The sequence below is a fragment of the Ammospiza nelsoni genome, chromosome 1 (assembly GCF_027579445.1).
Source record: "Ammospiza nelsoni isolate bAmmNel1 chromosome 1, bAmmNel1.pri, whole genome shotgun sequence".
Classification (NCBI taxonomy): Eukaryota; Metazoa; Chordata; class Aves; order Passeriformes; family Passerellidae; genus Ammospiza; species Ammospiza nelsoni.
This window is the reverse complement of record NC_080633.1, coordinates 106,308,954-106,441,252: the sequence shown is the minus strand read 5'-3', so window position 1 is coordinate 106,441,252 and position 132,299 is coordinate 106,308,954. Positions and strand designations below refer to the sequence as shown.

At 39.9% G+C, this 132,299-nt stretch overlaps 3 protein-coding genes across 3 annotated transcripts; 2 read left to right on the top strand and 1 right to left on the bottom strand.

The window, feature by feature from the left end:
• The first annotated feature begins 2,632 nt into the window (after positions 1 to 2,632).
• On the top strand, positions 2,633 to 26,730 carry ABHD3 (abhydrolase domain containing 3, phospholipase). The gene is made up of 9 exons (XM_059466752.1): positions 2,633 to 2,854; positions 4,394 to 4,557; positions 7,180 to 7,362; positions 9,048 to 9,093; positions 11,898 to 12,010; positions 15,440 to 15,613; positions 16,254 to 16,302; positions 16,387 to 16,552; positions 24,651 to 26,730. Exons 1-9 carry the CDS (start codon positions 2,708 to 2,710, stop codon positions 24,827 to 24,829), a joined length of 1,221 nt encoding a protein of 406 aa, XP_059322735.1. The 5' UTR covers positions 2,633 to 2,707; the 3' UTR covers positions 24,830 to 26,730.
• A 6,645-nt stretch (positions 26,731 to 33,375) lies between these two features.
• ESCO1 (establishment of sister chromatid cohesion N-acetyltransferase 1) lies at positions 33,376 to 66,208 on the top strand. Its single transcript, XM_059487034.1, has 12 exons — positions 33,376 to 33,449; positions 36,099 to 36,202; positions 36,361 to 36,559; positions 37,136 to 38,504; positions 39,130 to 39,241; positions 40,397 to 40,460; positions 42,516 to 42,630; positions 51,936 to 52,067; positions 59,152 to 59,241; positions 61,727 to 61,870; positions 62,710 to 62,897; positions 65,259 to 66,208. Exons 3-12 carry the CDS (start codon positions 36,363 to 36,365, stop codon positions 65,404 to 65,406), a joined length of 2,559 nt encoding a protein of 852 aa, XP_059343017.1. The 5' UTR covers positions 33,376 to 33,449; positions 36,099 to 36,202; positions 36,361 to 36,362; the 3' UTR covers positions 65,407 to 66,208.
• A 551-nt stretch (positions 66,209 to 66,759) lies between these two features.
• GREB1L (GREB1 like retinoic acid receptor coactivator) lies at positions 66,760 to 132,010 on the bottom strand. Its single transcript, XM_059486513.1, has 33 exons — positions 131,799 to 132,010; positions 127,499 to 127,670; positions 127,026 to 127,223; positions 119,853 to 120,029; positions 116,963 to 117,139; positions 114,928 to 115,050; positions 111,599 to 111,736; positions 109,650 to 109,787; positions 109,195 to 109,314; positions 107,329 to 107,466; positions 105,372 to 105,557; positions 98,825 to 99,151; positions 97,833 to 97,961; positions 97,110 to 97,244; positions 95,031 to 95,228; positions 94,014 to 94,194; positions 92,608 to 92,800; positions 91,075 to 91,208; positions 88,697 to 89,036; positions 85,806 to 85,921; positions 85,174 to 85,418; positions 83,600 to 84,162; positions 83,050 to 83,152; positions 80,024 to 80,179; positions 79,675 to 79,814; positions 77,777 to 77,938; positions 77,262 to 77,466; positions 76,415 to 76,580; positions 75,497 to 75,724; positions 73,994 to 74,135; positions 72,700 to 72,900; positions 70,840 to 70,978; positions 66,760 to 69,504 (listed from the first exon to the last, which is right to left on the bottom strand). Exons 1-33 carry the CDS (start codon positions 131,814 to 131,816, stop codon positions 69,341 to 69,343), a joined length of 5,952 nt encoding a protein of 1,983 aa, XP_059342496.1. The 5' UTR covers positions 131,817 to 132,010; the 3' UTR covers positions 66,760 to 69,340.
• Positions 132,011 to 132,299: the final 289 nt, after the last annotated feature.

The window sequence follows — 132,299 nt, the reverse complement described above, 5'->3', positions numbered from 1 at the left end:
CTGCACTGAAATCCATTCCAGAGAACTGCAGTGGGGTCAACTTGCAACTGTCCATTGGAATGTCAGTAAGAACATAATGATTCTGCCCCAAACCCCAGATGATCATAGAACCATCTCCCTAAACAAAAGACAACATAAACATAGTGCAGACTTGTAGTGATAAAAGCAAATCAGACTGTGACTCTTCAATTGCTTCTGTCAATTATTATCTATTGCTTAAGCAAGATAAATTGGGAGACAACATGAAAGAACAGTCCTGTGCCCTTTCATTTCTGCTTAATCTATAATCCATTAGTACTGGGTTGAGGCAATCATTTTATGAAGCACTTGGAAAGAAGAGAGCATATTTCAAACAGGAACTCTCTCTGGGAATGCGGGCTCTCCTCTGAAAAAGAAAAATGCAGTAAGTGTTCAAAACGCTGTAGGGACCACCTCGTTTTTGCACACATGCACAATTTGCAATAACTCAATCACTTGGAAATAGTTGTAGTATGAGCATAATACAGCCTTTTCTTTATCAGCTCTGCAAAATGTATTGTAGGCCAAAGTACAACCTTTTAAAGACTTAGAAAGCCCAACACCAGAACTGGAGGATCTGAATGGAATTGCTTGAAGCAGAAGGAAGTTATTAACATTTCTGCTGTTGTCAATGCAGCAACAAGTTTACACAGTAAAAAACCCAAACCCCTTAGCCCTTCTCAGTACACGTCATTTGTTTCAGTTTGCCAGCAGCATGTCACATGTGCCTGATCTTGTTGATATTCCCATGAGTAACCAACACAGGGTAGGTGGAAGTCCAAGAACAGATAAACGTCATCAACCTTTGTGTCCGGATGTTTTTTCAGACATTCAATCTCTCTTGATTGTTGATCAAATCATTAAACTACTGGATTTGTATGACTCAAAGGCTTTCTCTAACCATCAACAGCCACACCTTACACTTTTCTGTCAAATGAGTGGATATGCATTTAGAAGCCTTCTAGACCCAAGGACACAGGCTGTGTCCTCTTCTTTCTCAGACATCTGGGATTTTTCTTTTCTCTAGATTTTGGGTGACTCAAGGATTCTTCAGCATAATGAGGATAGGGCTCAGTATAGAACAGTCTGCTGCAAGCAAAATTAGTTCCCCCTTCAGATGTAGCAGGTTCCTCTGCAACCTAAAATCTAGTTGTCAGTTCAACCACATTATTGTCTCTGAAGATTCCTAAGTTCACACTGCAGATGAGGCCTACATGTTCTCAAACTGAGCTATCTACACCAGCTCTCCCAGTAGAGTGTCCCTTCATGATAAATCCTTTTATCTGGGGTGTACAGCATACACTCCCAGCAAGTCAGGACCAAAACCTGGGTATGGTTATTCTCCATCAGCAGAGGAAGGGCAGCATTGATGACAGTAGTTTTCCACCCATTCGATTTCCTGTTTCTGTAACAGCTCTGGGGGAAAAAAACCAAACCCCAGACCATCCCTGCCTCTGCTTATCAACTCACATACTCTTTTCAACTTTGGACAGCTGACTGTATAGGAAAAACAGGTATTTTAAAATTTCTTCAGATCTCTGCAATAGACTCTTATTAATCTTTCCATGGTGAACAAAAACATTTTGGACCGAGATGCTTTACATCAGTGCAGAATCTCTCTGGTAAACTGTCTTAATTAGGAGGAATAAGTGAAAAACGCCACATCTCCTTTTCTGTGGTTACATTTTTTTCTTCTTTTTTTTATTTTGTAAATTTTGAGATTTGGATAGAGTAGGAAAACACAGATAAGGCAAGAAGTGAAGAGTCTCACTGAGCAATGTCTGTCTTCTCTCAGCAGTTCATGGAGCTGGGCCATAAAATAAGGAGAGGGAAAGTACTTCTGTGTACTGTGGTGCATGGATGCTTCTCAAATAGCAGATGCTCAGCTCCAGGATCTTCGTGTTATCAGCTGTGCTCCTAGGATTTTGCCAAGGAAAAGACGCAGATACTGAGAGTCTTTTTATGAAGCTGAAGGGGGGAGCATCTGAGTTAGCAAACACGAGGGCCTCCAAGCAACAATCCATACAGCTGAAAAGGGAGCTAGCCGAAATTCTCTGGGGAATTGGAGATACCTCTACTCCCCTCTGATCTTCATTAATGCCTTGTAGCAGCAGTGATAAGTGGAAGAGCAGTAGCACACTTCTGTCTCACGTAAAATATTTAGAGAGAAATTGCTGATTAACCACTGCTGCATTTGGAAGTCCATGTCCCTTCTTCCCTGCCCGGCAGTGACTGAGTTTCCACAGGCCTGCATCACTTGCTCCTTACGGTTTGGGACGGGTTCCTTTCTTATCTCACCCCCACACTCCTTCTCCACCCTCCCGGCAAAGCGACGGGGCAAGGTGACGCCGAAGGAGCCCTGAGATGTCACCTGCCGCGGGGCGGCCGATGGCGGCAGCACCGCCGCGGAGGAGCCGGGCTCAGGACTGCGTCCCCGGCGGGGCAAGCTGCGAGCCAGCCCGGCCCTAGCCCCGGCCTCGGCCCCTGAGAAGCAGCCCCAGGCCCCGGTGGCCGCGGCGGGGGCGGTCCCGGGGCGGCGCTGCAGCGCGGAGCGGGCCGCGGTCAGCGGCGGAGGGAGGCGGGCGCCGGCTCCTCCTCCTCCCGCTCCTCCTCCTCCTCCCTCGGCGCCGGGGTGGGCTCGCCCGCGGCAGCCGGGGTGTGGTGTCCTGCCGTGCCGTCCCCGTGTGCGATGGACTGGCAGGTGCTGACCAGGGAGCTCTCCCTCTACCTGGAGAGCCAGGTCCGCGTGGGCTTCTTCGGCTCCGGCGTGGGCTTGTCCCTGGTACTGGGTTTCGGTGTCGCCTACGCCTGCTACTACCTCAACAGCATCGCCAAGGTGAGCGGGAGGGCAGCGGGGCGGGCGGGCTCCGCAGGTGTCCCGCCGATGGGGACAGCCCCGAAGGTCACCGCGACCCACCGCCCGCAGGCGAGGGGATCGCACCTGAAACGGCTGGGGGGGAGGGCAGGGCTCTGCGGCCGCACTGTCCTCCTCAAATCCTCGTCCGTCCCCTGGAGATGCCGGCCCGGGGTCCCGACTGGCCGAAACCCTTCTCGAAGCCCACACGGGCCCGGCAGCGCAGCCTCCCCGGCCGCCGGGGCTGCGTCTTCCGCAGGGGCCGCCGGTGACCCCCGGAGGCCGCCGGCCTGCGGTGAGGGAGGGCTCCCCTGGTCCTGCTCCGTCTGGCAGGGGAAGGGGCTCTGGTCTCGGCAGTCCCCAAAATGCATTTGTACCAATTGGAGAGCTTGGCCGGGTGCCATGCTTTGGAAAGGGAGGTTAGGAGACTGCCCTGCACAACACAAACCCGACCTACTTGGTTCACTAACAGGGCAAGCGATCAAGTAGTTTTGCTGCCCTTGTGTCCCCGTCGGTACCATCCTAAGTACCTCTGGGGGCACCATGGCAGCGTTCTGGAGGCTGGAGCACTCTTGGGCATCTCCTCATCAGCAGTAGTTTTACAGATGAATTAGGCAATCGCAAATTACTTGGATACAGTGAGCCTGACGAGATCTGAAGTGGCCCCCTGGTGAGAGCGCCTCGTTGAATGCGAAATCAATTGAAAATACGCATATCAAAAGGGTTTTGACCGTCGAGGCCCTGAGTGTTGCCACAGTCCTTCAGAGAACCGCTGGGAACATAGCCTTCCTTTTCATAGAGAAGAGAGTACTTGATTTTGGTGAGAGGAGAAAAACGAAGGGAGGATGTGCCATTACAGCTGTTTATGTGGAATGGTTTTTCTCAAAGCAAGTGTTATTGTCCTATTAATGCTTGTATGTTGAGGAGTCATTGTGACAGAGAGGTATAAGAAATATAGTTGGTAAAACCTGAGCTGTTTGGAATACAGGGACTTTTCCTTGTTAATTGGTAAACAAATGGAAACTGTAAGCAAATTGTCTACATGCAGAGCATTATTAGAGAGGAGGAACCGATGCACTTGTGTACTGTAGAATGAGATGGGAGGAGAAGCATCCTACCAGGTTAAAAAAGGTACTGCGGTCAAAGTGCGTGCATTAATTAAATGTCATTTTTGTGTGGTCCAAGAAAACAGACTTGGTAAAACCTTTCTTGTTTACTAAGAAACAGCACGATTTTAATATGTCAGTAAAGATATAATGCTGGTAAAATTAGAGATAGATATGTTATTAGAAATGGGTAAGGAATCCATTATGCTTAATGGGTTTCACTTTTTGCTTGGGCATTTTGGCATTTTGTTTGGTTTTCATTTACTTCTCTCTGTACCATTAAAGGTAAGAGCATTGCAAATGATTATATGAAATAAATTAGTTCACTGAGAGAGGATTTAAATAAGCTTTATTTCTTTGTTTTTTAATTTATTTTAGAAGAATGTCCATGTCTGACTGTAGTCTCTTTTCCTAGAAACCCCAGCTGGTGGCAAGCAATGACCGTTTCTGCCGCTTTCTCGAGGAATATTGCCCTGTTGTGACAGAAACTTACTATCCCACGATTTGGTGCTGGGAAGGTCGGGTGCAGACACTCCTGCGCCCCTTTATCACATCTAGACCCCAAGTACAGTACAGGAAGTAAGTGCCTTCATTCTGGAAAGTGATTGATTTGATATCCAGCTGTTCTCTTACTCTGTGTCACACCCACTGTCTTTGCTCAAGTTCGTGCCTGGTTTTTCTTTGCTTTATGCCCACCTTTACAACTTTGTCATAGACTTGGAACTACCTTTATCGTGGATTCAATATGAAGTAGGTTTGAAAGGTCAGTGTTCCCAAATGGCCCTATTTTAGTTCAGAGTTTTGTAGCACTGAAATATGGGTGACAGTATAGGAACTGATGTGGTTATATGTGCACAGGTTTACACAGTGGATGAGGTGTTAAAAGACCTCTGGAGGTCAGCTATTCCAGCTGCCCTGCCTTAGCAGGGTCACCCAGAGCCAGTTGCCCCAAATCATGTCAAAATAGCTTTTGGATTTCCAGAAGGATGGTGACTGCATGATACCCCTGGGCAAATTGTGCCAGTGCTCGGTGGCACACTCTTTATTTCCTGATATTCAGAGGCCACCTCCCATGCTTCAGGTTGGGCCCATTGCCTCTTGTTCTGTCAATGGGCAACACTGAAAGGAGCCTGGCTCCACCCTCTTTGCACCCTCCCTTCAGATACGTAAACGCATTTCTAAGTTCCCCTTGAGCCTTTTCTTCACGCTGAGCAGTCCCAGTTGTCCCAGCCTTTCCTTGTAGGAGATAGGCTCCAGTTTGTTCATCATCTTTGTGGTCCTTTGCTGGATTATCTCCAGTATGTTCATGTCTGCCTTGGACAGAGCTGGACTCAGTATTCCAGTGCTCCACAGTGGGGCAGGATCATATCCCTCAATCTGCTGGCTATAGTTCCTCCTAAGCCTCCACAGCCTCCAGACATTTGGCCATCTTTACTGCAAAGGCACATTACTGGCTCGTGTTCAACATGGCGTCCACCAGGAGCACCCTCAGGTCCTTTTCTGCCAAGCTGTTTTCCAGATGGGCAGCCTCTCCTGGTACATGGGGTTCTTCCTTCCCAGGCCCAGGACTTTGCACTTCCCCTCATTGAACCTTGTGAAATTCCTGTCAACTCATTTCTGCAGCCTGTAGAGGCCCTCTGAATGGCAGCACAGTTACTTGGCTTATCAAACATTCTGGTGTTCGAATGCCATAATTCTTCAAAGGTCATGCTGTCACTGTATCTGTCCATAAAACCAATACATTTTACCTTAACCATAGCACGGCCACATTCAGCCTTGTTTTGAATATACAGAACTTCTGGGATTTCCAGAGTAACTTTTACCTGTGGAGTTTTTGTGTTATGTTCTTTCATGCCTAAGAGGCATGCCTAAAGAGGCAACATTTCCCTCAATCTAAGAGGGGAAAAATCCCTTATATTTATTTTTTGTCCTCAGCTGATCTCTTTCACACAGAAATGAGACTTAGTCTGGCAAATGAGGCATTTGGCACAAGACCTAAGGAGAGGGACTTTTATGTGCCGGAACCTGGATGCAACACAAGTTGTTTCAGCTCTGCTTGCACGGTAGAATAGATTTAGCATTTAGCAGCTTCCCTTAGTTTTAGTAACTAGGAAACATTTCAGTGGTATGGCCATGTCTACTTCTTCTAGTCCTTCTTGTACACTTTTATTTCAAGGGTTTTGAGAAAAGAAACATAGTTGCATGGAGCAGTGCTTATTTTGCACCATTTTAGATTGTGTTGGCAGTACTAGCAGTGCATCTACTTCCCATTACTGAAAAAGGGCAAAGCTGAGCTAATGAGTCCAACAAGGCTGGTCACCTTTGAAATCTGCAGTAGTCACTACCAAGAATTTCAAAAGAAAAATCAAATGCCAGGTAGGCTTATATTTCAGCACTTTCCACACCAACTCCCTCGAACCGTTAAAATATGAATATATTATATTTTATCTACATGTTTGGCTATCTCTTCTCTATTTGGATAACTGCTTTTATAAATTATGAAAGTAAAGTAGCACTTTATCTGTTCAAATTTCCAGGAAGTGGGAAGATTTGTATGTTTCAAAAAAAAAAAAAACACGAAACTTTTTTGTCATTGTTTAATGCATGCATGTGTTCCAGAGATATTACAGTATTTGTTGCATTGTTAAGATATATGCTATAAGAGTGCATTCTAGCACAGTTTGTAGTGATACGGGGTGAAAGATGCCGTAGTGTGTGTCTGTGTTCTGCATGTTTAAAACATAACCATCCATTATATGTTCTACTTCTTTGGATGAAGAGGGAAAAAAATTGTGGTAAATGCTTACAACATTACCCAGTGTGCTATCAAAAGATTCTTAGATGATTCAAAGGAAATCTGCAGTACACAAAATTGTCTGTATAAAACTCAAGGCAGTGCCAAAAATCCATTAGTTACAAGCTTCCAGTACATCAGCAGCAATTTATGAAAGGCCATGTCTTCATTTACTGACTTAATTTACTGAACAGGAATTACCCTGCAAATTGACTGTTCTAACTCTTGTCAGCTGTAGGTGTAACTCTTTCTGACTCCAGACATGCCTAATCAGGTGGCACTTTGAGTATTACAACATAATGAAAAATGCAGAATTCATACCTCTTAATCTGTAAACTGCAAGTACTCTTAATAGCATGTATGTATTTTTCAATCTGATCAGTGTTGTCTTAAAATGTACCTTTCAGTGAGCTCATTAAAACAGCAGATGGAGGACAGATTTCGTTGGATTGGTTTGATAATAATGACAGCTCATACTATCCTGATGCCAGCACAAGACCCACTGTCCTGTTATTGCCTGGCCTGACAGGAACAAGCAAGGAATCCTACATTCTTCATATGATCCATCAAAGCGAAACACTGGGATATAGGTACTGTTGTTTTTCATTGCTGCTCATTTTGCTGCCTCTGGTAGGATCCAGTATCAGTATGTATATGTATCAGATGCTATCCTAAGGCAAATGAGATCTGAATACAGTAGTTTATGTAAGAAAGTGTTATTAGTAATAATAATCATAGTGGAATTATATAACAGGCAGTACATTAGTATCTACAGATGTGCCCCAGAGATTGCAGTGAATGCCAGCTAAGTCTGCACAGGGCTTTGCTGCTGCTTCTATAGTTATTATATCATATTAGATGGTAACCTTTACACTTTCTAGAGAAAGGGTTTGTATTCAGCTCCAAGAAGACTTGTGTGGATGGGTTGCTGGCAGTAGGCCTTGGAGGAGGTCAGCTTCTGAATGCCAAAATTGCTTGATTCAGCAGCCTCAAATTCCTGGGTGCAGAAAGGAGAGCTAGCCTACTGTTACTGATGGCTTTTGAGGGGGTCTGTCACCTCTTCATTGTCACTGTGTAATTTAGTTTCATTCTTAAGGCTTCTGGTCAGATTTGGGTAAAATAAGTGGATTAGTCGACAAGTAGACTCCTTTATGTAACCATAATGCTGCTGCTGCACATTAAAATAAGTCATTGTTCCAGGATCTGTATTTGGAATATTAGATTTTGTCTTTGCAGATTGGCTTCTGGTGCTGACTCCAGTAAGTTCTTCGAATATGTATATATTAGCTTTTATCTACGTGTTTGGCTATCTCTTCTCTATTTAGATAACTACTTTACTAAATTATGAAAGTATTTAATAGTTCAAAGTACTTTTTAAATCACCTTAAAACTTAGCAGTAAAAAATATCAGAGGAAAACCCTGAAATCAGCAACTTGTTACTATTAATTTTTAAACTGGAAGTTTTATATGCATGTCATCCCCTAAGGGAAGAAGGTAGAATATTATAAAGTGGAGCTTTATGTCAGATTTCAAGAGAATGCTCTAATTTTGTTTTTAAATAGCAACATTTGATAAAAACATAAAAATAAATATTCTTTCATGCCTTTAACCTATCTAAGTATTTATATTATTTAATAAAATTATTTCAGTGAGATGGTAGAAGAGCAATAGAAAAGTAATATTTATTGAGAAAGTATGGATTCTTAAATCATGGTAATACTGCTAGAAGATTCAGAGACTCCCACCAAGAGAGAGAGACCAGAAACTTCTGTTGTACCAGATTAAAAAACAAAAACATTCCCAAGAACCTGCAACAGATCCAGCTGTCATTATTATTTTGACTTGGCTCATTTCTTCCAATTTAGTAGAATTATGTAGCCTTGGGGGATGTCTACACACGGATCTCGGACATTCTTTTTTCAGAGCACAGCTTTAGGCTGGGCCCTGCACTGTCAGAGCTCATTGCAGAGTGCAGGCAGGACATGTCTGTACCACCTTCAGCTAAGCCTTGGGGTTCTCACCCTGCAATCTGACCTGGACAAATCACAGAGCTCTGGTAGTCCCACTGACCTCAGTGAACTCCATTTTGGTATAAAGCTTGTTCCACACAGGTCAGCCTCTAGGATCTGTAGGTCTGTAAATATTTATGTGCTGAACTTATTCATAGATGTGGCTCATTTTCCTTTATGCGCTTTCATTTTTTTGTGTGCTTAAGTTATCTCTTCTGGTGAAATTAACAATGTGAACAATTGAATTTACTGTCTCAATTTTTAGATGCGTGGTTTTTAACAATCGGGGAATTGCTGGCGAGGAGCTTTTGGTAAGGATGCCTTCTAAGATAAACATCTCTCACTTATAAGTGGTAATTATGAAATCATTTGTGCCTATTTGTACAGTTGGATTTAAATGAGAGAAACTCAGAGCATGGGTTGAAAATGCAGAGAAGATAATTCAGCCATCTGGTAGATCAATCATGTGCCAATATTAATTTTTTGTTTTGAAACCCTAGAGGGTCAACTGGTCAACACACAATTTTTTTTGAACATTTAATTTTAGGAAATTATTCAATTAATAATATCTGTAACACTAAAATGAACATTCCTTACATTTCCTTTCCAAAAACATTGCAGTATCTAAAATGTGCACAACTCTGCTCAATCATTGCAATTTTCTCCCCTTGATTTAACATACATATCCAGATATAATACACTGTAATTTCTTTCCCAGTTTAAACTATATTTTTGATGTGGTTAAAAAGATGTGCCATTAAAATTGATCCATACTACATGTTAGTAAATTAATGAACCAGCTTTACATGGATAGAAGTAGCCTGAAAGTTAAATGCGTTCTTGTATTTTTCTCAGCAATCATGACACAAACTCAGCTACAGAGGACATTTTTTTTGGGGACAGAAACATCATGTTGGCTTAGAAATAACTGGCCATTCCTCAGATGAAAAAAATCTTGAAGCTAAACGTTTTTTGCAGCTAGGGACAAGGCATGATGAAATATTGCTGAATAAGCTTTGTTTTTTCATATGCGTTCTGTTGACAATTCTGCAGCTGGAATGAATGTGCATAATACTCAGTATTGTTTAGCATTTTTTTAATACCCTGGTTTCAAACTTTAAAAAGCTCAGAATGTTTTTCCATAATCAGATAAAGCATTTCAATGCAAATATTGCCATGTTAAGAGTAGTTTTCTGCATACTTTTGGAGATGGATCTACAAAGCAGTTTTGTGACACACAAAGTCCTTATTGATGAATTTCTGAAACATTTAGAGAAAAGATCCCTTGTTTGGATACATTGTGTGTATTTTACTGTAATCGGATTTACATCTTTAAGCTTTATAAGTTCTTGTGGTGCAGCAAACCAGCTAAAATTGTCACATTTTCTGCAAAGAGGTTTCAACACTTTAGTATAAAATCGCTACTTAATGAGTCTGAAGCATAGTTAAGCACCACAGTAGAAGTTAGTTATGTAAGCAGTTCTTTTTCTAGTCACTTTAAAGATAGATTCAAATTTGCAACAAATAATAGTTACTTAAAGAATACTGTACTCATTGATTCTTGAAAGCTATTGTGAATTATTGCTCTGGAATAATCAAATATCATATTGACCACAGCCACTGTGAGCTAAGATGGTATTTTAAAATATCTTCATACAAAGTGTAAATAGCTAAACATTAAACTGTCTGGAATTACTTAAATTTAAAACGGATGCTATATCTTTAGTGTTATAAATTTTAATCAAATACACTTTCACTTAAAATATATTAGATGCTACTTACCAAAAATAATTTATTTTTCCTTGTAAGGTTGACAATTTAATTAAAATAAAACACATTCACACTGTTTATAATGAATAGGATGTTAAACAGTGAAGAGTGATTAATGTGGATGAGAAATGGAAATGCAACATAAATGGAAATTAAAAACGTGTTTAGTTTTAATTATCTAGATTTAGCTTTTCTTTCCATTTCCTCATCTGTGACGTCAACATTTCAATATTCTTGTTAAAGGTGTTCTAAGTAATTAGTTTAGTGTTGTTAAAATCACCCACAAATAGCTAGGCAGTTTAACTGAAAGCAATTAAAAAAACACCCTTGAAATCCATTGTTCCTTCAGGCAACAGAAAAGTTCCATTCACTCATAGTTATGTATTTTTATATTTAGTGTTAATGTGTCACTGAATTTTGGCAGTTCAGCCAGTACCTATAGTTAAGTCCAGGTCACTAACATGTTCTGAGCAGCTCTAAAGTTAAAAACTTTATTTCTCTGTAGATGAGGTCTGGATAACACCATTAGAAAAAAAAAAACTCATGTCACTGATTCTTATGGTGCCTAAATGGACTTGTCTCCCTCAAACTGCTCCAGATAGTCCCTCAGGCTGGGCTGTTCCTGGTATCTGTGCAGGAGAGGCTCAAAAGTTGTGCTTCTCCTTCAATAGCAGGGAAGTGGTTAACCAAATCTTACCCAAAGGGTTACCAGACCTGGTGCCAGCAGAAGTCATTCCAAGTCTCAGTTCAGGATTTAAAGAGACACTAATGATGGATAAAGAACAGATAATATATGTTTCATTGCTTTAGTTAATTGAATAATTTGCTAAATTAAGTAAACCACACTGGAGAATTTATTGACCTGTTTATTTGGTTGTGTTGTACATAAAATCTAAATATGAGTTAGTTTTCAAATGCTGGCCGGCAGAACTTGAAATCTAATGCTCTTTTTTGCATTTGAATGTGGGTGAATTTAATTTCCTTTTCTATATACTACAGCCTTTATAATGTTTCTATTTCCTTGGGGTATTTTAAAAATATCAGTGTCTATCTAGTTCTGTCTAGTTTAGCACATTGTTCTCTCTTCAGATTTTGTCTAATGACCTGGAGGTTGCAGATGCTGAAGATACCTGTCACTGCTTTTACTTTGTAATGATAACAAGTATAACTCCTTCCTTCACCTCCTTGTGAAACGTTCTGGATTTCTATTTGCTATATAGTGAAGCTTCACAATAAATGCTAAATTTATCTTCTTATATAATGATCCACTGTTCAGTTTGCTTTGTCCTTAAAGGATAATACAAAAGCTTATGATGGCATTTTTTTCCCTCTTGACTCCTTACAGACACCAAGGACTTACTGTGCAGCTAACACAGAGGACTTAGAGACTGTTATTCATCATGTGCACAGCTTGCACCCCTCAGCTCCACTTATGGCAGCAGGTGTTTCTATGGGAGGGTAAGGTTGTGTAACACAAGCCTCAGCTTAACTGTGATCATAAGACTGGTGTAGCCTGATTGTAAATTATTACTCTGGAATACTTGGATTGCTTACTGACCTGCAAGCAAGTCGGGTTTCTCTCCAACAGTTAGTATGCGGAAAACTTTTAGAAACTTCGTATCATTGAGGCTTTGCCTCTGTGTTAGGGAAGGCTGAAATTGGCAAACATTTAAAAACTGGGGGGAGAGGGGTGGAGAAAGACAGGAAACAATGACAGGCAGATTGACAGCCAAACAGGCAATACAGTCTTCGGAAACTAGGGAGGCTGTCTTCAGAACAGAGGGATATAAAATAGGATCTTGAGCTAATACACCATGTTTCATAGCAACCTCTGGCAATAAGATTTTTCTTCACTCTGTATTCTGCAGTGTGTGGGTAGGTTAGGCTGGAAGAGGTGTGGATATCTGCTCTGTCTGGCTCAGAAGCAAGAAGCGGTATTGTTCAAACTGAAATGGATTGGTAGAGCATGTGGTGTTAAGACTTGCTGTGTCCTGGCTTCTCTCCAGAAAACACAGTGAGAACAATGATAGCACAGTTTCTTAGGAAAAAAAAAACAGTGCTAGAATCTAGCAGAAATATTCCAGCAGCTTCTTTAACAAAAATCGTAGCAGAGGAGACTTTTCCGTAGGAATACTGCAGACACAGTGGTAACTTCCTGAGACTTCCCTTTTCTCTGATAAATTTTGTGGGGGATGGGCAGATACAGCCCACATACATTGATATTAATATAGATTACTATATATTGACATTAATCTATCAATGACTTGTAGGAGCTTTGAGATAAATACATATTTGTTCAAGACTGGTATTTTTTGCTTTTTTGTAAATCTTTAGTCACTAGGTTCCCTGTTCTGTTGAACAGTAGTTCCAGGAGGGAAAAAGGCTAGTCAGCTTAACTTCAATTCTTTAGGAGGATCCTCTGGGAGCCATTTCCAGGCATATGGGGAATAATGGTGACTGTTTTCATCAAGGACAAAACATGGCCAGGTGATCTGATTGCATTCTATGAGGAGATGACTGGCTTCACAGATGAGGGGAAAGAAGACAATGTTGTTTGTTCTGGAGATATTGTTTGTTCTGAGTCATCTTTTGCACCAAAAGACTTACAGAAGCTGTTCTTGCTGCAGAAACCTTTCCCTTGTCTTCCACATCCCTTGCTTGTTCCAGCTCCAGCTGAACTTCATTTTTCCTAACTGCATCCCTGCATGCTTCGGCAGTGACTGCTTTCCCAGGTAGATGACCTGTCTTCCACCTTAAGGATACTTCCTCCCTGAAATTGGTCAGAAGGGTTTTTTTCCTCCATGTGGTCTTCTGCTACTCTTGCTCAACTTCCTGCATATCAGAATGTATCACACTTCTGCTTTATGTTTGGTTATCCTTAAAGTTCCCTTTGCTCATCAGGGCCATCTGATGCATTTTTAAGATGAGAAGTAAGTGGGTAAATGAAAGCCAACTCTCTCCAGTATTATAATTCTGCTGCTTACTTTACCCACTTACTTCTCATCTTAAAAATCCACTATCAAATAATCTCAGTGGCCAAGACTGTTCTCTACCTGACCAGTTCTTCCTTTCATATGAACAGCCGATCCAAAGAATATTTTTCCTATTTAGATCCTTGATTATATATAAAAATATTGTCCTCAACACTCTCCAGAAATCTGGTCTGCTTGTGCCTTGCTGTGGCAGTTGATGCTGGGATAGCAACAATTCCCTGTGCCTGGCAATTATGAAGGGCTGAAAGTGTGGTAGAAGCTGGCAGTTCTGAGACTGGTACAAAAGGCCACATCAGCCCTTAGTGTCATTTGTCCTTGGCTTATCCAAAATACTGGCAAAGTCTGTTACAATGGCACAGGGAATCTGTGTTGTGTACCTGGTTTATATGTAACCAGCATCACTGGGCAATTTTAGGCAAGGTGTTCCATCTCCCCCCTCCAATATGTTTTTAAAATCCTGAACCAAAACCAGAAAGCGTATGCTTAATTGTACAGAACACTGGAATAGTCTATAATCATCTACATGAGAACTGTTTCCTTGCTTCAAAATTAATTGGAGCATTGCATATTTAAAATTAAGCAGGAGCAAGGATCTCAACAGGGACATACTGCAAAAATCATCCACTTGTCTTAAGCTTACAGGAATTTTTTATCATCTATTGCTTTTCAGAATTTTCTGAATAGTCAGATAATCTATATTAGACAGATTTGCCCCAGTTAAGAATTAAAATAGATGCTCACTTCACAGACATATATAAATGTAAATGAAAGACCACCTGTTCTACTATCTTCTGTAGGTATTATTGTGGAAAAGGAGTTCATTTTGTAACATAAAGATTCCTATGCCTTCTCTCTACCACATATTCTCTGTGAATTCTGTTAGGGAAGTGCTGCTTCTGCTACTGCAACTTTTTTGGTTGGTTTACTGGACTGCCATCCTATGACATGGGAGGTAGTGCAGAGGGATAAAGTCTCTGTGATGGAAGACTGGTTCATAATGTCTTTGCTAAAGGTTGCTGTCTCCGGAAGTACAGTAGAGCCAAGGTAAAGAGTGTGGCAATCCAGGGAGATAACTTAATGTTACTAATCAACTGCAGTTGTTTGTGTTGAAGATCTGGAATTAAAATGCTTGTTGGAAACTTTATGGTCTCAGGCAATAAAGTAAGACTTAGAGCTTTTCCTCCAGTAGTTTTGTTTTACTCTCTTCGTGCTGTTTTATTTTTTCTACATTTGAAGGGTAGATACTTGTCAACTCCCCCCTTTTCAACTCAAGTGAACATTAGTAGTAGAGACTGTAAGTTGCAACTGGTCAGAAAGACAAGACCTGAGCCATTTATTTGGGTCATAATTTTGTTTATCTAGTTTTTTTCATTATCCAAGACTTGATATATTTTGTGTTAAAGAAGAGCTATGTTCTTTCTTATGTGTGAGGTGGGGGAATGGCACTACCTTAATCTCAGAAGACCTCTTCATAGTGAGGCAGGTGTGCCAGGGCCAGCTTGCGTTTGTCAGGCACACAGATCAGGTTTATCACATCAAGGAGACCAAGAGCTTGTAAGATGATAAAACTTACTAACACTTGGGAATACTTGTTCCATGAGTAAGAATCATTTGACTTTTCCCTCCCTTTAGTGATTTAAGTAAGACTAGTAACTACATTTCTATTTCTAAATGCACTCCTACTCACACCCTACCCTGTTCCTCTCTGATAGTGGAGAAAGTAAACTTCATGAGTCATATGTTGATTAGGTGACTGCCTTCTGGGTGTACTAGGCACAACTGTAGGACTCGTACAAGAAACTATAGAAAAACAGACAAAAACATGGCTGTTACATTTACTCTAAATTGAAGCAAATAGTTTGATAGTATGTATGTTTCTGTTTTTCATTTGTAGCATGCTTCTTTTAAATTACCTGGGAAAAACTGGCAGAGACACTCCTTTAATGGCAGCTGCAATTTTCTCTGCGGGTTGGAATGTTTTTGAATCTATAGAATCTCTGGAGAAGCCATTAAACTGGCTTCTTTTCAACTATTACTTGACCACTTGTCTACAATCCTCTATCAGCAGGTGAGTTGCCTTCTGAACTATTTAGCAAGGTGGAAGGATTTTAAGATGAGATGGAAAAGAGGTATAAAAAAATTGGCAAAATTAATGCTGTAAGACCTCTAGTTGTTCTTTGTGCATTATTTGGTAAGTTTTGAAATTGGAAGATCTTTCCAAGAAAGTTTGTCATCAATGTGACTAAATTTATATGCTTCTCAAGGGACTCACAACAAGCCCAATTTACTTCTGTGTCTATAGATTAAGTAAATGGATTTTTAAAATTTTTAGACTTGTACATATTCACTTTGAGTAGATTTGCATATATAATAATTTTTTAAGTTGGTATTGGCTGCAAAAGCACAGAAAGACCTAGTTCATCATTGGCTTTATAAAACCAGGGTGTATTTTGTATTCTCAAATATTAAGTTCTCTTATCTTTGGCATCTTTCTCATGGCTTATGCAGATTTTTACTATGTTGCTGGATGTACCTGCATATGGATGAACAATTATTCTGGTCTTGGATTCCACATTATTCATATGATAGAAAATTAAAAACAAGCAAGTTACACAGTTACTTCTATAAACGTATCTGTAAAGCAGAGAACTTCTACATTTGTTTATATAACAAACATACAAGCCCTCAAATTTTTACATTCTTTTTAGGCATCGACAAATGTTGGAGAAATTATTTGATATGGATCTTGTGATGAAGGTATGTGAAATTGTTACTTCTGCTTGAGCTGGATGCTGTTTTCCAAATGCTGACATAGTTCCCTATTTGAATTCTGTACTTCAGGCTAGAACTATTAGAGAATTTGATAAGCAGTTCACTTCAGTCATGTTTGGCTACCGTTCAATTGATGATTACTATGAAGATGCTAGCCCATGTCGCAAGCTGAAGTCAGTAGGAATTCCAGTGTTATGTCTAAACTCTGTGGATGATGTTTTCTCACCAGGTCATGGTAAGTTTAGGCTTTTTAAAATATATTTATCTGTATATGCAGTCATTAAGACAAAGCACATAGGTTTGAGAATAAACTCAGACCTATGTGTAGAAGTGTATTTAAATGTTACTTGCATGTAGGATCAAAACTTCCATGGAGGGCTCAGTCTTGCACATATAAAACAGATGATGATGGAGAGACTTGATTAGTGCAGAAGTATATGGGATGGCCTCATTAGTCATTAGTGGAGTTTTTACAGTCAAAAGAAAGAAAGAGGCACATTTAGGATGTGAGTTTTCTCACTGTAAGAAAGATACCAGATGTAGTGCCCTCTCAGAAGCGCCTGTTTCTGTTACCAAGTAGGAGGAGAACCCATAAAAAAGGAACTTGGATTCTGATGTCATTCTGTCTGGATGTAGACATTCAGAATTCAAACTGTAAACAAGTGGGTTTTTTTAATTGCCATTCTTTGAGTTCCCTACAAAGAATGTGTGGGAGTTTCTTATGTTTGAGATGATATGAAATCCTCATCTGTTGATCTCAGAGTTGCCTCCTGTCCCTGTAAATTAAAAGTAAAAAAAAAAACAACTAAATTATATTAGTTACATCTAATCTTGTAGGCCAAAATCTAGGGTAAGGAAAAAGATGCACACAAGGTGAGCTCCTAGATGGAGGCAGGTTGAAATGAATAAGAACCATCAACATCAGCTAAGCAACAGGCTGAAAACTCCATTTTCTATTTTCTTTCTGTTTCATGCCAAACATGTGGTCATTATGAACATTTTTCTTTTCCTCTGAAAATCAAAACCCCGTTGCTAACTATTCTGAAAATATATGCTTGTTCCTGTGGTCTGTTTATTGGTTATAGCTTCTGAGAAGAGAAGGAGAACAAAAGCTAATGTAGGAGAAAACCACTAAAATGAACAGCTGTTTGAGGCAACAGTCTTCAGCAATGAGCACCTGACACCTTTAAAATGTAGTTTATACAGCTGATTTATTTCAGGGAAGTTTTCTTCTGCCACCACAAGTGGAGTGAGATTGTTGCAGAATGAGTCATGAAACCAAAGTGAGCAGGCAAACAGATCAGAACAACAAGCAGAAATTAAAGAACTGGAAGGGACTCTTTGTGTGTACTGTTTATCTGTGTGCAGATGTACAATACGTGCAAAAACATGCACACATGTTACTATTTATAGTTTGAAGACCAGTTGGAGACAAATGTTAGAGACATAAAAAGGGCTGCTCCAGTAGATTGCACTAGAAAAAGTCTGATTTTTTCTTCTCTAGAACAAAAAGCATCCATGCTTTGCATGAACAGTGTAAAGAGGTGACAGACACCTAGTATGAGGGGAAAAAATGGTGACTCTAGATTAGCCAAACTACCTATCCTTTACATTGGCCAAAACAGAGGCTTAAAAAAAATAAGGTCTGGGTAAACGTAGCAGTATTAAAGTGGAATACTGTATGTAACTTTAAAAAATTGCAGTTCAAAGGCTTTCTGAAACAGAGTTAGTCCCTTCGTATTTATTTGCTCTGTGGGATTTTTTTTCCTTGAAATCAGACAGTTGCTTGTTCTCTCATAAGCTTATAATGGCCTGAAAATGAGAATGGATGGGCTGTGACCCTAAAATCTATGTCCAAATATAAAATCTGGCTAGTGATTCTGAAGATAATTTTAATAGGTCTTAGGACTCTGGACATGACTTTCCCCATAGCACTGCAGGGAGTTCATCTGCTGTGCCTTGCTTCTTTCACAGAGTATCTGAGAGAGGGAACAATGGCTTCACCACTTTGTTTAGCATTAGGTGAGTTTGTGGTTTCTGCCTAAAGTTAAGTAATAACTGTGGCAGGGTTTACCTAGTTGGCATAGTGACAGCAGCAGTAAACCAGTCAGTGTGCCTCAATTCCTGAAATAATTTGTTAACCTTTCCCAGCCCATTATGACTGGGACTGGGACATTTGTTGCCTAGATAAAAAATAGTGCAGATACTCCAGCCCCCTTCTATCTCCAGCTCTCAAGAGCCAGCTATTGATCTGGCCCTATGACATTCAATCTGAACACCAGAAAACACTATTTTACTGTAAGAGTGGTCAAATGCTGGCATAGTTGGTGTGGTCTCCATCTATTGAGATACTCACAACCTTATGGGACACAGCCCTAGAAAAGCTGCTGTTGGTAACCCCCTGCTTGAGCAGGAGGTTAGACTAGATGATCTCAAGAGGTCTCTGTGATGTGTAGTTTGAGTTCTCAAAGATTGAGTCCCCTTAGAGTACAGCTGTAGTAAATCAATCCTTGAAGCTCTTTTGTTAAACTAACAAGTCGTGGTGAACAGTGGTATGGCTGTTTGTGTAAAATTAGGTATCTAAACTATTGTGAGGATGCCTTAGAAGTCTTGACATGTAGAGGGGGGTGAGGTAGAACACCAGTACTTCTGAAACAAGAAGTGATAAGAGTCTATTGTAATGACTGTCCATCTTCTCTTAAAACTCTGACAGTAACCAGTCTTTCTCCATGAAGATATTTGGGTGGTTAGGCATTCATTTATTCCTTGTCCAGACAGTTAATGCTGTTAGCTGTAAACCCTTGTACTTGTGGAGACAAGTTTACCTCAGAAAGGGCCACCAGGACGATGCTGATTTCCTGCTAATAGCATGACTCTCTTATTTCTGTCTATCCTTGGCTCCCTTTTCGTTTGTGCTGTGTACCCTCAGTAGGAATCGTTGTGCTGGCAGGAGACACAGAGCACCCCAATTAGCAGCCTGGGATTTATGTCTGCTACCATTAGTTAATGGAGTTTGTCGATCTTGACATCTTCTGTGAGGTGTTTTAAGTTAGCAAACATTAAGGGCTGGTGTTACTCTCGGAGGTGACTTTATTCTGGCAAATGGCATTTTTTTCTAACTTAAAAACTTCTATGTGTGGACACACAGAAGCCTGTGGCAACCAAAGGCAGTTTCCACTCACAACTGTATCATGGATTCAAAGCCACAAAATTCATACTCATCCAAACCCCAGCCTTTTGTTAACTTTGGGGACTGGTTATTTCACGCCTCATTTCTCCCAGTAATACTTACCAGCTTTTAAGCTACCTTCCAGTTCTCTTGTAGATAGCTGTAATTTCCAAGAGCTGGGAAACTGGCCTAGAAAACTCACCAGGGAGAAAGCTGTGCCAGAATTCTTTTGTATTTAAATAGTTTCCATAAAGCCAGGCACATCTATCTTACAGTAACAGAGCTTGAGGGATACTAACCGAAGTCTGCTTTGTCACTACATATTGTGGACCTAAAGAGACACTTCCCTTAAAAAGTGCAGATGCTGCCTCAGTTGCTTGTTACTACCTGATCATTTCTTCTCATGTGCTTTTTGGTAAACTTTGTACTTCCCAGCAGTTATTTTTAAATATATTGTGAAAATGTGCCATTTGACCTCAATCCAGTATTATGAAGAAGCAATCAATTTGCAGTCCTTCCTTAATGTTGCTGTTTAAAGTTCACAGAGCTTGGCAGCTGATGTATCTGTAGTTTAATTCTGGAATGCAATTCTCATATTGCATAATACTGACTAATGAAAACAAATGCTTTCTTCATTGCATGGCACTTCTCTCACCATAACATTTAAACAAACCACTGCTTCAGGAAATATGTAATAAAGCCAAGTCAAGCCCTTGTATTTTGTAAATGTGAAAAATAAATCAGGAAGATGGTGTGATAGCATTCATTATCACTGTCACATTTAACTTTTCATCTGAAGTGGCATTTTTCTCTGAAGAGACTTTTTAAGCAGTGTATTAGGCATCTGACTTGAATTTCACCGTACTAAGGCTTAGCTAATTGCTGCCGATGAGCATTGTGCCCGAGCTGGAAGCCTGCCCTTGGAGCTAGGTACCATGCCAGCTCCCTCCTGATCCACTGTGACAAATAAGTGCATGTCTGAGCTCAGTTATATATATTTTATTGAACTCTCTGAAGCTTTTGTGTCCCCCTGAATTCACACTTGAATTGTTTTAGGTGTTAGTGTACATCTGTTATGTAAAAGAGCACAGTTGAATGCAGTTGTCAGAAGAGACCAAATGACCAAGACAGATAATAATTCAGTTAAAAGTTTAAGGAACAGAGAGAAATCAAACAAAAAATGGAATGTCTGACAGCAGTGACTTATATGTTTTTTCTTTTGTTCTTTAAGAAAATAGTAACTTCTGTTTGGCAAAGAATGTACAACAAATTGGTTTTGAATGAAGTAATTCTGCATATAACTATTCACATTGTTGTTCTGTGATCACAAATCAGGTCTGTGCTTGCTGGATCAAACAGCAGTACAGATTTTGGCCAAAAGAAACTCAAGTACAAGGTTATGTGTGGAGAAAAATGAACAGTGGTATCTTTTGGCATGCAATCCTATCTCCTAGAACGCATACATCCAGTGCTCCATTCATCTCCCTTTTACATTGCAAAATTTACTCTGTTGCATTGTGGTTTTATTTACTGGATGGCTACCAGTCCCTAGGAACAGCCTTGAGAAAAGTACCACGGCACTGCCAAGCATCATTTGCATTTTGGCACTGAGGAGCAACTCAATTCTCTTCTGAGAACCTCCAGAGCAAGAAACTCTGTTGGGGAGGAGTAACATAGATAAATAGAAGGAATCTCAGGATGGGGAAGATGACATTTCTAAAGACCTGCATGTGGCTTGCACCTTTCCAGGCATGGAAAATAACCAGCATCCTAGTGCAGGACTGGCAGGCTTCCAGGAAAGAGCCACTGTAGCTGTGTGGAGGCAGGCAGCACGTGGCACCCACTACAGTATTGCCAACCAGTTTGGGAATGAATGACCACCAGCAAACTGATTTGGGAGCTATGATTACACTGGCAACCTCTGAATGACAGACATGCAGAGGTCATGGGGAGATTGGTGGCCTGTAAGGCTTCCCCAGCTGGGCTGGCACAGTAGAGGAGACATTTATTATGATCTCCTTTTTATCCCCCAGCAAAGCAGTTTCTTATCAGGAAGGGACATTCTCCCTACATATTGCGACTAGTCTGCCAAACTGAATGACGCTCATGTTTTTGCCTGTTTAGTGAGTGAAGAGGTATGTTCATGCCAGTTAGCAGCTGATCCTGAATCTCTTACTACTGATGTGGTTCTCATGCCTATCTCTGATACTTGGAGGTCAATCTGTCTCTCCTCACATATTCCTTCTCATGCCCTTGCACAGAAGCCTGTTTATTAGTCCCCTCAGTGACCAGGCAGACAGCTGCAGAACAGGTGTGGGAAGTGTGATTCATTGCCTGAAGCAGGCATGGGGTTTGTGTCTGATCCCCAATTCTCTCTTGGGATTCTGTTTAACATGGACCACAGACTACTGGAGTGAAGAAGAGCAGATGGCTTGGTACAGATAAGTGGGGAAATTTCTATGCAGTCAGCAGAAAGTGATGTGAATTGCAGCCACTCTCTTTGTACATGGCAATGTGTTCCTCCACAGAATCCAAAAGAGGCAGATCAGAGATTGCTGAGCAGATTAACTCAGGCAAAACTCCAGACAAGCACGTGCTGAGTCTGAAAATGATGCATGTGTTGGATTGCAAGAAATAACACATTGTTTTCTGCATCCCATGTTCTCAGCATGTGCTATTCCCCAGTCTAGGCTTTTACATCACTGACTTTTTAGTCTGGCCGCAGTATTGCTTTAAAAGGGCCAGATCCTGCATACAGTATTTTCAGTTTTCCAACTGAACAAAAGAAAAGCCAAGGATTTCTTGTAGAAACAGTAAGAAGCACAGTTTCTTTCTCCTAGTAAGGAATCAAAATCACTTAGTAAATGCTGGAATCTACAAACTACTTAGATGCCTGCAATTTTTAAAGGAGGGAAAGAGTGGAAGAAATGGATAGCACTGAGTAGCAAAGAACCTCACATACATGGCAAGAGAGCTCCCATTGCTCTCTGCAGCTCAGTTTGTGCTCCCCCAGGGTATGGTCAGGTACCTTATGTTATAGGCAAGGAGTTTGTAACACACCTTGACAACAGACACTAACCCAGCTGTGCAGGCAGTTGGTTTTGCATCCGTGCTGAGGCCCTGAAGTGGAACAGAGCGTGTCGTTCCAGGCACTGCTGGTAGGGATCTCTGAGGCACAGGCTGCTCCCCTGGCTCCACAGGTCCAGTGCTTCTGCCCTGATCTATTTTAAGTTGCACAGCTGTTCGCCACAGTCATTGCACTCCAGTTCTCCTGTGATTTACTCTGGCTGGGGGTCCTTTTTTGGCTAAGCAAAGGGTTACTCTGCTCCTACTCCAGTTGCTGAAAATGAAGGCAAACTGGCATCTCAAGGACACAGCTTGAGTTTGCCAGCACCCAAATGAAAGTAAGGAGCACACCTATGCAGAGATAGAGACTATTGAAGGATAATGACCTTTGAGACAGCAAATATATAAAGGGGTAAAGGAACAGACTCCTAGAAACAGGAATGAGTGGAAGGTGTCTCTGAAGGAAGTGCAGTCAGAAAGGGATGTGAACAACTGAACATGGCCAAAATTGAATCTGATTCAAAAATACTTTAAAGTAAATGAAGAAGTAATATAAATCTTGTGAACAACTTGCTGCTTAGTGTTGTAGTGACAAGGCATTTTTAGTTGAGCAGTATATGACTTAAAAACAGAATTATTTTCTTGTCATAACCTTTTTTTAGACAACACAGTGAAACTGCTACTATTCCCTTCTTTGGACACAGCTTTTTTGTTTTGCTATTGCTTTTTCTGTCAATCTTGAATAACCAAAAATCTGTACGATTTTTATTTTTTTCTGTTTCATAAAGTTTTTACTTGAAAACTGGAAATTTGAAATGCATTCTTTACTGAAATGTGCTGAGATTTCTGCTCCTTCAGATGTCTACTTAGCATACCTAAAACTCCAGAGGAATTTGCTTAAATAACTTAATTTTTATAGATCAGTGGTGTTTGCAGTCTTCATGTAAAGCTGCGCTGCTGTGTTAGCCAGTTCAAATGATACCAGGGTGATCCCATCACACCAAGTATCCTTTGTAAAGTCATATGCTTCCTCTGGTGTCAGTCTGTGCTAAGTGACCTCTATTTTCCTTCAGAAAGGGAACTGCCCAGGTGGTGAAATTGATTAAGCCACACATCTATGCAGAGTCAAAATAGGAGGTACTGAAGCCTCCCTCCTACACATTTCCAGATCAGTGCATATCTCAGATGTCATTCACTGATGACTTTAGGCTAATTGTAGGCCATTGCCACCTCACAGAAGGCTGACTGTGGCTGCCTCTATTCAGATGTTGGCATTAATATGGGGAGCTAGATTAGGGTGCTAATCAGATCAGGAAAACTAACCCAGCAAAAGAAAAATCCTTCTACTATCCAGTCTAATAATCTATATTCTAAAATAATTTCTAGCAGTCACTATTCAGTAGAGAGCCACTAATCTCCTGGGTGGCATGGATCAGCTTTCTGTGTCCTTATACCCTTGTTTGCCCCTTCTTCTTTCTCTGTTTACCTTGTGTCTTAGATTATGGGCTCCTCAGGGCAAGAACCATCCCCCAGTGTGTTTGCATGGTGTGCTCTAAACATGCAGGTGTAAACATATGGCAGATCAGATATAATGTAATCTTTTATATTAGCTGATAGGATATCCTACAGACTAAATCTTACCCTGACATTAAAGGTTCTGTGGAGTCTCACACAATTGCAATTGAGGTCCCAGTTCATCAGCTTTTCTAAAGTTGAATATTGCAATAACAGTTAAAAATTAAGAGGTCTGATCGTCCTTTTACTTAAACTATTTATAGCAAATCCTAAATATGCATTAACATGGGTGCTGTTCCATCAGTGTGAGTGAAAGACAGATGAAGCTGGAATTTTTACAGCAGCCAGGGGAAAAAAAATCACACAGTTAAGGTGAGTTAATGATGAAGAGAAAAATGGTTTTTAATACAGCTATGGTTCTAAACCCTGATATTTAAGTGAATATTAAGTAATACATTTAAGTGTACATTAATGTTGTACCTATTTATTCGTACATAATATGAGAAATGTTTAAGAGAAGTTTTTCAATGGCTGGCATTTCATAAAAGGTAAAGGACTTAAAATGTTTTTTCCTCCCTTTTAGCTATACCAGTAGAAACTGCCAAACAAAACGCAAACGTAGCTTTGGTTCTGACTTCATGTGGAGGCCATATCGGTTTTCTGGAAGGAATATGGCCAAGGAAGTGCACTTACATGGACAGAGTCTTCAAGCAGTTTGTGCAAGCTGTGTTTGAGCATGGAAATAAAATCTTTAGCATGTAGCTTTGGACCACTGTAATAGCACAGTGGCACATTCTGACAAGGGCAGTTAAGCTTAGTGCACAAATTTTAACTCCTGTAAGCCAGCAAATGGATAAAGTCTATTACTACATGCAAAAATATTTTTGCCTAAGATTTTGTAGCAAGAAATTAAATATTATGTTGTCACTTTTATATTTATTTTTAATATGCCTTACTAAGAATGACTTTAAATGAAACAGTGTTCTGCATACATCAAATTGCACTTAACCAAAACTATCAAGTAGAGAGATTATAATTCCTCAGGATTTTAATTTAAATCAGTATGTATTTAGGAGACTTTATTTAGATGGCTTTTATTATTAGAATGGCAATACTCAAAAGAGCTTATATTATCCTGTCACATATAGTACCACTTGGCCCATTCCTTAGAGCACTAAAGGTGAAAATATTAAAATACTACAACAAAAGGAGGGATCAAATAAAAGTACTGATTCTTCAAATAAGTTGAAATTTCAGCATGTTATTCCACAGCATTAGACTGATATCTGCTTTTGCTGTTCTGCCCTGAGAATATTCAGATTTAGGACTGTTTATTGTTTTTTAAACTATGTCAATGCCATACTTGTCTTACATGGTTATTTTTTAAAGAGCTAATTTATAGTGTTTACATATAACCAAAAGATTCCTTTAAAACAGTACTGTAATAACTTATGTAATTAAAAGACATTTTTTGCATTTCAGAGTTTATGTAAAGCTGGGTGTTGTCACATAAGTAAGTAACACATACTTCATATAACTGGTAAACTTGGTGATTGAACCTGCTATGTTTATATTACCTTGCAAGAACATTTCCGTTTTAAAGAATAAATATTAGAGCATCAAGAAATTATTATATAATCTGCTTTAGATTAAAAAAGAAAAATTCAAAGCTTTTGTCTAATATCATTTCTGAAAAGAATGGAACAAACTGTTTAAAGAAAGTTGGGATGGAGGGTCATAGTCGTGCCTCTGGTTTGTTTATTTGGTCATTTGTCACCATGTTGGCAGTAGGTTGCCAAATCACTGGAGCCACTGCAAACCAACTTCTGCCCTAGCAGCTGACAAGTTGTGAGGGTGGCCAAGGCATCGCGGTTCTCCTGAGCCCTGACAGAGTGACAGCCGGTGTGCAGAAAGGACAGTTGGACAGAATGGATTTTGAAACTACTGGGAAGCCCTAATTTAGGGCATACTGAAATTTAGAACAGGCCCTTAAGCAGCATCTCTGGAGCTGCCATCTTTTGCTGATCACTGATTTGGCCTAGCCACGTACAAGAAGTCAGGAAAGATGCCTCTGCATTTTTATTTTTATCTTTTGAGCGGGGTCAGTACAAATAGAAAATACAGCTAAAAAAAGCAAGTCAGGTCTTTTGTCTCAAGCAGTACGTGAACACTCCTCTTGCAAAGCATGTTTCCTAGTAACAGCAAAGGAAGAACAAAAATACTTTTTGTCTTTAGAAAAAGAAATTAGGACATGCTATACAAGAGCTGTTTTGTAAGGTAGACTGTTGAATTAAGAAAATTAAAAAGTGTTTCAAGTTTTGACTTTTCAAACAGGCACTTCCCCAAATAATGAACTCTTATTTTTTCTCTAGTAAGAAAAATGAGGAAAGTGACTTGCAAAAGCAAAATGAAATTTTTTGCATGCTACTACAATACAGAAAAATAGCATATTAGTAGGGTGCCTTATTTATTCTTGTATTCATTTCCAGGTTTTATGTTCATGAAAAAAAAGAGCAATAAACAGTGTATTTAGTGTTATATTTGTAAAATTGTTTAGGTACAGTACTGTTCAAATTTCAGCATACAGTATTAATAAAAATAAAACCACTTACATTAAATCACACCTTACCATTTAAATAAAAGTATTATGATTAATGCCAGAATTTCTGTCTCTCTGCACTGTCTTAATTTAGGCCTGATCCCTATACAGATCTCCATGAGACAGTTATCTTTAAAGCTGCATCAAGCAAAAATCTGTAAAGCTGGTGTTCCCCCCAACCCCCCGATGTACAGTGCCCTTGTATCTCATTAGGGAAAAAGCACAGTGTGCAAGGTGGTAACAATCAAATTTTAATATGAGTATCTTCAAGCTTTCCCAGCCAGATTTTCTGAAACAAAAAATGCAGACACCTCAGATCTTACAGGGTACACACAAGCTAGAAGCAAGTGCCATAAACATTTTTGCTGTGTAGTAACTTTGTACCTCACACACAGTTTTTATAAAGTGAGCCAAAGTCCACAGCGTGCCCTCTATTCAAAACAGTGTGAATTCACAGGGTCTTTATTTGGCTTTTCATGTGATCTGAGTATCCAGGCATCAACAGAGATAGGTAATGCTGAAGGTGGGAGAAAGTTGTTAGTTCTCAATGTACTTTTTACTGAAAAGATGGAGTAGAACAAAAATGAAATTCCTGGCCATGAAGGCTGCAGACACCTACCTCTTAAAAAATCTTTTTTCCTAGTTCAGAATTCCAAAGTAGCTGGAGTTGAAGATGGTGGGGTCCTCTAGAGATTATCTGGTTCCACCCTCCTAAGACAGGACATATCACATACGTGCTCCAGAACATCCACCTCTTAACATTTATCCCTTGGAGTCAATGTATAGTACAGTTCTTTTTCTCTGTGAGGCTTTCAGTCACCCAAGAGCCATTTGGGGCCTCAGCTGTCTTAGCACCAGATCATAAAAGACCAAGACTTAAAGGTGTAATTTATTATGTGCACTCTTGGCAAACAAAACAAAACAAAACAAAACAAAAAACCAAAACAAAAACAAACAAACAAAAAAAAACCAAACCCCAAAACTTTAAAAACTGAAAATTTCCAATAGGCAAATATGGTTCTTTGAATACAGAGAAACAAATCCATGGTACACATTTCACACCGAACAGAAGAATTAATGCCCTTTTCAGAAATCAAGACACTTAACAGCACCATTGAAAATACCTAGCAGAAAGGGCTGTGGATGACAGTCTACAACTCCACAAGAGCTGGCTTCAAAATAATGCCAATAAAGCAGCAGTGACTCCAGGCATGTCAACATGGTCCTGTCAATGTGGCACTGAGCGTCACACTTCAGGTACCAACATGCTGACTGTTGCAGAGTGCAGTCACTCCGAGGCCTAGACTCATCATTACAGAGATTGGAAAAGGGCTCCACATTCAAGAATTGCTCCCCAGATGTGGTTCAGGAAGCTTCTCCTTATCTTCTCCATGCTGCAAGTTGCAATTTCCAGCTGAGATCTAATAGTCAAGTGTTAGCGCCCTTCAAATCAACAGAATGGAGCAGCTTACTTTATCTCAGCAGTTCCCAAATGTTTCATACAACAGCCTCCTCCCCTTTTTCTGCAATGGTCTAGACCCGTGTGTACCACTTACACATATATTGACTCTCTGTCCCAGACCCAAATCTCTGTAAGCCAACTATACCAGCTTTCCCTCCAGATGTACTATCTGCAGTTTTTAAAATTCCTGTTACCCTCTTCTGCTGAAAAAAAAACCCAACCCAACCCAAGAAAACCCAAATTCACATTTGGCATGCAAGCAAAGTGGACAAGTCCCAGCCCAATATTTTTTCCCACTTCCCTGCACAAAGAAAACACCAAAAGAAAACCAACTATTGAAATTCTACCTCTCGCCATTTCAAACATGGCCCCCCATTTTTTCAACGAACTGCCCTGTAAAGCTCTTTAACTCCAGGCAGCCAGGGCATTCAGCATTCCTTGCTGTCCCACGTGCCATCTACACAGGAATTTCAGAGAGGAACTGCCTTTCACCTACAGCTCCTGTAGCTACCTGGTTCCTGCCAATGACTCACACCTGCCAGGAAGGAGACTTTTAGCCCTGCAGTCTGCTTCTCCCCGGGTCTCTTCAGCTAAATGCATCATCACCCCGAGAGAAAAAAAGGAAACATTTGTTCCCTGAGTCATCGAGTTGCTGTAACACACAGGCACACTTCAACCTGGGCCACTTACTGGGGTTCTCATCCCAGCATGCCAGCTTGTAAAAAAGAGCCTCGGAGTGCTCATGGCAATGAATAAGAAAGGCAGAAAGAAGCCCAAGAGTCTCACCCTGGGGACTTGTTACTGACCTCCAGCATACATGCTGGGTCCCCCCAGGTAACTGCTGCAGCCAATCTGCTGTGGAGTATCTCAGGCACTTTTGGGGCTTGGGTTGTTGTTGTTGTTTAATTTTCATTCCAACAGAAGAAAAGGAAAAATTTGCTAAGCAGATAGTGGTTCTTCATTAGCAAGCATCTCTTCCTCTTAAGGATCCAATTTTCCTGTCTCATTCCTTCTACTGGAGATGCAAAAATCAGCTTCTCCCTTCTTCCCAGGATAGTGAGACTTTTTGAATCTGCTGAAAGGAGGAAAATCGGAGCCCTGAGCTGTCTCAGCCGCTCCTCCAGTTCCTTAAATATTCTGTATATGTAGTGATTAGAAAGCCACTGGTTTAAATGAGCTTCCCGTGTGGCCTGTCTGAGGCATTCTGCGGCTCGAGCGGTGCCTGCAAGGTTAATTACCGGTGAAAGGTTAAGCAGCTCCTGCCTTTTGGTTGTCTGTCACCACTTCCTTGCCCAGATGAGATGTCTGATAACAAGGAGGGCAGAGTGGGAAGCGTGTTTGCATGTCAAAGGGGCCTGTAAAACCCGCGTGCTGGTAGGACCGCTGGGATGGAGTTTGGGATCAGGAGCCCAATCGTGTAACTGTGCAGCCCGCCCTAAAGCTGCGGTTTCACAAGCAGCTGTCAATGGTAACAGCTCCCTCATGCCAAAAGGGGAAGGCTTGCGCTTCTTCCTCCCCGTCTTTCCTTATCCTGATTCCAGTCACACGGTCCTCAGCCTTTCTTACTCTGGCAGAATATGACAGTTTTTCCACTGGCTTTGTTTGTTTGGGGTTTTTTTGCTAGCTCAGGAGCAAATTTGCATGTCTAAGGGGGCTCCCTCAGGTGCTAGATGGAGGCTGACATGGTTAAGGAGCTGGAGAACGCTGCTGGGAGTGGGCAAAGGAAGTGGAGAAAATAATAGGAGAAGCTTCCACTCTCTGGTGACATTCATCTCCCAAAGCTGCAGCCCAACAGGATATTCTCTGCAATTAGTGGAGTGATCCATTATCAGCTGAGTTATTCCGTGAAAAAAGGCATAACCTAGAAACAAGTAATTTTTCACATAGCTTCAGACAAGAGTCACTCCAGCAGTATTACTGCAGTGGTAAATAAACACGGCTAAATTAACAAAGGGGTTAAATCTTCTGGAGTTAAATCTGTCCTAACTCATATACTCCCCTTATGTGACTGTAGTTTCTCCTCCCTCCCCAGGTTCCCCAGTTCAACAACAATTCATGCCCAAGCACTCCTGTTTATATTCACCACAACCTCCAAGGAGAGTAATTTTCTGTAAAGTTTGTGTTCTTTCAACAACGGCATTTGCTAGCAAGTTAACACTGACATCAGTGCTTCAGAATGCTGCCACCTTCTGTGGAAAACTGGAAAATTACTGATATTCTTCTATCCCGTGAAATAAGTTTCTCCAAATTTTGCAATTTATTGCTTTATAAGAATGTCTGCTACTTTACTATTTCCCTGCTGTACAGCAATTTATTTCATGGAAGGATGGAAGAAAATCTAAGTTTAGTTGCTTCATGTTCCTAAGAAAGAGACATGGGAAAACATAAGTTTAAATTCATAAAGACAATGGTAACATTAAAAAAAGCTTTTATCATCCTTCAGGAAATTTACATGCAGGCTAGTGATTAAAATATCCTTCATATGGAAAATATTCTGTCGTTTACTGAAGGAGAGTAGGAGACCACATGTGGCTGCGTTCATTGTAAAGTCACAGCAGATTATCATGCATTAAAGAGGAGCTGCTACAGGGAGTTATAAATAACATCTCCTCCTATCAGCTTTTAAAAAAAATTACAGCTGCTGAAAATTCCCATTTATCCAGTACAAACTGTGCTTCAGCGAAGTGTGTCCAGAAAGAGGACTTATCAAGGAAAGCAGTTCTGTGTTCCAGCTGACAAAGAGACAGAAAACTTTACAAGCAAAACAGAGTGTCTCCAGGTAAATTTGATATTTAAATAAACAAATTTATGCTAGTTGGAAACTTGACAGCAATTTCCAACAATCCCATAAATGTGATAACAATAGAAATCACTAAAATGTTTTGAAGATTATAAAACAGACCTAGAATGCTTATTATAAAAACAAAAATAGCCCTTTTTAAAATATTTCAAGCATTAACAAATGAATATTTACAGAACCAAATAATAAAATACTTCCGTGGTCTCCTTTAGATCAGTGAACTGTAACCAGAAAATGTGAAGGAAATCAGAAATCTCTCTGAGAAACCCTGTCACACACTACCTTTTCCTCTAAAACTTTTCATGGCTTTTGGCTGCGGTTCATCACACTGTTCTCCAGTGGTGTATACACATCACCACTAGGTGAATTCACAGTCAAATAAACTGAGGCTGTGTCTGTACTGGCAAGTACAGACTGATAGGAGTGGGCATGCAGAGCAAAGATACCAAATGTTGAGATCTTGACACACTTATGTGCATTTCAGGTAGGACCTGCTCCAGGTTACCCCTAGGAAGGTAATATGGATGGAGCACACTAGGTATGCATGAGGTACCTCTGCATCACTATTCTAGATAGGATCAGCAGCTCACTTCTGAAGGGAATCCTCTGATGGCTCCCACTTACCATCCAGGGTCTTGGAGTGTACATAATGGATTCCTTTTGAAGGAAACAAAACCCACAGTTACACCTCCAGAACACACTCAATATATTCAAACTCCAGTTGTCACTGCATCCATAGCGACAAAAGCTGGACTGCCACATCAGAGGTGTGGATGTCAGATCTTCAGCTTTTTCTTCAGAACTTCTCATACTTGCCAGTGCAGACAACAAGCTCAGACACATAAATATCCTGAGGCAAAGAAGCCATGACATAAGGTTTGGTGAGGTGTTTACACCTGTCACAAGTGTAGCAAGGACTGAAATATCCTAGACCATGGCAAAAATCACAAATAGGTGGTTATGCTATAGAGTGAGTTGTGAAACATGGTGCAGAATACACAGAATTGAGCTAGCTGGCACTTTCAGAGTTACTGCCGGACTTAGGAAAGCAAAGCCAGTTGGACAAATGGAGTCAAAAGGGCAGCTCACTGAGTGAATTCAGTGCTCTGGAGAGAGGAGTGGACACGGTGCAGGACCAAGTCACACCCAAGAGCCCTCTTTAATATTCCAGACACAGACAAGCATCCATCCTGCTTTACACCTAAGTGACATACACTGACACAGTGACACACCTGTACCAAAGGGGCTGGCAGCTGTCTGGACAACTGCACAGCTGAGCAGCAGCTGAGTAACCTATTTCAAAGGTGTCTGCAAACATAATCGTGAGAAGGGGCCCACAAACACTAAGGAAACGCTGCTGGAAGCACATCTGCTGTAATACCACCAGGAACTTGGTGAGACTAGAATCACAGAAATACGGAATCGGTCAGGTTGGAAAAGACCACAGAGGGTCATGTGGTCCAACCTTCCTGCCCAAGCAGGGTTATCCTAGAGCACATGGCACAGAATTGTGCCCAGACGGTTCCTGAATATCTCCAGTGAGGGGGACTCCACAAGCTCTCTGGGCAATCTATCCCAGTCCACAGTCATCCACACAGTAAAGCTCTTCCTCAGCTCATGTGGAGCTTCCTGTGCATCAGTTTCTGCCCCTTGCCTCATGTCCTACTGCTTAGAACCACCGAGGAGAGCCTGCTCCATCCTCTTGACACCCTTTGGATATTTATACACATTGATGAAGCCCCTTCCCAGATGACTATTTAGCTACGGCTGCCAGCTGTGAGGTGTCAGCCCCTGACACAGCACAGGCCGCCACCGCAATCACTTTGTCCCCACTGGCCCCACAACACATGGGCGCTGCTTTTCCCCTTTGTTTTTAGCGCAAGGACGAGGCTCGGGTGCCCAACACTGTGAGCAGGCTGAGCCACTGGGACATTGCTGCCAGAAAGGGAGCTTAAACATCACCTGGTTGCAACCCCCTTGCCGTGGGCATGGACACCTCCTAATAGACCAGGAGGTGCTGGTCTATTAGGTTGCTCAGAGCTCCATCCAGCCCGGCCCTGAACACTTCCAGGGATGGGGCATCCACAGCTTCTCTGGGCAAGCTGTTCCAGTGCCTCGCATTAAAGAATTTCTTCCCAATACCTAACCTAAACCTACTCTCTCTCAGTTTGAAGCTATTCCCCCTAGTCCTGTTAATAGGCGCTCTTGTAAAGCCCCTCCAGTCCTTAGATGCGTGTTTTAATTAGTCCCGTCTCTGCATTCCTTACTGGTCCCACACGGCAGCCCGCTCACAGGCGGCTGCGCATGCGCGAACCCCGCCGCTTCCCGCCCTGCCCGTTCCGACTCCCGCCGGAAGATGCTCCATCCCCGCTGGGGGAGGCTGGGCCGGCGGCGGGCGGGGCGCGGCGCGCCGGGGCGGGCGGGACGGGGCGGTGCCGCGGCGGTGCCCGGCTGTGGGCGGGTTCGAGGCTCGGGCTCGCCGCCTCCGCCAGCGCCGGCACGTCGCTGACACCCTCGCGAGGTAAGCGGCCGCTGGCAGACCGTGGGGTGGGAGAGGGGGCGCTGAGGAAGTTGCTCTCCTCCACACGCCCCCCACCTTCACCCCACCCGTGTCCCGCCGGGTCCCGTCACCCCCGGCTGCCCCGTGCCCGCTGCCCCCCGCGCCCCCGTCCGGGGCCGAGAGCCCGGCGGCGGCTCCTCCTCGGGCCTGCCCGCCGCTGTCGCGGGGGAGCGGGCTTGCCGTGCCCGCTCGGGAGCGGGGAGCCGTGGCGGGCGCCCGGCCTTATCCCAGCACCCCCGCCCTGCCCCCGGCGGCCCTGGCCGGGCCGCGGGAGCTCCCGGCCGGGAGTGGGGTCCCGCCGCCAGGCCCTGCCCCGGGAGGGCTGTCACCGCGGGGCGGCTGACACCGGGCCACGCTTGGAGGCCTTCCCTTCCCTTCCCTTCCCTTCCCTTCCCTTCCCTTCCCTTCCCTTCCCTTCCCTTCCCTTCCCTTCCCTTCCCTTCCCTTCGTCCTGAGTTGTGCCGAAGGGGCTGCCAGGCGCTGCCTTGGCCCTCAGCCGGGACCGCTCAGGTTCGAGAGCCCCGCGCCCTGTCCAGCTGGTGGGCAACCTGCCTCAGCCCCTGCTCTAAAGACTGCAAGCTGTGCGGCTCGCCTTTCTCTGATTTGTTCGTTTGTTGGTTTGGATTTTTTGGGTTTGTTTTCGGGTTCCCCCCCCCCCCCCCCCCCCGTACTTCTTGCACCAGTCCTTTCTTTGCTCGCGTTCTAGTTTGTTCCTGCACTTCTGTGTCTTCCCTGGTTTCCATAATCCGGCTTTTACTCGAGGGTGACTTCTCCAGGGCAGAGACTGCCAGTTCTGGAATGTCTGGAAAAGACTTTGCTCTGTTGTACAAAGTATTAGCAGGAAAGAAATTAACGTTCAAGAGCTCCGTGGGAGGAGAGTGTATTTTTTAGTCGCCTGAGAAGGAGTACCAGCGAGGGAAGTTCTGTACTTTCTGTTTTGTACTTCTGAGTCTTCTGCGAGTGTGCCATGTCATGTCTGGAAAAATGCAAAGACTGTCCAGGTGTATGCAGTGTCATGATATTCTCAGATTCTGAGGGTCGGTGTTGTTCTCTAAGAGACCAAGGACCTGTTCAACCGCTGGGGCTGCTGTTTTCAGGACGAGTGACCATTCTGCATCTCTGATGGGTTTCCTTTGACTGGTGGAAACCCATAGACTTGGGAGATGTCATGAGCTATTAGAATGTAGGCATGCAATTCTACCACCTACTCCTTAGGGAGAGAAATGAAAGTAGCACTACAGAAAGTGCTGTTAGAGATTGCTTTCTTGGGTAGAACTAAAAAAATTATACCTCAAAGATGGGTTGTTTATCATGTGTCTTCTTTAAAGGAAAAAGAAGACAGCACTGGTATCTGGAATCTGAGTTTTTCACCAGCTTTTTGACAAAATTAGCAGTTTTTCATGGTTAGAAATGCTTTCATAAGTGAATAAATGAAAATGAGGTTAAGGACAATATAAAGTCTAAAGAAAAGAAAAAAATGCAGTTGTTTGCTTTTTCCTTTTGGATAATGATGAGTTATTAAAAGGAGCTTAACATAAATATCTTTAAAGTTGTTGGGGAAAGACATACATTTGTCAATACTGAAGTTGTACTCTGGTTATAATGAACTGGAAGTGTCTGGTCTGTGTTACAAAACTGGTGAATTGTTCATGTTTGACCTTAAAAATGTGTCATATTTAGCATCAGTTAAGATTTGAAAAGCAATGTAGTTTTATAGAAATCTGTATATAATCCTTAAGTCTGTCAGTGACAAAAATTAATAGGTAATTTGTGATTGAAAAAGGTGATGTGGAAGTTCTGACCCCTGAATCTTCCAGTAAACTTTATTTTATGAAGTTTTTAGTGAAACTTTATTGAACAATTATTACTTATATAATAATACAATAACGGTGTCTTTAAATAAGGGAACTGAAGAGTTTCACAAGTCAGAAATGTATATGAAAGAGATGATCAGCCAAATCTGTGAAGATATTTTTGTCAAGAATCTCTGTTAGCTCTCAGACTCTTGTGCAGAGTAACTTCTGCATCGTTAACATCATTTCAGTTCTCATGAAAACATTGTCTTTAACTGCCCAAGGCAAATGTCTCTAACAATGCTATTTTCTAGCCTTTCCATCTCTGATTTGTAGCTTAAGTCATATTAGAAGGAACAGTTGTAGGTGGTTGCTGATGTCTGTGAAGTTCTGTTGTAGCAGCCACAGAACTTGGTAACTGAGTCTAATGGATTTATTCCCTGTTGCTGTGAAGCACGGGATTGACAGCAGTCCCACGTTTTTTGCCAGCTCTGAAAGAGAGCAGCACACTATTTTCTGGAGAAGGGTGAAAGACTGAGAAACTTCCTTTTGAATTGTACTGTTACTTGCCACGTTTCAAAAGGTAAAAGGACAGCACTTAAGAGAGCAAAGTGCCAAAAATTGTTGGCTATGGTAATAAAAAATAAAATTTGTCTGTTGTTTTTTGTTGGTTCTTGGTTTGGGGTTTTTTTTTAGCTCCTTATCAATGAAACTCTAAAGCTAAGCATTGTTTGAGGGGATGGAAGAGGGTGGAAATGCAGTCTTGAATAGGAAGTTATGAAGTATTTAGTGCATGAACATTTTCTGTTCTTCATAGGTGGCATGAAACATCCTGTTTGCAAGCATATGCATAAGGAATGCTCTTGTCACACCTTGATAAGTTACTTTGGCCTAAACATCGATTGCCTCTTGTAAAAACCTGTAAGTAAAATGAGTGTCATTTGATTTGAGATTGCTTTAATGATTTACTTTCTGATCACAGCATGATGTGGCTGTAAAAGGAAAGTGAATATATAAAAAATGAAAATATATGATATTTGGGAAAGAGTCTCAATGCTGAGTTGCTTGTTTTTTTGCAGAAATGGCAGCTCAGAAAAGGAAGTCTACGTTAGTAGAACCTTCTGCTAAACGTCCAAAGCTGGACAAGAACAGCAAACCCTCTTTGTCAAAGAAGGAAAAAGAAGTGTCGGATACAAAACATGGCTCAAATAAATCAAAGCCCAGTCAATGTGCAGCGCAGGAGAAAGCTGTGCTCAAAACCTCTGTCAAACCAAACAGGTCAGTGACAAAAAATTACATAATTCTGCATTATCTTGATAGACTACATTAGTGCAGAAACAATCTAAGCAGAGGGAATCTGAGTTAAAGATTCAGTAAATAGTTAAATAGTGCTAGAAGGGAGATCAGATTTAAATCAGTATGTATGCTGACTGCTACACGATTTTTCCCTGGAACCATCTAAGTGCCTTGAAATCCAGAAAGACCTCTTTCAAAAAAGTTTTTGAAGCAAAAATAAATCTAATATTATCTATCTATATATGTAACTAATTCTTCATTTGCAAGTCACAAGTGTCAGTGATTAAAAACTGGTAGAAATGTTAAAAAGCATTTAGCTGGGGTTCATAGTTCAGTTTTGCCATGCATAAAAAACATTAAATACAACACTTAAGCGTAACTAGATGGAAGTGAATGCCTTTTTGGGATAATTCTTGAGCAAATTATTCCAAAAATACTGAAAGTATAAGATCTAGTGTTTTTAAAAAGAAAAGAAAGAGGCAGAGGAGGAATGAAAACAATCTTACAACAGATTGTACTTTCTGGATGCTGAAAAAAAATATTAATTGACTCTTTCAGTAATAACACCAATGAACCTGAAGTAGGAACATGCATGACTACAAGATCATCAGCACTCAACTCAAATAATAAAACAATACCTAGCAAAACAGTGCAACAGCAGCAACCTAAATCTGCAAAAAATAAGGAGGTATGCCAGAAGAAATCTGTGCAAGAAATTCCTAAGTCAAAATGCTTAATTGCACCAAACGAGCCAGTAATGAGGAGATCACAGAGATTGCAGCAGTTAACACATGTGCATGTTCCAGTAAGATCCCTGCGCAGCAGAGAAGTTAAAGAAGAAAAAGTTCCAGTAGTTAAGCACAGTAGCCAGGCAAAAAAACACACTCACAGCGTTGCAGCAAAACCACTGAAATCTGCTGGAGGGAAAACGGAACAGAAAAACACAAAGATAAAGCCAAACAATACAAACAAGGATAAAGAGATACGTGTAGGAGTGACCAGCTCTCTGAAAGAGAAAAAATGTAAAGCAGACAATAAAAAGGATAATTCCAGTAGCTTTCAACAAAATGTTCAAGGATCCTCGTCATGTCCTGCTGAGAGTCTTGAGGAAGTCAAGAAAGACCAAACGGGCTCTGTGTCTCCCAATTCTAGCAACACAAAGAAAGTGGAAACTGATTCTCTTAAGCCAAATTCTACAGCATCTAAGGAAAAGCAACAGACACATCAGAACATAAAACCCAGTACAAAACCAAAAAATACTTCACAGCCATCTGTAAGTGACACAAATGTGGCTGATCAACCAGAGAATGATGCAAAATCCAAAAGGGTGAGCATCCTTGAACTTTGTGAAGAAATTGCAGGTGAGATTGAGTCAGATACAGTAGAAGTGAGAAAAGACTCCCCTAATGCAGAGGATAGCAAAGCAGAAGAAAAGCACGATGACACACAGTTACAGCAAAGTGAAATGCTTACTCAGAAAGAACCCAGTCAAAGTACTCAGTGCAAACGGTTTTTCCCTAGCAAAAAAGCCATGCCTGTCAAATGCACTCTGAATGGCAGAAATAACTCCTCAAACAAAAACTCTAAATGGACCAAAATTAAATTGCTGAAAGCTAGTAATGTGAAGCAAAGTAATTCAAATTTTCCAAATGTCCCCAGGCTTCCTTTTTTAAAAGATTTCCCTGAGGTTTCAGAGGCAAGTCAAATGGCTGCAGAAGCAGAGCTTTCAAAGGCACAAGGCAAGCTGTCAACAGGACTCTTTGAGAATGAAAGTACAACTTGTGCACAGGAGAAATCACATCCTTCATCTGAAAGAGCTGAAGCTAAAGAAGTAACATTAGAAACAAAGCAGTCCACAAGGAAAGGTGCAGAAAATGGTCTGTTGCCTAACTTGACAAAACATTTATGTGAGCCAAGACCAGATGAGGTAAGTTATTTTACTTATGGTGTATAGTGGGAGGGTGTTCTAAATCTATTCTGTTTTCTGAGAATCCCATGCTCAGAATTGTTTGAACAATGGCTTTCTTTTACAGTAACTTAAAATTTTCTAATGTATTAGAGATTTACTGCTGTGTTGTTATAGACGGGTGATAGTAAGCTGAAAAATTAATTGATTCCACCCTCCTAGATTCTGTTGTTAACTAAATGATGATCAATAAAATTTTGTGCTGGAGCCAAAGGTTGTATGGATTCATATGGACGCTTCAGCTTCTCTAGCAGTTGTGTTTTGCAAAGCTGTATTACACCTTTGGAGTAAATGAACTTGTTTTCCTCTCATTTCCTTATCGGAATGTGTTTCTACTAAAATTTAGGATTTTAAGGATAACTGTTCTATAGAAAATATTTTACAAGCTTATATATAAAATGAAAAAGATTTTTTTCTAAATTAATATCACAAACTTCAGTATAGACTAGCTAATAAGTTGCATTTTGTCTGCTTAAATTAACATAAAACTGATGCTTTATAATACTTAGTTCAATTAGAAGTTTTATGGTTAAAGGCATTGGATAATTTGGACATTTTTTAATTTAATGTTTTCTCTTTTGCTTAGAACTTTCGATTACATTTGGAATCGAGTCCGGAAAGTTCTCCTGTAAAGTGTGTTACAGCTCCTAGACCACCAAAACAATTGAAAAAAGAACCCAGAGAAAGTGAACCTCAAGGTAACTGTCTACTGCAGATCTCTCCACTTGGTTTGATCAGTTCTGTAGGAAGGATAAGTCTCCCATTAAGAGGAATGGTTCGCAGAGTAAGGCTTAGCTGGTGCAGAACTAAACTTCAGGAGCTGCAACTTTTGACCACGGGGTTTTGTGTTCCTTTGTGTCACACCCAGGGCCACTTGAGCAGCACTGAAATGCACTTTCTTCTCTGGGCTGTGGAGTAGGAAAGAGGAGAAACCCAACCAAATTCTTTCCTTTTCCATGTAATAAAGCAGTAAAACTTGTGTGTTTCTGTTGGCTTCTTCTCTTGGCTTGGTTTTTGTTAATTCTCTGCTCTGTTTCCTTTAAATAAGTATCTACATTTGTTTCTTCTAAATTTTTCTACTTGATCTTAACCAGATTATTGATTGGGTAATCACTCTCCTGTTTTTATTATTTCTTCATTTATCAGCATGTGAATGCAGTTTGTAAAAGTTTATGATGAGTGTGATGTCAATATTTTGACTGAAGTACATTTGACTAAGAAATATTGTCAGTAAATCACTAAGTTGTCTCTTAATTTTTTTTTTTCTATTCTTAGTGGTGAGGGGTTTGTTCTGGGATTTTCATGTATTTTTTAAATCTGACCCTGCACTGTGCACTGTTTTATTATTTAGCTTTACCAAATAGTTGGAGTTTTTTGCCTGTCATTGTAGGACACTTTTGAAGAGTGACTATTCTTAATTTCTGTTACAGAATTTAAAAAAAAAAATTATTTCTTTTGCTGTTTTTGATTGTTTCTTTTCCTTAAGTGTGCTAGAATATGCCTCAGATGGGGGGATACTGTACATTTATGATTCTAATAAAATACAGACAGCTATTTATATGTGTGTCAGCGTAAACATATTTAAACTCCTGTGTAGTTTACTGCTGGCTTTGTTTAGCTTCTGGCAAACTGTCCTGCAGAACTGCTGTCAAAATGTTGGAGAAAAATGCCTTTTTTCTAAATATACTTGGAGAAACATACGAATACTGCCTCAAACTTGAATATTTTTTATTGGCCATGAACAGATTGCAAAATTGTTTTGAATATGTTTTTTGAAAATCGCTGTTTGTGTAACTCAAATTTCTTTTGCAACTAAAAACTTCATTATAAAGTTATAATCTGATTAATTGCAGATTTGGCTCCCACACAGTTGATGCAAACTTCAGCAACAGGTCAAACTTCTGAATCTGAGAACAGGTATGGTATTTAATACATTATGAAATTACAGTAACCTTGTATGGATAGACTTAGGAGAGAATTCATTATAAAGCAGTTTTCTCTTAGCCTCAGTTTTCAGTTTCAAATAAGTGACTTGTCCTTTGTAAAAACAGACTTTCATTTTATCCCATTGTTTAGGCATGTTTTTAGTTTGCTAAGAAAATAATCAAGATATTTGTAGCTGCACATTTATTTCAAAAAGTATTATTTAACAGAGTTGGAAAAACGTTTATAGTGGTCTCTTCCTCAAATCAGATGAGAACCAGGGACTCGGGGAAGGATTTGCCATGTGATTTTCATGTACTGAATTATTTCACTTACATCTGGAGGAGTTTTTCTTTTCCTTGTACTATGGAAGTGTTGTACGTGTGAATTTTTTTAGGTGAGGAGGCGGGGGTTTAATTCCGAATTTTGTGATTGCTATGAAAGGAAGGTGTCAGCAGCCATTTTAAAAAGAAAAAGTTCTTAGTGCTGAATTTGTCTTACAATTCAAGTTTGTATTTTAGCCTTAATCACATTGACTGCTACCATTTTTGAGCAGTTCTGACATAGGCTCTGGTTTTAGCCAATTACAAGCTTAAGACAAAAATTTCTTTGTACTTGATACCTTGAGCAGCAGAAGTGGCCAGTGTGTTATTACTGTTTTCTATATTCATAATGGGGACAAGAAGAAATGTTTCAGGTAATTTTCAGTACACCTCTCTGAGGCCAGATTAACAATTCTGACTAACCAGCTTTTGTACATGTTCCTGCTTCTGTGGAACTTGACAGAAGATGGTTGACAAGGTAGATGCAAACTAGTTAAATGAGTGGTTTAAAATGTATTGATAAGCACTGCAATAACTTTGATTTTTTTTTTACTTTTATTCTCAACTGCCAAACAGGTTTATGGTATATACTTACATTTATTACCATTATGACCTGAACGAGCTCGTATTGCTTTACTGTTATCTGGATATATATTTTAATTCTGAGACCTTTCTTGCCCTGCTTCCTGTATGATATCCAACACTTAAGCCATCATTCTTCCTGTGGTAATCCCACCATAAAATAGAGTAATCTGTTACCTGTGTGCATATCTACCTTGTAGCTCTCTTTAGGGCTTTGTAGGAAAAGGCAAACTTTGACGTAGCTACATAAGGCAAATTTTAGGGCACAGGAGTGGAATAAAAAAATTACCCCTGTGTAATGATTTCGCACAAAATGTTGTTTTAAAAATGTCTGGCAAGAGTTAATTTTTTTAAAAGCTCACTGGATTAACCTGCTGCCTGTGCTACAGGAGGTGCCACAATTAAATTTGTTCAGAAGCAGAAAAATATGTCAATACCTAGTTGAAGTTTGTGTATTTTTGTGTGTGCTTTGCTTTGGCAATCTCTACGAATTTTATCCAAACCTGGAACAAATGTCACTTTTTTCCCCCTGAATATAGGAGCAAGTTCATAGAATGGTTTTGGTGATAGTTTATTCTATTTTCCAGTGTTTCTTTCAGCTGTGACAAGGAGAGGTTTAAACTGAGTAAGATTGCAGTGCTACCGATGCATTTATTCCTTGGGTCTTCCTCCCTTCACTGCCACCTGTTAGAAGAGGATAAGTTTGAATTGTAGGGATTTGACATCTGACTTAGATTTGTGAGAATATATTTACATGGTCTCCTTTAGCAGCCTGATGTATGATACTTAAATCTTACTTTGGAAATACATAGCATTAGGCACCATCAGTCATGCTCTGATAGTGCCTCTTTTAAATGCTGGTGTTAATGTTGAGGCCAGCCTACGCACCTGATAATAAATTTTTTTTTCAGAAACAAAAAAACCCTTGTAATTAGGCTAGTTGCAAACTGTGTTTTTGATTAATCCTTTTTTTTCCTTGTTTTTCCATTTGATTTGCACATTAAAATATACCAGGACTGTATTTTATTTAATTAATTTGGATTTGCATCTTGGTAGAGTTTGTGCTAATCACAACGTTTTGAGTATCTAGCATGACGTGTATAAGCAGTTCCATTTTTAACATGAAATATATTTGTATTTCAAGGGCTCCATTGTCGAATCCTTCATTAGCATCAAAATGCACTAACTTGCCATCATCGGAGGAACCTATTCAGAAGCTAAAAGAAGCAGGAAAAGATGGTGATAAGCAGCTGATCACAGTAAGTAATACCCTTTTAGAAAGGCTTAGAGCTTCTTGAAGAAATTACCTCTGAATTTGCCGTGCTGTGGTTTAATGAACTTGTCTAAAAATCATTACTTATACATACTACTTACAACTTGTCTAAAAATCATTACTTATACATACTACTTATCACTGTTGTAAATGACTTGTAAAAGTAGAACCTGTACTAGATTGCCATTCAGTGTTGATGGGAAAATGGTGTCAGCAAGCCTTAATGTTTTAGATTTCTTGTTAAAATAAATTTCTGCAATTTTTAAATAGAGTGGTTTTTCATTGAAAATAGGGAAGGGAGAATGAATATGCCTTTACTTATGTGTAAATTCTCAGTTTCTTAAAATTTCAGAATTATAGGGGGAGGTGCATCTGGCAGATTGTGTGCAGAATTAGCATCAATAGATTTGTTCCTGTGTCATTTAAGTGTCAGTTCTTCTGAGACCAACCTGAAGATTTCCCAGTGCATGCACTTTTTTTACCATACAATTTAACCAGTAGTACCAGTTGGGTTATTTATTCTTACCCTTTTGGCTATTGGCTACAAAATACAGGTAACAAGAAGACATGAAATGAGAAGGGAGTGACACAGTTGTTTTGTCATCGTGTAGGATCACACAACTTCATTGTGAGACAGTTGGGAGTTTTTGATTTTGTTTTGGTTTGTGTTTTCAATTATGCCCATAATCCTTGAGAAATGAAGAGTTAGAGAGGGAGAGGAATCCAGGCCATTAGGAAGGAAGGAGTTTTCTTATGAAATTATACCTCTAACATATATTATTGGAGGTGTTACTAAGTTGTTCTTTTTTCATGTATTACATGGATTATATACATGAAAATATTAACTGAAATAGAACCAAATTAATTCTGAACAGTCTGTTATTTCCATAGTGAGGTATTTTAAAATCAGAGCTTCTAAGATCTAAAGTGATAAATATATCCTCCAGTTATCTGATGTTATACAAATCTAGGCATGTGAATGCCCAGCCACAGGATAACTGAACTGTATCTAACATTTAAGAAGTGTTTAAATTACTGCCTTTTTGAAATCTATTTTACCAACAGAATTAAAATGAATTATTAAATATCTTAACTGCATTAAAAGAATTTTCAGAATATCCGTTTTCATTTCTGTGAAACTAACTTAATTTTTACTCATACAGTGATAGAACTTGGCTGAGAAGTTGCTAGGATCTTTGACATGAAGAAATACAGAACTTCCTGCTTGGCTACTGAAGAGGGCTTGTGTAGCTCTTTGCAGTGTTTATTATACAAAGAGATTTTTTTGCAAGTTACTGATTATGCTGGTAGTATCCTTATCTTCAGCTAGAATTAGGAGCGTAATTTTTTCTTCAGGTATACAACAATAAAAGCTATTTACGAAGCAAAATTTTAAAGAAAGGTTCATTGATGTAGAACAATGGAGAAAATGAGGAAGAATGGGAGAGACTTGGTTTGTGGTTTTCTTTGGGTATTTCTGGAAAATGCAAGTGGGTATTTAATTTCTAAATGTGTAAGTAACAGCTTCACAATATTCATTACGTATTTCAGCACTTCATACAAATCCAATTCACTTTGATTTCATTGAGTTCAGAGTAAGCTTTTTATTGTGTGGAAAGGGAATTCTAATAATGCCTATATTTCAGTTTGCCAACACAACATTAGCTAGAGTATTGGGCTGTTACTCTTTTACCTTGGGAAAAACTGCTTTTTTGTCAAAACATGTAGAAGAACCCAAATATTAGTTAAGCCTCTTTGTTAAATACTGTCCTTGACCTTGGTTGCAGTGGGGATGAGATATAGTTATGTTTAGAATAGTTTGTGCCAGCTTCTAGAGGTGAAAAGTGGCTAAATTAACTTCTAAATTACCAGCTCTCCTCCCACAAATACTCAAAAGATGTGCGATTAAGTGCGTATAATAAAATGTGGTACTTTTTGTAATTAATAGTTTTGCTTGCAAAACCATGGTGAGTTTTTAAAGGGCGGATTCTGAATGGCTGGGCTTATTTTTCTATTATTAGTAGTAATTATTTTTAAAGTTGTTTATGTAGTTCCACAATGCTCCTGTGAGAACAGAGAAATTAGTAATTTGGTTTAAAAACTGCTGAGGTTGAAATTTCTCCTATGTGGAGACCAGTCTCACTATGCAAGGTCAAATCACTTAAATTAGCATTTATAGTGTCTAAAAAAATTATAGTTAATAGCTAGAAATAATTTTTATTTCAAGTTTCTGGCACAGTGTATTAAGAGAAGGAGTTTCATTGTTCTTTACCTTGAGCAAAGTTGGGAAGTCATGCTTTTATTCTTAGCAAGAGACATTTAATTAGAGCTTTGTTACACTTTTAAAAAAAACTAAATACCTGAAAGATGCAATTTAGTACCCTCCAGTATGAGATCTGATTCTTTCAGAGATGTGTCAAGCCAGTCCATCTTAATGTATGTACAGAATCCTTTTTTCATTTTTTAACCAAAGCTGAAAAACTAATTTTTTATTTGTCTAGTCACATAATGCAAAATTTTTGTTTTGCTGCTGAATTTTCCTTGTCTTTTATATAAAAGTTTGACCCTTGTCCTTTTCAGTTTTTTGTGGTATCTGAGGCTCAGAGTCTGGAATGCTACAGTATTGTCTGTGTATTCTAATCTTTTTGGTCCCTGAGCTATATTTAGAGATGTGTTACGGTAAAACTGGGCTTTGTTTTTCACAATATGCTTTGGGCTTTTTATATTTAATCCTTAAAGATGTATCTTAGCTTCCTTCTTCTCCCATATGGTTACTAGAATGAATAGATTAATTGTCTTTTTTTCTTAAGTGATATAATCTTTAACAAGCTTTAAGGCTATTTGAGTAACAGAAGTAAAATAACACAAATTCTGTTTGTAGAAGAAATACTTAGTAGCTGCACTTGCACCGTTCTCTTTCCTAGTACACATCATCTAGTTATCTGGGCAGCTTTCAAACATAAAGTTATCTCATTTTGTAGAGGAACATCTAAGTCAAATGATGGGTTTTTTCTGTTCAGATTTGCTTGCTGTCACACATCTTAAAAAGCAAGTATCTTCAGAGCATGGTACTTAGCTGAGAACAGAAAAGCATCTAGTGCTCCAAGACACTTCATAAAGCAAGCAGTGCCAGAAAACAGTGGTGTTTGAAGTGATTTGCAAAGACTTAGGTTCAGACTAAAGAGAGTCTGAAATGGTCTCTTTTAGGAGAAAGAAATCCTTCTCTTTCTTTCCCCACTCTTAGGGGAAAAAAATTAAGATTGAGGCTAAAAATTCATTGTGTTCCAAATCTGTGACTTGGTGTTTGGTGGAATAGTCTGTTCTGAATATTTGTGAACTTCACCCTCTTACACTCCATTTAAATGTTCAGTTGGTAGGTTGTCAGGTTGCATGAAGCACCATAGGAAGCTTTGTAGAGTAATGCACTAAAATTGTTCTTGACTTTGCAATTACTTGAATGTGATTTACAAATATGAGAGCTTGAATATGAAATCATCTGTTCCTTTAAATTCTGAAATGGAAAAAAATACAAATGCACAAAGCACGTGTTCTCAGTTTTCATCAAATGAGAGGTGCTGCACAAGCAAGACAAGGAAAGTCAGTTGTTTTTGTTCTGTAAAAATTCTGCTTGCCTCTCAGACCTAGGACAAAACTTTGACCATAAAAATAAGAATTGATAAAAGCATTAATGCTACAAAGAAATCTCCTAAATGATTACCTATGAAGCACCAGGGATACTTGTTCCATTTTGAGGTTTGTTCCTTTGCATTTGACTAGTTTGAAAGTAAGTTACCAGTTTTAGGAAAGCACATCTGAAATGGATGAACAGTGAAAACAAATCACTGAAGTGATAGAAGGATAGTTTTGAGTTACAGGGACTTTTTTGCCTTTCTAGAACTCTTGAGTTAATGCCTGGATGCCAGCAAATGTGATTGAATGTAGTTGATCCTTATAAGTATCAGCAAGTGCATGGATCAGGATTGCTTGATGGGAGGGTGTTTTTGATTCTGAGGTTTGATTTGGTGCTACATGTGGATGTGATATACATGCTAATCCAGTTCACACATTTGGATATCATGTTTGAATTTTTCCTTACAAATATTTTGATTGAATTTGGGCATAGTTTCCTGCTTGACTGAAATAGGTTATATATCGAAAAAATCTTTTTCTTTAAGATGAATAAGTGTAAGAGTAATTTCTTATGAGAATAATTCATGAAGAAAGTTACATAGCAATCATTTAAACTTACTATTTTCTTCCCTAAACTGGCATAGTCTGGTTAGGCAATTTCTCTGAAGATTCAGAGAATGGCTTTTAGGCAATCTTTAATTGTTCTCATTAGTTAAGTACTGCCTCTCTCCTGTCCTCTAAGCCCAGAGAAGACAAGACAGTGTCTACTTCGTAAGCCAAAGGGAGAGATTTTGGTAGTTGTGAGCAGGTTTTTTTCTTTTCACACAAATGGTGCTCTCTTCTTACAGGGATGGTATCTTCTCTTATTATCACTTCTTCCCATTTCTTCTCCTCTGTAGCAGCCCAGCTTTGTCTTGCAAATTCAGGTGGGTTGTGCTTGGTGTCCTTGGTTCTGAAGGGAGGTGAGAATGCTTTGTAACTGAGCTGCTACAGGAATTCGGGCAGCAAGGCTGCTAACGCTGAGCTGTGGGTTAACCCTGGCAGGCAGCTGAGCACCGTGCAGCTGTTCCCTCATCGGCCCCAAGTAGGATGGGGGAGAACAGATTCACAGGTAAAGCAAAAGCTGTGCGTGCAAGCAAAGCAAAGCAAGGAATTAATTCACTGCTGTTTGTCAGCTTGCAGATGTTCAGCCTTCTCTTCATCATGTGTAACTATTGGGAAGACAAATGCCATTAATTCCAAACATCCTCCCCTTCCTCCCTCTTTCCCCAGCTCTTACTGCTCGGCAGGATGCCATATGGCACGGGATACCCCTCTGCTCAGGTGGGATCAGCTGGTCCTGGCTCTGTCACCTCCCAACTTCTTGGCACCCCCTCCTCCTCAGTGGCACAGCAGTGTGAGAAACAGAAAAGGCCTTGGATGCTGTGTAAGCACTGTGCAGCAGTAGCTAAAACATCCCTGTGTTATCAGCCCTGTTTTGGTCACAGATCTAATACACAGCGCCAGTGCAGTTGCTGTGAAGGAAATTAACCTTATCCAAGCCAAATCCTGTGCTCATCAGGACACTTTCTGTAATAGTCCTGCTCAGTACTTTTATATGAGTTCAGAATGGATTACCTGTCCATCGTAAATACTGCGCAGATTTATTTTCTTACTTTGTATTGCTTTTCATATTGCTTTAGCCAACGACCAGTGAAGATATAATTTCATGATGGATAATGACCCTCCATTTTCATTTTTCAAATATGTTAAGGAAAATTAGATGTATCACAGCTTTGAAAGCTTCAAGTTGATTTATATCCTTTTGTTAAAATAGCTTTGTAAGGAAGATGGGCACTGGTAATTGATTGGGATTTTTTTTTTCTTGGTTGGTTGGGGTTTTTTGTTCAAAATGAAGACTGGATTTTATTCTGAGCTGGGACATGTCTTCTGATCCTCCTGGTCAGCAAGGGGGTCTATCCATCAGTTTCAGCCTTGAATGCGTCTCTCACTGAAATAGCATTCTTTGACCTTGTAATTTTCTGCAGAGAGCCCCAAAATCTTTGTGTTGTTTCTTCCTGCATTTCTTGTATTTCCTTTCCAGCCTGCCTGTTTCTCTGGCTAGGCTTTATTCTTTGTTCTGTGAAAATGCTAGAGGAAAAGAGGAAAAAACAGTTTTCCTCTAACTAATACTAGGTAATCAAGAAGGAGGTGACCCAGTCTGTGACTGAAGAGACAGAAAAGGAAGGAAGAAAAGAAAGGCCCCTTTTCATCTCCTACAGAGGCACCAAATGCCTTTTTTGCTTGCAGGGTTCCTTATTGCACATATGGAGGATCAGCAGACATGCATCTTCTCAAAGAAGATATTGGTAAGATTTTTCTTTGTGTCTATCACAGAATTAAGAAACCTTCTGGAGTTAAGGCAGTATTGTCTCAATGTTCAATTACAGTTAGCCTTAAAACAGTGCATATCCTGTACTTTAGGATTGCCTGAGATACTGGAATTCTTAATTGCCATGTATGTGTACAGAATTTGCTTAAGAAGTAAAAGTATTTTTTCTCTTTATTGTTGTTTGGAAAACTGAGTAGTAAATGGAATAACAATATTTTTTCTGCCTGAAAACCCACATTTTCCTGAATATTGTTGCTCTGAAAAACATTAAGTTCTGAGAGTCAAACCTCTTCCAAATTTTTTTAGTTGTGACAAGTCAGCACTTTATTTTTCAGTATCTGATGCTTGCTGAGAAGATTCCACCCCTCCACTTTCAAATCCCTGTTATATTTACTCTCATACATAGTACAGAAGGTGCTCCTAGGTTGTAGGCGTTTGGTTTTTCTTTTTTTTTTTTTTTTGTTTCTGGTTTTGTTTGGGGTTTTTTGTTTGGTTTGGTTTTTTGTTCTTTTTTGGAGTTGTTTAATTTTGTTTTTTAGGTGGTTGTTGTTGTTGAACTCTTCCCCTTAGAAAAGTCTGGCAAGCTTTTATGCACTGTTATGATTTGGGAGCATTTTTTTGCTCTGGATGTGCATGCCCTTTCCACTTTTGCTTATGCAATGACATCACTTTAAAAATAGTCATCCTGTAGATGTTTTGTTGAAGTACAAACATGCATTCATCATAATTCTTGACTTTATTTTGCATGTCTTTTTTTGTTGCTTGCTGCAGTCTGTATTGGATTTCAAACCTCCTGCGTTTAATTTTTGCCTGAAACATTATGTCCTGTGCTGTGGCTTTGAAATAGTACTTCAGTTTTACAAAAATCTTCTTCCTTGTCTTCAGGAGACTGTAGAATATTCCCTAAAGGCTATAGTCCACATTTATTAGGGGTACAGAGTTCAAAAGATTGCTTTATATACTACAATGTGTATTTTCTAATAATTGATGAAACAGGGTTTTTATATTAACTGAACATGTGTAGAATAGTAAAATCAGTGAAATCCTTAAAATAAATCCAAACGAAAAAATCTCCCCCTGCAAAACTCAAAGCCACTGATACCAGCAACATCTGAGAAAGTCTGATTGTAAACCAGGGAACTAATCTGTTCCTGGAAACTGGCAAAACTGTTTGTATTGACTAGGCAAAATGGGGTGAGCTAGGGAGCTGGACAGATTTGAGGATATCCATGCCTTGAGTTTTCTGATTACTTCCTGCATAATTGGGGTTTCTTTGGCTTGAGATTTTTTTGATAGTAAATATACAGGTTAGTTTAATCCCTTCAGCTTCTTGATGGTTTGAGCAGAAATTGTGTCATGAGTCTTAATGCATACCAATACTTAAGACTTGCTTTATGTCGCCAGTTTTCTAATTTAAGTGATGGAGATGTTTTTTTTGACAAATATTCCAAGCATCAAAATACACTTCCTTTTCACTTATCCTACTCTAGGTGTAGGGGATATGTTCTCCATCTTCAAGGTAGGATTCTTAAATCTGGTTCAGTGGGTTCATCTTCAGATAGTCAGCTGCACTGCCTTTTTCAACTTTTTTGTATTAACCCTTGAAATGCAGTGTCTTCTGGTGTCTACTTTGTTTTTGGTGGGTACTTTTTTTGCTGCTTTAAAGGAAATCTGCAAGTGAAATAAAATGTGTTTGGTTCAAGTTTTGGACTTCTAGAAAGCTCATCTTATTCTGACTAGACAAATCTAACTTGAGGGTTCATCTTTCCCTTTTCATTCAGAAACATCGTGTACTCCTGTTTCTCCTTCTGTATATGATAGGGGTCTGTACATTGATATATGGTTAAAGCAATGACTTCCCAGATTCAGCTTCTTTCTTTTGGCTGAGTTAAGATGTTCAGCTCTGAGTTTGTCTGGCCTGTTGTGCCTTTAGTCTCTTCTTGGAAAAATACTGGTACCTACAGTTTACATGGCACTCATGTCTCTTTGAAATAAGCTGCTGTTGTGTAGAGAGTTGAACTGTTCTTTAGCTGCTAGATGTGTCTTTGAAGATGGAAGGAATAGGAAATGTTTTGTAAACACTTCTGTGTTGCAAAATGCTTTCTTCTGTGAAGTAGGGTTTTTTTTTTACTCTGAATCTTTTCAGCTCTTAGAGAACAATACTACATTCATGTGATCTGTTTCCTTGCAAATTGTGCACACAGATCAATTTAATGTTAAAAAAACATCCTCAAATCTCTTTTTGCTTGTGTGGTATACTGGTTTAGAGTATACAGCAAATTCCTGTTTCTCTATTGCTTGTGATGTATGTTAAAATAAATTAAAAGTGACATTTATTGCTTCTTATATAAGCTCAATTTCCAGATGTAGTTAAAGAAGAAGAAAAGGAGTTGAGCATTAAGCTGTAACTAAAACATGCTTTTTTTGGCTAGAGATTTTATTCTAACTGGTAGTCTCTTGTTCTTTGCAAAAGGCAACCCCAGCGCCTGATACTTCACTTACTCTTCATTAGGCACTAACTCCAAAATCTCAGCATGTTCCCAGATTAATTCACTTTTAATGCATAAAACATAAAGCAGTAGGTATTGAGTAGCGTCACGAGTTTGGTATTGGTTGCATATAGAGTAGCAGGAGAACATAAGTGGTATGATTTTCCTTTTGCAGTGTAGCTGCTATGCGGTATCTCAAAAATTACTTTGAAACATTTGATTGTTATTAAAAACCAAAGGAGGTAGTGATCAGCTGTTGCAGACATATTGCTGATCTTAATAATTGTTTCCAAAACTTTTGTTTTTTATGATAAGCTTCCAGACTTTGAGGAAAATGGCTCACCTGTGGCCTACCTCAAAGCAGCTCACAACCAAAGGCAGTAGCAGAAGTGTAGGAAAAACTAAGTCGTGTGGGGCTGGATATGAGAATTTTCTTTGTGGAAGATGTTTGTATTTCGGCAGATGGTGAAATGAAGGAAGAAATTTCTGTTCTTTATGTGTCACAGAATAAAAGTTATTTGTTCAAAAGTAATGGGGGTGGAGCTACTATTTTAAGGTAGAGTTTGCCTTGTGATTGCTGCCTGTGCCTTTTAAGGGTATATGGGTTGTTGAAATTCTGAACTCTGTGCTTGTTTCTCCTGTTTCACCCCATTTTAGTCTTTGTGTTGAGTTTCCAGGAGATATGCTATTAGGAGGGATACTTGATTCAATGAAAGGTCTGTTTGACTGTATTTACTGTGCAAGGAATTGATAAGTTGCTGCTTTGTGGGTTATTGGTTTGGTTTTTTTTTTTTTTAATAGGATGGAGGACAGAAGAGATTTGGTGCTATTTCCTGTAATATTTGTGGAATGCTTTACACTGTGTCAAATCCGGAGGATGAAACCCAACATCTGTTATTCCACAACCAGTTCATAAGTGCTGTTAAATATGTGGTAAGAAAACCTTCTCTTTTGAAAGACATAAACAGCATCTTTTGTTTGCTCTGTACTAGTTACAAGTCATATTACATTAAGTTGTGTTTAATTAAATTATTATCACGGTAGGGCATAAATCATCCACTTAGGGAAATAAATGTTTTTAAGAGCCATGGTAGACAGGTTATATATTATGTATAAAAATAGTTAGTACAATAATGGTGTTTCATTGCCATATTATTACTTCTGCTACAATTACCTGATCTTGGGGAGGTGTGAGGGTAGTGATAGGAAAACAAAGGAATGTCACTGTTCTGAAAGTATTAAATACAGGTTTCTCTACAACCGGTGTTCGTAGCAGCAGTTGACTTAATAGTCAGATGAAGGGCTGACTGTCCTGTTTTTTTAAGTGTGTGATCTTAGAAGACTTAGAAATTACTTTTCCATTAATTATGTGTAATTTGAGGAGACACTGCCTAGGAATTCAACTGATACAATTTCATAGCATATTGAAGCTATTCTGAATTTATGAGACTGTGATATTTAAAATATGCATTTGAAAATTTCATTATATATGCTTTCTCTGAGTATCTCTCATTAAATCTCAGATTTGAAAAATTCTGTATAATTTCAAGTGTATTGTAAAATCAGCTACTTTACACTAGCTGATATTACAAGACCTGGGTAATGCCTGTTCACATGTCTGAAATCCAGAACAGAATCCACAAAGTCTATTTTCTTATCATACATGTTACCTTCAGTACTCTACACTCGAGTAGATAAGACCTCCAGGATAACTGAACTGAGGCCACCAAATGGCTGTTGGGCTACTCTTAAATCTCAAGCATACTTTTATCTCACTGTTTGCAAATATAAAGATATAACTTCATCCCTAAAGTGTTTGAAAGTCTCTGGAGAATAGTTTTGGTATTTATTCTGTCCTTGGTTAGTTTTTGCCAAATTATCTGGACATCTGGAAAGATCTCTTCTGATACACGTTAGGTACATCATTGGGTGGGACTGGGCAGAAATTGTGATGGGACTCACTACATTAAAATGGCAGCATAAAACATGTTTCCCCATTTTATTCCTGTTTGTCCTCCCTCTCCCCACCCATTCAAGTGCTTTCAGATCTTGAATGTTACCAAAGATGTAAACATAATTCACAGAAGATGATGTTTAGTTCTTTTGGACAGAAGCTCTTTGGCACATGAGTTCAGTAGCTTCATGTAGGTAAGAAGCTGCACTGAAGTTTTGGATATTTTGGAAGTTGAATGAGCTGAAATCTCACACTTGTGTGTATGTCTAGGGTAGTACATAATTAACATGAACGTGAATGAGCGGACTGCCTTAAACCAGCCATAAATAATTTCATACAGAGTTAGGTATGCTTTTAATTTGAAAAAAGCTTTCCCTATTGTTTTCTCAGTTGCTAACCATCTTCTTAAAACTTCCAACAATGTGTACTCAAGCAAATTATTTGTATAGTTCAATGAGTAAAGAGTTGTCTCTCTGTAATCTTTTGAGACTTTTGTTGTATTTTGTAGATGACTGTAGAGCCATGATTTGGATGGTTATTCTGGAATGGAAACTAGAGTAAGAGGTGAAAGAAGAACTCATAGGAGTCTTCAAATTCCCTTCTGGGTTTTTTACCCTCTTAACAATCTTAACACTGTTTTCTGCATAGATGAGTAACTTTATCCATTCTAAATAGATGAGTTTTTACCACCAGTCATTTGATCTGGAGTCACTGGTTCTTGGTTGCTAGTATTGTGACAGAAACATTCTCGCCTCCTCTTAGAAAATAACTTCAATTTAAGATAAGTCTTCTTGGCAGCGAATTAGTACACCAAGTGACTACTTGTTAATTCTTAGTCAGCCAGAAATACTGGAATGATTGCTAATTTTCCTGGTTTTGCTAGGAGGTTTTTAGTGGGGATTGTTGGAAGGATGGCTTCTGGATATTTGTATATAGCTGACTGCATTGAAATTTTAACTGTCTTCCTTGCCCTGACAGTGTTAACTGAACAGTAGCATCAGGGGATTAACTGGGAAAGTCCTGGTAACTCCTTGGTTAGGCATCCTGGTCCAGGAACACGTGGTCTCAGTGACCTTGACGTGTTACTTTTTAGGTCTCCAGACAGTCTTTATAGTTAATATGTTTGGCATTACTTGTGATTCAGAGGCCATTCTAAGGGATTTTATAAGTATTTGTCATTCTCTTGTCATTCACATTCTCCATGCCATATGATGTCCCAGTCTGACTGGAGAAAACTTTTCTCAGTTTTTTCTCCCTTTTAAGCATCTCTTGTTGTGGGCTTAGTAGTTCTATGATTCATTTCACAGACTCAAAAAAAGTAGGTCTGTATACATTGTCATTCTAGACCTCCTTGCTGTGAACTGTGAAAATGGACATTATTGTTAGTGTCTTTCCCACCTGCCTGGAGGTGCTCTGTAGGTTTTTAAAAAAAGTCTTGAGTAGCCAGAAGGTAGTTTGCATATAAATAATAAATTACTTATCTTCAACAAAATACAACTTTGTTCGGTGGGTTATTTTAAAGGCCTGTCTTACTCCTTATAGTAAAAAAATCTGTTTAGATCTCTAGAAATACCATGGTGACCCCAGAAGAGGGACAGGCTAACAAGGAATTAGTATTGGATGCTTACTTTGTCGTGGGTGTCTGTTAGAGATGTTAAGGTAATTGTAGGCCTTGTGTGTAGAGAGGAAATTTGACAAGTGTAATGACAATTTCTAAATTTGAGAAGATTGGCAAGGATTGTTTTCCTAAGGGTGACATTTTCTATTAATAGAAGCATGCAGAATAAATTTGCGAGCAGATAAGATGGCCAAGGATAGTGCTGGAGCAGGAATGAGAGATGTCCCCAGCTGCAGACAAATGGAGCAATGTGTCTCAATTTCCTCTGGTTTCAGACATCTGAAAGTCTCCAGACAGACAAATGATGCCATTCTAGTGTTTGTGTGTGTGTGCACTGAGCAGTGATGTACACATCAGGTGTTAGCTCCAGCAGGATGGGCAGCTCTGTGGGATGGATAAATGATTCAGTTTTATAAAATTATCTAGCTGTGATACTGCACTGTATCAATTCTGCATCCTCTCTCTGATACCACGTGGGATCAACTTAGTATTTCTGCAAAATACTTTTGTAAGAACAAGGCATTTTTAATGGTGTTCTGAAGTTGCAAAACCTTGTTAGTAAATGCCTGTGGATTCAGGTGTCATATGTGATTGCAGTTAATGTGTTTGTATTTCAAGCTCATCTTCTTGGTTAAAAATATCTTGAGCTTAAGAAAATGGGGGAAACTTATTTGGGCTGTGTAATCTTGATAAGTTTATAGCTATTCTGCTGTAACTGTACCTAAGTTAGTCTCTGAGCTTCGTAGGATTCTCACATTTAAAGAAAAGCAATATTTGACTTCTTGGCATCTGAAGTTAATAGGATATTTGGATTGAAGGTGATGCTGAACTTCATGTTATCTTAGAAGATTTCATACTTGTCTTGATTTGCATTAATTCCAAAAGTAGTGTATCTGTATAACATAAAAATAATGTTACAAATGAAGTTCTTACCATTAAATTCTTCTGTGAGAAGTTTTAATAGTTTAGAAGTTATATCCAAGGATCTTAATGTGTTTTGCAGTCAAAAACTCATTCTCTACATTCCATGCCTAGGAAGGAGAGGCAGAATATCTGTACTTGTCAGGAAGAATAACGCAGCAGACCCATTTCTCTGCTGCAAATTGTCAAAGACAATAGTTTACAAAATTTCACACTAGACTTCATTACTAGGGAAAAAAAATCATAAATACTTTTTGTAGTGAAGATCAGGAATTATACAGTATTAACCATGTTTTCCTCAGTATTTTTGAGGCAAAAAGCTTTATAAGAAAAAAACACTGATTTTTTAAATCTTTTTGTGTTTGGTTGAGAAACAGTGAGTACAGAAAAGCCAGAACTAGCATAAACAGAAAGGCATCAGCATTGCTGTATCATTTCCTACTCATATGTAAGAATTTCTAAAAACTTAGGAAATTCATGGAAAGCAGGCTATCACATCTGCTAACTTACACTTTTAAAGACAAATCTACATCAGATATTATTTTAAACTATAAGCAGAACATAACTCATGAAAATAGCAGGTGCTTCTCTCTATTGCCCTTTTTGTAATGATGTCTTTTGTACTCCTAAGCAGCCTTTATTCGTGTTTGAACTGGGAGGAAGTTAGAGGTAGACTGGGAAGGAGCTAACAGTGCATTGCAGAGTTGCCTTACTTTCTCAAGCAGTTACAAATACTTGTAGGATCAATAGTCCCAACATGGAGAGAGGAAGGGGTTGCTGCAGTGCTTACACACCCCCTTGCAGCACCAATCTGCCCAGCTGTGGTAAAGGGTCTCTTCCTGCCTTGCTGCTGCTGGCTGGAGGTCATCTGTTATTGGGCACAGACTTGCAGCATCAGGGATGAGTGCTGTAATCATCTGCTTTTACTCCAGAACACGTGTACTTGCAGAACGTGTTTCCCTGTGAGAGAGTAGCTTCCCTTTTAACTTCTTTGCTCATCACAGGAGACGTGTAATAATGGGCATCTGATTTAACAGTAAATAAGTCTTAATGTCCTAAAGTAATGTCAATTAAAAGTAAAGGCAAAGCAGTTTTTCTGTCATTGCAGTAGAATACTATATATTGCAGACATAAGACTTCTGTTTCTTAATCTACTGAGATGTTCTTGTTATCTGCCTGCTGAAAGAGTCCCACTGTAGTTCTCAATGATTGAAATACCTTGCAGACTGTAGTATTTTAGTAGTGTTAAAACTGTGGGGGATTGGTTAAAAACTGTTAATAGGTGTGTTTAGGGAAATGATTTTCAGACCACATGAGAATGCTGACACTAAAGCATATTTTGTGTACTGTAAATATCCAATAGGATTAGTCCCAGCTGCGGCTGTAGCACTTTCCCTTCAGTGTTATAATATCACAGAGTTGTGACCAGTCTTGTGCATTGCTTCCATGGTTTAAAGGAAGCAAAACTCTGCAATAAGGTGCAGATGAATATATAAAATCATAGTTTTTCTTTATAACATTATTAGAGCTTCATATGACTTTAAAGGCTCAATATGGCTGTAAAACAGCTTCACTAAAAATCTGGATGAGCTTAGGCTTTGCAGAAACTTTTTGGAAAGCTGCATCTAAAAGATGCATTTCTGAATTCCAAAATACTTCCATTTAGAAACGACCCCTCCTGTGAATATCATCAGTCTCCGTATTATACAGATAATTTATGAAGATGAACAGGTGGACAGTAAGGAAAATAATGAGTCCTATACATTTGAGAACCAATTATTGCATTTTTACAGATTTTTAGACTTGTGCTTATATACTGTTGCTTAAAGGCATAAATACTATGATGTTGGGAAGTGTTGTATTCTTTATTTGATTTCGTTTTGTGGAAATACTTGGCTATACTATTAACAGGATACCTTAAAGTGAAATTAGTGTTGAATTTTCTTCATTAATCTTGTGGCAGTCTGGATGCTGTAATGGCAGGATTATCAAACAGATTGCATTTATATCCTGAATGATGATTTAAAATAAGCTGTAAAAAGCTCTTGCAGAGCAAACAGGTAGCCAAAAGGCAGAAAAAGACAAAAATTTGAGAGAGGTAAGGTTTGAGGTTGGAGAGTAGGAATCTTTCCCTGATTTTTGATGCCTTTCCTGATGACAGTCTCAAGAAGCATTTTACAATCCCACAAATTACACTTTCCTGCTCCCCTAAATATGATGACACTGCTGTTTACTGCCCTTTGTGTTAAGCCCATAATATAAATAAATTCAAGTAGGATCTTGATTTGTTCAGTTATTGCTGAGAAGAAAAGCAGACAGGATTAAAATGGTGTCTGTGTTGCGATGATTGCCGTGCTGGGTGCTAAACTAATACTTAAATAGTTTCAGGGCTAGCAGCAAGTAGATACATATCTCAAATTTTTCACTTCATGTGCTACTTGGGGTAAGGGAGTAAAATCAGTATGAATAAAATGAGGTGCAGATCAAGTCTTACAACACTGAAGTTTACCATTTTTTTTGTGGTAGTATATATGGCATTCATGTAGTGCCAAATTCCATTGCTTGGTCTTCAGTCGAACATTATTTTACGGGAAGGTGCAGATTTCAATGAGAATCACTCCATCAGTATTGTTTCTTCAAAGACTTTTTTATTTAAAGTTGCTTTGAAGTAAGACTTGTAGATCAGCCTTTTTAGTGGCTGAAGTTACTTCTGCATTCAATATTTTTAGGTCCCCTCAAAGCAACTTGAGTTCTAATATCTACCAGTCCCATCTTGCTAGATTTAAGTGGCTTTTTTGTTTTGTTTTTTTCCATGCAGGTACTGCTCATTATTCACCACGAGTGTGGATCTGAAGAAGAGTTAATTACCTCTATTTTTTTGAGTATGTTTATACTTCAGATACACACAACGTAGTCTCCTTCCCTATTAGATTCTTAGAAGGTAGTTATAAATTTTTTTCTAGTATCCTTCTTGTGGCTTTAACAATTATGATCAGTAACAAAATAAACTATTCCTTACATTTTGGGCAGCTGCATGCCAATCAGTTCACTTAGAACCTCCTGGAGGTCTTTCGCATGCCAGACTTTTAAAACTGAGTGTGTATTTGTGGAGGTAACTATGTTAAAAAGAAATCTTCTAATAAAACTTAGGGCTTTCTCATTCACTGGACTTCAAAAAATAAGTATTTACATGGTTTGGAAATCAGTTATGTGAGCTGAATTTGTTAGTTCTGTTCTAAAATTGAGTTTACTCTGCACTTCTGGGGGAGAATCTAGTTGGGAAATTGTAAGATTCTTTCACATTGTTTTTAGATATAGTTAGGTTACTGTATAAATTATTGTATAAATAATATTTTATCTGTTATGCATATTTTAAAAGGCTAGATGAAGTTTACTTCTCTAGCAAAGCAACTGCTAAATTCTGAGAAATCTGCATAAATTCAGTGTCTAGAACAATAATTTGCCACTTCTGTTTGTAAAAGTACATCGTGTATGTGATTTAGATAAGTGTTTGTTTTATTTAGGGTTGGAAAAAGGAGAGAATCTTGGCTGAATATCCTGATGGGAAGATAATAATGGTTCTTCCTGATGACCCGAAGTATGCACTTAAAAAGGTATGGTGAGAAGGACTGGACTTGTATGTCTTGCTTTGCTTGATGTTTTCATATAAGTAATGAGAATGTTCATGGAAAATTTTGTGTTAATTACATGTGAACAGTTGAAATTGGACTCAAAACTGCAGTGGCTCTGTTCCCTTTTCCCCAGAAGGTCAGGTACCTCACTCTTAAGCACTGCTGGTTTCTTCATAGAGAGGCTGGGCCTGGGCAGGGGTGGGAAGAGCATCAGCCAACTGACTTCTTAAAGTTTGGGGTTGGTTTGTTTTAAGTATGCTTGCAGAATGTCTGACAGATATTTTATGTAATATAAACTTCCTGTTTTATTTAAATGCAGTGAAATTTATTAACTTTATAACATAGCACAAATGTAGCACCATTCTCTGGGTGACTTTCTGATAAAAACAGAATTATGTGGAAAGCGGCCTTAAAGTCATCTAGTCCCTTGCCATGTCCAAAGCAGAATTTGTTCTGATTATGATGCATCTGACGACTTTCTAAAAATTCTACCACTAAATGTTTGTCTGACCTCTTCAGACTGTATTACAGTGCTTTGCTGACCATAACATTAGGATGAATGTCTGTCTTAACAGAATCTCCATACTGCAATTTAAGCTCATTAGTACTAATCATTCTGCCACAGCTAAAGAAAACATTCTTCTTTTCCTCGTGGCAGCCGATTTTTTGTGCCTGAACAAACTGATTTTTTTTTTAGCTTAGGGAGATTGACTGGATGTGCTGGTTTTTTTAGTTTATACTCCTAAATAATGTATTTTAGAGCTCCATTCATTATCATGCTCTCTTCTAGCTAATCTCCATTTGTGCCATGACTCGTGTCTTCCCTGAAGCTCTAAAACTGGTCCCAGCACACTAATGGGAACTTAAAGCAGTTGGTACTTCAGTGTCCTGCTGGCTAACCTGTTTTCATACATCTGAAAGTGTCATTTCACTGTAGCCTGGCACTGACTCAGCTTAGCTGGGGATTTGCTGTGGCTAATGGGGACTTTTTACAGTATCCCTGTCACAGGGTCACAGAATAGTTGAGGTTGGAAGGCACCTCTGGAGGCTGAATGGATGCCCAAGACAGCTCTTGCTGCTGGTGTGGCTGTAGCAGGTTTCTTTAGTCTAAGTTACTGAATTAAAAAGAAACTACAGATTTTCACATTTGATGCAGATAAGTTTATTCTTTAAGTTTTATTTTTCTTGTGGGATTCCCCTAATTTTAGTACATTAGTTGTACATTCATTTTTAATATAATGGCTGCAGAAAAAGAAGGAAGACTGTAGCAAATTGTCATTTAGGAACAGAGTTCTCTCTAGTTCTGTGTAGCTGAAGTTGATAGAATCTTACAGCTGTCAAAACCATGGGTGCCTGATCTCAAGAATAGTTTTACTTGGTGTTTCAGATAATAGGATGTGTCATTAAATGATTAGTGCCTGAAGGTGAGAAAATAGAGAGTAATTCATACCTGTTAAAATTTATTTTTAAAGCATTTTAACACAGCTTTCTTTACTGTGTGGGTGCCTGTTTATTGGAACAGATTGCCCAGAGAGGGTTTGGAGTCTCCCTCACTGGGGATATTCAAGCACTGTCTGGATGCAATCCTGTGCCTTGTGCTCTGGGATGGCCCTGCTTGAGCAGGGAGGTTGGACCAGATGTGGTACCTTCCAACCTGACCTGTTCTGTGATTCTGTGAAGCAGCATCAGTAATTCTCCTTGTGCATTTCTGCTGTAACTACAACTTGCCTTCAAGAAGCCTATGCCATTTAATACTCCATAGGTGAGGGCACCTTGTTTGTCTTACAGGAGATGAGGGATGTTAGAGGCTGTTCCAACATCCAGATGTAGGTTCAGGAATGCCTCAGTAAAATATAAGCTCATGCATAAGCTTTCATTTATGTTCATGCTGGTGTTTGTCTATTTCTTCTAAACTTGCTAATACTAAACAAAATTTTATTTTTAGTTTCAGTTGCTCTTTGAAAATCAGTGGAGGAGTAAAAAGCTGAAGGAAAGAGAAAATAGTTACTCCTTTAAAACAAATGCCTGTATTTTCTACCTGCCTTGGCACTGTGCCTCTGGTATCTGCTCAAAACCCTTAATGGATTAGTTCTTTCAAGACTTCAAAAATAACAAAAAATCCTAAACTGCTTTAACTTTCCTTGGCGATCTAATTGACTTCTAAAATATCAGAGCTCACAGTTTGATTATCTGCATTCTCTCTATTAGCCTTTGTCTAGTGAAGTTTGGACTTAATGGAAGCTGACTGAGGGTCTCTACTCCTCCTATTTCCAGACCAGTATTGTGGAAGCAACATTTATGCAGATGATGTGTTGCAGGTTACTTGGGCTGATCCTTAACTTTTGGAATAGATTTCAATATTCTAGATACCCTAATACATTTCTGCAAATCTGTGATTTTAATGGAAATTTATAAAAATGTGCATTTAGATGTGTTTCTTATACAGCATTTACAATTATTTTGACAGGTTGAAGAAATCAGAGAAATGGTAGACAATGACTTGGGATTTCAGCAAACTCCTCTCATGTGCTACTCTAGAACTAAAACTCTTCTTTTTATTTCGAATGACAAAAAAGTCATTGGCTGCTTAATTGCAGAACATATCCAGTGGGTAAGTGATTGAATTGGAGAAAGATAATCTATGTCAGTGCTTAATAACTGTTTTACACAGCAAATTATTATTCTGTGTGTGCCTGTTCCACAGAGGAAGAGACTGGGTGGTTGGACCATTCTGAAATGTGGTTAGTCAGTTTTGTGTCGTTGACACTGAGCAGAGACACACAGATGGTGTCACACTTGGCTCAGACCTCATAATTTAAAAACTTGATATAGCTGAGGGGTGAAATTTTTCTTCCTCTGCTGTTACACAGCTCTGGCTTTGCTCTTGCTTGTCAACAAGCAGGTTCAACTCCCTACCCAGCAGAAATCCAACATGGATGAAAGAGTGGATGTTCTGTATGATTGAGTTGAATCACCACAGGGTCAAACAGCTCCACAGGAAATAAATGCAGAGGACAAAACTGCACTGGAAGGCAGTACAAGAGGTCATTGTAGTGCTAATCACTGATGTTACATAATCTGTCTCTTCATTCCAAAGTGTATTGTTTTCTATTGTCCCTTGGGAGTATCAGACAACAAGCAAAACAGTCCTAGCCAAAGCCAGAGAAATTGATGCAAACACTTTAATACAGGTAGTAATAAGGTTTGGATTATTTGTTGCTGTTATTTTAAGTGAGAGAAACTTCAGAGGGTTTTTTCTTTATTTAATCTTTTATAATTTTCTTGATTTTTGGAACTGTTATGAGAAATTAAATGAGATGCAAAAATACAGTCTTTTTGGTAAAGCATTTTAGCAGCCAAGTGTGTTTAACTGAAATAAATTAAACATTAATTCTTCAGTCATTAGTGATGCTTTTATAAAGTGACTAATGTTTTTTACATCATCTGCAGGGCTACAGAGTTATAGAAGAGAAGGTTCCAGAAATCAGTTCAGAAAATGAGAAAGTGATATTTGAGAGACAGAAAGCATGGTGCTGCTCAACTTCTCCAGAGCCTGCGATCTGCGGGATCAGTCGGATCTGGGTGTTCAGCATGATGCGCCGCAAGAAGATCGCTTCTCGCATGATAGAGTGTCTCAGGTGAGAGGGCAACATTCCTCAGCCACACGTGGTTTACACACAACTCCCTGCAAGACACTGATTGTTATGCCTATCCCAAGCTTGTATTTTCAAGCTGCTGGTGCTACTGGAGATACGGATTTGAGCACAGTTGACAGTTCCAGTATTAGGGGGGTTCAGTAACTAATGTCAGTACTCTACAGTCGTTTGTCTTTCGCAGAAATCTTTGAGTGTAAATTGTAACAAGTCACCCTGGCAGACTCTGGGGGAAATTCCTCCACAGTAATTATGAGTAAAGGACACAGGACTGTCTTTGGTCCAAGTGTGAGATTACCCATGGACTGGGACCCAACCATTGGCTGATTGTCCATTACTTAGAGGTAGCAAGATGGAAGCAACAGAGACCCAGTGCACCAAACTATTGGGTGTAGTCTGGTGGTTCCAGCTGTTGTTATGTTTTAGCTCTTTTATGTATACTCAGGTTCACTGAACCTTCTGGATATTTTCAGTTTCCATGGAGCTTTAGTAGCTAGTGGTGAGTGTATTCCAGCTGAATGTTTGAGTCCATAAAAAGGACTCAAACATCTGTGCTATTGTCTAGATAAATGTTAAAATGTTGAATCTCCAAACCTTAGGTTTCTTTCCAAGAAGTTTAAATGTCAGTTCTGAGTAATGGCAAGAACTGCTCGAATCTTAACGATGGCTGGGCTGTCAGGTTTGTGCTCGCCTCATCTTTTTGGAGTTTCTAGAACGGCTACTGCTGCCTCTGCCAGTCCTCACCCCCTTGGGTATTTGGAAAGCTCAGCAAAGCTGTTTTGCCCTGCACAATTCATCTTGCCCAGCTGGTGGAGCAAATCATGATCAGATCATGTTTTGGCTGACCTATTAACAGTAAAGCTGTATTTCCAGAAGTGTATTAACTTGATGATTTGCTTATGTTTTTGGCAGATTTTTAATAGTGTGTTCTGTAGCTTCCTAGAAACTATTTCTAAAGGAAAGATTTCTCTTCCAAAATGATGCTGAAGTTACTTCCTCAGCTACAGCCCTAAAGGATCTTTAGAATAAATTTTGATGACCTGTTGCAGATAGTGAGGCCTCAGTTTTCCTTGTTACTGTGCACAGCACCTCCCCTTTTGCTGTGCTCTGCTGCTTGTTTGGCCTTCCATTAGCTCACTGCTGTATTCACTAAAAAGTTTTGCATTATTTTGGTGCATTATTGGTTTGTAGGAAGGTCTGATAAGCTCTAGAGCTGGTGTTGATGAGGGAGCCTAGGAAGTTACAGAAGGCAAAGGAAAGGAGTGAGACTTGCTTTGGGATGGCAGTAAGCACTTACATCTGCTCAGCTGCCTAAACCTAAACATTTTCCATAGCAAAAGGTACTTGGAATGGGATAATTTTGGTAACCAGCTAAATCCTGACTTCAAAATGTTGAAGGCATCATAACAGACTGAAGTTCATTTTGAGAATGTCTGCCCCATTTCACTCAGGCTATCACAGTACTTTGGAGTCACAGAAATCCACTTGGCCTTAGCCTTGCAAAATCATCTTCCTGAACACATGAAAGAGAAGAGAATAAAGCTGGTAGTAATTAAAAAGGATTTTGGTCTTTCTGTCTTTTCCTCAGTATTTAATGGTGATGTCCATATGAGTGAAGCTCCTACTTGCTTTTCAAGTACATTTCTGGTTATTTTATAGAAACTAAAGAACTTAAGTCTAAAGGGAGTTTCTTCTGTTTCTAAGGATAAAATAACACCTCCCTTTAAGACCAGTTGAGGTCTTAAACCCTGAATTCGGTTTTCTAAAATGGCTCACACAGCCAGCCAGGGAATTAGAATGCTATCACTTGATTCCCATTCTCCTTTCAAATAAGACTAAAACATACAGGAAATACTCTTCATGAACAAGTTAATTCTTTTTGTACAGTTAATTACTGAATGTGTATTTAGAAATTATGCCTTGGGGTTGGTCCCTTGAGGCCCCTCCATAAGCACCCCAACTTGATTAATAGCTTGTTTTCATACCAAGTGATTGTAGGCGCAGCCCTAGTGTTCTCATTTCTGTTAAAAAATCTTTGGAATGAATTCCAACTTTTTATTTTAAACTCTGGATTTGAACTCTTGATGTAATTGTTCTGTACAAATATTCCTTCTAAAACACCAGACCCTTGTAAAACCCTCTCCCAGAGCAAGTGGTCCTTCTTGCTCTTTGGAAGGGGGAGATAAATCCTGTGAATAGACCCATCTCCTCATAACAGAACTTCTTCCTTTTGAGTGTCTGTGCCGCTTAATTAATGGTTTGTCACCTAATAGCATAAATATTTTTCATGATTCTCTGAGGGTAATTATCATCTTTTATTTTTTCCTTTTCCTTTTTTTTAAACAGGAGCAACTTCATATATGGCTCATACTTAAGCAAGGAAGAAATTGCTTTCTCTGACCCCACTCCTGATGGAAAGCTCTTTGCAACACAGTACTGTGGCACTGGCCAGTTCCTGGTGTACAACTTCCTCAATGGACAGCACCAGACTTAACTGCTCTGCAGGAATCCCATTTTTATTGGAGACTTCTGCCAAACTGCATGGAGTGGGTGCAGACCTTCAGCAGAAGCCAGGGCCATTTTTATTACAGTGAACTCAGGACTGGTAACAACCAAACGGTTGTACTATTTTATTAAAATTGTAAACAATGCAGTAATAGGCTAACTTTGTTTTTTTAAAAGAAAGATATTTTATTAACTTTTACAAAAGTTTGATTGTATTTTATCTAGTTATTCATGTTTACATGCAGCAGAAAATTGTTCATAGTGGACTGTAAACTAATGCAAAGACTATAGTCTGGCTGACGAGTACATGCTGAAGTTCTTACTGAGGTGATATACCAGTGCTTCCCAGTGCTGGAGCGCTGGGCTCCTGCCCCAGCTCCCACTACCAGCACTTGTCTGACAGAGTTCCAGGCTGTGCCCAGTGGAACTGGGGCAGGAGGTGTGGGCAACCACCCTCACAGGCTGTACGGTGCCTTCCAGGGTGCCCCTGCACCCTGCTCCCTGGCAGCAGCATTGGAATCCTGATGTGGCCCCTGTCCCCTTCTCCCCCAGATTAGTTTTGGAGTTAAAGGTGGAATGAAAAGCCCAAGGACTGGTGTACTCGTCATTCTTCAAGTATTGTACTGAGTATATACCTTTGTTAGTGGACTTCACTTTGATACTTGTCACTCCTTCATAAATCTCTCCTCTTTCAAAGGGTTTGTATGTTGAAAAACTGCTGTGGCCTTTCTTGATCTGTACATAATGTAGATAGATTAAAAATAAAATACTTGATAGCTTTTTTAAAGTTATTCTGTATAATACTAAGTGTGAATGAATCTTCAGTGTATTTCATATTTTTCTTGGCGGGAAAAAAATAACATGCTGATGCTCAATGCCCCCAGGAGCTCTGGATCAAGACCATCCTGGTACAAGGTTTATAGTGAGGTGAGTGGGGGGGCCTTCAGTCTTGAGTAACAGTTTAAAGCCCTAATGGAAGATGGGAAAGATTTAGCTAAGGTTAAACTTAGCATTTGTTTCCATTTTGGAACCTGTGTGCAGTCAGGATGTGCTTGTTCATGGTGTGCTGTCCTTGGTCTAGAGCTAAAGCAAAGACCTGCCACCACATCCCAAACAATGCTCAAGAGTACTTAAAGCTGGAGTAGCAGAACAGTGCTGGATTCTGGGCTGCAGAGGCTGTTTGTTTCCAAGCTGCCATATGTGATTTTTGGGGACTGTGAGCAGCCTGTAAAGAGCTTTGTCAGAAAAGTGGTGCAGGTGCACAGGAACTCTAGAAGTGATCCTCTGTGGTGGGCTCAGAAAGGAAGAGCAGGACCCATTAAGAGAGAGGTAGTCTGGAATGGTAACTTAATATATTCAAATTTAATGAAAGCACATTATAAACATACCATAGCCACAACTTCAGACAGTTTCAGTTCATAAACAGTAACATGAGGTAGACTGACTAGTGAAGCTAGATTCACCAAGTTTTTGGTTAAGAAAACTTTACACTAGGAAAGCAATGTTTTTAACCCTCTTCCAAAATTCACAAAAAGCAATTACATAAGTTAAGCAAAAAGCATCTGCATATGATTCTTTAAATCTTAGTTTACATTCAGTTTTAACCTGTGAATAGACAAGAACATCTACAGGTAAAATATAACGCTGGCCAATTTTCATACATTCATAAGAATGGCCTTAATGGCAAGGCTTAAAACCAAAATGGAATAGCAATCATGTGCCTGTCAACCAAGGGTCTCCTTGCCAGGAATTCACAGGCAGCCAGTTTAAAGTGTTCCATGGGACAGGCCTGTGCTGTTGGGGCTGGTGTAGTGCACTGTGGCCACAGTGTTACCAAAACTTGCTTCCGTAGGGGACAGCACTAAGGAAATGGGTTTAACTATTAGCTGGTAAAGGCAGGCAAATACATTGATTTTCTAAATGCACTCTCAGCCCTCAGGACAATTTTGCTCTGCTCCACCAGTGGGCTAGCTCCTCCTGGTAGTCTCAGCACCTGGAATTTTAAGAACTTAGTGCAAACATCAAATACACGAACAAAAAGGAAACCATTTTTGAACATGTAATACCTGACACTTTTCTACACCACGCTAAGACTGGGGGCTGGCCTTAAGCCCTATGGCAAAACCAGAGCTACTGGAATACATTCAGGCATGTAGCAAACGCTGCAAGAATCATCTTGTATATCCCTACATCTTCCCTGTGTTAAAATAGGTAAGGCAGGTTGTATCTGAAGGAAAATAAAAATAGATTTACTGAAAGGAGGGGTTGTTCATGTGAAATTTGCTAAATTTACAGCATCAGAAATAATGCTACATCAACGCAGACATATGCAAACCATTTTACTTTGGCCTCTGTCAAATATATTATGTTTATTCATCTGTAAACATCTCTTCGCAAGATAAAAAAAGTTGCTTAATTAACACTATGCCTTAAAAAAAAATGCAGCTTTGGCAGGTCCTTCTGCAATGACTGCAAGTCAGGTATAAAGATGCATTAATTTCATTGCTTTTTTGGGGAGTAAATTCATATTCCTGAATAGCCTTTAAGAACACTTGGCATTTTTCTTATTGATAGAGGGGGTCACGATGTGCAGAAGGACAATTGTTGGGAGGTGTGTGTGCAAACCTCAGTGAGACAACACCTGCTGAGTGGGAGGGGAACAGAGCCCTGCTGCTTCCACCTCTGACAGCCAAATGCTACAGCATTGAGTTAGTTCTGGAACACCTTCACAAGGAGCAGTATTGCAGCTGGAAATACAACTGTGTGTGGCTGCTGCAGAGCCAGTGTTTATAGAGGTACGTGGATGATGGTTTCAAGTGATGTGGTCACACATCTCTGCTGCTGGAGAATCCCTCCTGAGCAGTCCCAGCTCCCTGGGATTTCTCCTCTGCTCCCCCCCTTGGAGCTACTGTGGAATACTTTGTTTCTCTTGGGTCCAGCTCAGGCACTGTTACTCTCCTGCACATTTCTTGGTGTGTTGCTTCATACAGGTACAACTCAGACCTGATCTCAGCTCTGCAGCCAGCTGGAGTTGAGTGTAAAGGAAACGGAGAGGGAGTTGCAGGCAGTCAGTCCACCACAAAGGCACCGGATGAACAGGAGGATGCATTTCCATACACAAAGAGGGATGGACTGCAAGTTTCCAAAAGCTCTGAGGAGAGTGAGAAACTGAGGGTGAATTGCTGGGAAGTTACTCTGGCCTCTAACTGAAGAGAGAGCAGCTCTGAGAAGCCTTTTGCTTTGGGCCCTGGAGCTGAGGAGGGGGTGCCTGCTGGGGCAAAATACCATTGCTGAGGGTGCACAGTGCCTGCCATGCATTTGCCCATTTGTTCAGGTTTAAGTAGTAAACTTCGAACACCTGTGGAAATTTTGCCAAAGACAGTTTCAATACATACACAATTACAAATTTTAAACTAACACTGCACAGAGAACAAGACTATTCCTCGTAATACAAATATCTACTTTATATTGTAGTTTCAAACCCCTGAGTATTCCTGTACCACAGCACAGAGCTGAAGAGACATGGTGGGCTCTCCACCTATCTTCGATAAATTCCACATGCTAGGGTAACACATTCAAGCTTACAGCTGCAAGAGGGGAGCAGCTTCTTCCCCTAACTCAGCTGAATATAAAAAGGATTCTTCTTTGACAAAACAACATCCTCTTCCCAGATCCTACAGCTTGGTTGGCTGTGTGATTGGTGTCGGTGGTTGTGAATGATGTGAAAATAAACTGGAATCCAGGATCTTTTAAATCATAACTGATGTGGTAATTTTACCCCAAAGAATAAAGCTACTTCAGAATGTGGGGAATCCTTTAGAGCAGTCAAGATAAATATTGGTTGCACTTTGCTCCACAGTGATTGTACTTTTTAAAAAAAAAGTTCTTTTTTTTTTCTTTTGTTAGCAGTGTCTCAGCAAAGCTTATATGTGGCGTCCCGTAAGGAAATAGAGTGGTTCATCATCACTACTGTTTGCAGTTTGAAACTCATCCCGAAGTCGGAACTGCCACTCATCCTCCAGCTCCAAGCGGACTATTGTCTGCCGTAGTGAGCTTCTGTCTTGGCATATGACACACAGGGTGGCACCTTCAATTGAAAAGCACGTTAGATTCTCAAGGTACAATAACAACTCATTTCCTTCATTGATTTTCCTAAGATATTTTAAAGAAATCTCTGCTGCTAAGGAGGAAAAAAGTAGTATTAGCGATATCACCATCAGCCAGTGCAGGCTCAGATCAATCCTTTGAGCCTCAGGACAGAAATGAATGTGTCCATTTGCAGGAAGGCACAGACACGGAGAAGCCAGCATGGTGTGGGATGTGCTTTGGATCACAGGATGTCACTGCCTGACAGCAGTGTTAGTATCATCAACTGCAGCAGACAGAACATTAACTAGGTCTTTAAATTACTACTGATAATTAAGCCCAAATAATAAAGCCTACTTTTCTGTTTATTTCATAGGACATTTGGGTTTGTAGAAGGTCAATGATGAAATTCTACAAAGCCAAACCAGTCTCATTACTGACTTAAGAAAATCTGCTGACTTCCTTAAGTATGAGAGCTGCCCTAGGTAAAGCACTCTGAGTCTGTAATTTCTTCTGTGGCTTGACAAATTTACAAACTTTGTTCCACCTGGTGTTATACATGATCATTTAATAAGCAGGAGAACTGGACACCTTCAGGACCATACCCAACGTGTCTTTGAGCCTTCTTCCTCTGTCCCTGCCCTGCAGGGCCCAAGAGGGCAGAGGAGCACACTTCAAAATGTGGTTCTTGGAACTGGCTGAGGGTCATCCCTATGGTAAGGTAACCCTGCACATGGACCATCCTCAGTCAGCAAGAGAGGGAAATGGCTCAGCTGTGCCACAACTGCACTGGAGCTCTGCAACTCACTTCAGCATTACTGAATTCCTCTGGCAATTTGCTAATTGCCAGCATTAAGACAAAAATAAAGATTTTTATGAGGTTTATCAAGTTCTGGTGAGACAGATCAAATCATCCTTCAGCTAAGAGCCTTCCTTATTACAGAACTGAAGATTTACTGCCATTATAGACTGATTGCCAGAGCAGAATTTCCCAACCTCATCACTAACATCTGTGCTCGCAACTCTCACAAGTTGCTGACTGCACAATTCACTGCCTGATTTCCAAAATCCTTGCTGATGTCCCTTTAAAATAACTTAATGAATGTCATTTATCAACGCTTACCTAAGGTTCAATTATCTGCCAACAGGAACAGAAGTTTCACACACCCCTCAAAAACCACTCCATCTATTTCTTTTGAAAACAGTGCCAAAACAAACTGTGAAAATAATGGTGCTGTTTAATCAGGCTGTTTATTCCTCTGCCTTTCCCTTTTCATCCATGCTGTTATTAGTTGGAAAGGGGCAGCCAGGATGCCCAGCAGAGAAGTGAGGTTACCTTTGAGAAACCTGAACCGCTTGAGGAGCTCTGCACCAACGAAGGAGTCGCAGAGATAGAGCAGAAGTCCACTGAAGAACACCCCTTCACAGTTGACATTGACTGAGTGGGGGCGAGAGCTAATGTAGCAGATGGCCACCTGAAACACAAGGGGGAAAGAAATGTCTCAGAAATGTCTAAGGATGACTTATATGGAATGGAATGTAACTTAAGTGATAACAGGCAAGTCAGCTGGTGCTCTGATAAAAATCCAATCCAACAAGATTGCAGTACTGAGCAAATTTTCCAAAGAAGTAACACACAGAACAAACCTAGATTCAAATTTGGTCACCAAGTCTGCAACATATTATTTCAGGGTTCTCTGTAATTCAGTTTGATTTTTTTTTCCTCTACAAATTACCTGCTTATAATGACTGTATAGATTATACAGGTTATTTTAATAAGGATACATTTATCAAACAAAGTGATTCCATAAGTAGGGGAAATCCTGATGCTTGTGGTTCCAAGCACTCTTGTGTCTCAGTGCTGTGATGGCTGTTATATAACAAAGAGTGCCTCCTCTATCTTACCACTGACCTCCATAAAATTTGTCTGAACAACACCCTTGCTAGACACTGACTCTGCTCCAGACCCAGTTCAAGCTGACCATTAGGTTCAAAAATTCTAAACTCCCCACCTACAGACATCTAGAACATATTTGCAAAAATCTAATTTCCTTGAAACACAGATTCATAAAAAGAAAAACATCAAAGGATGAACACCAGGTTTTGTCAAGAATGGCATCACTTTTGGGGTTTTGCTTTGTATGAAATATTATTTCAGATAGACATGCCCAATTCCTTTGCAAATTATGGAATTGTTTAGGTTGCACTCATTGAGATCCCACTGTTATCATGGGTCCATGAGATCCAAGATCCCTGACTCCAACTGTTAACCCAGCACTTCCAAGTTCACCACTAAACCATGTTGCCAAATGCCACATCTACACATTTTTTAAATACCTCCTGGAATGGTGAACCCACTACTACTCTGGGCAGCCTGTTCCAGTGCTTGACAAACCTTTCCATGGAGAAATTTTTCTCAATATCCAATCTAAACCTCCCCTGGCACAACTTGGGGTTGTTCCCCCTTGTCCCATCATTTGTCATCTGGCAGAAGAGGTGGATCCCCAGCTGGCTACACTCTCCTTTTCAGGTGGTTGCAAAGAGTGATAAGGTCTTTCCTGAGCCTCCTTTTCTCAAGGCCAAACACCCCCAGCCCCCTCAGCTGCTTCTCATCAGACTTCTGCTCCAGACCCTTCATCATCTTCACTGCCCTTCTCTAGACATGCTCCAGCACACCAGTGTTCTTCCTGAACTAAGGGGTCCAAACCTGAATACAGGATTCGAGGTGTGGCCTCCCCAGTGCCCAGTACAAGGGAATGAGCCCCTCCTTGGTCCTACTGGCCACACTATTCCTGGTCCAGGCCAGGATGCCATTGGCCTTCTTGGCCACCTGGGCACACCCTGGCTCATGTTCAGCACCCCCAGATCCTCTTCCTTTGTGCAGCTTCCCAGCCACTCTTCCCCAAGCCTGTAGCACTGCGTGGCGTTGTTGGACCCAAGTGTAGGACCTGGCACAGCCCAGCAGTCACATTAATCCATCACAGACCTCTGGTCTCTACCCACACCAGCCAGCTGGAGGCTTCACCACCAGCTCCTCCAGTGGATTGCTCCTTTACTTCCAGCAGCAGAATCTGTTTGAGACCAAAGTCTTCCAATGTTACCCTTGATGCTGAGGAAGGGCATTTCAACACAACAAAGATATTGAAGTAAAGGTTTGCATTTCCGTGTCCCCATCATCCCTGCAAATCTCTTGTACCTCCAGCCCGATGTTCAGGTAGCAGTCGATGGCCAATACCGGGTTCTTGAAGTTGTGGATGGCCTTGGGGAAGAGTTTGTAGGTTGCATGTTGAAGGAATTTCTCCAGGAGGAACTGAGACGGGGCTGCCAACAATGTGTGCTCGCTGTCAGGGGCACAAACGTACTGAAGAGGCATTATTGGTGCCACGCTGTCTGAGACCTGCAGTGAAACCAAGGGGAACCCTTTTAACCCACCTGCTCTGTGTATTTGCTCTGCTGGAGTTCCTCTAACTGGGGAAGGGATTGCCATGGACAGAGCAGGAAGAGAGAGACGAGGAACAAAAGGATCAAAACTCCCCATTCGATTTTCACAAAGCACCAAAGCACAGAAATAAATTAATTGCTCATTCTGTGCTTGCTATGTACTTCTGTGGATATCTGCTTGCCTAAAGAAGGGACATAAAATGGGGAGTTCAAACTGTCACAGTGGCCTTCATCCTGCCTTACTGTGGGCATTATATATTACATACTCCTTGTGCGGAGTCATCCATAAAAAGCGTTTTCAATGGCGTTTTCTCATAGGCCAGTCTGTTACTAAAGATTCCACTGCAACCACAAGAAAAGGAAAATCAGAAAATTATCTTAAAAATACTTAAACCCAGAAATACTTAAACCCAGAGTTTAGTCAGTTAAATTGTGAAGTACAGGAGGTGTCTTTTTTATAGGAAGATGGTGTGGGATGTGTTCAAAACCACCAGGAACACAAACTGTAAGATTCCTAGATTAAAGACAATCCTTTGAAATACATCTCCATAGGCATAGGTGTAACATACTCTGTGTAAAATATTTTATATATTTTAAAAAATACTTGGATTTCCTGGGGAGATTTCAGAAGGTTGTAGTTTTCAGAGCCTTTCCTCAGCCCTCTTTTTGTTAGGAAGTGCAAGGACTGAAACCCATCACAAATCAGCAAACACCAGAAACTTGTAGCTGTGCTGAATTTTTGCAACTGAATCTGGTACAACTTGCTTGCTTTGGATCAGTCTGCAAAATCTTCCTCTATCAGAGATACCACTGAAAAACTACACCAAACTCTTCCCAATCTCAGTCTGTATTCTTATAGATTAGGAGGATTTGTTTAGTAATTTATAAATAGCAAAATGTTTCTTGTTTTCTATTTTTGATGCAGCAGCCCTACCATGGATTAAGCCATGAATGTCAAATGTCAAATAAGTACAAAATAAATCTAAGAACTAGAGAATTCATTATTTCTAGGGAAAACTGATTTTACCCCTTAAGTACACCAGACTTACCATGATTTTTGGCTTAACAACAAAGTCCTTTTGTCCTCCAACCTGAATATGTTTCTTCATGACACTGAAGTTGTTAAAGCGGCAGATGAGGAGGCCGCTGCTGTTGGTCCTCAGATTAAAATCCACATCTTCACAGAAGTACCTGGACATTAAACACAAGATCACTAAAGCAGCTGTGTGGCTGCTGTGCACAGCCATTCACACACCCCCTGCTGAAATGCACCACTGTGGGCTCAGCAGAGATTTTTGGAGATCATCTGATATGGTGCCACAAATTTTCTGCAGAGTTCCAAAGACTCATTCCTTCAATGTGCTCCTGGTCAAGGAAAGCAGCTGCTGGTCACCCTAAACCCAAACTAGTCTTCACTTTTCAGCGTGCCTGTGTGCTTCTTCCCCACACCAAATCTGGATTGCAGTCAGGCTCATCACACACTGGCATCAATAATTTCCTCCCCACCCTTTACTTCTTTTTTTGAAATTATTTTTATGTTTGGGGTTTTTTGTATTACGTATTTTGGACTTGGCAGAAGCTCTGCAGTGACCAACTTCCACCTCTGAACAAACCAGTTCCATATGACATATTTCTCCATAAACTGGAATTAGGAGAAAAATATGGCTTTAACAAATACTTGGCTATGGGAAAAAAGCTGCTGGGAAGTAATCCTAGTCCTCCACTATTCATGATGTTGTTCATTTCTATGGGCTGACTCCCACCTCATGATTCAATCTGACAGAGAATGTGAAATTAAGAGCTACGAAATTCACACCAGCTTGCACTGAAAGGCCACAGTTCCTCACTGAAACACACAGCATCCCTGAAAACAGCAACAGGAGCCCAAGGTGAGAAGCTCCAGGGCCATTTATGGCCAGCAGAGACAGGGTTTATTTGGAACTCGCTTGTCTGGGGAGAAGAATTATTGGGTATTTCTTCAATCTGTGATGAAGCTAGCAATAAAGGCCCATGATATGGGTGCTTTATTGAAAATGCTTTAGGATGAAGTCAGGTGAGAGTGGGGGTGGGGGGGGTGGGAAGGAAGGAAATAGTAGAAAGTAATTTTTTCATCTGTTTTTCTTGCAAACTCAAGTGGCAAGAGGGAGGACAGCTATATCTGAAGGAAATACAAGGAATCCCTCCCTCTAGGCACTCTGGAAGCTCCCCATTCTTCCTGTAACTGATGCCATTTTGGCTCCTTTCTTGTACTTTTGGTGTCCCAATTATTTTTTCTCCTCAAGTTTCTTCTTTCCTCACTTTTTCAGTCCTCTGAAGCCCTTCCTTACCCTTGATCTGTCTTCCCCAGGTTTTCTTGGCTTACAGCAGTTTTATTTTGATGCCTTACTCATTCAGATGAAACGTATATCACGTTGTGTTTTATTTTTGTGATTCTGCACTCATTACCTAAGGTAGGATATTTTTCTTTATCTCAACAGCATTCAGAAACATTGTGAAAAGGTTGTTATCAAGCCAATATGCTATTTTTCCACAGATATATATGTGCTGCCTACCTGTTTAGGTCATATTGCACATTCTGGGTCAGGTCTATGTTGAGCAGTATAAAATCACGCACATGGCACCTGGAGAATGGAGCCTTTGATTTCCTGGTGTTCAGCTTGCTGTTCCATTTCTGAACACCCAATATTGCATAATGAACAATTTTGGGGGTGGCTTCAATGTGTTGGAGGACACTTTTCAAAGACACATTCTTGCTGAAACTCCCAGGCTCCAGGGACTGGCTGCAAAACATGATCATACACAACATACAAACATATTTTATTATTTTTATATTACATACACTGCAAATTCATACATGTGTGTGTATTAAAAGGACCAAAAAATTACATTGACAACTGAGAATGTTTACTCCAGATGCTATAAAAATATGTACATAAATGAAGACTCATAATTGCACCTCATCAGGGCAACCATTCAGAAAATGAGCCTTTCAGCAAAGTAAGTTCTTACACAGCAATTTAAGAAGGGAAAAGAAGTCACCTTACACATAATTTTTGGAATGCTATTTTCTCTGTACTGGACAGTGTAAGCACTGAGAAGGTCAAGAGCTTAATGCCTTCTAAGTTCCCCAAATAAACTGTTTGCTCTGGGAAACAGAGATTGAATCAAAAGAAAGTAACATATTGAAAAATCCCTCAAACAGTGGCTAGAAAGAAGAGTGGCTCTGGGCAAAGAACAAACACAAGCAGAGGTCTGTTGGAGGTACTGACACAGATGTAAGGGCACAGCCATGTGGAAGTGTTCAACAGCAGGTGTTGAACTGAATGCTGGTGGCCAACAAGACAAACATTCTGCCTTCCTACTGCTCTGATGCTGGCATCCCTGCCAGATGTTGGAGATGAGCCTTGGTCACAGATGTGCTGCTGGCAGTGCTGGAGCAGTGCAAGGAGCCAGCGTGGGTGGGCACCAACCTGGACTGCTCGTGAGGGCTGTGCATGTTCCACAGGACACAGGAGTCGTCCATGACCACGATGAAGGGCCACACGCACTGGCGCTTCACTCCCAGCTCCTCCAAGCGGTTTCGCTCCAGTTCCAGGTTGTGGTAGGAAAGTTCCTTAATAAGAAACCTGGCAGCACCTGAGGAAATACCATAAAGATGATGTACAGACATCTTTATTAGATTTTATCACTCTTTCCAGAGAAAGGTAACACAAACATCTGCAGTCATTACCCTTTCTGAACTTAGTGCTCATATCACCTTAGTTTGAAAAGAAATCTGTATGTCCTTTTTCAGTGTGATTAAATATAAAAGGCAGATTCCAAGAAGACTGGATGCTTTAAGACACTCTGCAGAACACAATTCTCTGGGTATTAATGAAGTAACCTTGAACCAAGAAGGGGCTAAGATTCTAAAACTGAAGCTATGTAAAACTTCTTGCAGAATAAACTCAGCATCCACGAAAACAAATTCCAAAGTTCAAGACCCCAGTGTTCAGCTGCAGTTAATATTTACCTTCTGCTAACAAAAACATTGCAACTTGAATATGTGTAAAACATCTAGAATTTACACAGCAGGGTTGAGTAAAATGAGTGAATAAGGCCCATAAAACATCAGACTTTAAGCTGAGGAGGCAGTGATCCATGCAAACATATATTCCATGCCCCTGTCAGCAGTTCTTCCACATTTTTGCACAGACATTGCTGCTGTTATCACAGCAGTTATGTGAGGAGCTGCTGCGTTTCCTGCAACAGCATGATCCACATTGTCCAACATAGATTTTGGTACCTTCACAGCAATGCATTGATGGTGGCTCTTACCAACTCCGGCGTTGTTGAACATGCCTGGCAGGACAAGCATGATGTGGTTGGGCCAGTATTTTCGGTAAAGTGGCATTTCATACTCCTTGACTACCAGGAGGTGCAGGTGGCTGATGCCTTCCATGGCATGGTAGAGGTTCAAGAGCCCATGCTCATGACGCCCACTCGATGGGGTGAAGATAGGACTCTTGACTGCATTCAAATTCTGCCGGAACACAAGGTATTTTGGCAACATTATGTAAAAAAGCAGGTTATTCCTGGTAGGGACTTCCATTTGTTTATTTTTTATACCAGGTTTTAACATCACTGATTATTGCAACACATATGAACTGGACACTAGGAACAGAAAAGCAGGATGTCTGCCGTCAAAAAACCCATTCTAAGGACAGTCAGGAAAGATTTACACAAAGGACTTTAAAACAAAAAGACAACAGAAAAACCTCCCCCCATTAATTTGCATATGTATTGCAAGCTGCCTTCGTGCAGCAGATGGGTGAGAGCAGCACAGAACACACCTTGTCAGAAACGAGTGGGAGTCGCATGCTTTCGAGATGTTTTCCCTGTTTGCTGAAGACAAAATGGTTCTCTTTGGACTTGGGGATTATAAAATGCAGCTGAACCTCTTCTCCCAGCATCGAGGATGAAAACGTGAATGCATGCAGAGTGGAGTCAGACACCTGAAGACAAATAAGCAGCAAAAAGAGGTTTCCAAGCAGGTAACGCAGAAGGAGTATGTAAGGAGGAGGAGTTCTTTCAGTTCTTTCAGTACTGGTAGCCATCAGAGAAGAACATCCAAACCACTCTCTTTCAGTAATAATTTTTCTCACAATAAGGTACATTATTGAGGCCTTGCTATTAAAGGAATCAGCTTTCTGTACCAGTAATGGTCTTTGGCCAAACTGGACTCTTCTGAAGTCCATTTCAGCTAGGAATTATTTCTCAGTATTTACAAAGAGAAGTCAAATACACAGATACATACACACTCACACACACACAGATATGCACATCAGAAGAACTGTCCACATCAATTTACCTAGAAGATTCAATGAGCAGTGCAGTATGTGGGGGTGCCTCCTCAGCAGCATGCACTGTCATTCAGACACCTCAGTAGGAGCACTCCTGTATTGGTGTCAGTATAGTATTCATCCTGTGGCAATACTCTCCTAAGCAGTAGTGTGACCAAAGCAACCACACCATTAACAAGGCTATGAAGAATTTGGGTGAGTTTAAGTTTGCACAGCACTTCACTGAACCATGCAAGTGCATACAAATGCCTACACAGCTGATAGATTTCATCCTACAAAAGCATCTGTCTTACTACAAAGTCAAATCACTTACTCTTACCAATGAGCTTTCCATAATCTTTTGCTAAAAATTGAAATAATTAGCCTAAGATGGAAAATGCAAGCGACTTTATTTAGGTTGTGTTAAAGCATTTAAGAATCCCTCTCTCTTCATGTTCGCTATCCAGTGACTCCCCTTTGAAAGTGTAATTTTCCTGAGCTTAATTATCTTAATTCTATATACACAGCTTACACTGGCACATAGAAGTAGATGTTTATATTTATTAGTACTAGTTATGTTTAACCACATGCACAAAGATAAGTGGAGGGAACAACAGATGTCCTTGGGGAGGATTTGCTTCTGTCAACGGACTTAATGAAGCATGAGGTTTAGATCAGACCTGCTGGTGCTGCTCTGAGGGAACTGGCATTGTGCACTGCCAGGTCAGGGTGTCTACACTGCCATATCTTAATAGCAAGCTGCTGGAAAACATTAGCAAGCAAGGAATGAATGAATGGAGATAAGAAACTTCCAGGTAAATTGCTGCTGGTGGTTAAGAAATAATGTGTGAGCTATTAACCAGGAATAATCTTACTTGCCAGTCTTCTGTGAGCATAACTGTTTGCTTTAGAAATGAAAGGATTTTTTAACTAAACAGATTAAAATGTTCATTTTGGTCCAGTGACTCATAAGCTACTGCTGAGAAGGATGCACAGTTACATACAAAGAAAGGAAGAAGGAGGTCTTGCCATCTCCCATCACAGGTGTGGATGGCTGGCATTTAGGTTAGACAAGCATTTCTCTTATTTTTTACAGTCTTCTCTGCTGAGACACTGGAAACCCTCTGGGCAGGCTGAATAATGCTTTGGCTTCAGAAAACTAATCACAATATTCACCCTTTGCCAGAGGCAGCTGCAGAGGAAAACTGCTCATGCAGAACGAGGCAGACACAGTTGATGCTCCTGGGTCTGTAGCTCAATATCTCCCCTGAGAATGGAAGAATTAAACAATTCCATCTGAGGCAAGGTGGATGAGTGGAAAGCATGAGTCCTGAGATGAGAGCAGTATGCCTGGAGAGACCACAATAAATAACCAAGGATGCAGTTTCCCCTTGCACCTTGACACCAACCTGTGCAGCAGGATTAATGTCCATGTACTGATGGCACTGCTCACAGTGATGGAAGGTGTTGTAAGCTGCATATTTAGTCAGCATCATGGACACGGTCTCCCTTTTCTTAGGTTCTTCTGATTTTGTTTCTTTGCTTGCTTCTGTGCACAAAGAAAAGAAGTAACAGAAATTTTAGGAGCATTAAAAAACAGAGATTGTGATCCTGGTAAAAAATGTGAAGAATACATAAATGTATTTTTTCAATTTCATTGTGGCGATTAAAGGTTCTTGTGAACTTGTGTTCAAATGAACCAATAAACACTGAATCTCTGTAGGAAAGTATTCCTTAAAAAGTCTACATTTTACTTACCTTGTTTCACTCTTGAGAGTTGCTCTGTGTACACAGGACTTATATTTCTGTACTTAGGGTCATGTACACTCAGGTCAAAAGATATTTTGCTGAAGATCTCAATGTCTGGCCAGTGGTCATTGCTAGACTGAGTAACTTCACTGTTTTCTGTATGATCTGGAACAACACACTTCAGGTAAGCAGAATCAGATACCCACCAAATGATGCTTATGTGATGATTGCTGCTTTACAGTTGCATTGGAACTCACACAGGCAAACATACACACACAGAGCAACATCTCTGAACATCATAAATACTACCAGTGAAATTACAATCCACAAAGCCATTTCAAAGAAATGGCAATTTCTTAGAAACTGTGTGCAGGAGAAGAAGCTTCCTAAGTATCTTTCATGCTGCTGAGGTGTAATTCACTCTGGTTTAAGCTTAAAATGCTCAGATGAATGGTCCTATTTGTGCAGAAGGCACAGGTGTAGTAGTTTAGAGCCCCTCTGTGATGGAATGAAGAGCACTGGGTAAATGAGAAGCAAAAGTATCCAAAGGCAGAAGGATGAAAGCAAGGAAAGAGAGGCTGTGTGTATTTATGAGCTAGTAGCTGGTGGTACATGATAAAGGCAGTAGAAGAAATGCTCCTATTACAGAATAGGATGTGGCTAGGAAGGATCAAATGAAACTCTTCTGTACTGATCCAACAGACATAAGTCTAAAGTAGAAAATCACGTTTCAGCAATGGGAATGGTAGAAAACACTGGCCTAAGAAAACAGCTTTGGAGTGCAGCTTGAACATGAGTCAATTCAGATTAAAATGAGATGGAAGAACACTTGAAAACAGGTGTGTAACTGAGGTTACTGATTTTAGAAAAGTGAATTCAGGGGAAATGAAGATTGGGTCTACAGACAAGCACAGGCTCACCATACCCTGATGCAAGAGGAGAGACAGTAATCTAAAGAGCTCTGAGTCCATTACTTTGACCTGGGTAATATTCAAAATTTGGAGAGGGTGAAAGAAGTAATTAAAGATGTTGAATTAAATGAAAAATGAGGTAAAATGAATATAGGTTGACTAAATAAATCCTGTGTTACTTTCATTATATGGCTATGAAATACCTATTCACTGAACAAAGGAAATGCAATGAATCTTATCCTTCTGGACTCAAGTACTTGGGATGATACTATAGGACAAATTATTAATGCAGCTGAAGAAAATGGAGAATGGTCTGTACATTGAAAGAGTTGACTAAATAAATAGAAGATGGCAGCATAAAACATTGTAAGGCAGGTGAGATTACCAGTGAAGTTAAAAGGTCAGTAGAGGGGCACATTGATTAATATTTTCACTATTCTCACCAGTTTAAACAAAAATTTGGTTTAAGTTTGCTGGTGGCACTCTCCTAAGAGTCATTGTCAACATGGAAAAGGAATTGCTGGACAGAATTCAATGGCCTGAACAACTGTGACAACAAAAACTAGGTGATATTTAACAGAAAAATTGTGAGTCATATGTACATTAAAGGATTAATAACAAGCATTTCTGCAGCAGGTTGGGAGCACCTTGGTTGGAAATGACAGAGTTGCTGAGAAACCCTGGAGTACAAGCTAAGCATCAATGCCACTGAAAAGGGAGAATGGAAAAGACCATTCACAGGTTTCATCAATCATGGGGCTTTCAGTGGGGGCAGGGAAACACATGAGCTGTCGTAGGCTGGGCTGGTTAAACATTCAGTTCTGCTCACCCATGCACCAGAAGAATAAATTGAAAATAGATGTGCAGGCCAGAGTACCAAACTGATAAAGAGAATGAAGAGCCGGTCATTTGTGAGAATTCTGTAAGAAGATCCAGACTACCTAGATGAATGCTGAAGGGGAGGTAAGATAGTTGCCTGACCACTCCAAAGAAACAAACCTCAAAGAAGAAAAAAAGTATTTTAATTTAAATTATTATGTTTATACATAATATCCTAAACAGAATGTGTATAAATGGGACAGAAACATATTTGGAGTGGAGAATAAAGTAGTATTAAAAATAATGAGAACACAAGGGCTCTGGAGAAGCATTCCAACAGAAGCAGTGGGAGCAAAAAAGCCGCAACCAAAAACCCAACCAAACCCAAACTGCTCTTCTGCTGGAGTTCCATGCATTCCTGGCAGGGGTGTGACACATTGCCATGATCTCAACAGGCCAGTCAGCATGGTGCAGAACATCTCCTGCATTTTCACATTTCATCCCAAGTTTCTGAGGTACTTTAGTTCAAATAACAAGGGAATAACTGCCCCCAAAGCTCAAAATCAAAGGAAAATATATTTTTCCCTTTTCTCTTTTTCCTTTTTTGCATTAATAACACTGTAGAACAGAAATATTAGTCTTTTCAAAGGTCCAACAGCAACTACATTTTCAGAATGCCAGTCTAATGATCATAAGAATTATGTACCAGAACACCATGAAGAGGACTAATTTTTAAAAGGTTTTGCTTTTCTCAAGGCAAAGTCCTGCCATGGCAGTTAATGGATCTGCGAGATCTGACAAATGAGCACAAATCCAAAGAGGATCCCATTCCCCTTTATCCTCAGCATAAAACCTGCAAACTGCAGACAGGAGACAATCTTACTGAAAAAGGATACATAACTTCTAAATAAATATAAATAATAGTTAGGTTTCAGCCAGGAACAAAATGTTCTTAAATGTCCTGTCTACTTAAAAGCAGACAGCACTTAAAAACCTGCAAGGAGAGAGAATATGGGCAGATGCTGCCCATTTACAGCTTTGTGCTCACTTTTGTTTGAGTTCTACACAGATGTATCAGCCTAAAATACATTTAATAATTCTCAGATAAGCCCATCATAAAGTCCACTTTTTTATCAATGTATACTGAAAAATATGCAGACACCTAGAGTCTAGCTACACACCAATGGAGAGGACATGTAGTAGGTGTAATTCATAGACTTCTAGTGAGCTTAAAAACTTCCTTGCTGACTAATACACAAGTAGGCTCTTTATGATACATCTTAAGAATACCTACTAAATACTTACTGGCATTAATCTCTTCTTCATCATACACATCCACTTCCAGCAACCGGATCAGCATGCGGAAGAGAATCCTTAGGAACTGCAAGTATGAACCAGTCTTTCCAACCTGAGCCAGAGATGGAAAAAAGTCTAAATGCCAACCCAAAGTTCTACAGTGGAAGTTTGGTAAATTTCACATAAATGCCTCTGGGCTTACCCCAGAGCTCTGTGTTCAGCTCTGCCTGAAAACACTGCAAGATGTAATATTGCCCACTATACTGAAAACACTTTTACTAAATTGGTCTCTGAGCACAACCTGGTCACAGTCTGTGTCACTTTGGTATGCAGGGAGATCAGCAGTGATAATTGCTTCTCTCCTGATGACAATGTTATGCCCAGTGCCACCCACACGTGTTTCACTTAGGCTAAAACATGACATGAAGCATGACCCTTCCTCTCCTTACCACTTTCAGCATGGACTTGGCCTTAAAATTTGACTTTGATTTTTGACCTCAGAACACATCACTGCAAACTTGGCCCCCCTCAGACTGCTCAAAAGGCAGGAGGAACTTACTTGTGGTGGCCCTGTCAGAAGCAGCCTCCGGGGGTGGAAAGTCCTGGCGCCAGACGCCTCGGCCTGATTGCTGAAGTCCGCGTGGTGCTGCCGGGCCGTCGTCCACTGCCTGTAGTACAGGGACTGCTCCTCACTGCTCATGTCCTTGTGCAGCAGAGGCCTCAGGGAGCTCAGCCAAGACACGTCAGCGTGAGGCAGGAGGGAAGAGGAGGAAGGCAAGTTCCCATTTTTCTGTGAGCTCAGGAGGCAGTAGGCGGCTTTGGACAGGATGACGATGCGCGGCAGCGCCACACGGACAGCCCTGCTGTCCTTGGCTGACTGGGCAGGCCACTGGAAGGTCTGGGAGACTGAAGACAGCGAGGAGAGCTTGGGAGTGGTGCTGCTGGCCATCTGGTTACCCAGCGAGTCACATTCCTGTTTCAGGGTCTCTCTGGCTGTAAAGCTGGAGTAAGCTCCCTCGTCTACTGAGCTGTGTGCCACAGCCTGGAAGTTCAGGGATGGTGCCTGCTTCTGAGACTTGTCTGTGGCACTCGAGGAGCTCACACCATTGTCAGCCAGGGAGCCTGGGAAAACAAACAGCAGGCAATGAAAAGTTACTGACTGATGAAAGAAGTCCATTAATTCATTTGATCTATGTAACAATCCTAATGCATAAACACTTCTGTTCAGTGAATGCTGCTGTGGCTTAGGTCAGTGTTTCACCATGTACGAAGAAATAATTTACATCTGTCTGTCCCTTTGGCTGGAGAGGCAATGCCCTGCTGCAACAGGGGTCAGACTCCAAGTGCTCACTCCTCATCTCTGTATGCTAGCTATCATTTCCCATCTAGGATTTGGAATTTGATAATACAACGTTGTGAAAGTCAAGTTTAACAAACCACTGTATACACAGATCAATTGCATCTTCCTTTCTATGAAGAACAGAGCATTTATTTCACTGCAACTTGGACATGAGCTGGGCTATGTCCCCTCTTCCCTACCTGTCAGGTTTAGTTAGTGTATGGGAAGACCTGGTGCATAGCAAAGACCCAGTTCAGCTGCCTTCATACCTCAGACTCATAGGGAAATAAAGGGAAGGAACCAGAAGTGTCTGCAGAAGGCAAAGAAGGGAAGGCTTGGTGGGAGGTGATGCCTGAAGAGGTAGGACAAGATCCAACCATTCTGTTGGTCTTGGCAAGGAGGTAGATAGCCATCCTCATCCATAGGTATTCCCAGAGTTACACAGCATTTTTCTATTCCTAGAATTTTATACTAGCCCTTTTTGGTCTGATTTTTAAGATCTTTTCAGGATCCAAGCCAGCAACAAATGTGAAATGAAAGTTTAAAAATCAAAATCACAAAGGACGCTAAGCTATGGCACACCATCCCTTCCATGGAAACACCGTCTCCTTTTAGCAGTAGACAGGAAAATTGCTCACTGTGTGAAGAATCTGCAACTAACATTTCATTGTCTAGCCTGCAGCTGAATCCAGCTAAGCAACCCACGTTTGAGAAAACATCTCACTGTTTGCATCCAGATTCCAGTGACTCAGGAATAAAGACTTGTTTTCCAGGCCATCAGCAGGATAACTGACCTGAGGTTCCAGTGACAGCACTGCTGTTGCTCTGGGGCCGGTCCAAGTCTATCAGCAGCTCATCAGAGTCATTCTCGCTGCCATTTGCCTTCTCCTGCTCCTTCTCACTGAGGTCAAGAGCTACAATAGGCCCTCGAATTGCCTCCTTGGAGACGTAGCAGCATGCCAGGCCCACCTCTTGCTCTAACGCAGTGCGAGTTAAGTAGCTGGAGTCAATCAGTCGAAGGTCACAGTATTTCAACGACCTAGGAAAGCCAACTCAAATGAAAAAAGAAGTTTTGTTTTCTCTGACTTTGAAGAACAATCCCTATCTTTAATTGGTTACTGAATATTCAATTATTAATATTTATGTTAATATATTAATTTCTTAAGAAATTAACAATTTTATTAGCCCGTACATATAAAATGATTTTTAAATATTTAGCACATAAGGTCTGCTCCTTCATACTTTGCACAGACATTTACTGACCCACACGTGACCTTTCACAAACTGCACTTTCCAAACCTTTAAACAGTTTTAACTGAAGTCTACAAAAATACACTTCTTTTGTGAAAAGACAGCTAGATGGTATCAAACCCAACTTATCTAAACATGTTAGAGAGCAACCATATTGAAAGAGTAATAACAGCACCTGGGGAAAGTCTCTCCCAGAGGGTCTTTGCCAGTGAGAATAACAATGCAAGGTAGACCTTCCAGATCCTGATAGGTGCGAGGAATCCAGTCTTCCTGCTCATTGCCCCTCCAAGCCTGTGAACAGAGAATATTCCAGTCACACCTAAATGACATCTTCTAAATCTTCAGCTGTTTCCTTTTTTTCACCAGTTCCTGCTTTTGCTTTGTATACAGGGCTTGCTTACTCAAGGGCCAACAGGAAGGAGACCTTGGGTGCAGGCATGCATTTGTTTTCTGGTAGCCAACAGTTAGCCAAGCATTAAATGCAAAGAATAACAGGTGCATAGCATACGTTATTCAGTGCTGGAAATATTCACCAGGTGTGGCATTAGTGTGGCCTGTCAGAGAAAAAAACCATTGATGCGTTCAGTTTGCACAGATAAAAGATATTAATGTAAAGCTAAAGTAAGACTTTGAAGTGGAGTATGAAAATGGGACAATGAACCTTGTTTAATTATTTTATACAATGAAAGACTACGTGACAGAAACACATTTCACCTTTCCCTGGAGGTAATCCCCCCTAAAAGAACTCCTTACCCACAGTCTATCAAGGCCTGAGACTGCAAAACTGCACAATTTTCCCTTAGCACTGGAAAGGTTGGCAGCATCAGTCTCATGTCCTTATACCTTACAATTCCCCTGGTTCAGCAGAGCTTACTAAAAAAATTTATTTCTCCAATTAACTAGCAGTATCTAATAACTTGGGAAAGCAGCCTTGGCAGCTGAGAGAGAACTTCTGGCTCAAAAGGGTTAGTCCAGCTGTGTGTTCTTCTGCCTCTCCACAGAACACAGTTTCTGTGAAAGTGCATGGAAAGTGAGATAGGGGAAGACAATTTTTCTTTTGATTTTTCTTGATTTTCTTTTTGCTAGCATAAGAACCTAAAAATAATGAGTGCCTGGGGCTTTGTGCACTTGCATACAGAAGATATATTTCTTGACCATCTTTCTCAGGAAGGTCAGAGAGGTGCAACCCTCAGGGCGCCTCACTTTCTGCATGTCTCCCAAACAGTTTGATTCTGGTTACACTTAAAGGGCATGCCATGTCAGCATCCCTGTCAGTGAAATAGTTATTTAAATTGTCTTCCATCTCTTGTTTTATTCTGTGGCTCTGACTCCCTGATGGAGAGGAATGACCTGTCTGGCTGGTCTGGCTCACCAGCAGGCTTGTCTGACAGAACAATGCAGCCACCAGCACTGCAGAAACAGCTGCCCACCCTCCCTGCCCTGCTGTGGCATCACACACCCTGCTAATGCCATCTGAGAGAGGGACTAAGTTAAGCCACACTTTTCAGCTGGGCTCACTAACACCTGTAAAGTTTCCTTCCCTGCCTCTGAAAATGGTCATGATGAGGTCTCATCTTTCCTGCAACCAAGAATATTTATTGGTGGGACCACATTTTGAGCCTCAGCCCTCAGTAGCTTCATATTGCTCTCCCCCCCATACACACATCAAAAAAAGGTCTGGGATGCTTATAGTGAATGCTCTCCACTGGCTCTAGTCCTGTAGTTTCAGTACTCCACCTAATGTCAGAACAAATGCCCAGCAGCATAGAGACTAAATCAAATTTGGCTGCAATAACCTAGGCTGATGAATTTCCCTTCATATGCATGGCTCAGATATGAGGGCTTTTCTTCTAGTAAACTGCAAGAAAAGAAGAAAGAATCCTACAGCTCTGTTTAGTCCAAAAACGCATCTTATGTTTTGGAGAGAGGAAGAAGAATTATTTAGAAGGTTTTTCACTCTCTACCTGATAAAATTCCTCTATTCCAGACCAATGTCTACATGGATATCCACCTGCAACAGCTCCACAGTCAAGGCCTCATAGGCTGCTTCAGCAGTGTGTAAGGGCTGGACTCATTATGGCAAAGCACTATTAAGAAGCCCTCACAGGATTCAACTCAGAATTATTTAAGAGTGGGATTCATGCCTATCAAATAAAAACCACCAGCACAGAGCAGTTAATCTTACATGTCATTGTCTCATTTATGACTACGTTCTTCCCTGTCCTGCTGCACATGAAGTTTGAGAAGCAGGAGTCATAGCTTCTTTAAAGGACATTTTATCTGCTTTTGGCTGTAGGCAAGTTCTCTCAGACAGGCTCACAAAATTCCTTCCTCTTTTCTGTGGTTTTCATTTCTCTTTTCCATGGTTTTGAATGCACTGTATAACTCATAGTAGAAGCAGAAAATTAGGCTCTCTGTGAGCAAAGATCAGGACAGATAACCAGTACTACTTTCAGGCTGATACCTAAGGCAGACAACCCATTGCCCCTTTGTTTAATGTAGTGAGGTCAATACATGAAGTGGGTTTGGCTACTTGAACCATGCTCTTTTAAATCCATGCAAAATTTTAGGCAGGTGCAGATATGCTAGGCATATATGCATGTAGCCTCTTCAGGCTTTCAGCATGCAGGGGTTGAGGAAAGAAATCTGTGACAAACAGCATACTTTACCAGTTATCAGAAGGGCAGAAGATGGATGAACAGAGCAGACAACAGATACACTAGACAGACAGATAAGTTGGTGGAAATAATTAGTTTGCCTACAGAGATCTGAGCTCTGCTTTTAGAGATTAACACTATCTGATGCATGCTGTTATTCACCTTTAAGAAGTGAAATAACAGCTGGTGTTTGACTTCATGGACCAGTAACAATTCAGGTTTGCTCCAAGTCTCTCTACCTTTCATGCTCAAAGTACAGAAATCCATTCCAAGTGACAGATACAGAACACCTGCCCTTTCCCTATAGAATAATTCACCTATAAACACATGGGAATAACCACAGAACAGCTACAACAGCCAGACGACTACAGTGAGCACACAAACAAACTAACATTCAGCTCCTGCTGACCTTGAGCCGTGTGACGAAGTGTTTGGCCACAGTGAGCTCCGAGGCAGGGTTCCCCAGGAGGATCTCAAAGCGATACTGCAGCCCCAGCTTGTCCCTGACTTCCTGCAGCCGCTCCTTGGCCAGCATGGCCAGCTGCACCGACGGCACCCGAATGACCAGCATGTGGCCACAGCCGTTCTTGTCCTTTCCTGGACTTGTGATGAGGTCGTCCATGATGCTGAGTGTTTCAGGTGTGCTGTGGTCCCTCAGAGAGGCCATGGTGGTCAGGGCCATCAGAGCTTGGGAATACTGCTGGATGAGCAGGTAGCAGCGGATCACCATGCTGTGCAGCCGCGGGTACCTTGGGGGAGACACAGTTCTGCTTTAGCACGTGCAAAATCACAGCACTGTCTGAAAATCAGCCAAAATGCAGGACTGCATAGTGGAGAAGTGACTATTTTTTCCAGTAGTGGTCAAAGAATGAAGTCTTCCGTTTTCATGGACAAAAATTTTGAACAAAAATTCTCTGCATTTGGTCCAAGTTCTGAGCTCAAGTAACAGGAATTATAAACTTCTGTTACCCTCATCTAGTCCAACATTTCAGCTAAAGATTTTTGGCTTGATGGAGATAAGGAAACCTCAGATCCAATTTATTCCCAGAACACATGCTTATAATTGATTTGCTTTCCACAAGCTTTTTCTTCTACAAACTTGAGGACCATCATGGCTTCAAGTGGTTTGTGGGAGAAGTACTTCATCATATCACAACTCTCAATCTCTCATCCTAATGGATGTGCCAATAGGAATTGCTGGCTCTGAGCCAAATCTGAACTGCCATTTTGCCTTTTAACTTACATAGCCAACATCTTTGCTTTCTTTGCAGCTACATGCAGTGACAACAAATATGAAGTAAAATTTTAAGAGAAATAAAATTAAAACCTACTAAAGGAAAAAAACCCACTCAATTTCGTGACATTTCCCATGAGCTTCATTGCCACTATAATACAGAAAAACACTACACTATTACGCCTTGAGTGCCAGTCTTGTGTCACATAAGTCCAAATAACTAAAATAACTAGAAGTTCCAAATTTCTCTGGTCTCTTGCTTGAGTAATCTAATAGACAACATGATATCCATTTAAAGAAAGTTTTGGGTTTGTGTTTAGCCAGTAGATATGTAGTTTGTTCTGGATACCATAAGCCAGTCATTAAAACAGTCAGTTTTTAAATACTTTTTACTCTTCCTGCCATAAAAGTGCCCACTGCACTTCTGCTACTAAAACAAATGGAGCCTTTCTTATAATACAAAAATGTCAGCAATATTTTCAGCTTGTAAGGTTGAATGGCTCATCCACCTAGACAGTAGCCCAGTTTCTTGAAAACAGAGCCTAAACTGATAAACTGTCTCACACAAAAACATAGCCTGGCTCCAAGGCAGACAGGTTCACCTGCCATCAATTTCTAGTATTATCCTAATCTAGTATGATTATTTGCACATACATAAATCCTCCTTCATCATTCATCCCACTCGCACTTGAACAGAAATAGAGTGATAGTGACCACTATCTCTTCCATTGGATTGGACCAGAAAGAAGAGGAGAAATCTAAGGAACTGACCTAATTATTATTGCCTATTTGTAGATAATAACAATATTAAGTATTTATGATGTACTTAATTATTAATGCTGCTGATTTAACACATTTTATATTGATTTTTACTTAATAAATACAGATGCATTTACAACTATTATATTGACCTAATTAAAACAGAAAACACAGTACTGAACACAGAACAATCCTGTTTTAGCAAATATGAAAATGTGAGACCTATTATTTGAAGTGCTATAAGGGATCTGTCCTGGTGATACGCACAGCAGATTAACTCCACATTGCCAGAAATGACAGTATTCCCCTCACTCCTGAAATGGGCACATTTAATTGTATCTTGGATATGTGCCATGAAAGTAGCTTTTTCAGGGAGCTACAGGGTACTAATAGGCCCTGAGCTGCAGGAATCAAAACTATGGCCAACTACTGAAATAACAAAATTGTTTTTGAAACACCCTCGCCACCAACAAGGGAGACACCAGAAGTGGTGAGGCATGAAACCTGTGCTACCTTCTGAGCTCAGTGAGGGCTGAGCCAAAAGAAGAGAGAAGCACAGCTGAGCCCAGCTTGCTGCTGAATGGGCCTGATCTCTTCTATAAACAAATGAAGGATATCCACTCCCTTCTTCAACTGCGCTAAATTTGTTACAAAAATAAAATTGCACATACTTCGTGTTTCCCAAGATCAACATCAAAGGTCATCATGTCTTCATTCCCCATAATGGGGCTCATAAAGATGTATCTTTAGGATCCCAACTGGGCAGAATCCCAAGTTTCCATGTTATTATTTACCTTTCTAAAAGCGTGTTGACCATTTTTTCAAAGGTTTCATCACATCTCAAAAGGGGACTTGTGACTCCCCACTGGAGGGATTTGCTGTATTCATTCAAACCAAAGTATAGCTTTTCTTCACTTGCTGCATCATCCTGTTTCATGCACAAACAGCAAAAATATAAGGTATTCTAGAACAAATTTTTATTTCTTGTGTCATTTCAAAAAATAAGTGAAAAGCACTTTCCCAACCAAAGAATCGTTTCTCTTTTTATCCATTCTCCCTAAGTGATGCTATTTTTTTGTTTCAACAAATACAATAAAATGTAAATTGTGTTTTTACTTAACTTATTATTTGCCAGGTCCTTACAAATTTTTCAGCATTACCTACTACCTGTGACTGCAGCGGGTTTCTAGAATTCTGCTAATTATTTTCTGATTCCCTATCTCTGGCTTTAAATCTACTGACAACTGTCATCTCATTTCTATTTAGAGTAGAACCTGAAAAGAGAAGGATTATTAATTTCCAAAGTCGTTCTTGATTGTCAGAGTCTACATGCTTTTCTAATGGAAACCACAAATTAGTAATTTTTTTTTTGTTGGAATGTAAATCTGCATTCAGCTATCAGAAAGACAGAACATTTGTATTTCAAATTTCATGAGCCTTTGCTAGAAACACAGCATGTTCTCCAGTGCATTTATATCAGCAGTAATCTCTAGGAATATAATTAACCACCTACAGTCTCCCTGCTTTTTTGTAGCTTATTTTTTTAATTAGGAGACTGAAAGTTGTTAATTTTTTTTTACTTTTGGGAAACAAAAATATGTCTAGACCATTTTAGAAGGTCACCACATGGTTTATATTAACAATCAACCAAAAAGCAAACTTAGAATATTTATTCACTCTGTCATTTTAGATTAACTATTTTTTACAGCTCCCATTTTAAGACACTTTGCAGAAACTAATGGTCCACTCAGCACAGTAAAGTCAAATCTGATATAAATACACCAAACAAGTAATTGGAGAAAATGCTATTTTTAGCAGGTTTATTCAAAACATCCTCAGAATCAGCTGGCTGAAATGATGGAAAAAGTTAATAGTGCAGAATATCCAACAGGATCTTTCCTCTGCACAATGATAGCATCTACTACACCAAAACTTGTTAACCTAGCACACAACTTTAATTAGGACTGGGAATGAAATGAACAGACTTGACAGGATATGTGAGGTATAACTTACAGTCAAAAGTCAGAGTGCTTGAAAAGGGAAAGCCAGCTCTGGAGCTTCAAGGCACATCTACATAGCTTTGTCTGACCAGAGCACAGAAAATGGATTCTCATCTTGCATGACTAGATAAGGAAACTGTTTAATTCCTGGTCCTAAATATCAGGTGCTACCTCTACCATCACTGTCTCAGGGCTGTCCATCTGGAATCTGAGAGAATAAACTCCAGCAGAGAAACAGCTCCCTCCCAACACACATATTTTCTAGACTCTGTTAGGCATGAATTCCACATTAAATTTCACAGTTAAAATTCACAGTTAAACACTTACCACAGTGTCAGATTGTATCCAATGTACCTCATTGCTAGAGCTGATTCGGGACTGCTGTGTTTGCAGGGCATAAGGGAAAGAGCTGACCTGAAGAACAAGGAGGTTGAACGCTTCAAGCACCTCCCTGCAATTAATAACTCTATCAGCCAGACCATGATTAGGCTCACCATGTGACAGGGAACTTGAAATGGCACTGCAGAAATAAGAATGCAAAGAATTGCTTTACAGACATTGTGAAATTCAATGGATTACTCTCTTCCTACAGAAAAATCTCTAAATTAACATGACACAGAGAACCATGTTTTTTTTTTCAAAAATCTCTTTGGAAAGGTAAAAGACTTCAAAAAATGTTTGACTGTTCTCTGTGGGTAAACTTCGGGAAAAAAGGAAAAACAGCAAACACCTAAATAAAGGATCAAATCTGTTGACAGTGAGAAGGTGGATTAGTGTGACAATTTAAAAAAGCATAACATGGAGGAAACCAAAAATAAGCCAAAGATGATTAAACCCTTCTCATTAAGAAACACTGTTCCATGAGCTGTGGGAATAGGATATAGTAGCAATTTTATGAAATCCAGTGGCATTTCCAGTCTGAAATAACAAATTTCGAAAAGGCTAGGGAGCCTGAAAGTCTACTGATGTTCTGTAGACACCTTTCACTATTTTTAATATGGAAAAAATCCCACAACTATATACTTCATGTTTAAACCACATATTCTTCTTTTTTACTCATATTTTTACACATATTCTCTGTGTTTACTCACGGAACAAGAACAGAATAATCAGCTTTACTTATTTCTTTCTTCTTTCAGTATGAACTTGTGACTTGGTGTGAATAAATGTTTTTGCATGTGTGTACATGTTGTGTTTAGACCTAAAGCCAAATTCAATACAGCTGATTTTTTAAAATTCCTTTCTTACAGAAGCTATGGCATCTTTCTTATGATCATGACTTAAAATGTCTGTAATCTTTCTCATATCACAAACAACACTATTATCAGGGATAAAAGCATGAATTAAAGCATGACTAGCTAGTAAGCATCGGATACATTTGGGTCTGAGCACAGAAAAAAGAAGAATAAAAAAAAAAAAAGACAAGAAGAACGAAGAAATTTGCAAAATCCAGCATTTTCCCCTAGATTTCAGCACCATAGCACACAACCCTAGAAAGAGTCCTGTTAGGCATCCAATAATCTGAAACTAGTCTCACCTACCTTCAGCTGAATCAGAATTAGGTAACAAACATCATGGGGAACCAAAAGAGATTCTTTCTGATTATAAGGCACAAAATGCCTTAAAAACACCTAGGCAAAGTAATACGTGTCTAAGATGGTAAGTCTTCTGAAAAACCTAATGGGAAGATGCTGGGAGAGGGTGGTTTGCCTTCAGCAGATTGGAGCAGCTACCTTGTTAAATCCACGTGGGCATTGTCGTGAACCAGCACAAAGAGCGTGTAGGGGTTCTGCTTCACCCGCCTCATGAACACTTCAAATTTAGCTTGAATCTCATTGTCCAGCCGGACCACGTATTTCTCAGCTCTCTGATAGGCTGTCCCATTGTCTTCTAGGCCCAAGTCCACAAGCACACCTGTCAAAAAGGAGAATACAACAAAAATATTTTCCTTTGAGTGCATCCAAAAATGAAGGGTCAATGGGAAGTTGCCACTTGTCTGCCAAACCAGGCCCCAGTAGGAAGACGATTATCCAAATGCGATTTCTCTCACAATGGAAGCCAAAATGTGCTCCTTGGCTTCTGGATTTCCTCCAGAAAGTGCCTGAAAACTTCTCGCATTATAAAAAAGTGGGGGGAAAACATCAGGCCTCCACAAATATTTCCAAAGCAGCACTCAGTTGGTTACACTCCATGACTGATCCTAGGCCAAACTTGCCTACCTTAAGCTAATATATTAATATTGTTTGAGCCAGAAAAAGTCACCCTGACCTTTCCTTTGCAAATATCACTAATTTATGTAAAATTGATTCTTCCTATTACCATATCATATCATATCATATCATATCAATCATATCCTATCGTATTGCATTGTATCGTATTGTATCGTATCATATCATATCATACATCATATCATACTTTTCATGTTCTGCTTCAATGTTTGTGTCAATACAACCAGTCTTTGTAAAGATATATTGCTGTCATATTCATATATTAGGCATGGTGCAATGCATACGACATTGAATGCCATTTGAATTAAAGAAGTAAACTACTCTGAAATATGCATCAATTAGGTATTTTTAAGGGTCTTAATGATGTTTTAAATTTTATTTTTTTTAAGAAGTACAATAAAAGACCAACTATGAGGACAAAAGATGTGCTGGAGCAGCTTACTTTTCCCCATACACCAGTAATGACGGAGTAAAATCCCATACTGGTGTTTATCAGCCTGTTTGCCCTCCCCTCCCTTTTACCTGATTGTCGAATCCGCTGAAGGGTCTGCTGCACCAGGACTTCCGAACGGGGCACGATAACGATGAAGTCCACCTTGCTGAAGTGGCCCAGATCCAGGCTCTGATTGCCACTGTCTGCTATAGCACAAACCTGGGACAAGAGCTTTCTGGCAACTGTGAGCTGTGGCTGGTAAATTTGGAAGGTATCAACATCCAAATCTAGAGTGTGTTCGTTTGAAAAAGAAAACAAAACACAGCAAGAAACATGTTTACTCTCCCACCCCCCCCAGCAAAACGTGACCCTCCAAACAGCCTACCCTCTATTATTAGGAAAAAAACATCACTCACCAGAATAAATCTCAACTCTCTGGAAAGTTTGGTCCAGATCACAAATGCCAACTTTCTTTCTTTGATAAAAATGTGGTAATATATCAGATGACTTCAAGTACAGCACTGACCATTTTTTAATATGCCCTAAGCGTTTTAAGGATTTCTAACCCAAGGAAACCTCAGTGCCAACACAATGAAATGCATTCTGTTAAATGAACCAACACATACATAATATGCATGCACATACCTAGATATAGAAAAAGATGTGCATGTGTACCTTTAATAAAAAGCAGAGAGAGAGACGTACAAAGCTCTAATGTTCTCCTGAAACTCAGATTTATTTGGACTTAATGAATGTCAGTATCACACTAGATGCAGAGAACTGAGAGACTGACCAGAGCACTCATGTTTCCTCAAAATAAAAAGCATGTTCCATTTCAGTATTTCCATTAGGTAAATTCTATGTCCAACAATCCATCTTTTCAACTTGCAGATTACCAGATTAAATCTTAAAATGGTATTACAGTGCCACTTTTACTACTTTGTTGGTTTTACACAAGGATGTGTTTTCATGTGTGCATATGCACATGTGATTATCTCCTCTTCAAATATGCCTTAGTGTCCATTTCAGCAGGTCTGCTATGGAAGAAATGTCCCTCTCTGCCTAGGAGACTTACTACTTTATTATTATTTTTTAATCACGCAGTTTCTGAATAGCTTCAACCACTGTACAGCCACATGTTAAGGACAAAGCTAACTCAGAACAATTCTTTGAGAAAATATGAAGGTTTAAAAAAAAGTACACAGTAAGAAGAAAAAAAACCCCAGAATCTAAAGATCATCTCCCTTCAAATTAATCCTCTGAGGAAGCTTGAGACTTGTACTTCTGAGGGTGCCAGAACAAAGTGCCTGGCAGCCCTTCTAGTTGGATCTCCTGATCCATGTGGAGACACTAAACCATTTTGCTTTCATGCAGATTTAATACCAAATAGATGAATTTAAGTTAACTAATATGAACCAATAGCGTACCTTTCTTTCATAGAAAAAAGCTTTACTGGAGGTTGAATTTGCTTTGATACTGGACCTGAAAGAATCTCAGTGTTCACAACAGCTCAGTGTATCTTTTCCCAGTATCATCATGATATGAAAAGTATGTTTAGAACTCTGAATAGCTAAACAATTCTGAAAATTAGCAATTTTAGACAGGAAATCCTAACTTACCTTTTGCACTTAAGAATCTTATCACATTATGCTGAATAAGATGCATCTGAGATCAACAAATTACAGATCACACTTCCCCAGCCCTTTCAGCCCAAGCTATTAAAACACATAGAAGTTTAAGCCTCAGAGCACAATGGTCTAATGCATATTACCAGGCAGAAGGACAGCTGAGGAGATCAGAAGGAGAACACAATTCCCCTCTGCCTTAAACTCAAGGTTACATTCCTTTTCTCTGAGCAAAAAGATGAGATGAATCCACTCTGCCAGTGCTACAAAGAAACATCTTCTCTACTCTGCCTGATGCCTAACAGAAGATAACATGTTTTAGCTAATAGAATATAAAAACATCAGGGGAAAAAATTTGCTGAAGGTTATTACAGAGATTTTCTGTCTGAGCAACTGCTGTATTGCTACATTTAGCTGGCAGTATTAGTATTTTAAGGTTGGCACACTGACTGCAAATGTGCCCTCAGATTCTCCTGAGGTGTATGCATTCTGACGTTTAGTGAGCTACTCACCTATTTCATATCTTGCATGTAAAAAAATTACCTGGTTCTTGCGTAGAAACCATGGCAATTGCCTCCTGAGATGACACACACTCTCTAACATCTCCATTAAAAGGAATAATGACACTTTCCCCTCGCTGCTGTAGCATCTTCTCCAGCAGCTTGTCCAAATCATCACCTAGATCAGAATGAGCAGCACCAGGAAACTATTTCAGAGAAACACCATTGAACATTACACACACCCATGTTCTCCCACAGCTGGTGTCAAATCTGCACTTAGGCAAGGGACTGGGCACACAGAGAAGAGAAGGAGGGAGAATACTTTTCTATCTACTGATTTACTAGCTGGATTAATTTTTATTTTTTTTAAAAAGGAGCCACAGTTGTATAATTTCAGGTCTGTGGCTTTACAGCTGCTGGTGACATCTGATGATTACAAAGAAATACACACCATAAAACAACCTCTAAAACCTTGCTAAAGCACAAACTAGAAAACACTTGTGCACTTATGGGTTACATAGGTATTACATGCCCTGCTATTATATTCAACAGCTTACAGGGTTAAAAATGTTTTGCCAGAGGGTTATGAACTGCCACCACACAGGTGAAGGAGACAAGCACTCTTTTACAAACAAGGAGGAGAGAAGAACAGCATGCCTCTCAATGGAGAGAGCAGAGCTGTATCCATGTGCAATTTAACTGCCAAACAGGAGACACACCAACCCTAAAGTCTTGGCTAGAACTTCTGCTTCTTAGAATCACTCACCTAAAGATGTATTTTTGAAATGTGATGCCAGGAAACTAACTTTCCCTGTGATGAGCTCATAACTGATCTCTTTTAAAAATTCACTGGTGGTAAGCATGCTCTCTGCAAGTGCCCGAGATTGATACTGACCTGGAGAAGAGAGAGGGAAAGAGTGAGAGCAAACCTTAACACAATTTAATGTCAACACAACCTCCTCATCCTAGAAGTCTGGGGCATTCTGATCTTCAATCATTGATCTCCACTGCCTTTACCCAGTAGACTGGGAGAGCAGTCTCAAGTCTACTTCATTAGTGACTAGAGAATTAGTTGATATAACTAATTTTAGCAGGTTCTTTGCAATTGCACATCATTTTGAATACTTGTATGACAAAGTGATATTCAAAATAAGTATTTTCACCTTAAAATAAATGGAGGATTCTGGATAAATAGCAAAAAAGTAATTATCCCAAGAGTGGGAGAAAAAAGATTAAAAAAGTAAAATTTGGCATTACTGATTTATCTGCCTACAAAGGAAAGATTACTAGTCAAAGTTCATTTCCATGCAGACACACTCATTCACAGACAGACAGCACAGCCAGTCATCTGTGCAGAATAAAAAGGATAAAAATAAGGACAAAAAGGATGAAAAGCACATTCTGTTCTGAGCAGTCTGCAGAAGACCCTGCCATGTAAAATATTACAGTTCTTACATGAAACAAAGACAAAGCAACTACTTTGTCACTGGGTCACTTCAAGATATTTTCTAAGGCAATCACACAAACAATAAATTCTCAGGCCTCTGAAGAAGTAGTAATGACTGGCATAAAGATATTTTTCTATATCCTCATGGACTTCAGTACTCCAAATCTTGCTGAAGATACAGTAAGCTGTGACATTGCAGTGCAACAATACAAAGGAGAATAAAAAGAACAAAAGGGATTTAAAAACCAGATCAGTAACTCAAGAAAATTAATTTGGCATTGCCATTTGAAGCAGTCTGCAAATATACTCACCTAGAACCACTACACAGAATTCATTTCCTCTAATCTTGGATGCACAAATGGCAACTACATAATCTGGCAGCTTTTGCTGATGCTTCATTTCATTGAGAGACCTCAAGGTCTCCGAGATGCCCTCTGCCAGAGAGTTCTGGGTGACAACCACGTGCACGAGATCCCGGGACACGCTGGCGATTAACCTGGCAAGCCAAGGGAGTTGACCTGGTGACACGGAGATACACTGTGCACTCATCTGCAAGGATCTCTCCCTCAGACTGAACTCCTGCATAGCTTTCAGCATGATCTGCTCAAATTCTTCCCTCAGGGGTATCTGGTCAGGACCTACAATGAAAACAAACAATTAGAAGAACAGTGTCTCATGTAAAAATGTTACTGAACCAGGAATAATTACATGACTGTCTTGATCTGACAAGCTCCTTCACCATATTTTTTTAATATTAAAAAAAAAACAAACACTTGCTGCTCAGTGGATATCTACCCACATGGCTTATTCTTTTTTATTTTAGAAGCCTTTCTCTTCCACCACCGCCTTCTTTTTTTCCTCCTCCAAACAATGAGGTATTCCACCTCACTCCTAGCTTCAGCAACTGGTGGGACAAACAACGGAGTGGGAAAATATGTGCCTTTTGCCTGGAAGAGAAGGATTAAGCACGCAGCCATATGTTTTTGCAGCAGAAAACCAAAATTCTTATCCTTGTACTCTAATCACAGCCATGCAGCCTGACAAAGCCTGTTAAGTGCTCTTTGTTTTGCTTTTTCTCATCTTGCATACTAATCAACTAAGCATGGATGCAAATAAACATGTTCAACCTCTTCCTTAGGTTAATTGAATTAATTTAGCGAATCTGCAAGCACCTAACCTAAAGAAGAATAGGCAAGTTTAAATCTACATTCCCCAGACTCTGTCAACTGTACTGTCAACTTGAACTGGAAAACAGAAATATAAGCCATCCTATCTTGACATCAGTCCTCCAATTGAACTTCAATTAACATTCTGTTCAGTTTGTCTCATTGTCAAAGATATTCAGGAACAGTTAAAAACATTCATGAACACAGAATAAAAAAGTAATCATGGCTTATATTGCCAAGATCTCATATCAGTGCTAAAGGAGGCAGCTTCACACTTCAGCATCTTGCTTTTCTCTGACTAAACAGGGGGGGCTTAAATATCAGAGAGATGTGAAATAGTGGGTTTGGTTTTATGTTTTCTTTCAGGCCAAGAAACAGAAAGGTTGTGTGAGAAACAGGGTGTGGGTAAATAACCCACAGCACAGAATCTGTAAAAACTGCCACCTGTTGTCATTTTTGCCTTTTTGAGAAGTAACATATGGAAAGTGCCACCATCCAATTACCACAGGATAGTAAGACAACTATAAACTTGTAAGTGCAAGGCTGTTTTCATTTTTGATGCAAACTGAAAAATTCTGAAGAGTCCAATTTAACACAGCATGGGCATAACGCTCTCTTTTTGAGCTCTCTTTTGGAAATGGATTTTCTTTTTCCTTCCAAGAAAGCATCACACATTCTAGGTCCTTGAAGACCTCAAAATTAAAAAAAAACAAAACTAGACATATATCAGTAGAGAAGAATGTTCCTCTGCAGAAATAAAGGAACAAATGAAAATTATGTTAGCCACTAACAGAAAATAAAGCCAGCTTTTGCTGATTGAGGGAGGCTACTTGAGAGACAGGCTCTAAACACAAGGGTCATCATCATGAATCCAAGAAGATTAAAATAATGGTACAAATGGAAAAGCAGATTCTCAGTATGAGAATACACAGAATTTCACTCAGATTACTTATAAGAAAGTACAGCAGTGCAGAAAAAATAATGGAACTAATTAATATCAGATGAGATGTAAAACAAAATGATAGATATTGATTTTGATTGTGAATAGTTTCCTTAAAAAAATATCAATGCTAAAAGGGAATATATAGAAGCTTCTCTACAGAAATGAGCATGCAAATTATCACCTTGATTTCAAAAACAAAACTGCAAAATAAACAATATAATAAAATATTAATATCTGAGTTACATTCAGTTGGTGTCTGGTCACAAGTGGTGTTCCCCAGGGCCCAGTGTTTGGGCCAGTCTGTTTAATATCTATATGGACAAGGGGGTTGAGTGAGATTGGCTCAGTTGGTCAGAACACAGTGCTGATAATGCCAGGTTAGTAGGTTCAAACTCCACATGGGGCATTCCCTTAAGAGTTGGACTTGATGATCCTTATGGGTCCCTTTCACCTCCCAGTATCCAGTAATTCTGTATGAGAGCACCCTCAGGCAGCTTGCAGGTGACAGAGGGCAGGAAGGCTCTGCAGAGGGATCTGACAGGCTGGATCAATGGGCTGAGGACAATGGTTTGAGGCTCAATGTCGGAACCCAGGACATTCCTCTGGCTGTCCTGAACTGCCAGGACCCTGCCAGGGGGCTCAGAGACCCTGGCACAGAGCCCAAGATGCCTGTGGTTTTGATTATGACCCATGGAGCAAGTTACCAACCTTAAATGAAGATCTGCAGGCCACGACAGTTAAGTAGAATAATAGTGAATTTATCACAGGGTGAAAAAGTAGATTTTGGGGTTTCTAGAATGGGGGTTCAGGGGGCAAGATGGAAGGACCTGGGAGTGTCCAGCCTTTCTCCTTCTTCTTCTTGGCCTCCATCTTCTGCTGTGATGTTGGCACTGTTAGACTGGTTTAGAGTAGAAGCTCACTGTCTAACACAGGTGATAGGTATTGGAAAGTAATTGTAAACATTGTATTTGTAGTTTTTAGTATAAAGACATAACACCACCCTGGGGGCAGGCAGAGTGCCTGGACTGTCTTGCTGAACGGACCTCAGCTGGACAGGAGAAAGAATTTTATAGATAAGGAACAATAAACAACCTTGAGACTGAGAACTGAAGAGCCCTGACTCCTTCTTCAAGCACTGGGCTGGGATAAGAGACTTTCTAACTCTTCTCTGGGTCACTCTGACCAGCGAGAGGCCCGAGAGTTCAACTGAACAAAGTGCCATGTCCTGCCCTTAGGTCACAACAACCTCCAGCAGCAACAGTCCTGGGAAGAATGGCTGGAATTCTGCCTTCTGGAAAAGCACCTGGGGCTGCTGGTTGATGGCTGGCTGAACATGAGCCAGCATATATACGCCCAGGTGGCTCAGAAAGCTAATGCCTGGCTTCCACCAGAAAAAATGTGGCCAGCAGGACCAGAGCAGGATCTTCCCCCTGTACTCAGCACTGGTGAAGCCACACCTCGAGTCCTCCTCGAGTCCTATGTGCAGTTCAGGGCCCCTCACTGCAGGAGGGACGTTGAGGTGCTGGAGCCTGTCCAGAGAAGGGTAACAGAGCTGGGGAACACAAGTTTTATGGGAAAAGGGAGCTGGGGTTGTTTAGCCTGGAGAAAAAAGGGGCCAGGAGGACCTACCATTACCTGACAGGAGGCTGTAGCCAGGTGGGGATTGGTCTCTTCTCTTGGACAATAAGTGAGAGAACAGATGGAAACCACTCCAGTTGTGCCAGAGGAAGTTTAGATTGGACATTGGGATAAATTTCTTCACTGAAAGGTTGGTTAGGCATTGGCATAGGCTGCCCAGGGAAGTGGTGTATTCAGCATCCCTGAAGGCATTCAAAAGACACATGGATGTGGCAGCTGGGGACATGGTTTAGTGATGAACCTGGCAGTGCTGAGTTAATGATCGGTCTCACTGATCTTAAAGATTTTTTCAAACTAAATGATTCAATGCTGCTATGATTCTATTCCATTATTCTATACAGTTTAAGTCAATATATTCAAATGCCATCCACTTCTGGATGACACTCATTTCTGGGTAGACAAACTTCAGGGTACATCCCACAGGGACTATTTCTCCAACCACCTATGACAGGAGAATTGCTGGAATAAGCTCTTGCTTTTAGTTTCTGACTATCCCTTCCACTCAAAGCAAAGCCCTGCAAGAGCCTTGACTCTGGATGTGCATTTGGACATTAAAACTACAAAATACCTCTGGGTGTCAAAGCACACAAAATCTAGAGCCAAAATGACTCAAATGCACCACAACAAGAAAGAAAGGAGAATGATTTCAGAATCCTAAACAGGAAGTATAACAAAGGCTTCAGAAATCTTTTTCAACCAGAACACAGACCACCTTAGCACTGCATAGGCTGAGATGGTGTTTGTAGAAAAGGCAGTACAACAGTAAAAGGTGATGATTGCAGATGGTGGAATGTAACCCATACTGCAAATATGGGCATTCTGATATATAAAAACAAAGCTTGAGAACATTTCACCATGAATGCTGCCAAAGATAACAAATGTGAAATCTGAATAAGTCCTGGAGGTAGACTAAAAAAAAAAAAAACCCACTAAAATCAAACACACTTCTTTATCTTTTTTTACTTATTCCTTCATCACAGTCAGTGGAATTTATTTATAGCCACGCTACAGCTCACAATAACAGGTTTAAAGAAGGTTTAAAGCATCAGAAATGCATTTGGTTTTTTTTACTTTGATTTGTAATATCATCACGAGCTGCTCAGCTGATTTCTGAAAACACAACAGCATCATCCTACAATTAAGGCTGCCATAATTTCACAAGAACACTGACAGGAATTCTCAGCTATATCCCTTTTTTTTCCAAAAAAGGAGCACTTCCATAGCTAATAGTCTTATAATCTGTGATCACAGTCATCTGCAAATACATTTTATACAAGTAGTGAGATCTGAAAAAAATTAGGCAAGTCTCTCTTTCATGCTTTTGCCTGCTTTTTATCTTTGCCTTTATCTTACTCTTTTGCAATATACTGTGGAGAAAAGAAAAACATGTTAGTTCTACTTTCTCAATTTAAAAAAAGAGGCTTACATTAATAAATTGTTAATTTATATCTGTATTGGTCTCTTCTTGTCAAAAACTTTTGAATCTGGCCACCCCCTACTCATTTCTAATCTGCTCTGATTTAACAACATGGGACAAAGGCTACATTTCCGTGCAGCCGTCACAATTCCAACAGTTTCAAGTTAACAGCAATATTCAAACCAGCAACGTGTTTTGATCCCTTCCTCTACAGAATGTTTTTACTTTTCTCCTCATTAGGCTCTTTCATCTTACAGCACTGGCACACGTCTCCACAAAAGGTCAAACAGCAAACTATTCAGCTTTGCCCAGCTAAGAACAAAAGGCAAACCAAACACCTGCTAATAAGAGAATTGCTTTATGCTGAAGTCACAATGCTCAATGAACACAGTTCTGCTACAGAAGCTTTGCTTGAAGCCTCCTCTAGTTTGCAGCAAGTATAGACTTGATGCATCCATCTGAAGTTAGACTTGCTCATGGAGCATGATTCACTGACTCACAGGTTTCAACAAATAGTTTATTTTTAACTGGAAAGGCTGTTATCAGCTGGCCTCAAATTTGCAAGCTGCCTCTATCAATCCAGAATTGTGTGAAGCAGCTGGTTTTACCACACACACTCTACAACTTCCCAATAAAGATGAAAATCTCAAATAAGAAATTTAGGCCCACAGAAAGAAGGTAACAGAAAAACATCCTGTAAAAAATTAAGAAACCCCTTGTCAGTTCTAACATGGCATCCAATGAACTAGTGAGGCAGAGAATGACAAACAAAGCTAACAGGTCACTCAGAGAGTATTATTACAACATGGAAAATGGTTTCCTTCCTGTCTCCTCCACAAACTGCAGAGAAGTGTAAGCACTCATGGGTGAAACCTGCATGTTTGGGGTTTGGAGCACATTTGGTCCCCAAATTGTAAGGCTATCAGCAGTTGTGCTGCTTTTGGAACACCTGCATATTTCATACCATTATGTATTACAGATGCACTGTGCTATTCACAAAAGTAACTTCACACTCCCCTGTGATAAGTGGCATCTTTTCAATTACAAAAGTTAGGGTGAGACTACTGTAGAAGTTTCCCAACACTATCCTGCATTTTTAACTTCTAAAACCTTGCTGCTACCACTGCTCTTTTTATTCTAAGGTGGGGAAAATGACTGGACCTGCAATAAGAGGAAAAAAAAATGTGGCTTGCTGGTTTGCTCTCAAACTTGCAAAAAGTCCATTTCAAAAACATTTACAAGAATGAGATATTCACTGAATCACTTGCCTTAGTCTGAATAACAAATGTGGTTTTCATGTAAACAGTGCTGTCACCAAAACAATGACAACCATCACACATCTGCCAGCATTTGTCACAAAACTGAATAAAACAGACCAAGTGTCCTTAGAAAGGGCTGTGATAACTGATGGTTTGATACCCTAAGAAAATGAGTTATCTGCATTGCAAATCCATTTCACAAAGGTGACCTGGTCAATCCCCATATGGAGAGTAGAAGCAGTATCAGCCTTTAAATTCACCTCACTTCTTCCGTTTCAGGAGCCAAGTGGCAAAGTCGCACACACTAGATGGAGCCACTTGCCTCTCCCAGCCACAAAAGCAGCCAGAAAACTGGCCCTAAAAGGGACGTAATGAAGGTATGAAGAAAAAAGGACAGTCTCAAATAAAACCAAGTACTTACAACAAATTGCTTACCTAGCTGGACAAGATACTGAATAGTTAAAAGTATCATATTCTCCACACTTAGCAGCTGACTGCTGGACAAGCCCAAGAGATCCAAATCCTTGTTTTCCAGCTGTGGAATCTTGTAGCAGTTCACCAGCAAGGGACTTACAACAATATCACCAACATTTCCATAGAAATAAGGTAAAGTGCCATAGCCTATGATAAAACAAACAAAATCCCCACAGAAATTAATAAAATTTGCCCATTACATGAAATCTTGCACAATAATACATTTCCAAACATTTTCTTAAAGCTGTCTGGCAAAACACATTGCACCAATGATTGTTCTTGGCATTATAATAGCCTAAAAAATAAATTATAGGCCAGCAATCCTCTGCTGTGTTTTACAAGAAGTGATCACATACATTTGCAAGAACTAACATTAACTGCATGATATCCAGCAGGGTAATAACTATTGTTAACCAAATACAGCTGAGAATATTATCTGTTTGGGTCTTACCCTGACCTTTAAATACAAATTCTCCATAATATAGTGTACAAAGAAAAAAAAATCAATGAAAGCAAAAGTACATTGATCTTAACATTATAAAAGCAGCATAAGTCACATTAGCATTGATTCAGCCACTGTGGTATTGCTGGGATTGATTTCACTTTTTTTGCCACCTCCCCATTCTGTTTTCATAAACAGGTAAAATAAACATCGACAACTAAACATGCTATTCTGTAAGGTAAAGCACATGAGCACAGGCTAACTCCTCTTTTCCTTCAGAATGTTTTTCATTTCAAAAGAAGCATTTCCACAGAGATTTTGCCAAATCCATCCTTTTGGGTACATCTGGTTCTGTACTATTAATAGGACGCTGTTTCTCAGGGCCACTAACAGTTTAGCCTAACTGAGGACTTAATGGCAGCTCTCCAAGAGCCTAAGGGCTGCATTCAATTTGCACTTAAGCTGATGGCTGTAGGCACCCTCATCTTTAATAAGGAAGTGTTTCTCTGAAAACCATTAGAGCACCACGCTAGAGCTTTATAATCGGCTTCCAGAAACAACGCTGAGCAAAACAAGCCAGAAGCGTAACCCTATCCTTGACAGATTTACTGGTGTACATGGCCCTGGTAATTCTCCAGGAGCTGTGTGTATTAAAATTATCTGTGCAAGTCAGGACTTGGAGAACTTCTCCATTCCTTCATGGAAATCATTCTACAGACTGTTTTGACAAGCATGTTCTATTGACACTGAAGCTACTTTATATGACCATCTATACTATATTGGACCTAAATAAAATATAGAGTGAAAAAAAAATTCACTCATCAAAATTTTGGCAGCACTAGCTGACCCATCTATTTTAATGTATTATGCCCAAATAGCTCAGGTTGAAAGGCATATTCACATTAAATGTCATACTCTTAAAACAATGTCTTGCTAAGGGTTAACAAAGTACTTTATACAGCTAAAGGATTTTAAAAGCCTGAAGCCTGATCTCTTATCTCAATTGCTTACAAGAACTGTGGACTATAAATGACAAAAAGTTAGTATGATTTACTTCTGTTTAGTCAGTGCAAATCAATTTTCTGGTTCTCATGTAGAATTCTGGGGTTTCAAGATCTGAACTATAAATGCTGCAGGAAATATTTGCTTGGTTTATAAGTGGTTTATACCGGAAAGCTATTTTCATTACTTGGAAATTGTTCTCTTTTTGGGTTTTACAAAAATCTTATTTGTATAAAACTTAGATTTGGCCAGTGGTTCTGCATAAATTTGACCTAGTGGTGACCTGTTTGCAAATCAGGTTCTCCAGAAATCGCCTGACTTTCAGTTTTAAATATTGAGCAACTAAAGGAAACTATCTGTGACAAACCAACTTTGTATTGTACACGACCAACAAAAAGAAAAAAAAATCCCTTTGTCCTGGGGAGTGTGTATTAGTACAAAATGCAGCATTTGATTCCCCAGTGTAAGACTTACCTATCAGAATCACTGGTCTGACTCCCGAGTTATTCAGCAGGTTTTCAGGAACTATTACAGTCTCCCCTGCTGGGATGGGTTGAGGCTGTAAAATTCCAGTTAACATGGATTGAGGAACTGGGACTGACAAAAGAGGCTCTATAAAATAAAGAAAAGAGAGACTTCCATTACTAAAAGGCTCATACTGTGATTTGGCCTTATGAACAAATAAGAAAAAAATTACTGCAAACCACTAACTGTAATAAAATTCAAAAGGTCTCTGCATTTCCTGCTATAGTTTTAAGTAATTTAAATGAAGAGCCTATATCCTCCTGTAGCCCCACCCCCAAAATAAAACTTTTTCTCGCCACTGTATTGTTGGTGAGAATGAGAGAGCAAAACACAGGTTTGAATATGCATCTTTAAACAAAGCCAAGTACTGAGCCAAAAGGCCACCCTCCAATACTGCCTCTCAATACAAGGGAAGAAACTGCTTCGACTTCTGACCCAGAATATATGTAGATAAGAAAAATAAAAGCAGGCCAAAATCTCAAAGTTGCCCTTTGATAGTTGCTACAAGGATAAAAATCAAGCTTTACTCATGAAAGAGCAGCAGCAGCTTTCATAAACAAAGGAAGCCAAGTGCAAGAATTTTGTAATCTGTAATCAGGTTTCAGAGTAAGGCCTGCTTCACAAGTTTCTTAGGCTTCATTTGGTGGTTTGCAACCACTTTTTCAAACCATGCCACCAAGAGAAAAACATCAAAGTCAGGATGAATGAATGCATACCTGAATGTTTCACATGGGGAAACTGTTTATCCAACAGAAAAAAGTATTACTAAAGACTCATAGAAAATGGAGTACACAAGAGAGGTAGCAGATTAGTGGAGACAAACTCAACAAACAGGGGAGATTGCCTTATATCATGTCTCTTCAGCAGGTTTCTGAAGATAGAAACTGACAAAAGCTACAATTTCAGGTGCTCAGAAAAGCAGGACTGCACTACCATGTAACCCTTCCTCCTGTGATGAGTATCTCTGAAAATAATTCCAAAATATCTTAAAACCAAGTCCTCAAGAGCAGAGTTAAAAAAGCATTGTGCATATTGATGAATGGCTTTTTTCACTCCTTGGATGCTTATTCTCTCACTCTATAGAGAAAAGAATAAATAACTCTTTATTACTCTTTAGAAAATATGCTAAATCTCACAACTGAAAAGTACTCAAATAGGGAACAGTTTTATGAACAGTTATGAATAAAGAGGTACCTACATGGAAATCAATGAGTACTTGTAATTAATTCTATTTCCTGCCATGATATTAAACTCCTACAGCTTTTCCATGCATGACTAACATTTGGTCTCACTTTCTGCTTTTAACTGAAGATCACCTAGTGTATCACTATCAGTGTCCTTTGTTAGGCCAAAATTATGTAAAGCTGTTTTTCCCATGCAGAAACAGAGTGTACAGCTTCTGTATCATCCCACACCACACTGAAACACGACAGTCAAGGCGAAGGCTAACAAAAAATCCTTGAAATATATTCATATATCCATACACCTGCACAATTTTAGAACAACTGAGTTACAGTTGGGGGAACCATGGATTTCTTTTAGCATTATAATATTATTTGCCTCTTCTTTTCCTCTCTCTCCCCCAGCAGTTTTACTTCCCCTGTGTTGCATCTTAGATTACAACAACTGGGACCTTGCAATCTTATGCGCTTTTTTTGGGGGCATGGTGTACTTAAATACTCCATGGTGTGGTTAAATACTTCAACAAGATCAGTTATGTTTGCTGTGTGACACGTGAGAGGTGCAGCAAGGGGCTGCTGGGTTAGCTGAGTTCACGTTTTAACAAATGAAATCTCGGCGTCATTCAAGTTTTACCTGTTCTTGTCGCAGGCCGGATCGTAGGAACAGGTACTGCTAAAGCAGGAGGTGGGACTGGGGACCCAGGAGACCATCCTCGGTGGCGTTTCTTTGGTGGTCCAGAACTGGACATGGATGCTGGAAGGAAAGCAAAAACTAATTGTAAACCCTGTCCTTCCAAATGACCAAATTCCAGCCCACCCTCCATTTCCCACCAGGGTTGAACAGGTATCACATTGCAGAGCACCAGAAGCTCATACCCAGATTTACATAAAACCAGTCTGTGATGTGAAAAACATTGTCACCTGTGTTAAAATGTCCAGCATTATCATTAATGGTCATGCCAAAAAGCAAATGGATCTGTAAAGACTGAACAGTAGGAACAGCTACAATCAGAAGAAGAACAAAATCACAAATTTCAAGCTCACCATCCAATGCAGCTTAGAATAAAAAAACAGAGAGGTTTTCTTTACCTTGATCTCCAGCTGCACAGCCAGGACTTGGAGATGTCGAGTGAGGCATTGGCCGAGAGACTGTAGTACTCAAGGCATTATTTCTTCCTCCATTAGCGTTTCCATTAGCAACATCCGTGGCACGCAGTGAAAGAGGAGCTGAGTATAATAAAATACAGAGTGTGTGGCTTGAGACAGTCTTGAAAACAAACAAATAAAATAATACAGCCACACACTGATGCAAAAGAACAGGGCAAGATGTGTGACTGAGAAAAAACATACTCCAGGGAAAGCATGAAATGTACTTTGCAGAGAAACATTCAGATTGCAAAATCTAAGCCTTGAAAAGGGGTGTCCAGATTTCAAGGTGAGGAGGGATAGGTGGAAGAAAAAATGCAAAGAAAGCCCCACCAAAATACAATAAAAAATCACACACACACAAAATTATTGCAAAGTTTGTGATATATTTTCTTACACAGCAATTTTTTTTTAAAATATACATCACGAATTCAGCTTGTAAAGATTTCTAAGCCACAAGTGGCTCAGAAATTTTCCCCCAGTCATCCCTATGCCATGCACAGTAATTCATTACAGGGCTCTCATCTAAAGCCTTAGCAAAGGACACTGGGCAGGGGAAGACAGGGCAGTTTGCTGCAAAGTGTATATGGCCTAAGCATTACTGAGGCAAACCATGCTTAATTTTGCTACCTCTGCCTAAGGTGATTCTCCAGTCCCAGCAAGCCTGACACTCAGCAGGACCTGCTATATGCACAACAGATGATCACCAGAAGTTACCATCACTTATCGTTTTCACTCTTTTTCAGAACACAGTTTTTGCAGAAGAAAAAAAATGGCATAAACTGCCAAAATGGAGGCCAGTGGAAACTCCAGTTCCTTGCTGGTAATCAGCCAGCTTCACAAGGATTTAGCTCCCAAGAACACATTCCAGGAGGAACACCAGGAGATGGTGCAGCAGCTGGCAGATGGCAGCTGCAACTGGAAGTGTTAGAGATGTGGTATGCAGCTTAAAACAATGCAACTCCCCAGCTGCAGACCTCCAAATAAATTCTGGTACAATTGCCAATTACAAAATATGAATAACCTCACTTGTCCATTGCTAGCTCCTCATTTCTACTCAGAGTCCACAATTTTGTACAGGCAGATATGGTAGACATGGGTCAGTTAAAGTGGTTGAAAAGCTGAGAAGAAATTTCAGTGCAAAATAAAATCATGCAAGTATGGAGGGGGAAAGGTATTTTGCACAAAGAACTGTTAATGATTTATTAGCCACAACATAATTGTGTTATGTACCATAACAGTATATATAGTATTAAATAGCAGATGTAATACATAATGTATAAAGTGTAATGCTCATGTGCATATATAAACTAAATAAATTGATACATTTTCTTATTCAAGCACACTGTCCTGCAATAAGTGTGATGATTTCTTTTTTCTTGCTTAAAGACAAATCACCTAATCAGATTACCTCAATAGAGTTCAGTGTGGGACTTAGATGTCACAGTTAAGAGTTACAATTTATTAAACACACAATAGAGAAATAAGCAATTAAAACAGCAGATATATTAAAACTCCTTAAAACAACACTAAATTCCACCAAATGTATGTGGAGAAACTATAAATGTTAGAAATGCAGAACTGCATACAACTCTCAATTACTGAGGCAGGAATCAGAGTGATATTAAGAAGTGACATTTATGCTCTCTTACAGTTAGGAAGAGAGCTCCTACCAGGATATTAAATCTGAAAGCCAAGGTGTGGCTCAAGCTTGGGAACAGTACTAACTGCAAAAATTTCTGTGCCAAAGACTGCAAGAATATGACAGTTCTGGAGAATGCTAGTGAATGCTTTCCTTTCCCTTTTCCACCAAAAAAAGAACACCCTCTTTTCTTGGCTGTTAAGCTGATGATTCCCTTGGCTCTCGGATGTTTTGGAAAGCAAAGCCATACCTGCAGCAAATGCCTTTCCTACGAGCTGTACTGACAGAGCCAGAGGTTTCACAATGTTCTTGTTCCGGGATGGGTCTTGTGTTCCACTTAAGTTAACAGCAGCAGAAGATGATTTTGCTGGACTGAACACTGAAGAATCTGAGAACAGAAGTTGTTTCATTAATGATTAAAATTTGCATATATATATAATTTTTTTAATTACATACACATTTATCAACACTCATCTCTGCATAAATTGCAAACAATTTTTTTACACTCCCAAGAAATTACCATGTATCTCTCAGGAGTTTTAACAAACACTTAACTGGGCGTTTCTATAGAATCTTATAATCCACTGAACCCATGATTGATCTCTTCCACAATATTTTGCACTCGCACACACTCAAAAGATATTTTAACTGTAGAAAGGGTTATCTCATTGCTCCTCAAAATAGCCTCATGGGATAGGCAAGTAAATGCATTTTTCTCATGGCTCACATGAGGAAGCTAAGATGAAGAGCTTATGGAAATTGCAGCCAGCAAGCACAGGGAATAAGCCCTGGAATAAGTTACCTAAAAGAGGTTGTGGAATCTCCATAACCTGAGATTTTCAACAACAAGCTACTGAATCTCTATCAGACACAGCTAAGCTTGACTAAGGGCAGAAAAAACCAAACCCAAAAACATAGCATCCTTACAGCACTATAAAACTATAAAAAGCATATGCTCATTTATAAATCTGGGTAAAAAATTAAGGGCATTTGAGCCCAAACTCTTTGCATAAATTAACAAACTTCTAGAGCACTCTACCACAGCCAAAACCTATAAATCTTATTTTATAGAAGGATAAACTGAAGAACAAACAAATTTGAATATTTGCCCAGTATCAAACTGATTCCAAACCTCTCAACATGTAAGTTCCTATAACATCAGGTATTTCACAATTGCAATTTACTTCAAGAAAAAAATGGCATTCAGATGCTGATACACTTGCAAATCCAAATTCTTATAACCAGAGTGAAAGAATATTAACTCAGCATCAGTTCAGAAAGGAGTCTGCAACAAGTAGGCAAAGGAGGCTAAGTTCACCTACAGATGTCCCAGTAAAACAGCCAGCTAAAGAAAACAGAAGACAAAGACCAACTTGATCTGCCAAACACATTCACCCTCAGGCCACACACCATTTGGTGGAGGAGAGTGGGAGGAAGCTCTTCTTTGCCAGACAGAGCAACTGACATGGAGAGCAAACACAGGAGCCTCTGCTGCTGCTGCCCCACCAGAAAATCTTATCCATGCTCATAGGAAATACACTGAAAGGCTAACAAAATAGACCACCAGGTCTGGGCGCTTGGAGGGAGATGCTGGTCTGCCATTAAATATGATGCAGCAAATATGTAGTGTTAAAGTTTCTTTAAAGTAAACTGTCTCGAAGCTTTGGGGATTTTTTTTTTGTCCCCCCTCTATTTGTAATACATTTTCTTGAAATTTTATCTGTGAATGTGGGTGTGGCTGGTATATGTTTAAACACCACTCTGTTACCTAATCAGGACTTATTAAAATATCAGTTATTAAAATTCTTCATCTTTCTCTTGTAAAGCCTTGTTTCTAGTTGCTTAACATGTGAATTGAATTTTCCCCTCAAGTGTCTGCCCAAAACCATATTTTTGATACTGTCTGCCCATAACTACCTACATATATCTTGTAGAACTCAGAGACTGAGCTGCTCACCAGAAACATTTACACAACTTTTAAAGAAAAAAAGGGTATGAATTGGTGATGAGCTGAAAACAATTTCAGAAAACAACCTGCTAATAAGTAGTCCTGTTTTAAAACAACCTAGAAGCCAACTCCAGTAGAAAGAGCTTTGCAGAATCTAGAAGAGAAAAAGCCAGAAAAGCCCCACATCATAGGTGACACATCAGAATTTATGCCACTGAATAAAAGGTACTCTCCCCTCTTCTCCCAGTCACAGGGGATTCATGTGTATGTGTGTGGTATTATCTTCACCAGAAGATAACAGGAGAAGGAGATGAAAAGGTTTTGACGAGCATGACCCAGGAGTACAAACAGTGACACACAGAAACACCAAGCACACTGAAAATGGCAGGCAGTGATAAGGAGAAAGCTGTATATAAAAGGTGTATCTATTAACTTGGCAGATACAATAGAAGACAAAGCTGTGTAAATATTAGAATGCTTCTTGCTCCAAATAAACAGGTTCTCATGCATCTGCACAGTTCTCATGCCTGGGTCTGGAAGCCAAGGGATCATGCAATGAAATGCAGCAGATGTGTTTTAACCACACTGTCATTTAATTTTACCCAAAGCCCAAAGCATTTTGCTTCCTCAACAGGGACAGGGGCAACCACCTGGGAGAAGTGCCTCTGAAAATACTAATCAGTGATTATAGTCTCATATGAATGCCTGCGTTCAGCTTTTGTTTATTACTCCTTTTGACAAACTTTCTGGGTGTAAAAAGTATTTTAACCATCTTGCTTTCTATCTGCATTTCATTCCCTTTAAAGAAACGTGTGGTTTTGGACATTCATATCAATTAGTAACAACAAACAGGCCATTTTCTCTTGTTTTTAATTTTTCAAGAAATAGCACAAACAGACACAAAAACATATAACAGCATAGATGAAGCTGCAATAAAGCAATGAGGAAGGAAGCTCAAACAAAAGCACTCTGTCTACTTGCAATAAATAAATAGATACATGATATTGAGATGTTGCTTCTTTGTCAGTCAATGTCTATTTGATTTTTATATTTCCTCCTTATTTAAGGGTATCATTAATAGCTTTCTAGAATAGTTGTGAGAGACCTGTTAGCTCACATACCAAAAACCCACTGTATGCATATGGTGAAATTTCAATTCTAAGTACACCTTTTTGTGCAATAAAATTTAAATAAATAAGGAAATTAGCATGCAAATAAAATAACATCTCGTCCCCTCTCCCTAAAAGGAGATTATTCTCCTTTTCCAGACAAATACCCTAGTTTATATACTAAGCAAACACTTCCCTACAAAGATGTAATTGAAGTTTTTTGAGATGCACAAAAAAAATTAATGAAACAAAAAGGTTTCAACAAGAAGGGACAGAATCAAGTAACTCAATCAAAGACTGTTTAATGCTTTTACATCAATTGTTATTTTGAGACTGATCTAACCTTCAGCCTCACCTGGGTCTTAATCTTTGCCAAAGCAAATTTTGAAAGGCATCCTCTCTAGTGTAATCTCTACATGGCTCAAGGTAAATACCCAGTTGTTTACAGCATCCCTGACCCAGCAGTGGCCGAGGTAACTTACCACCCCCAATGGTTATCTTTACAGCACTTTCAGCTCCTACCTGTCTGAGTGAACCCTGACTGGTATCCATTAGCGGATCCACCCTCTGGGGTCGCGGACGGTGACACCGAAGGATTTGGCTTAGCAGAGAGGCTAGCAGCAGATGATTGCCTGCTTCTACATTCTGCAAATGAAGCAGCTACAGTACATATTAACAAGGCCTCCTCCCAGCAGCAAAGTTCAGCAACGCGGTGGCGAAAGGCGACAAAACGTTAGGAGCACACACAGAGCACGTACAACAAACAGCGGCAAATGGCAGCATCCAAGGAAAATACGGATTCACAGTTTTGTCAACTTTGTCTCCTAATTAGGAAAACCTCCCTGGGGGCCACTCAGGGGGCCAGGCAAATACACAACAGATGCTGCAAAATGGCAAGAGCCCTCAGATCACAGCTTCCAAGAGATTTGAAGGTATTGGGCATGTCCCAGAAAACACTCAGAGACTTCTGGGGCACAACCTGTATACAAACTGTCATATGTTGCCCTTTAAAAGGAGAAATTGTGCTGAAACCCAGATTTTTAATATGCTTCCACAAACCTTCAGGGAGATCTCAGTGCTGTTAGTGTCTGTCTGGATGAAAACTGAGTTGAGGGAGGAGAAAGTCACCTTGAAAATCACATATTAATCCAATTTTAAAACTGAGATCTAATCAGGATTTAAAAGAAGGGTTTAAGTGTTTAAAAGCACCCTTCTTCTAATTAGACCTATAATGTAAGTGAAGAGTGAAAGGTTACCAGATGGATGGCAGCAATACAGAGATAGGACCTATCAAAGTAATGCCCATGAGGTTGACTTTTAGTTGATTTTCTGGATTTTCATGGGTGCCCAGAGCACTTGCAATTAGTATATAAACAAAAGTGGAACCATGTGCTTCTTCCACATGAGCATTACTCCTGATGGCATTTACCAGGACACACACCAACTCCAACTGCATTAGCATCAGGAGGGGTTTCAGAAAAAAGATTCCAGAAGTAAAATAAGTCTGCCTTTGTCTTTATTTGGAATTTCACTACCAAATTAAATATTTGTGTCATTTTTGTGAAAAAAATGCTGTAGAAAAGCAACATGCACTCTAAAGTTGTAGTTAATTCTTCTTGTAACAGAGAAAAGCAGCTGAAGCCAGGATCCTTCTGACACACTGACTGATACAAACTATAATCACTCATACAGCTCAGTGATAACCATCTCTTTCTGGTGTCATGCTGCTATTCACATGAGGATGTGACTCCTCAGATGTCTGTCAGTTCTCCTGCAGAGCTTCCCCTCTCCTCACATCAACTTTTTGGAACAACAGGGACCAGATCAAACTCTGTCTTCACTGAGTGAGACCACAGATGAAAAGGTCAAGAAGTCTGCACACAAACCAGCTTGGCAGACAGTGAGTGGGTAAACCACTCCTTCCTTGAGTCTTTGCATGGTTCTAGCTCCAAAACCCTGCATCCTCCAATAAGACACCCCCATGGCTACCTTGCCTTGGGGTCACAAATGCACCCTCCTGTAGCACACAATGTCGCACAGGCTGCTCTGGTAGAGGGTAAGACTAAGTGTAAAACACCACAAATGGCAGGAGCATCCAAGTCTTTTCTTTCCCTGAGATCAGTGACCTGAGTTTTCTTAATCTTACAGCATGCTAGTTATCCTCAGGCACAAAACAGATTGGACTGCACCTGCAAAGATGAATATCAGTGGAAAACCAATGCTGCAGGCCTGGCTGTGTGCTTCAGGCACATAAAGGAATCATCAGACTGAGTAGCCTCTTCTCTTCTACCAACATGACTGCACACTCTAAAATGGGAAGATGTAGGGCTGCCACCAAAAGTATGGGGAGATGAAAGAAGAGTGTTTAGAGTCACATGGTTATTATTAAGACTTTAACCTCTTTGGCAAAATCCAAACTTCAGTGAAATCAGTGAGAATTCTCCCTTCAAGCAGTTGCTTTTGAATGCATACATTTTCAACAGCAACTTTCAATTTTTTATTCAACATCACCCCTAATAGCATAAAACACCCCTAATTGAATGGGCACCTTTATTACCTTTCCAGCAGATAAGGGGTCCCTTTGACAGTACACCTTGGGAGCTTCTTACTAGGTAGTACTTTAAGTGCTTCTGCTTCTTTGGCTGAGTGGTTAATTTCAGGTTGATATGATTGGAAAACTCTGTGAAGTACCGAAATCCTCTTTCTCCACAGCCTATACAATTCCCAGAAAATCCTGGAAGAAGGAAGCAGAAGATACACAAACAGATTAAATGTCCTGTACTGTCTGCTAGGAATAAGGCCATCTAAAGCCACCTGCACATCCAGTTCCAGGGGACTGGAGGCCTCCAGGCAGCCAGCTTCTGTGGGCACAGCACATGGGTGTCAGTCTGAGCTCTTCTGAACTCCTACATCTCTTTAGGGCATACTGACCCATGCCAAAACCCTGCCACCAATTTTCCACTCTACACAGCCCAGAGAAGAATAACTACTTGACAGGGGGAGAACTATGTTGTCACACCACGAAATTTCCATGAGGGTAAAAAAAAAAGCCATTTTTCTCTATATCAAAAAACCATGGGTTCCAAAGTGCAGACATGTCTCTCAAAACAGTGGCTAATTCATCAGACCAATTTCATATGACTGAAATTAACATCAAATAAGATTTCCCTGAGGGTTCTTACATAGAATACTTTCTAAGTAAGCTGAACCTTACATTTTATTACAGTCTTGAAAGCAATCACTTGATGTCAAGATTTGCATGGCTGGAGTTAGGAGTGCTTAAAAACAGTTTTAAAAACCTACAGCTTCTCAAGAAAGTAACCATTTTAGGGACAAAGACTGTTTTTCTGCAACATTCCCAACAAGGTTTCACAGAAAGGGGTGAAATTTTGAGTTGAGGTCTGGAGGATATAATCCAGACTAAGAATTATAAGCAGCCTTGATTTCCAGCGCCATTCACAGCTATGTTAATGGGAATCTGGATTAACGATGGCACCAGTCTAACATTTCATAGAACAAAGCACGGGGTATCTGAAATGGGTCTGCCTTAAAATCTTTGTGGTTTGAATCAGCCCTCTATTATCTAATGCTAAACAATTAAGCCCTGTTGTCTCACTTGTCATGCCACTTATCTCTGAACTGCTTTCAACCCTTAATTAAACAGATTTTCTATGGAATATCAATAATTATTTATAAAAATGCTAGCAGATTAATACCTAGTGGAAATTTGTGTTTGTTTGGGTTGTATTCAATTACTAACCAGTTCAAGATCTGTAAGAGAATCAATTTTTCATTCTTACTACTATCATTATTTTCCACAGTGACAAACACCTTGGAGGATGCTGGTTCCTACACTCACCTGTCAGCCAAAATAACAGGTTTATGACAAAGATATTCAGTGTTTTTGACAAAATGCCTTATCCATAAAACTCTTAATAATTAGGCCATTGTCTTTAGCCTTACTACTCCTCATTATCAGCTTCGATGAGGATGCCAAGATGCAAATCTCTTCATCCTGTTTTTCCTGGGACTGAATCATTCTTTATTATACTCTCTTGCAGCCCACAGGATCTACTGGCGCATCTCCACAGTTTTCAGAAAGAGTAACCAGGGTCTCTCAGAGCTACTGAGTCAGTTCTTTGCTCACAGGTGCCAGTGTCAGAAACTCCAGCAATGCCAGAGGTGTGAGTCACCAGGCTCCTTAACAAATGAGACCAGAGAGGATGGATGGATGGATGGATGGATGGATGGATGGATGGATGGATGGATGGATGGATGGATGGATACAAAGCTGGGATAGAGGGGGAAGCTTACCAAGAAAGACAAGCAGTACCACATTTAATCAGGTTTAAACACCATCTACCTATCAGTTCTTATTGGTCAGCTCCTGACACTTCCCCTGCTAAGCAGGGGAGAAGCTCCTCTGAATCCTGAAGTGTACCCTGTTATCCCAAATCCCCAGTCAAACCAGTGAGGGCACATCACACCACAGCCTCTCTCTAACTCAGGCCTTAGGCCTCTATCTAACTTCTGCCTTAGGCCCAAAGGTTTGCTGTGTATGGATTTATCAAATTGATTTAATGGAGATGTAACATTAAAGTACAAAACAAAGCTGTTTCCAACAGTTACACTAAATATTGGTGGTCTGCACCAGAATTTGAGCAATGCAGTTAAATCAGGGTATTTATCCTTTGTTGTAATTTCTTTCCTGTTGAAAGGTCTTTCTGAATATATCCTAGGCAGAGCAATGACTGGAGGGAGAAATGAAAGAGTAAATTCAAAACTGGCTAAATAATCCAAAATACATTAAATCACTTTTACTAGCTTGTTAAAATGTGCACCAGTTGTGACCCAGGCAGGAAATTTAGGTGTACATAGGCCTCTCTTCAATTACCAAGAGGCATTCATTATTGTACTAAAATTTTAAACTTCATAAATGTAACAGATTATGACATAATTGGGAAAGGTGGGGTGGGGTGTCCCTATGTATTGGTTTTTGGGAAGCAAACTGCTCCCAGAACTTCTACTGAGACCAATGATCCTGGTGAAGCCAAGGGCAGAAATCATCCCTTAATAATAAAAAAAAATTTATATAGTTCATTTTCAGTACTTGCATGAGCATATTTCTTGTTAAATGAAAATGCTGTAAGCTCCAGCTGAGATACAGAGAATATGGATAGCTCACATTTAGAATGCCAGGGCTGCAATTGACTTCTGCCCACACAGAAATCTGGGAGATTCAATTGTGATTAATGGTGGAATCAGGGACTTGTTTTAAAATGGGCTTTTAAGGCAGGTTCATCTACAGATTTGATTTAATGAAGTCAGTCCTCTCCTCAACATATTTCTAATAGAAGGTTATTAGCTGAAATGACATTAGATAATTTTCAACTGGCTTTTTTTTTCCCTCCAAATTATTATGGTACAAAGAAAAAAAGATCTCTTACCTAAAAGTGCATTTTTTCCATGATCATCTGGCAAAAACCTCTTGTCAACAGCGCAGACTAGAATGTGCTCAGGAAGGTTGGGAGATTTGGCTCCTACTAACAGGAAGCCTGCTGGGATATCAATTTGCTCCATGCACAGAGATACCAACCGTAAATCCTTGCCTGCTTGACAAAAACCTACAGAACAAAGCAAAACAAATGATAACTCTTCAGAAGAATTCATTTAATTCTCTTTGCTTTATCAGTTGCAAAAGCAAATGGCCTTCACAACTTGATGCTATAACTGGAATTTTAATATATCCTTTTTAAGGGAAATAGAGGAAATTGAGATAGCATCTCACCAGAACCACTAGCAGAGAGTTTCAGAGGCAATAGATAACATTATTTTAAATATGCTGAAGATATATGGGCACAAAAGAAATTTAAGTGTCCAAACATTAGACATCAAATAGCTCCAAAACCCAATTTTTCAAAAACAATCAAAATAAGAGGATAAGCTTGTGATTTAATAACAGAAAACAGCTCTTGAAACATGCCAAAGATTATTTTTTCTTTGCCAAACTTTAGTTTACAGTTTTTTCAAGAGAAACTATTTTGTCTTATTTGCTTGCAGAAGGCAAACGTTGATACATGAACACCGTTAAGTAATACAAAAGAATAATAAAAATTGATGATGAAAGTTTAGTAGAGGCTAGTAAAAATCATTTTATTACATTAAAATAATTAAATATCTAAGTTTTAAATTCTCCAAACATTTTAGAAATTCCATCAAATAAATAATTCACTAGTTTTAGACATGTGAATCATGTTTTGCTATGTCTCCAGTTGAGTCTCTTGAAGTATCTCGGTGGACTGCAGGACTTTCCAGTCCCCAGTTAAGTCTTTTGTCCACTCAAATACACATATGCCCACAAAATAAGGACATAACATTGCCTCTTGGGCTTCTAATATCAGTGTGGAGCTAAAGCAGCACAAGTGGGCAAAAATGGGGACCTGAGAGAGTTTCTGCTGTTCTGTGCCCTGCAGTGAGCAGGTAGCAGGCTGGGTCACACAAAAAGCAAAGCAAGGCAACCCAGAGCAGTGTCCAGGCTAAATAAAGAATAAATAAAGAAAACCACAATCACAATAGTCAATATTACTGTTAAATTTGAAATTACTGCAATAGCTATTAATACCTATTACTTACACTTGATTTAAAATATTACTCATGTAAATAATATTCATTGTAACAGAAATTTTAAGGAAGAAAAAAATCCTGGAGAAAGACCTTGTGTAAGCATGTGGTAACACAATGTGATCACAGCTTAACCAAAAGCCACCTCAGCCATTATTGGTACATATGTCTGTGCTCTTAGCTCCTGGGTCAAAACCTACAGCAACTTCAGCAAAAATTATGGAAGTTAATGGGTTTTGGTTTTATCTCAGCCCTGCAGCAGGCACAGAGCATGTGCAAAGCGGAATGCACAGATTTAGCTTGCATGAATTTCCTCACAAGCAGCAGCTTGCTGAAAACAGGGTCCAACACAGGTTCAGTCTTGTGCCTACACTCACAATTTGCTGAACCAGCTCTTGGCTGAATGGTTTCTTCACTTCTTCAATCAGCTCAGTTCCAGCAGCAGCTCATGGAAAGCTGGCTTGGATTCACCCCTCACACACACCTTTTTCCAGGCAATGAATGGAAATGAAGCACCTGAAGTTTTCATGTATTGAATCAGTGGATTTTATCAATAACTTACCAATAAAAACTTATGTATGCTTTAGAAGAGAAGTATTAAATCTGCATGTTTAAAGCACAATTAGTTATTTTCTGATTAGGTGTCATTTGATTTTAATCTGTTGAATTCTTCTTAAGGCATGTTCTCTAAAAACATATTGATCATAGTCAAATAGAAAGCCAGGTACCAGGCTAAGTATTACCTAGACTTTGTGATATAATTTAGAAAGAAACAGTCTCAGATAAACCCAGGGGAAAAGATCCTTACATTCAAAATAAAATTTGCTTATTCAAATGTTTATGTCACTTGGGCATTAAATCCAGAATTTTCAAAACTGACTTTAAATATTTAGGCATTCAGTGAAATCTGAGTAGTTGACATGCTTAGAAAATACCACTTTACATCTAGATTTAAAGCAGAAAAATTGCCCACTGCTGACAATGTGGGCAAACAGGAAATCTGTAGATAAGGATTATGAAACAGCAAGTGCAGTAAGATTTCAACACAGATTTAAACCCATGCTTTACACAATTAGCTTCTAGCCCAGTCTCTACCTAAAAATGTTCTGGAAATGCCCAGAAGCACAAATGGTGCCCAACAGGAGAAGGCTTTTGAAGGAATTGCTAGCAACAGCAATACTGGCACAAGCAAGGTTGTCAAGTGTTGTTGTGTGTCAATACAGACTTGCCTCCTGAAGGAGCACACAACCTTGAGAAGGGTGAATATCACATGGGAAGCTTTGAGCCCCTTGGGGTGCTTGAGGGTTTTGCTGTCCCAGTGAAGTGAAGCAGGGCTCCACAACATGCCAGGTGAAAGAAAAGACTCAGCTTTATCTGGGCTACGAGCAAAACAACTTCAGCTATGCTTTGGGCATCTGTGCGTCACCATTCTGCATCAGTCCCCAAGGGAGAAGCTACAGGAGAGTCCTAAGGAAAAACATGTTAACAAGTTTACATGCACAGTTCAGTAACTGCCTGCTATCATGGGAACAGCAGCCTCTTTGCTGAGAGGCCATAGATATTAATATTTCCCACCATTTAGGATATGTGGGACTGGACTGTAGGAATGCTGCATCCTACTGGATCTGCAAGCAGCACCTACGATTCACCCCAGTATCATCTCTTACTCAGTCAGTGCTCCCAGACCCTTTGCACGCTCCCCCTTCTCCCTCCTTTCACAATCTCCTTTGGCATCCTCCTGGGCTTTGGCTGGCGACATCTCTGGATCAGAGAGGTATGCATGTGCAGACTGGCTGGCCAGCACATGCCTCTGTGATGTTCAGCCCATGAGAGAGCTATAATTATGTTGCTGCCCCAGGGGACTTCAGTTTGGGGACACCGATGTCATCCAACCAGCTCCTGAACTTCACAAATCTTGCTGAAATTCACTACCTTTATAATTCACTGCCAGAAAGGGCAGAAAGCAGCCACCAGCCCAGAGCTCACAGGCGACTGCCAAAATCTCGTTTTCTGTGGTGGTGAGATAATAAACAGGGCTGACACCAAATGGTTTCCCCTGGCTCCCTTCCGAGAGGGAGCGGGATGCCGATGGGTGGGCAGGGAGAGAGGCAGCACTGACAGACCCCCAGAGCTCCAGGAACTTTTCTCTGGCTCATGGAACCCCTGCCCCAGGAGAAGCAGGGAGGGCTGCAGAGCCTGGCCAGGCACAGCCGGACTTACTGCCACCAGGAGATAGGAGAGGATGCAAATCTGCCCCTGTGCAGTAAAAGGTTTGAATTTTCCTTCAAAGACATGCAGATGGTATACTTCAAGAGCCCTTCATTATCCTTCTTTCTCTTTTAGGCCTGAAAAGCACTCTTTTAAGTTTCTGCTGCTTTTTGAAACTGAATGAGGAAATTCCACCCAAAACACATTGATTTGGAAGCAAGTAACTGTGGGGAGATGAAGGGGAGATTAAGCCTCTCCCTGTTACATTGTCTTTTTCTAATTACCAAGCACCACAGAGACCCCAACCTTATTTTCTTTTCTGTTTTGCATGATTGGTAATTAATCATCTGTTAGAAGGAATAATTTCCACATTAGGAAAGACAAGACAATGTCTCAGTATTAGATGAACTTGTGCTGTCAATGTCTGAGAACATTTAAAATCCATTTACATTTCATAGCTATTCATTTATAACTGTGCTGGCACCTACATTTCTATGTTAAACAGCAGTAAAACAGTTCCTCTAAAGAAGAAAGAATGGCACTTTAATTTACTTGTGTACGTTTTAAGAAAATCTAAGTACAAAGAGAAGAAAACACGAGTCAGTAAACCAAACCAACTTCTTTTTGTGGAATCTTTTATCGATATGTAACTGCTGAGCTATTAAAAAAAATGTTCTCACAGGATCTCAGCTTTGTTTCAAATAAGGAACAGGAACTTATATTTCAATTAAAGATTTGCAAATACCAGGAGCAGTCACCAAAAAATTAGAATATTAACAGCTTTTACAGACATTTGCATTTCCCTGCATTAGTTTTTGTTTCTGAGAAGCACATTTGCATTCTCCAACATCATTTAATGTAACCCAGTCCCATCTTCCTGAAAATGTATCCCCACAGCTGCCAACGACTACAAGTCCTAGAATCTTCTTAAAAACGAAACTTGTATTTGTCTTCCCTTTCCCCACCGTAAGAAGAGGTAGTTTCCATGTGGGGCACCAGCCCCTTGTTGCACTGTAATAAATGGGGTATTTGCATAAGGAATTAGCTTCCAGGAATTACATATGAATTAGGGGTCACTGTCACTCGCTATTGTAACCTCACAGTAAGTGATCAGGTGTTAAGTACCTGCTTACCTAATTGCCTCTGAAACTACCTTGGCCTTTCTTTAAGCATCAGGTAAATTGAGGATTTGCTAACAAAAGAAAGGTGATACTATTGTGTTTCCCACAGCTTGCATAGAATGTTATTCCACAAATTAGAAGCAGCCTCTTTTAAAGCTACAGCAAGCACTCGGTTAAGAACAGCTTCTTGATAATGCAAGAATTTTGGTGACTATTTGAGATACCCATATGAAAACAAATAAATTATTTTTCTTGAAACCCTATTTTCATGGAAATTTTAGTTACAAAAATTTGTGTTGAGCAGGAAAAAAAAACAAAAACAAACCCCCAAATCCCCTGAAAATAAGTGAATTACTTTCATGACTAATAGCAAGGTTCGGTGGCAAATACAGTTGCTCTTTCCAATGGCTAAGAAGAGAGTGAAGACATCAAATACTAGCTGAGAAAGAATCTCCAACAAACTCACTTGTGAGGCATTAATTTTTTTTTAGCTGACAACTAAAGGCATTAAGATCTACTTTCTGCACCCACATGACTGACAAATGCATCTGAATAAAAAAACAAGTCAACACAGAAAATAATATGATGGTTATGGCCCACATCCTGAATTCAGGAAAAGCAAAGGGCACAAATACCTCAAAGGGAAAAAGGTTTCATCCCACCTGATCCAAAAGGTGGGAAACAAGTTTTACAGCAAGCAGAGCTACGAACTGCAGGCTCTAGTACCAATATTTTGCTCTTGGATAAACAATGGAATACAGGCTTAGTTTAAAGTATCCAAATACAGTGAGTTCAAATGGTCTATCAGTATTGTTTAACATCTTCATAACATTATTTACCTTTGCAATTAAATAAGTAAGATAAGGGATGCAAACAATGGCAGTGATCATGTCTTACATCTCTGGAAGGCATACTCATGAGATGAAAGATGATCTATCAGATTAATATCTTGTTGAGATATGGTCTGCACTGTGAATGTTTGGGAACCAGGGCATTTTAAACAATTATGCAAAACTGTCCTAACAGATCACCAGAAGTATTTGGAAAAAATCTGTTTTCCATTCCTTTTCCAGACACAAAACCACTACTCTCTTAAATTGGTTCCTTGAGAACATCTAAAAGTAAGGCAGATTTTGTAAACTCAGAATGGTAAACTTAAAAATGAGTAATGAACAACCCTAAACTTCGTAGATGTAACACACAAAACTTTCTTCTAGAGTCCTTTGATCATAAAAGCCTTATAGATAAAAATCAAAACACAAAACTGCCCCTGAAAGGTCAATCCCAGGACATACTAAGAAGTTTAACATTACATACATATAATATGTGAAGTGAAAAAGGCACTGCTCCTGCTCTCCACAGGAGATTTTGCAGACTTTATTGATACTTGTCTTCAACTGAGAACACTTTCCTAGGAATATATTGTTTTGTACCTTTTCCTTCCCTCTTCCTTCAAATTTGCAAGCCTTCAAAGGACAGAAAACCACACTTCTGTGTGAGTAACGAATTCTCCCAACAATATTCCCCATCTTTTCACAGTAGCCAGCCAGCCCTTCTGTTCTTTGGGCTACAGGGAACGGGCAGTATGCTGTTACAGAGGGTAAACATGCTCCTGTGAGCTGCATTTGGAAGTGGAAAAGGCAAAGATGACAATACATGCCAATAATGCCCGCCCCCCAGAAATGTCAAAGAATTACCAGCAGTTGGTCCTTACTTCTATCACTTAGATAACCAGATGCTTCAGTAAGGTGCAAAACCATTTCAAAATTACAGCTTTTGATGAACTGCGCACAAGGATTTCCATGATTCAGAGGGATATTGAATAAAATGTCAAAAAGGGCATTTGGACCTGGTGGGAACAGTTCTTGTTTTCAGGTGTCTGAAGTCAGCAGGGAGATGTTTTAACAAGAAAAACGTCTGATAACAGTAAGCAGATCTTCCTTTTATGAGGAAGTTAAACTTCAGAATAGAACAATTTTGGGATAAGATGAACCAATCACATCAATTTTTCTTAGGCCAAGTAGGTACATGCATAATTAGCTGGTTCTTTCTTTGACACATTTAAACCCAAACAAATACAGTATATAGTATATAGTACATAGTAATATAGCAAATAATTTTGCTCATCTTGAGCAACAACAAATCAGGGCAGTTCAGGGTAAGGAAGCAAAGGCCAGCAGGCACATGGGGAAGACAAAACAGACAAGCTTCCACTACCAACCTTCTTATCACCTCAGCAGCAGAAAGTACACTAAGCGTCCCCCATTTTATTTCTCCAAACTCTTCCTTCAGCCCATGGAAGCAACTAAATCCAGCTTTGTCAATGTTTCTGAGAATCACTTAGGGACAGATTGAGAACCAGCCATACTGATGCCAACTCAGGTAACCTCTCTAAGGACAGTGACTCAATGAAAACCACAGACAAAAAAGGGGCTTTCAGGAACAAATGGCGTGCCACAGCCAGTTCTCAACACTACTTTCCAAGGATACACTAAACTTTATGTTCTCAAACAAGTCTTTATAACTGTATTTTGTCAGATCCATGGCTTTGACCAAACTGTGTTTTCAGACATTCTAGCTCAAGAATTTGTAACTGCAGAGAGAGAATGCACATTATCATTAGAATCAAACAGTAGTGAAGATCATACAGTAAAACACAAGGATACCAACCATCAGTAGTGCAAGACCCTTCCGGGGCAGGTTTTTGCGAGTATGGGATTGGTGGACTGCTTGAATCTGACATGTCTTCATCTTCTTCTTCATCTTCCATTTCATTAACAGTTTGGTTGGTAGAAAAGTCCAGGTTTCCATTTTGTGAATAGCGATGTACTAACTCTTTATCCAACTCTTCTACCTTTGGCTTCACATCTGAAGAATAAAAATAGAAAAAATAATAAAATATAGTAAAGATAAAAATAAACTATAAAATTAAACTTTTCAACAGTATCTCCTTATAATATAATATTTATCTCCTTTTAAAATAACCAGCATGCCATTATTTCCCCTTAATGATGCCCATGATTCAGATTTTGTAACACAATGAACTGCTGTGCAGTTTCTGCCTTTTTTTTTTCTTTTTTTTTTTTAATGAAACACCCCCCACCCTTTTCAAGACACAGAAAAACAACTGAAACGGGCCATACTTTCATGGTTACCTTCCGGCAGGAAAGGAGGCTGGTCAGGATCCAGGTACAGCTGGGAGAAGATTGGCCGTGGGACAACGCTGCTGCATCTCAGAGAAGCTTCTATGGAGTTATGGAGAGCTTCCTCGAAACGGGCAGATTTCAGTTGCCCTGCATATGAATTCCCCATGATCTAAAAACACAAAGGAAACAGCTGATAAGGGGATGGGAATGATGGGAATGCCCATGCACAGAGAATTTACAAATGAAGACAGAGATCTCACTATCATTCATGACAGTGATATAAAGTCAGCAAGAAAACATGCTGTGCAAACAACATCTCTAACTAGCACCACACGTCAAGTGTTTCTCTCTCTGTCTGGCAGACTGCATCCTTCTGTTCCACCAAGCTTTTAGAACATCTCCAACACACTGCTCTGTGTCTTCTGGGTACACAGCCTCTCAAGAGCCTCAAGAAGCTGCCTGGCATAAAAAAAATTAATGGAGGATAGATAAAATAGTCATTATTTGGGTTTTTTTAGGATATTCAGGGTAGAATATGGAACAGTACATAACAAAAAAAAAATTAAAAATCAAGTTGGGCTTCATCAGTTTTTACCAAAGAGTATGTTTACACCATTTTTCACTTGTCAGTATACCATTATTTGGAGAAAAACTTTACACAAAGACATCCAATAACTTGAATTTTTGCTCTTGTTCATATTAACTGAAATTACATGAAAGGTCAGTTTCTCTGTCTTTCAGAATCTCTTCACCTCCTGTCTTCAATGCAATACTGCGATTTACATGTAGTCTGACCTATCAAAGGATCTAGTTATAACAAAATATAACATAAAAAGAGAGAAATAAATAACTTCTAAACCACATGCAGCAAATGCAGTGAAATGTCCTTCTTTGAAATTATGCTTTACACTCATAGAGTGATAACAATCATTTAAATATCTGCTTTAACAATTAATATCTCTATTTATATCGATGATGAACTTAGGAACTTAATTAAACACTCAAGCACAAACAGACCTGTAGACCATTTCTTCTCCTTGGATGGCATCACACAACCCAAAGACTGTTATATTTGTGCACCCAGCACTGGGATATGGACACTCAAATTTAAACCTTTACTAACAGGGTGGCCATGGAAGGTTTTAAAATGAGCTAAGGGAGACTCACTGAAATATGAAATTTTTCACTTTGGTAAATCATTATTCAAATGACATTTGTTCCAAAGAAAAAGCAGTCTATAATTTTCCAATATTCAGAACACAAGACTGAACTTTCAGAGAAATTTATTTCAACAGAGAAAAGTTTTCCCCAGTAGCAATATTAAGGCTGCAGTAGCCAAAAGCCTGTCAGGTGCCTTTGAAAAAAAGAATTTATGGAAATCAGCTAAGTCTCTGAAATACTTATTTTGCTGAAATTGGTGACAATACTTCCATAAATATAAGTGAAGTCATGACAGATTATTATCAAATTTCATGCAATAAAATTTAATTTCTGTGCTATTTATGTCAGTTATGAGGTGCTTAAGGTAAGTTTCAGGATTGCATTCAAATTAAAAGGCTTTAGTTAAAACGCCATAATGAAAATGAATCAACCGTCATGAATCAGAAAATTTGCAATTCCCACAGCAGAAACTCTGCATGAAGTCCGTTCATTCTCCATGTTTTCTACAGCCTACCTGTTGTATAAAATCTATGACAACTATTTTAATTTTGATGGGAAGCTATTGATAAAGCATAGCGCGCACACACAGCAAAAATGCTGGCAATTTAATTTGCTTCCCTGGCATCTCTACAAGGAGACTTGCCTGTGGATGGAGACTGCCACAGAGAAATGGTTAATGGTTAATGCTACCAGAGGATGTTTCTGGCCTGCCAAGAGAAAACAAGCTTGTTGGTGGAAATGCCAAGTAAAGAAAGGCTCGGGAAGCACAGCTGGTGTGAGTTCTGGTCCCTGCAGCGTGGGAGCAGAGCCGGAGGATGGCGTGCAGGGATGCAGGGATGTGCCTGTGCAGGATGGGGCAGGCAGAGGTGTCGGGCAGGGTGGCCCCGGGTCCTGCTGAGGAAGCTGGGAGCCCTGGAGAACAGCACGGGCAGCTGATTTCCTAACACTGCCCGAGGCCATTAGGGCAGCTGGGCCTCATTTGGAGCTCAATGGAGCCAGGGAGGGGAGAGGAGGTGGCAGGACCCTCCAGCAGTGAGCTGCTGCCTGGGTCAGGCTGTGCTTGATCCAGCCTCCCCAAAACTGGAGCACCAATTCAAGGGAGTAACTCCTTAGTGTGTCTGCACTTGATTCTAGCCCTAGATGCCTGGTGCAATTAGGAAATGGTTAATTTTCCTCCTCAGAGTAAATGGGAGCACACCTCAGCAGCAGCAGAGGAGACAGAAGAACATGCTGTAAATGGACTCCAGTGTGCTGAGGGGGCTTGAGGAGGCAGCAGAGCCTGGAGGAAAAATAAATTGATGGAATTTAAAGGAAGGGGGAAAAAAAACCCCAACCAAACCACCAAAACCAAAGAACATTTCTCTTATTAAGACATGTATCTGCCATATCTGCATTTAAATATGACCAAAGCCAATATTTTAACATAACTAAATTAATGTTTGTTGTTTAAAAATTACCCAAATAATATGTCTATCCAACATTCATATATGAGGTCATTTGGAAAAAAACCCCAACAAACCAACCCCTCTTGCTTTTCATAGTGAAATTAAGATAAAGTTTTCTTAAAATTCTGCCCATCTGATGATGCACCAGTGAGCTCAGGAGGATGTGGGAAAGACATTCCATTGTTGAGTTCATCTGAGCCAATCTGACACAGTGACTGAGAAAACAGAGCTGGACTTGACTCAGGAGCTCCTCCCTGATCTCACAAACCTGTTTTCACGCTGCCAACTCTGGCACATCAGGGCTCACCCTCGTGTCCATTGCTCCACATCCAGCAACATGGCATGGAATTCTGCTGGAGCCAACCTGCATGCACTGAGAGGTTTCCAGTGGGCAGGAGGTTTGGTGAGAGGGTAAATAATCATTTCCATATCTACCTGCACACTAATTGTAGCTAACTCAGCACAGAGCTGGTTAGATTCCGGGCAATGAGCCATCTGCACACCCCTAATTCAGTATTCCAGCCTTCACCTTTCCTTGTACCTGCACCACTGGATGGATCCCAGTGTAATTCTTAAGTTGCCTACTTCTCTTGGCAACCTTTTAAGGTCTGTTTTGGATCGAACTCTACAGAATGCTAGTATGTGCAAAGTGTATGTGCATTTAGCTGTATTTATACTTTTTCCTTCCCAAGCACCCTACCAAGGAAGGAGGGCCAATTTGGCAACACTCTTTCTAAGGCTTTCCCTCTACCACAACAACATTCTCACTGCACAGAGATTAATTTTATTTAATTTCCTCAAAACTTACTATGGGGATTAGAAGACATTATCAGAATTTAATAATTTCAAAATTAAATCTGAAAGAAAACATGAAATAATATGGGAATTTCCTAAAATTTAGATCACCCTCACCTCCAGGCTCTATCACTCTCAGTGTTCTTCTCTGAAAAGAGTCAGATACTAAAGCACCACCCAGCACATCTCCATTTCTGCTGTGCTTCTACAAAGCAAATTTCCTAAACCCACTACCAGTCTTCTTTGCAGTGGCCCATCACTGAACTAGAGGATTAACCATGAGATTTGCTGGAGTGAGAGCTGCCTTAAAACAGAGCTGGAAGGCAGCTCTCACATTTCCATCTGTTTCCTTACAAAGACACATGAACAAGGCAATTGGGAAATTCCTCTAACCTGACCACAGGTAAAGGAGGATTATTTCAATAGCTTTAAATAAAATAATATGGGCATTCATTGTGGAAAGCAAAACTACAATTACCATGATCTTCTATCAAGGCAGGCAGAAATGGAAATAACAAAAGCAAAATTTCAAAGAGAATTGATTTTAACGCTGCATTACTTTGCTGTGTGGTGAAGGACTCAGGGAAATTCTAATCACTTTTTCAAAGCCAGAAGCTGAATTTACAAAAAGGCCTTGTCAATTCAAGCAAACAATCCTGTTCCATGTGCTCACCCAGGTTTCAAAAGATCTGCGCAGAAACATGACATGGGATGTTTGAGAAAAACCAGAGCCCAGGTCCAGCAGTGTGTAAGTACAGTAACCACTACCCACTTTTAGACAGGAAAAAAGGGGACTATGCTTCTTTGCATTAGAAAAAAACAAAAAACAAAAAACAAAAAAACAAAAAAAAAAAAAAACCAAAACCACCAACAAAACAAACAAAAGTAAAAGTCACCTCTGAAAAGTGGATCATGAGTCAATAACTCCTGGGAGCCAGAACTGCACATTGAGTTGAAGGCTCTGCTAGTAAAAATATAATCAGATCATTCAGTACACCAGATACCACATATTTGGCCTCCAGGTGGGTCATGACCCCGGAGACTTTAAAGGAGAGGAACCGAACAGGAGGATGAGGGAGGGGTGAGTGTTGTTGTTATGGCTTAAAGCAATTTCACAATTACCTGATAGCGAATGATGAATCTGATGCAAACACCCTCCATTAAGTCAGCTCTATCAAGTCCTTACTTTGTGTTTAACCTAATAATGTAATTGTGTTCTCCAAAACACATAATCTGGCTTCTGATCTGGCCTACCCCACAGAGAAGTTTCTCTTCAAAGGAAAATAAAGCAAGTTCCTCCACAAAGGCACTGCCAGGCCCAGCACAGCTTCTGTATCTCAAAGGGTTATCTCAGGCAAAGAGAGAGCAGGCATATATTTGTGCTGCAGAAAAACTGA

Coding starts and splice junctions, on each gene's coding strand:
- ESCO1 (XM_059487034.1), top strand. CDS start 36,363: ATGGCAGCTCAGAAAAGGAAGTCTACGTTAGTAGAACCTTCTGCTAAA. Junction 52,068..59,151: donor TAAGTGCTGTTAAATATGTG/GTAAGAAAACCT, acceptor TGTTTTATTTAG/GGTTGGAAAAAGGAGAGAAT. Junction 61,871..62,709: donor TTGCAGAACATATCCAGTGG/GTAAGTGATTGA, acceptor CATCATCTGCAG/GGCTACAGAGTTATAGAAGA.
- ABHD3 (XM_059466752.1), top strand. CDS start 2,708: ATGGACTGGCAGGTGCTGACCAGGGAGCTCTCCCTCTACCTGGAGAGC. Junction 4,558..7,179: donor CCCCAAGTACAGTACAGGAA/GTAAGTGCCTTC, acceptor TGTACCTTTCAG/TGAGCTCATTAAAACAGCAG. Junction 12,011..15,439: donor GCAGGTGTTTCTATGGGAGG/GTAAGGTTGTGT, acceptor TTTCATTTGTAG/CATGCTTCTTTTAAATTACC.
- GREB1L (XM_059486513.1), bottom strand. Junction 85,419..85,805: donor CTGGGAGAGACTTTCCCCAG/GTGCTGTTATTA, acceptor TGGCTTTCCTAG/GTCGTTGAAATACTGTGACC. Junction 69,505..70,839: donor GCGGTTCAGGTTTCTCAAAG/GTAACCTCACTT, acceptor TTTCAATTGAAG/GTGCCACCCTGTGTGTCATA.